Source organism: Bufo bufo, chromosome 7, assembly GCF_905171765.1.
Source record: "Bufo bufo chromosome 7, aBufBuf1.1, whole genome shotgun sequence".
Classification (NCBI taxonomy): Eukaryota; Metazoa; Chordata; class Amphibia; order Anura; family Bufonidae; genus Bufo; species Bufo bufo.
The window spans coordinates 181915798-182059976 of NC_053395.1; the positions used below are offsets into that span (position 1 = coordinate 181915798).

General features: G+C 44.0%; 1 protein-coding gene across 1 annotated transcript; it reads right to left on the bottom strand.

Moving 5' to 3' along the window:
* Window positions 1-35009: 35009 nt before the first annotated feature.
* On the bottom strand, window positions 35010-112317 carry MTX2 (metaxin 2). Its single transcript, XM_040439966.1, has 10 exons — window positions 112175-112317; window positions 95824-95871; window positions 90472-90518; window positions 66858-66930; window positions 57611-57687; window positions 54771-54863; window positions 49443-49481; window positions 48973-49098; window positions 43896-43972; window positions 35010-35373 (listed from the first exon to the last, which is right to left on the bottom strand). Exons 1-10 carry the CDS (start codon window positions 112236-112238, stop codon window positions 35166-35168), a joined length of 852 nt encoding a protein of 283 aa, XP_040295900.1. The 5' UTR covers window positions 112239-112317; the 3' UTR covers window positions 35010-35165.
* Window positions 112318-144179: the final 31862 nt, after the last annotated feature.

The following is a 144179-nucleotide window of genomic DNA, read 5'->3' on the forward strand; positions in this document are numbered from 1 at the left end:
AAGGGAAGCACAGGCTCTGGATAATTGGAAATCCTGTGACTCTTATCAGCACTGCACATGGACATTATCAGCTGCGAACAGCCACAGGTAGAGGAGATACTGACATTTGCTGAGAAGTGCTATTGTTTCCTGCAACTTGTAAAAATGCTATTAAAATGAATTAAAATCATTGCTTGTCTTTTCTCCAACAAATATATTTATTTCCCATTGCTTATATGGCAGCAAGATATTCCACAGCAAAGCGCACCGCTAATATCATTCCTTGTCCCCGCCGCAGCTCACAATCTAATTTGCAGTGAGCACACACACGGACCAATTTCATAGAAAGCCAATTAACCTATTATGAGAGAGGAGGAAAAGCAGAGTACCTGGAATAACACGAAAGCATGCAAGCCTAAGGCCCCTTTCACACGGGGCGAGTAATCCGCACGGATGCGATGCGGGAGGTGAACGCATTGCACCCGCACTGAATCCCGACCCATTAATTTCTATGGGGCTGTGCACACGAGCGGTGATTTTCACACATCACTTATGCGTTGCGTGAAAAAAGAAGCATGCTCTATATTGTGCGTTTTCCACGCAACGCAGGCCCCATAGAAGTGAATGGGGTTGCGTGAAAATCGCAAGCATCCGCAAGCAAGTGCGGATGCGGTGCGATTTTCACGCACGGTTGCTAGGAGACGATCGGGATGGAGACCCGATCATTATTATTTTTCCTTATAACATGGTTATAAGGGAAAATAATAGCATTCTGAATACAGAATGCATAGTACAATAGCGCTGGAGGGGTTAAAAAAATAAATAAAAAATAATTTAACTCACTTGATCGCGCAGCCCGGCATCTCCTTCTGTCTTCTTCTTTGCTGTGTGCAGGAAAAGGACCTGTGGTGACGTCACTCCGGTCATCACATGGTCCATCACATGATCCATCACCATGGTAAAAGATCATGTGATGGACCATGTGATGACCGGAGTGACGTCACCACAGGTCCTGTTCCTGCACACAGCTAAGATGAAGACAGAAGAGATGCCGGGCTGCGCGATCAAGTGGATTAAGGTGAGTTAAATTTTATTTTTATTTTTTTAACCCCTCCAGCGCTATTGTACTATGCATTCTGTATTCAGAATGCTATTATTTTCCCTTATAACCATGTTATAAGGGAAAATAATACAATCTACAGAACACCGATCCCAAGCCCGAACTTCTGTCAAGAAGTTCGGGTTTGGGTACCAAACATGAGTGATTTTTCTCACGCGAGTGCAAAACGCATTACAATGTTTAGCACTCGCTCGGAAAAATCGCGCATGTTCCCGCAACGCACCCGCACCTTTTCCCGCAACGCCCGTCTGAAAGAGGCCTAAAGCGGACAAAATGCAAGCTCTGTGCAGAAATCGTCCCCGGTAAAAGCAGCGACATGAAAAGTGCAGAGTAATGGCAGAGTAGGGTTATACTATGCTGCTACAGGACAGGGACCAACATCAGGAAGTTTCACTCATCTCTATACCTGATAAGAATTGTTACAATGGGGTCCTCGAAAAGTGCAGGATGCACACGGGCTGCATCCCTATTTTGCAGACCGTAAAACGGATATGGTCGTGTAAATAGCTCCTAAATCTAAACACTGATTAATCAAGACCGGTGTGTGCGATGCCAGTCTTAATGGAACATACGACACCGGAGAAAGCATCTCATTTATGACGTGGCACAGGCCGCTTCAAAAATTCTATGCCTCCTCCGGCAGTCCATGCGCCAAACTGAAATCCACTCCAGCTCGTGGATGGCGTACATTTCAACCATAGTTCACACCAGTCTTTTGGCATAAATGATGATAAATGTGTCAGTGCTGATGGCTCCCACCACATCCTTCCCTATCAGACCACCCTTTTCGAAAACTGGCGAGGACAGCGTAAAAACGGCAGTTGTTAAATTTAGTCGCGTTGACGTTTAAAAACTTGCAAAACCGGGTTTTGTAACTTTTAAAAGCCAAAACAAAGGCATAGGGGATGATACATTGTCCCTATAGTTTATTAGTCACTTAGAACAATATGGTCCTTATAAGCCACATGATCATGTAAAAGAATTAGTGCTGCTGAACATAAGGATACACCAAGTGTTGGCCTCATTTATGCTATTACACGGGGCAAATCTTTACAAAATAATCACAAATTTCACCTGTGCACAATTGTCATAGAACAGCAGTAAATAAGCTACAACACAGGCTGCGGGCAAAATGCAAACTCTACGCAAAAACTGTCCCTGGTAAAACCAGCGACATGAAAATTGCAGAGTAATAGCAGAGTAGGGTTGTACTATGCTGCTACAGAACAGGGACCAACATCAGCAAGTTTCATTCATTTCTATACCTCAATACAATGCCCATACAATGTTCCCATTCAGGGCCTAAATACAATCACCATATAATAGAGCTGAACATTGACTTATAGGATAGCTGCCTTACATCTGGTGGCATTAGAGGCAGAGCTTGTTAAGAGCTCATTTACATCCCTTCCCTCCCAGAATTCCAGAGGAGCATGTATGGCCTATAAGTCTCCTCACACTGATGCCCTATGGAGAGTTAGTTCCTCCCTTACATAGTATCCAAATGACATGAGAATTCATCACACAATAATACCATTGAAGGTCCGAATAAACCTGCCATTAGGTAAAGCTCTATACCCCATCACGTGGCTGCTTTGGAGCTTTTGAAGAAAGGTCGAGCAGCAATGCTCCAGAATTCTGTCTCTGAGCCAAAAAGCTGGCCACTCACATTCTTGTTTACTAGGAAATGTCGAGGATGTCAGAAAAAGTCATTCTTTTTAGCACATCAAATTAACAAATGTCTTAAAATTTGGCTCAAACAGTGCAAGAAAATGTCACACTTACAGTAAAAATGTGGTCTGCCATGTTTCTATCAATTGAGATATGTTCTTGCACTTGATGGGAGGCAGCAAAGGAAAAATTGCAATAGTTGAATCAAAATATGTTCATTGTATGAGCCAACATTGTAGTGGGCACAGAGCAAAAAGAGAAGTGCTATGGTGGTATCCAGAGTGAATGTTAAATATTGGCAGGCGGCAAGATGACGATGGTGGAAAGAACATTGGGTTTGAATTTGGCAATTTGGAGAATCGATCAATAAAAATGTTTTTTTTTAAGGATTTGCTCATGAGGGTATGACCATATGTCATGGTCATGTCATGGTTGTTGTGTGGCAACCGCAATACCCCACGGCCATTAACAATACAGATCAACTAAACAGTGCGGTCTTCATTAGTTTAACTAGAGCCTGGTGTGGTGCCACACAGTAATCAACCGCAGCAGGACTGTGACTCAACCGCGACACGACCATGCTGTGTCTGCGTACGCTTAGGACGGTTTCAAATGGGTGTCTTCAGTCTAAGAAACTTGCTCCATGTGATGGCTGCATTTCCCGGACCTAACACTGCTCCTCTTATCCAAACTCACAGCATCATAATGACTTATGATACCATCTGAATGCCTTCCTGACCATGGGTCTTCTGAACTGTACTCATGGCAGTACAATAGACATGTAGTCAGACAGGACAGAGGGGCAGTGTTTGGTCTGGGAAATGTCGACATCACATGGAGCATGTGTCCCAGACCCAACACACTTGTGTGAAACTGACCTTGGAGTTGTTATGGAAGCATACAAGGGTTTGGATCATACTAAATACCACACACCCCTTGTTCCTTAGAGACTCAGTCCAAATACCTGCTCTAATGTTATATTCTGTCATGTCTGGATGCGTTAGAAAGTTGTTAAAATTCCTTTTACACATGAATAAGTTGACCGACATGGTTTATTATAAAGTATATAAAGACCTGATTAGTAATACAAACATCAACCCTCCTATCAGCAATCAGTGTGATGGAGATGAGACAACAGATATCAGGAGGAACCACAGATACTCGTGACCACAACAAACCAGAAGCATTTCTTTCCATTTTCTAGGTTATTTCAGCGATCTGCAGGGCATGAGGAGTACTTCTTTTCGGGTTTTGACTTACAATGATCTGTTTTGACATTCACTTCTTCAGATCATTGCTGTTGCTATGTTCTCGACAGATTCTCTCAGGTATGAAATCTGTGCTATTGAAATTAGCCTGCCACCCAAACACTCCGGGGGAAACAGCAGCAGAGCAGAGAAAAATCATTAGAATGTGAGAGCAGAATTTTCTATTGAACGTATAGATTGAGAGTAAACCATACGCTATGATATGAAACAATTCGTTTCTAGATGCTCTTCCTGCAGACTGGACCATACGTGGGTAGAAGGCCAGTAGATCATTTTTAATTTTATTATGTATTTAGTTGTCTACATGAGAGGGAACCTCATAGCAATAATCAGTATCACCATTGTGGTGCTTTGATTCGCCACTTACCTGGTGTTTGTTCCACCCTTCATACTTCTCCTGCGCCCTTGGCCAATTTCATACCCCTCTTGCTTGCATACAAAGCAGGAGAGAGGGAGTCCTACACAGGTTCTCACCACCAAATAACATGAATCGAAACAACCGGGGGTCAAAGCTTTCTCCAAAAAACCCAAAGCAGCCATGCGATGGCATAGAGCCTTGACCTTCAAAAGATATCCCTACTCCCACAGCAATAACATGCATATTCAATCCAGCAGGACATTCATGTTGATGTGAGATTGAGAGGCAATGACTGCAAGTTGGGGAACATTTGTAGAGTATTTAATATGTCAGGGCAGAAGTTTGTGCTGCAGAGCTCATATTCCTACTGTAAGTAAGGACAGGAAGTTGCAACCAGCGTCAAGCATTATAGATGGTATGAAGACTGTTTTGGTCATCTACCTGCATAGAAGTATGCGCAGACTCTTCCTTGCTATTTGTGTCTGTGTACGTCACTCCATTTGTTACTGTACATATCCTGCCTCCTGTGCCTAAATGCATCCATACACCTTAGATAGCTCTTGGTCTGACAAGATATTTCTCCCAACACAGTGAGGCAGTGAATGTGAACCCCCTGTGGGAACAAACCAGTTTGACTGTTGTATAGTCCTGAAGGTGTTATACTCATGGTCCACTGGTTTTCATCCTTTAACCCCTATACAGGGATCTGGCCTTCGCTGCAGGGGAGCCAACAGGCCACTATGCTTTAGAATAGTCCCAGTGTGGTTGGCTGCTGACCCACAGGGTTCAAAGACACCAATGCGTGGCACCAAGAGAGCAAGGAATACATGTAGTCAGGAAACAAGCAGTGGTCAGGGCTCGCAGAGGTTGTGCAAATCCATTAAACAATCAAAAGTTCAGGGCAGGCAGCACAGGAACAGTACTGTGAACATGCACAGGTCAGGACAGGAGGCTGAGGTTCAGAATCCAAGAAACAGGCAGAAGTCGGTACATAGGCAGACAAACACAACTCTTTAAAAGCTCCAACAAGCTAGAGAGACCTAGCAAGATCTTTAGAGACCAAATTTCTCAGGCAAGGAAGAGAGGTCTGGGCCGATGATCTCATTAGACAAGCAGCTATGCACAGGATCAGAAAGGGAATTAACCCCTGCAGTGCTGCAGACTAAAGTCCCTCTAATACACACACTAGAAGAGGTCTTGCAGGCAGGCTGCGGCCTGCAACGTGGGACACAGGAGTCTGGTGGCAGGGCAGAAGCTAGGTGAATGGTGCAACACTCAGACCCGTTCCAGATAGTGGCAAGCACAAAGTGCCATCATGACACCACCCTCTATACACATGCATGCTTGCCTTTACTGAGTGTGCATGTGTTTTCAATATGAAGAGAGGAATACGCTGCTGCCAAACACCTCGGGTGGTAGCTTATTTACTGCTGAAGATCACGTATTTTCAAATTCAACATATCCGATCCTTCTTTCATTCTTGACATCTGTCAACAGGGGAGAGTTAGGACTCCCGCACACATGGGGATAATAGGGATAATCGCATATTACATTTCACGTGTCTATACCCTCATTGCAGCTCTCGTGGTTGACAGAAAAAGTTGGGAAAAATTAAAAATGAGCCCTAAATGTACTGAGACAGAACATACAGCCATCTGAACACGCTTCCCTCTACACAACTAGGAACGGGGAAAGAACGTAGTATTGGCATTACTGTACATTAAAATGCGGCTTTGCATGTGGTTTAACCCCTTAAGGACCGGGCTCATTTTCACCTTAAGGACCAGGCTCATTTTCACCTTAAGGACCAGGCCATTTTTTGCAAATCTGACCAGTGTCACTTTAAGTGCTCATAACTTTAAAACGCTTTGACTTACCCAGGCCGTTCTGAGATTGTTTTTTCGTCACATATTGTACTTCATGACACTGCTAAAATTGGGTCAAAAAAGTTAATTTTTTTGCATAAAAAAATACAATTTTTACCGTAAATTTTGAAAAATTAGCAAATTTCAAATTTTCAGTTTCTCTACCTCTGTAATACATAGTAATACCCCCAAAAATTGTGATGACTTTACATTCCCCATATGTCTACTTCATGCTTGAATTGTTTTGGGAATGATATTTTATTTTTTGGGGATGTTACAAGGCTTAGAAGTTTAGAAGCAAATTTTGAAATTTTCAGAAATCTTCAAAATCCCACTTTTTATGGACCAGTTCAGGTTTGAAGTCATATTGTGAGGCTTAGATAATAGAAACCTCCCAAAAATGACCCCATTCTAGAAACTACACCCCTCAAGGTATTCAAAACTGTTTTTTCAAACTTTGTTAACCCTTTAGGTGTTCCACAAGAGTTAATGGCAGATGGAGAAACAATTTTGAAATTTATATTTTTTGGAAAATTTTCCAATATAATCAATTTTTTCCAGGAGTAAAACAAGGGTTAACTGCCAAACAACACTCAAAATGGGTTGCCCTGATTCTGTAGTTTGCAAAAACACCCCATATGTGGTCGTAAACTACTGTTTGGCCGAACGGTAGCACATAGAAGGAGGGGAACACCATATGGGTTTTGGAAGGCAGATTTGGCAGGACTGGTTTTGTTTATACCATGTCCCATTTGAAGCCCCCTGTTGCACCCCTAGAATAGAAATTTCAAAAAAGTGACTCCATCTAAGAAAGTACACCCCTCAAGGTATTCAAAACTGGGTTTACAAACTTTGTTAACCCTTTAGGTGTTCCACAAGAGTTAATGGCAGATGGAGAAACAATTTTGAAATTTCTATTTTTTGGAAAATTTTCCAATATAATCAATTTTTTCCAGGAGTAAAACAAGGGTTAACTGCCAAACAACACTCAAAATGGGTTGCCCTGATTCTGTAGTTTGCAAAAACACCCCATATGTGGTCGTAAACTACTGTTTGGCCGAACGGTAGCACATAGAAGGAGGGGAACACCATATGGGTTTTGGAAGGCAGATTTGGCAGGACTGGTTTTGTTTATACCATGTCCCATTTGAAGCCCCCTGTTGCACCCCTAGAATAGAAATTTCAAAAAAGTGACTCCATCTAAGAAAGTACACCCCTCAAGGTATTCAAAACTGGGTTTACAAACTTTGTTAACCCTTTAGGTGTTCCACAAGAGTTAATGGCAGATGGAGAAACAATTTTGAAATTTCTATTTTTTGGAAAATTTTCCAATATAATCAATTTTTTCCAGGAGTAAAACAAGGGTTAACTGCCAAACAACACTCAAAATGGGTTGCCCTGATTCTGTAGTTTGCAAAAACACCCCATATGTGGTCGTAAACTACTGTTTGGCCGAACGGTAGCACATAGAAGGAGGGGAACACCATATGGGTTTTGGAAGGCAGATTTGGCAGGACTGGTTTTGTTTATACCATGTCCCATTTGAAGCCCCCTGTTGCACCCCTAGAATAGAAATTTCAAAAAAGTGACTCCATCTAAGAAAGTACACCCCTCAAGGTATTCAAAACTGGGTTTACAAACTTTGTTAACCCTTTAGGTGTTCCACAAGAGTTAATGGCAGATGGAGAAACAATTTTGAAATTTCTATTTTTTGGAAAATTTTCCAATATAATCAATTTTTTCCAGGAGTAAAACAAGGGTTAACTGCCAAACAACACTCAAAATGGGTTGCCCTGATTCTGTAGTTTGCAAAAACACCCCATATGTGGTCGTAAACTACTGTTTGGCCGAACGGTAGCACATAGAAGGAGGGGAACACCATATGGGTTTTGGAAGGCAGATTTGGCAGGACTGGTTTTGTTTATACCATGTCCCATTTGAAGCCCCCTGTTGCACCCCTAGAATAGAAATTTCAAAAAAGTGACTCCATCTAAGAAAGTACACCCCTCAAGGTATTCAAAACTGGGTTTACAAACTTTGTTAACCCTTTAGGTGTTCCACAAGAGTTAATGGCAGATGGAGAAACAATTTTGAAATTTCTATTTTTTGGAAAATTTTCCAATATAATCAATTTTTTCCAGGAGTAAAACAAGGGTTAACTGCCAAACAACACTCAAAATGGGTTGCCCTGATTCTGTAGTTTGCAAAAACACCCCATATGTGGTCGTAAACTACTGTTTGGCCGAACGGTAGCACATAGAAGGAGGGGAACACCATATGGGTTTTGGAAGGCAGATTTGGCAGGACTGGTTTTGTTTATACCATGTCCCATTTGAAGCCCCCTGTTGCACCCCTAGAATAGAAATTTCAAAAAAGTGACTCCATCTAAGAAAGTACACCCCTCAAGGTATTCAAAACTGGGTTTACAAACTTTGTTAACCCTTTAGGTGTTCCACAAGAGTTAATGGCAGATGGAGAAACAATTTTGAAATTTCTATTTTTTGGAAAATTTTCCAATATAATCAATTTTTTCCAGGAGTAAAACAAGGGTTAACTGCCAAACAACACTCAAAATGGGTTGCCCTGATTCTGTAGTTTGCAAAAACACCCCATATGTGGTCGTAAACTACTGTTTGGCCGAACGGTAGCACATAGAAGGAGGGGAACACCATATGGGTTTTGGAAGGCAGATTTGGTAGGACTGGTTTTGTTTATACCATGTCCCATTTGAAGCCCCCTGTTGCACCCCTAGAATAGAAATTTCAAAAAAGTGACTCCATCTAAGAAAGTACACCCCTCAAGGTATTCAAAACTGGGTTTACAAACTTTGTTAACCCTTTAGGTGTTCCACAAGAGTTAATGGCAGATGGAGAAACAATTTTGAAATTTCTATTTTTTGGAAAATTTTCCAATATAATCAATTTTTTCCAGGAGTAAAACAAGGGTTAACTGCCAAACAACACTCAAAATGGGTTGCCCTGATTCTGTAGTTTGCAAAAACACCCCATATGTGGTCGTAAACTACTATTTGGCTAAACGGCAGGACATAGAAGAAGGGGAACGTCATTTTTGGAAGGCAGATTTTGCTGGACTGGTTTATTGACACCATGTACCCTTTCAAGCCCCCTGATGCACCCCTAGAGTAGAAACTCCATAAAAGTGACCCCATCTAGGAAACTACGGGATAAGGTGGTTGTTGTTTTGGGACTATTTTTGGGGTAAATTTGATTTTTGGTTGCTCTATATTAGTCTTTTTTGAGGCAATGTAACAAAAAAATGTAATTCTAAAATTGTTTCTACATTCACTATTTGGTTTTGTGGAACACCTAAAGGGTTAACATAGTTTGTAAAGTAACTTTTGAATACCTTGAGGGGTGTAGTTTCTTAGATGGGGTCACTTTTTTGGAGTTTCTAGTCTAGGCTACATCAGGGGGGGCTTCTAATGGGACATGGTGTCAAAAAAAAAACTGTCCATCAAAATCTGCCTTCCAGAAACCATATGGAGTTCCCTTCGTTCTATGCCCTGCCGTGCGGCTATATAGCCATTTACGACCACATATGGGGTGTTTCTGCAAACTACAGAATCGGGGCAATAAATATTTAGTTTTGTTTGGCTGTTAACCCTTGCTTTATTACCGGCAAAATGGATTCAAATTGAAATTTTGCCCAAAAATTGGTGTTTTGGCACAGTTTTTATTTTATATTTTTAACACCGTTCATCCGAGGCGTTTGGTCAAAAGTTATTTTTATAGCGACGACTTTTACGCACGCGACGATGCCCAATATGTATGGCTCTCAGACTTTGGAGACACTAAGCAGGCATCCTAAAACTGCGGCCCTCCAGATATTGTAAAACTACAATTCCCACCATGCCCTGCTGATGGCTGTAGGTTGTCTGGGCATGCTGGGAGTTATAGTTTTACAACATCTGGAGGGCCGCAGTTTGAGGATGCCTGCTCTAAAACTAATATTTTTTGGGGAAAGAAAAATTGTTTCCGTGTCTCCAAAGTCTGAGAGCCATAGTGTTTTATGTTCTCTAGTGGACTGTTGAGGATTATAAAAATTTAGTACTCCATGGAAGTGTGATACTCCCTGAAGCAATTGATAATGCAGAGGCCCGGATGATCGGGGCAAGTGTCACATTGAGTAGTGGTGTCCTTCCGTATCCCCCTCTTGTGACACACTCTGCACTTTTTTTGGGTTCGTCCCTTCTTTCCAGTATGGGGGACCACACCTGGAAAGTGGCTGGTGGGGGGTGGGTGGGGGGGGCAAGTGGCAGGAGGGGTCTGGGTTAGGGTTAGATGGAAGTTTGGAAGTTTGGAATAAAAGTACTTTTTTTTTTTTTTTTCTAACTTACTTTTCCCTTCTTTCCCTGCCTAACGGTGCCTCTCCCTCACTGACCCTAACCTACCTGGGTGGCGATGGGTGCAGGAGGGTGATGGATGCCGATTAGGGGGACACAGGAGCTCGTTCTGGACGGTGCTGCACGGTCAGGGTGCTGGACAGGAAGAGGAGGGGAGAGAGGAGCGCAGGAAGTTTGAATCTCGCGCCTCTCTCCCCTGCACCAATCAGCACCCTGGACAGCGGCATTCAGCACCAGGGCCAGCACCGCCTCTCCAAATCCTCGGACTGCGATAGGTGGTGTATAATTACGCCACCGATCGCAGTCTTTTTCCGGTTCATCGGGTCACAGGACACCCGAATGGACCGGAAACGCAGAAAACCGCAGGTCTGAATTGACCTGCGGTTTTCTGCGATCGCCGATACGGGGGGGTCAAATGACCCACCCCCTGCATTGTTACGGGATGCCGGCTGAATGATTTCAGCCGAAATCCCGTTCCGATTAACCCCTGCGGCGCCGGAGTTCCGATTTTAAGTCAGGACGTACCGGTACGTCCTCGGTCCTTAAGGACTCGGGAAATAGGGCGTACCGGTACGTCCTAGGTCCTTAAGGACTCGGGAAATAGGGCGTACCGGTACGTCCTAGGTCCTTAAGGGGTTAAGACAGCGAAATACAAATGAATATGAAGGAAACAAGCAGTCAATAGAAAATAGGCTTTTGATTTAGTGTGATGGAGTGCCTGGTGTGTATCTCCATGTAATTGTATTTTTATAGTGTATGCGGGGGTCCATAATTAAAATATGGGCCATGAGTACGTGTGGTAATAATTAGAGCATACTGTGAAATGTAATTCTTTATACCCACTGATTGACAAAAGCAGTTGGATGCAAAATAAGTACAATTCATACTGAATTCGAGAATGGCTTGTAATCATCTTTGAGGACTTGTATGGCAGAAGGCATGAACGCCGTGGGAATCCTACGTGTCATAAAATGCGCTGCTTTATTCAATGCTTTTTATAAGAAGGTTAAGTTGATAGACGTACTGTCACCTAAGCGGGATCACCGAGACACATTCTTCGTTGCAGTGGGCCTGACAAGACGAAAGCCTGAAGAAGAGCCATGTTTAACCGCCGAGTACAGATCTCATGTTCTGAAGGCAGCATTTGGTGCTTCAGTCTAGGGGCCTCTTGTGCTTCCTTCAGGACCTACAGCTCAGTTTGGGTTGTGGACAGAACTCTCAGAGATGCTGATCGGAATAGTCGTGCATCGTGGTGAGAGCCCAATAACTAAGGAAGCCAATCTCCACACAGAGATAAGGTGCACTAAGTGATACCTGTTCATAGTGGAAGGGGGCGAAAAAATTCAATGGAGTCCCATAATTACATTGTGTGCCTGCCTCATGTACCCTGTTTCCCGGAAAATAAGACAGTGTCTTATATTAATTTTTGATCCAAAAGATGCGCTAGGTCTTTTTTTCAGGGGATGTCTTATTTTTCCATGAAGAAAAATACGGTACACATTTATTGTTGAACACAAAAAAAGGAAATCAGGGTGGGGAGGGGGATCACTTAAAATGGCACAGGGGGATCAGAGAAGGGAATCAAAATGACACAGGGGTATCAGGGTGGGGAGGGGGATCACTTAAAATGACACAGGGGGATCAGAAGGAGGAATCAAAATGGTACAGGAGAATTAGAGGGGTGGGATTACTATAGCATTTTAGTACCCCCTTCTGATCCTCCTGTGTCATTTTGATTCCCCCCTCTGATCCCCCTGTGTCATTTTAAATGATCCCCCTCCCCACCCTGATCTTCCTGTGTCATTTTGATTCCCCCCTCTGATCACCCTGTGTCATTTTGATTCCCCCCTCTGATCACCCTGTGTCATTTTAATTACCGTTTTTAGTCTCCCCCCCCCCATCTTCACCAGACATCCCCCACCTTCCATCAGATATTCCCCCCCTACCTGTCACCCCGTCCCCTGTGTGTCCGTGCCAGCCAAGTTGTGAGACTCCATCAGGGCAGAGCGAGCAGCGGGCGGAAGAAGGCAGCAGCTTGTCCTGGCGGCGGCTGCGGCCAATCAGTGAGCTCCTTACATTCTGGGGTGGCTTGCTTTATAATTGGGGAGGCATTATGTCCGGCCGATGCTTTATAATCGGGGAGTCATTATGTTCGGCGGATGCTTTATAATCGGGGAGGCCTTATTTTCGGGGGGATGCTTTATTATCGGGGAGGCCTTATTTTCGGGGGGATGCCTTATATTACAGCGATAGGCAAAACTAGAGGTAGGTCTTATTTTCGGGGGATGTCTTATTTTCAGGGAAACACGGTATCTACTGCAGCATCACTTTTTCATTATCTCAGTCATGTGACATCTTTGTGGTCATTAGACCTGCCAGTGGGACACTATTATGTGTTTTTTATGCGTCATACTGTGCTATGATCTCATCATGTGAATTATCTATGTACATGATATCACTGTGTGCATTATTCTGCCCACATTATCTATGTATCATGACATATCTGTGCACATTATCCCTGTGCTGTGAAATCACTTGTGTGTTTCCTGGTACTGGGACATGTCTGTGGGATACTGTAACTTCATTGAGTCAGTTTTCCCTGCACTGTGCCACTACTGTGACATCATTGTTTGGTATTACCCCTTACTGTGACATCACTATCAGTATCCACTATGTACTGTGACATCACTGTCTGTATTAATCCTGTACTTCGACATCACTATATGCATTAAGTATGTACTGTGTCATATCACTGCCAGTATTAACAATGTACTGTGACATCACTGTCTGTATTAATCCTGTACTATGACATCACTGTCCACATCACCCCTGAACTATGACATCACTATATGCATTAGGTATATACTGTGATATCACTGCCAGTATTAGCAATGTACTGTGACATCACTGTCAGCATTACTATGTACTGTGACATCACTGTCTGTATTAATCCTGTACTATGACATCACTGTCCACATCACTGCTGTACTATGACATCACTATATGCATTAAGTATATACTGTGACATCACTGTCAGCATTAACTATGTACTGTGACATCACTGTCTGTATTAATCCTGTACTATGATATCACTGTCCACATCACCCCTGTACTATGACATCACTATATGCATTAAGTATGTACTGTGATATCACTGCCAGTATTAACAATGTACTGTGACATCACTGTCAGCATTACTATGTACTGTGACATCACTGTCTGTATTAATCCTGTACCATGACATCACTATATTAAGTATATACTGTGATATCACTGCCAGTATTAACAATGTATTGTGACATCACTGTCAGCATTAACTATGTACTATGATATCACTGTCTGCATTACCCTAATACTGTAACATCACTGTCCATATTACCCCTATTCTGTGATATCACCATCCATATTACTCCTGTACTGTGACATCATTGGCCACGTTATCCCTGTACTAGAAAAAGAGAGGAGGTGTGATATCCTCAGTGAACCAGCGCAGGACTCGCTGGACAGTGTTGTGCAAACCGAGCATAACACTAGGACATGGCGAAGTTCCCCTACACCGGGAGGAGAGACCAGGCGGCTGTGCTTGTGAGCCGGACACTGCCGAGGAGAGGCCGGAATAAACTGAAGATAGAAGAGCTTCAGCAGAAGCAGCAGAAAACAGCACACTGCACCAGACAACTTCAGGGTTTTTTTTATTAATGAAAACACATAAAAGGAATTAGCTATGCGTTTTGGTGCTGATGAAGGTGGCGGACGCCACCAAAATGTGTAGAAAATTCCTTTTATATGTTTTATGTGTTTTTATTAATAAACACTTACCTTGAAGTTGTCCGGTGCAGCGCGCTGTTTTTTTACCGTTGAAGCTCTTCTGTCACCGATTATCCCTGTGATGTGACATCACTGTCTGCATTACCCCTTCCTGTGACATCACTCTCTGCATTACCCCTTCCTGTGACATCACTCTCTGCATTACCCCTTCCTGTGACATCACTGTCTGCATTACCCCTTCCTGTGACATCACTGTCTGCATTACCCCTTCCTGTGACAGCACTGTCCACATAACCTCTGTACTCTGACATCAGTGTCTGCATTACCCCCTGTACTTTGATATTACTGTGTGCATGATTCATGTACTATGACACTGAATGGTTTATCCTTTTCTTATAGCATTACTTTGTGTATGTCCTTTTGGAAGGGTTCCTTTACAGGGAAACTCTTCAAAATTGGGTTTTATGTATACGTAAGGGCTCATGCACACGGCCCCGCAAATAGTTGTCCTCAATGCACATGCACCGTCCACGTGCACGCCATTTGCGGATGCAGACCCATTGACTGTTTGCGGTCCGCAATAGGGGCACGGGTCACACACGCTCATGTGCATGAGACCTAAGGGAGTTATTCTGTTACCTAATATGTTAATGTGACTTATCCACTGTACTTGCTAAGTATAGCAACCTGTACAGCATAAAGTGGGTGAAGCCCCTCACTGCGATGTCAGCAGATATATGGCAGTGGAAACACCTAAACGGGACTTCTGCGGGGAAGAGATCCACCAGTGCACGGGGATAAAGTCAGGAAGAAAAGTTATTTCTTTTTCTATTCTTTATTGTTGGGCGACATAGAATAGGCAGTATGTACCAAAAGCATTCAAATGGAGGTGTACAGGAGAGCATAGTATGAAGATGGCAAAATGTGTCACCCCTCTGTGATCTCCCATGATGAAGACGTCACAACTACAAGAAACTTTCTGTTGAAAAAATAAATAAATGTATCAGTGTCTGCCCAAGACAATGTAAGAATGTTTTCTGATCCAGAGCATTGTACAGCGCTGCTACAGGTGACACCAGAAGGAAGGGACAGATCATTCTGACCCGGTGAAGACAGGTTTCTTCTGTGACTGCAGAACAATAACATTTAGTGTTTAGTTTAAACCGCGTTCACGTGCAATGACAGAAGACATAGTGAAGTTGTCACTAATTCTATTATCTTTATTTAGCTCCAGCTTTAAAGGTAAATGACATCAAGTATTACACTGCACTGAGAGTATTCTAAACGCCAGGAAAGGAGGTAAATCCATTATCTAATCAATTTGAACATCACTGTCAAAGATGTGTAGTTACAATGACCTCCACTTTCATTAAACATGTTTAAATAAGAAGAACGTATCATGGGCAGCCAGCATCCAGTAATCCGGGAAATACTGGGCCAAAGGGGGCATGCTTGACGTATATATTTGAGGTTCATGCACTAGGCATAATCCAGGGTATTAGTTTACATGGAGTATTCCTGAAAGGCAGAACTACTCAAAGTGTGCGACACAGCTCATTGGCGGGGCGTGGGTTCCCGCCAGGGCCGTCACTTGCACCAGAGATCCAATCCCCAATTGAGTGCCCCTTTCAATGTTATCCTCATCCTCGGGACACAGATCTAGTTGAAAGCTATAGAAGAGCAGAGGGCCTTTGGCTTGCCATTTATCCTTGTAAGCTACATGCTGCTTTAGACCTGTGACTTATGAGGGGTCTTGAGCACACTGAGGAGGTCAGCATCTCAGCATACACTGAGGAACAGAAGTATTTGAACACCCTGCGATTTTGCAAGTTCTCCCACTTAGAAACCATGGAGGGGTCTGAAATTCACATTGTAGGTGCATTCCCACTCTGAGAGACAGAATATTTTTTTTTTTCAGGAAGTAACATTGTATGATTTTTAACCACCTCCCGTCCGCCCATAGACTATAAACGTCCGGGAGGTGGTTCTCTATTTCTGAATGGACGTTCCAGAACGTCCATTTAGAAACTGCAGCTGCACGCTAATTGTGCAGCTGCTGATTGGGTTGCCCGCTGTCAGTGACAACAGGGCAACCCAGAGAGAAGGCAGGGACAGTGCCCAGGTGTCCCTGCCTTCTGGATCGCTGCATACACAGCGCAATGCGCTTCCTGTTCCGGCCCGGCGGTCATGTGATCACCGGGACAAGAGAGTGTAGGAGCTGTGTGAGGTCTTTCAGAGACCTCGATCCGCCCTGCACTGAGGCTGTACAGCGCTGTATTGCGCTGTACAGCCTCTCGGGGGGGGGGGGGGGGTGCATTTCTCCTGTAACTGGGGCTACTATGTCAGCACCAGTTACAGGAGAAATCAACAGCGAAAAAAAGAAAAAGTTAAGTAAATGTCCCCCAGAGGTCTTGTATGACCTTATGGGGGACGAAAAGTGTAAACAAAAAATATAAAAATAAAGTGTTAAAAAAAAAAAAAAAAAAAAAAAAAAGGTTTCATATGTAAAAAAAAATTCCCCAAGTAAGGAATAAAAAGGAAAATAGAAAAAATAAAATAAAATAGACATATTTGGTATTGCCGCGTCCGTGACGGTCAGCTCTATAAATATACCACATGATCGACCCAGTCCGATAAACACCATAAAAAAAATAATAACAACTGTCAAAAAAAGCCATTTTTGTCACCTTACATCACAAAAAGTGCAACACCAAGTGATCAAAAAGGCGTATGCCCCACAAAATGGTACCAATAAAACAGTCACCTCATCCCGCAAAAAATTAGCCCCTACATAAGAAAATCTCTCAAAAAATAAAAAAACCTATAGCTCTCAGAACATGGAGACACTAAAACATTATGTTTTTTGTTTCAAAAATGCTATTATTGTGTTAAAGTGAAATAAATTAAAAAAGTATACATATTAGGTATTGCCGCGTCAGTAACAACCAGCTCTCTAAAAATATCACATGACCTAACACCTCGGGTGAACACCGTAAAAAAAAAAAAACGGTGTCAAAACAAGCAATTTTTGTCACCTTACATCACAAAAAGTGCAACGCCAAGTGATCAAAAAGGCGTATGTCCCACAAAATGGTACCAATAAAACTGTCACCTCATCCCACAAAAAATGAGCCCCTACATAAGAAAATCTGTCAAAAAATAAAAAAAACTATAGCTCTCAGAACATGGACACATTAAAACATAATTTTTTTTAAGAAAAAGTATACATATTAGGTATCGCCACATCCGTAATGATCTGCTCTATAAAAATGTCACTTGACCGAACACCTCAGGTAAATGCTGTAAAAATAAATAAATAAAAACTGTGCTAAAACAACCAATTCTTTGGTCACCTTGCCCCATAAAGTGTTATAATGAATGATCAAAAAAATCATATGTACCCAAAAATAGCACCAATAAAACTGGCACCTTATCCCCTAGTTTCCAAAATGGGGTCACTTCTTGGGAGTTTCTACTGTAAGGGTGCATCAGGGGGGCTTCAAATGGGACATGGCATCTAAAAACCATGTGGAGTTCCTTTTCTTCTGCGCCCTGCCATGTGCCCATACAGCAGTTTATGACCACATGTGGGGTGTTTCTGTAAACCGCAGAATCTGGGTAATAAATATTGAGTTTTGTTTGGCTGTTAACCATCGATGTGTTAAAGAAAAAATTGGATAAAAATGGAAAATCAGCCAAAAAAGGTGAAATATTTTAATTTGATCTCCATTTTCCTTTAATTCTTGTGGAACGCCTAAAGGGTTAACAAAGTTTGTAAAATCGGTTTTAAGTAACTTGAGGGGTGTAGTTTCTACAATGGGGTCATGTATGGGGGTATCCACTATGTAGGCCCCACAAAGTGACTTCAGACCTGAACTGGTCCCTAAAAAGTGGGTTTTGGCAATTTTCTTAAAAATTTGAAGAATTGCTTCTAAACTTCTAAGCCTTCTAACGTCCTAAAAAAATAAAATGACATTTCCAAAATGATGACAACATAAAGCAGACATATGGGGAATGTTAAGTAATAAATATTTTATGAGGTATCACTTTCTGTTTTAAAAGCAGAGAAATTGAAATTTAGAAAATTGCGAATTTTTCAAAATTTTGGGTAAATTTGGGATTTTTTCAGAAACAAAGCTGAAATATATTGACTCAAATTTATGACTTTCATGAAGTACAATGTGTCACGAGAAAACAATCTCTGAATGACTTGCATGTGTTCCAAAGTTATTACCACATAAAGTGAGATATGTCAGATTTGCTAAATTAGGCCTGGTCAGGAAGGGGGCAAATGGCCCAGATGGGAAGAGGTTAAAGAATTTATTTGTCTTGCACTGCTGAACATAAGTATTTGAACACCTGAGAAACAGCAATAATTCTGGCTCTCAAAGACCTGTTACTGTGCCTTTAAAAAGTCCACCTCTACTCCACTCATTAATCTAACTTAGTAGGACCTGTCTGAGCTTTTTAAAGACACCTGTCCACCCCACATTCAGTCAGACATCAACTACTACCATGGGCAAGACCAAAGAGCTGTCAAAAGACACCAGAGACAAAATTGTGGCCCTCCACAAGGCTGGAAAGGGCTACGGGGCAATTGCCAAGCAGCTTGGTAAAAATAGATCAACTGTTGGAGCAATTGTTAGAAAATGAAAGAGGCTAAAGATGACTGTCAGTCTTCCCCAGACTGGGGCTCCATGCAAGATCCCTCGTGGGGTATCACTGATGATAAGAAAGGTGAGGAATCAGCCCAGAACTACAAGGGAGGAGCTGGTCAATGACATGAAGAGAGCTGGGACCACAGTTTGAAAGGTCTATTTGTGGAGTCGACCATTGACTTTTGGGATGGCTGCCCTACATCTGGTAGCATTAGCGGCAGAGCTTGCAGGGAGCTCATTTGCACCCCTTTCTTGCTATTTCTAGGTTATACATTTATGGTAGATGTAGCTAATAAATATTATTCTAGTAGTCTGGAAAGAGTCCATATAGTAATAGTATAATCATGTTTGTATGTTTTAATGTAAATTTATTTGAATTTTTTTACACCCTACACATTAATACATTTGCTCTTTACCAGTAGATTAAAAATATGCTTGGGTTAGACTTGCAATATCCCAACCGTGCTGCAGCTACAGTCCTCTATAAATGTTAGAACAATAAAAATATCTACAAATTGACATGCCTGAAAGATTGTAACAGCTTCTTGTATGGTTGGCTTGGCTTGCACCATTTCATGGGATGAGGTCGTGTGAGCCAAGGAAACCTTGTTGGCACCAATGAATCATACATCTGAATTATCAACTACGTTGATAGTATAGATCATGATGATTTATGATGGATGATCAGACGGTGACATATTTACTTGATGTGAGAGCCGTACTATTACACGTGAAATGTTATGGTTTAGAAACACATTATAGCTGACTGTTCTTTTAATAATATTTGTATGGAATTTTTATACTAAAACAGAAAAATTTGGAGCCATACAGAGAATTTAGAAAGAAGCCTAAGGATTTCATCCAAGTATTAGAATAATTATTACCAACTTATTTGACTGATGATAGGGGACTTTTTCAGCACTCTCCCCAGTGTGACTGGACACGCGGTGGGAATCATACTTACCTGGTCCCTGCTGCTGTGTTCTGGCTCTATCACTCCCCTTGGGCGCAGCAAGTCTCAGGTCTCCCCACGTCAACATTTAAATTAAACGTTTCATTTTTGACTTGTCATATTGTTAGTTCTTATCATTAGGGTTCCATGCGTTTGGGTTTGTAAAGCTAGTTTTAAACTAGCGTTATTAGTTCAGGCAGAGAACAGCCTGCCGAGCTCTCTGCATCTGGCATTGCCGTATGTTATCGCTATGCCCAACGGCCCCATTGACTATAATGGGATCTGGTGAAGATCCAGACGCTACTCGGCAAATATCAAAGATCAATATGATCTTTCTTTCTTGTTTCAGATTGCATATTGCCAGCAGCAATGTTTTTATGTTAATGTAAAAGATCCAGTCAGATGTTTCTTGGCTCATCAGTGGGTTGTTTAGATGACCTGAAGATGGGCTTCAATGCATCTTCTCTCTCAGAGAGAGTCTGTAATGCATCTTCTCTCTCAAGTGAAACTCAAGCGGTATTCCCATCTCAACATTTATGGAATATTGCTAGGATATGCCACAAATGTCAGATTGGTGCAGGTCCCACCTGTGGAGCCTGCTCCTTTCTCCGGAACGGGGGCCCCCTTAGGATGGAAAGCAACTTTGCATGCGCAGCATCCCCTCCATTCACTGTTTTGGGACTTCCAAAGACAGCCGAACAAGTACACTCAGCTATTTCCAGAAGTCCCCTAACAGTGAATGGAGAACACATACAGCCCATTCACCACTATGAGAATGCCAGAAATATCCAAGCCAGTGCTCAATTATTCTGGGAATAGCAGTGAATGTCAGATGGGTGTGGGTGAGGCATATCCTAGCAATATACCATCAATATTGAGATGTGATAATAACCCCTTTAAATAGACTAATAGGACCTGAAAAAACATGATACCCTAGCGAACGTTGAGGACCTTTTACAAGGGCCAAAGATAGGAAACATTGGTCAGTGTAAATGGGCCTTAACGTCCACTGGGGTATCATGTTCTTTCAGGTCCTGTTAGTCTCTTCAACCTTCACTTGGAGTGCACTGCAGTCCTTCCAAAGTAAAGCCACTGAAACCTTGGTTCCTTTGTTATTAAGCTATCTACTCTAATAATTGAAATGTTATGCAGTCACTTCTTATAAAAGCAGCCCCCTGTCTGTATTCCCTTTTGGGGTATAAGAATGTCTCAGATGTTGACCTTGAGACGTTGACTTATTAAATTGATGGCCATTAATTTGAATGGCTGGCAAGTGATACTACATTGTCTGGCCATGTAAGGCTTCTCAGCTGCCTACCGTGGGTGTTAGGATCCATGATAATCTGCTGATGTGAAAGGTTAGAGAACCCCATTTATGTGCCATTGGTGCTGGGCACCAACAAGGACATAGCCTTAAAGGGGTTATCTAACCCCTATAATGCCCCCCAAAATGCCCAGGCACTGCATACAGGTTGTACTTAGCCCTTTACCCGCATCGCTCCTGATGCCCGCACAGCCTCCGCTGCATCGCCCTGACACGCGGATCAAAACATCCGGCCACGGAGTTGGGGGAGGCAGTCATTAGCAGGCTGCATCCGGAAGGAGCCTCCATAGCATCGCGGGTGATGCTATGGAGGCTCGTTCCTGTTACGGCCTTCCCCCCTGTATGTTTTGATTTGCGCGATGGGGTGTTGCAACGGCGTGCGGGCCAGGCATCAGGAGTGACGCAGGTGTCGGGGAGCGGGGTAAATATTACTTGTATGCAGTGCCCGGGCATTTTGGGGAGCATTATAGAGGTTGGATAACCCCTGTAAGGGCCTTATAAACATAATTAAAAAAGTTGATTGAACACGCCAAAACTGTCAGGACCGTCTGACTGTTTAATAAGTATAAAAATTGAAGACAGTCGGCACTCCTCTGGCAGAGTCGTGGTGCCCGTGTCCAGGGTATGAAAGCCCACTCACAATATGAAACAAAGGACCGGCACTTCACTGATGAACGAATCTGTGGCTTTATTGAAGCATGGAGGAAACAGCGCTGTTTCCTCCATGCTTCAATAAAGCCACAGATTTGTTTATCAGTGAAGTGCCGGTCCTTTGTTTCATAATGTTTAATAAGTATGGGGTCCTCATGACACTAGCCCAACGGATGATGTTGGGGGAAGGAAGAATCAGCCATAATAAATCTTACCATGCCCAATACTTTGTTCTCTTAGGAGATAAGCAGCCGCCAGAGGTGTCTGGAAGCTGCTTACTACCCTTCCTCCATTAAAAGCACCATTGAGCTGAGGATGCATGTCTACACAGGAGTAGGGAGAGATAGATATCTGTACCTCGATCTGCTGACAGCTATCTGAGGTATATGCAAAATGATCTTACCTTGGCATGTTAAATTATAAATGTCAATTATAAATGTAAATGGCCCTCGTACCTACAGTGTATATATATATATAGATATACAGTACAGACCAAAAGTTTGGACACACCTTCTCATTCAAAGAGTTTTCTTTATTTTCATGACTATGAAAATTGTAGATTCACACTGAAGGCATCAAAACTTTGAATTAACACATGTGGAATTATATACAGTCAGGTCCATAAATATTGGGACACCGACACAATTGTAACATTTTTGGCTCTATACACCACCACAATAGATTTGAAATGAAACGAACAAGACGTGCTTTAACTGCAGACTGTCAGCTTTAATTTGAGGGTATTTACACCCAAATCAGGTGAACGGTGTAGGAATTACAACAGTTTGCATATGTGCCTCCCACTTGTTAAGGAACCAAAAGTAATGGGACAATTGGCTTCTCAGCTGTTCCATGGCCAGGTGTGTGTTATTCCCTCATTATCCCAATTACAATGAGCAGATAAAAGGTCCAGAGTTCATTTCAAGTGTGCTATTTGCATTTGGAATCTGTTGCTGTCAACTCTCAAGATGAGATCCAAAGGGCTGCCACTATCAGTGAAGCAAGCCATCATTAGGCTGAAAAAACAAAACAAACCCATCAGAGAGATAGCAAAAACATTAGGCGTGGCCAAAACAACTGTTTGGGACATTCTTAAAAAGAAGGAACGCACCAGTGAGCTCAGCAATACTAAAAGACCCTGAATACCACGGAAAACAACTGTGGTGGATGACCGAAGAATTATTTCCCTGGTGAAGAAAACACCCTTCACAACAGTTGGCCAGATCAAGAACACTCTCCAGGAGGTAGGTGTATGCGTGTCAAAGTCAACAATCAAGAGAAGACTTCACCAGAGTGAATACAGAGGGTTCACCACAAGATGTAAACCATTGGTGAGCCTCAAAAACAGGAAGGCCAGATTAGAGTTTGCCAAATGACATCTAAAAAAGCCTTCACAGTTCTGGAACAACATCCTATGGACAGATGAGACTAAGATCAACTTGTATCAGAGTAATGGGAAGAGAAGAGTATGGAGAAGGAAAGGAACTGCTCATGATCCTACGCATACCACCTCATCAGTGAAGCATGGTGGTGGTAGTGTCATGGCGTGGGCATGTATGGCTGCCAATGGAACTGGTTCTCTTGTATTTATTGATGATGTGATCTGCTTCACAGTGCAGATGGACAATGACCCAAAGCGTACTGCAAAAGCAACCAAAGAGTTTTTTAAGGGAAAGAAGTGGAATGTTATGCAAAACAAGCAGGAACTGAAGACAGTTGCAGTAGAGGCCTGGCAGAGCATCACCAGGGATGAAACCCAGCATCTGGTGATGTCTATGCGTTCCAGACTTCAGGCTGTAATTGACTGCAAAGGATTTGCAACCAAGTATTAAAAAGTGAAAGTTTGATTTACGATTATTATTCTGTCCCATTACTTTTGGTTCCTTAACAAGTGGGAGGCACATATGCAAACTGTTGTAATTCCTACACCGTTCACCTGATTTGGATGTAAATATCCTCAAATTAAAGCTGACAGTCTGCAGTTAAAGCACATCTTGTTCGTTTCATTTCAGATCCATTGTGGTGGTGTATAGAGCCAAAAATGTTAGAATTGTGTCGATGTCCCAATATTTATGGACCTGACTGTACATACCAAACAAGTGTGAAACAACTGAAAATATGTCATATTCTAGGTTCTTCAAAGTAGCCACCTTTTGCTTTGATTACTGCTTTGCACACTCTTGGCATTCTCTTGATGAGCTTCAAGAGGTAGTCCCCTGAAATGGTTTTCACTTCACAGGTGTGCCCTGTCAGGTTTAATAAGTGGGATTTCTTGCCTTATAAATGGGGTTGGGACCATCAGTGGCATTGAGGAGAAGTCAGGTGGATACACAGCTGATAGTCCTACTGAATAGACTGTTAGAATTTGTATTATGGCAAGAAAAAAGCAGCTAAGTAAAGAAAAACGAGTGGCCATCATTACTTTAAGAAATGAAGGTCAGTCAGTCAGCCGAAAAATTGTGAAAACTTTGAAAGTAAGGGCTATTTGACCATGAAGGAGAGTGATGGGGTGCTGCGCTAGATGACCTGGCCTCCACAGTCACCGGACCTGAACCCAATCGAGATGGTTTGGGGTGAGCTGGACCGCAGAGTGAAGGCAAAAGGGCCAACAAGTGTTAAGTATCTCTGGGAACTCCTTTAAGACTGTTGGAAGACCATTTCAGGGGACTTCCTCTTGAAGCTCATCAAGAGAATGCCAAGAGTGTGCAAAGCAGTAATCAAAGCAAAAGGTGGCTACTTTGAAGAACCTAGAATATGACATATTTTCAGTTGTTTCACACTTGTTTGTTATGTATATAATTCCACATGTGTTAATTCATAGTTTTGATGCCTTCATAGTCATGAAAATAAAGAAAACTCTTTGAATGAGAAGGTGTGTCCAAACTTTTGGTCTGTACTGTATATATATATATATTATGTAATGGCTCATGTTATTTCACTTTGTCCCAAATTACTTACAAGTGACTAAATATAATAACATTTGATTTCTTTCCTTTCTGATTCTCGATAGCCCAAATGTAAAATTACACTTGGCTTTAAGAGAATGATATAAAGCGGAAGTGGCGTGGCTCATATCGTAAACTGACAGACTACGGGAGATTATTGCACGGACAATACCCAGCATATGTCAAATGATTTGCAAATAATTTATGTCACCTTATCTTCCATTATTGTTTTTGCAGAGGACATAAACTGTGTCACTAATATTAAATTGTGTCTGCGGGAAAATGCCGAGCTCAGCTCTTCCCCCTTGCCGAAGACGTTGAGCCATCTGCAGAGACTCACATGCATATGGCCCATCATTTGTCCGATAACTTACACAATGTGAAGGTTTTTACTTGAAATGCCAACCTATGTGGCAGATGATATATGTGTTTCCTCAGTCCTGTGATTACCAGCACAGAGCTGTCTTGCAGTGATCCTCACCTCATCAGTTCCACAAGCTGCACTCTGAGGTGTGTGAAGCATTTGCTGCAAGATGTCTTCTGACATGCTGCAAGAAAATAGCATCCCAGTGTGAATATTTGACTGTAGCTACTGAAAAGATTAGGGTCATGATCCAACCTGCAGAAATTAGTATGGGTAATGATTTCATGATGGGATAGGAATATTTGAAAAAAAATAAAATAATGTATTTAAGAGAGGTGGGCTAGTTGCAGAATTGGAAACATTGACCCTTGGTTCACCATAATATAAGAAAAGTCTCATAAGTTACTAATGGAGGAGCAGCGGTATTTGCTCACGTTCCCAAAGCAGCAATGATGGGAAGTGAATTTGCTTTTGCTCACAACATATTTGTGTACATTTGAGGGTCACTCGCAATGCTTTATTGTTACACTATGAATTGCTTTAAGATCACCAATAGGATGAATAAGCCCTAAGGACTGCACCATGTTAGGCTCGGCTTTCCCTCACCTAGGGCAAAAATTCGGTTTCCCTGAATTTCTCTGGACAAAGAAGAGTGGGTTGTTGGCCCCCCTCCTGGCTAGAGTCGTAGATTGACTTTACCTGGGGCAAAGTTGCCGTTTTCTGCCCTATACCTGTGTATAAAGAGGACCTGTCACCGCTCCTGACAGGTCTGTTTTAATAGCGTCATGCATTCCCCATGTAATAACAATTCTGGAGCATCTATTCTTATGGCTCTATGTTGTGCCGTTCACTTATTATTTGTACTAGAAGTTATGAATGAATTGCTCTGCATTAAAGGGAACCTGTCACCTGGATTTAGTGAATAGAGCTGAGGACATGGGTTGCTAGATGGCCGCTAGCACAACCGCAATATCCAGTCCCCATAGCTCTGTGTGCTTTTATTGTGTCAAAAAAACGATTTGATAGATATGCAAATTAACCTTAGATGAGTCCTGTCCCTAAGATGAGTCCAGCGTAAAGGAGCCCAGCACCGCCCCGCATCCTCCGAATCTCCCCCTTGCTCCCTGACGTCACAGAGCTGGAGCGCCGTAATCTCTCGATGCGGGAGCTAGCGCATGCGCAGCGTCGGCATAGTGTTCCTTCCCTGTGCTGGCATCAGCCTCAGGGAATGAACTGCGCATGAGCTAGCTCTTGCATTGCAAGATTACGGCGCTCTAGTTCTGTGACGTCTGGGAGCAGCGAGGAGATTCTGAGGATGCAGGTTGTGGGCTCCTTCACGCTGGACTTATCTCAGGGACAGGACTCATCTCAGGTTAAATTGCATATCTATCAATTTTTTTGTTGTTGAGACAATAAAAGCAAAAGCACACAGAGCTATGGGAACTGGATATTGCGGTTGTGCTAGCGGCGATCTAGCAGCCCATGTCCTCAGCTCTATTCAGAAAATCCAGGTGACAGGTTCCCTTTAAGGGTACAGAGGGGTGGTAACCAGTTGGAGGTGTGTCCCTGCACAGTCCGACAATGGCAGCGCTGATTGGATAGTGAGCCTGTGCAGGGACACACCTCCAACTGGTTACCACCCCTCTGTACCCTTACTGCAGACTGCTAGCAATTCATTCATAACTTCTAGTAGAAATAATAAGTGAATGGCACAACATAGAGCCATAAGAATAGATGCTCCAGAATTGTAATTATATGGGGAATGCATGAAGCTATTAAAACAGGCCTGTCAGGAGCGGTGAAAGGTCCTCTATAAATACCCTGCCCAATGCAGTTGCTTGCTGACTCCCCCTCACACCCAACACCTAGGACATATGCCAACTAGTTTAGACATAGTTACCAACAGTCCTGAATTTGCTGGGATTGATCCTGAATTTTCAGAAACAATCCCATCAAATTCAGCTTGACCCGGGTTGAAAATGGGTGGGGTTTATATAAGTCGGATTGGGCTTATATGCCCCAAATTTACCAACAAAAATGGTGATACATTTGTAATACCTGTGTTACGGGCAGTGGTTGTGGAACCACTACATTAACCAACTGGTTTGAAATTAGGCTAGACCTAAGGAATTTATCCTGGCAGTCCCCGGGTATTCACCCTTTAACCCCATATACAGGGATCTAGACTTTGCTGCAGGGGAAACACCAGGTCGCTACCTACTGGACAGCAGCAGAAAGTTGCCTGCCTAAGAGTCAACAATATTCTCAAGAAAATGAGAAGATAATGAGAAACCCCTTGTCCTTGCTTTCTATACTACGCAAATAAAACACAGCAAGTGACCTGCTGACAAATACGCTTTACTGTAAAGTTAATGGATCAAACCTGCATATTATGTCAGCACAACACAAGAATGTTACGAAAAGCACATTAAATCCATAACAAAAAAAAATGATTTTGTGCTTATCCTGATTTAAGGTCGAAAAACTGAAATCAACTCATTCATCACAGAAACGATCCCTTACAATGCCTCCATGTTTAGCTTAATTTGGCACCTCTGGCCAGCTGCCCTACTAGCACCAAAAATATTATTCCTCGCCCAGCAGGTGATAAATAGTAACTTCAGTCATGATTAATACCGCATATTGCTCACCCTGACTAATGTAGAAAACTTAGAAACCTGCAGAACAAAGTGTGTGATAATTGTGAGAGCCGTGGGAGCCCTGTGCTGCTTTTAAGGAAAGAAATCCACAGGAAACTAAGCGTTTATCAGTCGTCCAGCTGATCCTAAGAGGCCTCATTAAGCGCATCTCTCATACCCATTTGTACAGTAGAGGTGATCTCTTCTCCACAAGACTGGGTTTTAACCATCTGCAAGAACGCTTTGTCCTTTTCAAGTGCGGTTACAAAATGGAGCTTGATGAACTTTCTGCCTGGAATATTTGAATGTTTCTAGATGCTAAAAATTTAAAGGTGCACCTTCCTAAATGCAAATTTAGATTTATCTGCTTTTGCATAAGTTTCGAAATGTCCGTCGAATGATTTTTTTGGGAGGATTACCTCAGATGGATGCCACTGTACAGAAGCATCCTTCACCTATAGTCTCACATTGAAAAAATATATATACGTATACCCTGCTGTATCATAGTCACTCATCTGGCCTCTCGAACCAGGCGATAGGACCCCTATAGATATATCTGACATATGGACCTTGAGCTTTCCCGATGCATACAGCAAACAAATATTTCAAAATGCAGTGTTAAAGCCAACACCGAGGTAGCGGATCTTACTATAGATGTAACTATTTCATGTAGTCTGGTTTACTGGAAGGTTCACACCTGCAGCGGAGGTTGCAGATTCCAGCAAAAAAACAAAACACGATGTAGGTGTCAAAAATTTGCCTCGTAAAATTCTATATTCATGCGGACACTGACAGACTCCATTATAATGAATAGGATCCGTCGGGCACCGGTAGTGTCCACCATATACCAGATCCGAGGTTCCAGTATTCTGTTCCTACGCCAGAACACCAAAATCTTACACGTGCCGAATGAACAGGTGATTATTGGGAAGGGGCTGTTCCTTCCCGATAACTGCCTGCTCATCAGTGGAGGAAAGAGCTGCATTTACATGTATGTGGATGAGCGATGGCTACTGCAATCACTCTTCACACAGATTCTTTCTGGGCGGCAGATCACGGTTGACACAGCACAATCTGCTGCCCAGATTTATGTAGGTACCCGCATAAACGATGATCTCACCCAATGAACAAGCGCTCTGCTTGTTCGCCGGGTTATCCGCGGCACCTTTAAACGGGGACAGGTGTTTATATGAACGTTTGTTCCTGATCATGGATTTACATGGCCCGAATATTGGGCCGATTATCGGGAACGAACATTCCTACGGACGCTCGTTCCCGATAAACGGCCCGTCTAAAGGTGTGCCAGATCACCCGATGAACGAGCGAAATGCTCATTCATCAGGTGAAATGATCGGAGGTGCGGACACCTAAATCATCGTCCCCAGGCAGCAGGTTGTGCGGTCTAAAATGCACTCTGCTGCCCACGAGCCATGGTTTTGTATAGGGACAAGCGACAGTAGTAGCAATGACTTGTCCTCACACTGTGGAGGTGATCGCTGCATATAAATACCACTCTTCACCTCGCTTCCTTCCCGACAATCGGCTTCACCTTGGAGAGTGTAAATGCTCCTTTAGAAAGAACATGTGGGCTTGAATGATAATATAAGTAAAGATAAGAATGTAAACGTAGTAAGAAAATAGTATTTGCTATAGATGTGTCAGTACTGCATTGGGATATTATAGTTTTATGACCGACACCCGGATACATCATCCATTAAAGTGAGTTAAGGGGTTATCAAGAAAAGCATATTTTAAAATAATAACGCAAACAACACTCACCCATTTTATCCCCCCGCCGGTCTCCAGTTACTACCAGACAGTTCAAGCACAGGACATATCCAGCACAAGGTATTATCCCACTGCTTCTATAGGAGAATACAGTGCTTCACAGAGGTGCAATGCCACAGAGCCAGAAGCTACTATAGAGTCCACACACGTGGCATTTTCATGTGCAGGAGCCCTACGACATACTTCTGTACGAGTTCTTAAAGAGGACCTTTCACTTGTATAAACTATGTGAACTGAGTATGCTGCCATATAGAGCGGCGCCCGGGGATCTCACTGCACTTACTATTATCCCCGGGTGCCTCTCCGTTCTCCCGTTATAGGCTCCGGTACCTTTGCTCCTTAAGTTATAGTAGGCAGGTCTTCCCTTGTCCTGTGGGCATCTCCTTCTCCTAGGCTGCAGCGCTGGCCAATCGCAGCACAGAGCTCACAGCCTGGGAGGTTTTTTTCTCCCAGGCTGTGAGCTGTGCGCTGCGATTGGCGATATACGCAAATGAGCCTCTAGGAGCAACGGGGGCGTTGCTGTTACACCTAGAAGCTCTGCTCTCTCTGCAACTGCCGAGTCCTCTGTTCCTCTTTCATTGACCTTAGGAGAAGTTAAGGCCAGATGTGATCACATTTACACTGCCTGGCCTTGTGCAGTTGCACAGAGAGAAGAGCCTCTAGGTGTAATGGCAACACCCCTGTTGCTCCTAAAGGCTCATTTGCATAAGGCTTATTGCACACGACAGTATATTTTCACGGTCCGCAAAACGGGGTCCCGTTTTTCCGTGATCCGTGACCGTTTTTTCGTCCGTGGGTCTTCCTTGATTTTTGGAGGATCCACGGACATGAAAAAAAAGTCGTTTTGGTGTCCGCCTGGCCGTGCGGAGCCAAACGGATCCGTCCTGAATTACAATGCAAGTCAATGGGGACGGATCCGTTTGATGTTGACACAATATGGTGCCATTTCAAACGGATCCGTCCCCATTGACTTTCAATGTAAAGTCTGGAGTCCCTTTTATACCATCGGATCGGAGTTTTCTCCAATCCGATGGTATATTTTAACTTGAAGCGTCCCCATCACCATGGGAACGCCTCTATGTTAGAATATACTGTCGGATATGAGTTAGATCGTGAAACCTCATTTCCGACAGTATATTCTAACACAGAGGCGTTCCCATGGTGATGAGACGCTTCTAGTTAGAATATACTACAAACTGTTTACATGACTGCCCCCTGCTGCCTAGCAGTATCCGATCTCTTACAGGGGGCCGTGATCAGCACAATTAACCCCTCAGGTGCCGCACCTGAAGGGGTTAATTGTACTATCATATACCCCTGTAAGAGATCAGGGCTGCCAGGCAGCAGGGGGCAGACCCCCCCCTCCCCAGTTTGAATATCATTGGTGGCCAGTGCGGCCCCCTCCCTTCCTCCCTCTATTGTAATAATTCGTTGGTGGCACGGTGTGCGCCCCCCATCGGCCCCCCCTCCCTCTATAGCATTAACAACATTAGTGGCCAGTGTGCGGCCTCCCATCTTCCCCCCCCCCCCCCCCCATCATTGGTGGCAGCGGAGTTCTAGCAATAGTACAATAGTAAAAGATTAATACTTACCTGGGAGCTGCGATGTGCGTGTCCGGCCGGGAGCTCCTCCTACTGGTAAGTGACAGTTCATTTAGCAATGCGCCGCACAGACCCTGTCACTTACCAGTAGGTGGAGCTCCCGGCCGGACACGAACATCGCAGCAGCAGCCAGCAGCAGGTAAGTATGAATCTTCTACTATTGTACTATTGCTAAGTAACCATGGCAACAGTCCTGGTTGCCATGGTTACCGATCGGAGCCCCAGCGATTAAACTGGGACTCCGATCGGAACTCCGCTGCCACCAATGATGGGGGGGGGGGGGGGAGATGGGAGGCCGCACACTGGCCACCAATGTTGTTAATGCTATAGAGGGAGGGGGGGCCGATGGGGGGCGCACACTGTGCCACCAACGAATTATTACAATAGAGGGAGAGAGGGGGGGGGGGGGGCGCACACTGTGCCACCAACGATTTATTACAATAGAGGGAGAGAGGGGGGGGGGGCGCACACTGTGCCACCAACGAATTATTACAATAGAGGGAGGGGGGGGGGCGCACACTGTGCCACCAATGAATAATTACAATAGAGGGGGGGGGGGGGGCGCACTGGCCACCAATGATATTCAAACTGGGGAGGGGGGGAGGGTCTGCCCCCTGCTGCCTGGCAGCCCTGATCTCTTACAGGGGATATGAGAGTACAATTAACCCATTCAGGTGCCGCACCTGAAGGGGTTAATTGTGCTGATCACGGCCCCCTGTAAGAGATAGGGTGCTGCCAGGCAGCAGGGGGCAGTCTTGTACACAGTTTGTAGTGTATTCTAACTAGAAGCGTCCCCATCACCATGGGAACGCTTCTGTGTTAGAATATACTGTCGGTTCTGAGTTTTCACGAAGTGAAAACTCAGCTATGAAAAAGCTTTTATGCAGACGGATCTTCGGATCCGTCTGTATAAAAACTAACCTACGGCCACGGATCACGGACACGGATGCCAATCTTGTGTGCATCCGTGTTCTTTCACGGACCCATTGACTTGAATGGGTCCGTGAACCGTTGGCCGTGAAAAAAATAGGACAGGTCATATTTTTTTCACGGCCAGGAAACACGGATCTCGGATGCGGCTGCAAAACGGTGCATTTTCCGTTTTTTCCACGGACCCATTGAAAGTCATGGGGTCCGCGAAAAAAAACGGAAAACGGCACAACGGCCACGGGTGCACACAACGGTCGTGTGAAAGAGGCCTAATACATAGTTTTTCTCAGCAATGCGGGCACATATTAACATGGGACCAACACAGAAGTCTTCAGCTGCCAAGCTCACAGGTAACAGGTCATCCAGTGTCATAGGTACAAATCTGCTGACAGATGGCCTTTAAAGGAGAATCCAAAATTAGAAGAAAAAAAAAAGATCTCCTTTTTTTTCCCCTCTCCAGAAACAGTGACACTCTGGTGTCTGCTATACTGTGTCGGCCCCATTAACTTGAACAAAGAGCTGCAATACCAGATACATCCCGTGGATAGAGGTGGAGCTGTTTCCAGAATGAAAGAAGATCCTTTTGTCTGATCCTCGACAACCTCTTTAAATGAATACATACATTCGGTCCATATCATCGGCTGGGTGTGCACACCTTAGGTTATGTTTATTCAGCACCCTGTAGACCGATATGACCAGATAACATTTGAAGCTGATTTGGTTGGTTGTTGGTTAATCTGTTGATCTAACGCCTCATTTTACTGCTTATAAATTGACAAATGATAAGTCAACCTTGTTTGCTGATAAGGTAATCACATCCTAGGTCAAAAGGTAAGTTACTTATGACCCGTGTGACACGGCCCCGATTCCAGCAACCAACCTTTGCTTACTTTAAGACGTGAGGAATGTAAGTCAATATCCACAGGGTTACAGCCCAGCAAGGCATGGCGTACAGTAATACATTATGCCATGACATCTGCATGAAAGGTTTGCTTTAGAATAGGATATTTTCATTACTGCAGCCACATGGCCGATCCGAATCTGCAGCCAGCACCAACTGGTTTTACAGGAAGATGCTGGACCCCAACATCCATAACATCATTTAGGATTTAAAGGGGGTTGTCTCTCAAACACAGTCCCTGTGCAAGTAGAATCCGGCCTGGCGATCAGCTGATCATCATGGAACCAGCTTCTCCATCCCCCTGACAACAAGCTGTTATTTCCATGTCTGGCCATACATTTCTGCTACAGGGGAAATGGAGTATTAAAGGGCATCTGTCAGCAGATTTGCACCTATGAAACTGGCTTCACAGGCATCTGTGTTGGTGCCAGGTTCTTATGTGCCCGCACTGCTGAGAAAAATGTTTGAATATATGCAAATGAGCTTCTGGGAGCAACAGGGGCGTTGTCATTACACCTAAAGGCTCAGATCTCTCTGCACTTTGATTAACAGGGCCAGGTGTGGTCACGTTTTCACTGCCTGGCCCTGTCAATCAAAGAGGAGAGGACATGTCAGTTGCAGAGAGAGCTGAGCCTTTAGGTGTAACAGCAACGCCCCCGTTGCTCCTGGAGGCTCATTTGCGTATATGAAAACATCACTTTTCTCAGCAATCCGGACACATATGAACATGGGACCATCACAGATGCCTTCATCTGCCAAGTGCACATGCAACAGGTCAGCCAGTGTCATAGGTACAAATCTGCACATTAAACATGATGAATGGCCAACTATGTAATACTTGGACCACCTTGGCAAGAAGCGCTCTTTGTGAGTGACTTATAGAATGGAGATAATAAAGAGTAGATCGAGCAGCACAACTCCAGCACTCTATGGGTGGGTGAAATGTTCCAGCTTGATGACCATGTCCCATCAAGACCTCAATCCCCCCCCCCCGCCCAGAAAAAAAAAACGGAATGGTACAGCACTCTAGTAGTCTAGTATGCGTCACATACACGTAATGCATTTTGGTGCAAAATTATAGGTCGTAAAAAAAAAAAAAAAAAAACATTCATCTGATTGCCATGGTCACTGGTAGGGGTACTACAGCGATAGGCAGTCCATTAGTTGACTATTACCAGTGGTACCATATGGCTTCTGTGTAATTGACTCAATACAATCTAGGTGAAGCATACTGAACTACTGGAGGCTATTTCTGCCAGATGAATTCATAGGGAGGGTCCTGATGGAAAGGTGTTGTCATGAGACTTGTCAATCACTTTTGGGTCTATTCATACATCTTGATCAAAGAAAAAAAAAAAAATGTAATTCTTGGAGAAAGAGCAAACCCTTGTAGTCTTTTCCTTGATGGCATTAGATCATAATAGAAGGACTTGTCCCCATGGTTGTGATTTTTTTTCCATTTCCTCCTGCCTAAAATATTTATTTCTTTAAAACCACAAGAAAAAAAAAAAAAAGGTAGATATCACAGACCTCAAGTATGGCCGTGCTCAAGAGCCCAAAAGTTGTTTTTTACTTAATCAGATTAACGCTGCACTTCCATCTTTGGGATGCTAATCTGTTACAGGGGCTAATCACCTTGTAAACACGCAGATTTTCTGAGTGCTTGCTTGTTAAACCCTGAAAACAGTGGTTCTACCGAGCCTCGCTGCCTCATGTAAGTAACACTGTAATCCCCGGTGTGTGATGCAAATGACGTCTCCTTTGTTCTTCCCCTGTCAGGATCTAAAGTCCCTATTTGCTACATCTGTATAGGTCTTGGTCAGGGGCTTCGAGTAAGATCAAAAAGAAGGAAGTGTAGTCTTCATGCATTTGTTTTAGATTTATTGTAATGCAGATACAGTCGAGTTCTATGAATACTTGTTTTTTTGTGCAATACAAAGGGTTATCTATTGAACGTACTGTATATAGCAAATTCTTTGAAAGTAATAGGCCAATTCTCATCACATGTTTCCCCAAAGATTTACAGTGTGGGGCCTTTGGATAATCTTAAAGAGGAGCTGGCAGAACTGTCCCTGTCGTGATCTTCAAAATAGTTCTGTTCGATCCTTCGGCAAAAGGCAATGAGGTTGCTGTAGTTTTTCACTTTTTCGCTGAGTTCCTCATTATTCAGCTGAGTGGTGAGGATTGTGAACAGATGTCCGAATACCAGCGCGTCCAGCTCAGTGGGTCTACAAGAGTTGGACAAGAAACAGATCAGCGCAGTGTTCAAGTCAAAACCATCTGTGATTTCTCCTAAGGAGGGCAAAACATGTAAAATAAATTCTGCAAATTTTTCCCTCCAGATTAACTCCTTTGATGATGCGGGGTAGGTCAGTGATACATTAGCCCATTGCCCAAACAAGTGGAAATACAATGTCTATTGCTCCTCAAACCATCAATACATTTTTGTAGGCCTAATGAGAGAATATTAATGATGTCGTTATTACAAACCACATAAATTGAAACAAAAGACATAAACAAAATAGAAAGGACACATAAAGGTACATTTTGGATTTGCTTGGGACCGTAGTCAAAAAATACAGTAGCTCCCTAACGTTTATGCATAGTCCATGTGTTCCTTTATACATTAGATGGCTGAACCTGCCAATTTCGGTGGGACTGGCTTACCATCTGATGTGTATAGTGGTGTCCTAACTCTAAACTGATGCCAAATCTTGAGGGGAGATAAAGATAGGGCTGTTGGGTTTCAACATGACAAATCCTTTTTTTTTTTCTTAAGAGATTTGCCACAACCAGAGGAGTCTGGCAGCTGCTTTAAGGGGTTGCGCAGTGCCTAGATATCGATGACCTATCCTCTGGATAGGTGATTAATATTAGATCGGCGGGGGTCTGACTCCCGCCACCCTCACAGATTAGCTGTTTGAAGAGGCCGCAGCCTTCTTGCAAATGCCATGACCTCGTCACTGTTGGGGTCCATTCACACGTCCGTAGTGTATTGCGCATCCACAAATTGCGGATCCCCAATACACCCGGCCGGCACCCCCTATAGAACTGCCTATTCTTGTCCGCAGACAAGAATAGGACATGTTCTATTTTTTTGCGGAGCCGCAGCCCGGAAGTTCGGGGCCGCGCTCCGGAAATGCGGATGTGGAGAGCACATAGTGTGCTCTCCGCATCCCGTTCTGCCCTATTGAGAATGAATGGGTCCGCACCCGTTCCCAATATTGCGGAACGGATGCGGACCCATTTGCGAACATGTGAATGGACCCTAAACCTGATGGCAAGCAGATTAACAGTAAAGAGGATGCTGCGCCTGCACAAGCGGTGCGGCCTCTTCAAACAGTTGATCGTGAGGGTGCCGGGAGTCAGACGCCCGCCGATCTGATATTGATGACCTACCTTGAGAATAGGTCATCAATATCCAAGTAACACACAACCGCTTTAAGCTGCCTATACACAGTAGTTGTAGGCCAGACAAATCCCTAATTTTGGTAGGACTGGCTGACCATATAATGTGTATGGGGCTTCCGATGGAAGATGTCACGCAAGAGAAGGGTAAGGCATATTGGATTTCAACATGGTGTTTGCAGTGGATTCGCCTATCCCCATTCATAACAAAATCAGGCTTGGTGAGCCGAGTGTGCATGTGGATTTGGCTGTCACCTATGTATGGCCAGCCTAAGTACTATTTTGTGTCTTTACCTTCGATGTACAGTACAGACCAAAAGTTTGGACACACCTTCTCATTCAAAGAGTTTTCTTTATTTTCATGACTATGAAGGCATCAAAACTATGAATTGACACATGTGGAATTATATACATAACAAACAAGTGTGAAACAACTGAAAATATGTCATATTCTAGGTTCTTCAAGTAGCCACCTTTTGCTTTGATTAGTGCTTTGCACACTCTTGGCATTCTCTTGATGAGCTTCAAGAGGTAGTCCCCTGAAATGGTCTTCCAACAGTCTTGAAGGAGTTCCCAGAGATGCTTAGCACTTGTTGGCCCTTTTGCCTTCACTCTGCGGTCCAGCTCACCCCAAACCATCTCGATTGGGTTCAGATCCGGTGACTGTGGAGGCCAGGTCATCTGGCGCAGCACCCCATCACTCTCTTTCATGGTCAAATAGCCCTTACTTTCAAAGTTTTCCCAATTTTTTCGGCTGACTGACTGACCTTCATTTCTTAAAGTAATGATGGCCACTCGTTTTTCTTTACTTAGCTGCTTTTTTCTTGCCATAATACAAATTCTAACAGTCTATTCAGTAGGACTATCAGCTGTGTATCCACCTGACTTCTCCTCAACGCAACTGATGGTCCCAACCCCATTTATAAGGCAAGAAATCCCACTTATTAAACCTGACAGGGCACACCTGTGAAGTGAAAACCATTTCAGGGGACTACCTCTTGAAGCTCATCAAGAGAATGCCAAGAGTGTGCAAAGCAGTAATCAAAGCAAAAGGTGGCTACATTGAAGAACCTAGAATATGACATATTTTCAGTTGTTTCACACTTGTTTGTTATGTATATAATTCCACATGTGTTAATTCATAGTTTTGATGCCTTCATAGTCATGAAAATAAAGAAAACTCTTTGAATGAGAAGGTGTGTCCAAACTTTTGGTCTGTACTGTACCTATGTGAATTTTTTCACCTGTACCACAGTAAAGCCTATATCAGAAAGAGGGCATATCGTACCGAATTCGTGAATACAAACTAAATTGAACGAGTCTCGCACTAATCGTGATCTTACATCCTGCTAAAAAATTATCATTTCTCAGTCACAAATCCGTTCATATAATATGGAGTCTTTTACTCGCTTACAGATCACATAGAGGCGTGGTACTTTGCAGCGAACGATTAACAAGCAAAAGTACAAACCTCTCTATGTAATAAGTGCATTTTTGGTCACTAACGAGTCGCAAAATCATCGCTCTATAATCGTTACCTGCAAGACATCTGCTTGTCTGATACAAGCCTAACCTATATAATCTAGTTCTGTGATAACCACCCTCCATGCATAACAAGTTGTCACAGCTCCGCCCTCCAGAACACATAGCATTTGGTCTTGTCAAGAAATGGTACGTTTGTAAGGTTCTGTGGAGTTGGTGAAAAGTTCTTGTGTTCAGTCCTCAAAGTGAGATCTCAAGGGCCATGGATGTAGGAGTACGGCACTGTAACTAGTGCACCCACTACAACCATAGACTTCAATGTGCACAGCATGGCCATAATCAGATAAACAACTCCACATCCATACCACCAAGATCGTGGTAGTCGTGCGGGTCACTTAATACTTCGCTTAGGCTACATTCACATCTTGATTATTGAGGCACTAGATCTGCGATAGCTAGACTTGGCTATTGACTACAATGAGATCCAATGGGGATCCGGCTAGTTTCCAGCATAAATGGGCTTTGGTCAGAAAAAAAGTCCTGCAAGCAGGGCTTTTTGTCCGGCTGGATCCCCGTTGGATCCGATTATAAATCAATATAAGAGTATTGGAGTTCAATAATGGAGATGAGAACCTAGCCTTAAAGCCCCTTTACACTGCTCAATTGTCGGGAAGGTAGCGTTCCTTCCCAATAAAGTAAAGGAGACCGATGCCTTTACATGCAACGATCTCCTCCACAGTATAGGGAGGAACGATCGCTAATGCCATCACTTGTCCCCATACAACATCATTGTTTGGCGGCAGCAGATGACGCTGTTTAGACAGTACGATTGGCTGCTGGCAAACAATGATTTAGGCGACCGAATGATCGATCCTATTACTCGTTTACACAGGCAAATTATCTGCCCAATGTTCAGGCAGGGCAAAGGATATATGTCCAGGGCTATATTTGTCATTTAACTGGTTCTTTTGTGTACCATGATAACCCATGATGAAATCACAATGAGAGGTGACAAATGACAGAATCGGCTCTGCCACATTTCTCAACAAGACGCCGTGTGGGGTTATTTAGCCACATTACTGTCAGTCTGAATGAAGCTTTATTGTACTTTGCAACCATAAATGTCACCTGTGAAGGGCTGTGTGATTGAAAAGGCGTCAGACAAACTTTGTGTGGTTACAGAGGTAAGATCTGAACGCGGCCAATACACGACTGGTGCTGCACAACTAAAATGTATGCGTCTCAAAATGATATTTTATTTTTTTTGCATGCAAAAATAAAATGCACAGACATGGGTATCCTAAAAAAAAAGCTATTTTCATGTAACTGTCCATTAACTAACACTATACTGAATATATTTTGATGTGATGTTATAGCCCCTGACCCGTTTGCAACCACAGACCTGCTTTTGGATGCTAAAGGGAGCTAGTGTTGTGATCTGCTTTCAGTAACTGCATAGGACACATGGTTATCATGTAAACCGCTGACAGCCATATACATATACACAACGCTTGCCAATAAGTAAGAGAAAAGGGGGAGGATAGCCCCGGCTTTCCCCCCCTTGTCCTCAGCCTGACCAGCGCCAACTGTTTCTCACCCTTTTGAGCTGGTGGGACAAACTACATGAATTGCCTGTCCTTTCGCAATGTCCCCCGCAGCTCTGGTGCATAAGAAAGGAGTAGGGCACTTCAAACACTTCCAGACAGCAATTCTGCCCTGTTCATGGGTCTCGAATTCCTAACAAGTGAGAATAGCCACTACATGGTGGTGGCGGTGAGATCCATTTCTGTTGTGTAAATGTCTAAACAAATGGTAATCCACATCACAGAGAAATCAAAGAGGAGAAGAGGTTCTGTGAAAGGCACCACTTCCACTTGACAGCCGTGATTGCTGTGACCTTGTCACCCATGCAGATGTCAGGAAATCAGCCATACCTTCAGGTAAGCCCTACTCTGCAGTCCTCTTCTCTGGCCATAATTAGGAAAGCCAATATGGCTGCCTTTCATAGCTCGACTCACACTAAGCTTTCTTATAGGGTCTCATGGCAAATGACGTTAGTTATGCTGCGATATGGAAGTCTGTACCATCTAACATCGCAGCTAGAATTTTCCTTTCAGAAGTCTGAAAAACCTAAATGACATCTATGAAGGGGACAACCACTGTCCATCTGTCCAATATTGTATGTACTGCATGCCATCGATCTGAATGGCCACCATATTATACCGTGTAATGTTGCTGCCATGTAATATATCGTGCAACATCTTCCCTTGGCACAATCTGCTATCATGGCGTGTTGAGAGCCAAATTATGATGAGGAAACCCATTTAAAAGGGTTGTCTGAGATATTAATACTGATGACCTATCCTCAGGATAGCTCATCAGTATTTGGTGGAGGTCCGACACCCGGCACCCTCGCGGATCAGCTATTTGAGAAGGCAGCAGCGCTCCTGTGAGCACAGCGGCCTTCTCCGAGCTTGCCAAGCTCAGCTCCGTACGTTGTATAGCGGCTATGCTTGGTATCACTTCTATGGGGCTGAGCTGCGCCTAGGACACGAGACCGATAAACGTGTCATCACTGGCCTCAGCCCTGGAAATCTTCTTTAAATACTTGAGAATGCATTACTGCATACAATTTAAAGCCTGGTGCAACAGTGCTACATCTGTGGATTTGCCTTTCAGAAGTTGAAATATGGCGCCACCGAATGTTTTTACTATATTTGATTCATTTGCCATATTCGCAAGTGAGGACATCTTATCGTTTATGAAGTCTACACATGATTCACTTGTTGCCCCTTCACAGAACTAAGCCGGCCGGCACCCCCGTCACTATGCAGGTCTGCTTAACCATAATGCATGATGAGATTCGTCCTCTAAATTCTTGGGGGGAAAAATGGACATAATAAAACCTGCTTTGTAACTTTGTGCTTAAAAATGATCAATGGGATGAATACCATGGGAATCATTCTCTCCTGATGAGCTTAGAGTTGAATCGCTGCCATATGGCGGACGCTGTATAACTGGTCTAATGGAATAAGGAGGTAAGGTAGGTTCATCAAGATATGTTCTAATGGCGTAATGTGAACAGTATTCATTCTCCTCTGATGGCAGCTTATATGTCGTGCCTGTGTTTTAATTCGCCATTAGACTTTATTAAGCAACTGCTGGACTCAAGGCTACAACTAATGATGCACACAAAGAATTACAAACTGTATATAGCTGCACATAGAGGGTACTGCTACTACAGAATCGACTAAACCTTTTCTATTTATACCCAAGGCTGTGACGAGGGGACATCCTCTGCGTCTGGAGGAAAGAAGGTTTGTACACAAACATAGAAGAGGATTCTTTACGGTAAGAGCAGTGAGACTATGGAACTCTCTGCCGGAGAGGGTGGTGATGGGGAGTTCACTAAAAGAGTTCAAGTTGGGCCTGGATGTATTTCTGGAGTGTAATAATATTACAGGCTATAGTTATGAGATTTCTGGAGATGTTGATACAGGGAGTTATTTTGATTGCCTGATTGGAATCAGGAAGGAAGTTTTCCCATAAAATAAGTCAAATTGGCTTGGATTTTTTGCCTTCCTCTGGATCAACTTGCAGAATAACAGACTGAACTGGATGGAAGTACATCCTTTTTTGGGCACATTTATTAAGACAGCGTTTTGGACGCCGGTCTTAATATAAGTCCCTGCAATGGTGGTGGATCGCAGGCCTCTCCATAACTTCAGCGCATCCGGCGCCAGGCTAAATGTAAGACAGCTTTCTAGCTGTCTTAGGCCTCTTTCACACGGGCGTGTCCGGATTAGTTCCGGATGCGTCCCGGTGTGTTGCGGCAAACCCGCGCGAGTAGGAATGCAATTGCAGTCAGTTTTGACTGCGATTGCGTTCCGATGTTCAGTTTTTATCGCGCGTGTGCAATGTGTTTTGCACGCGCGTGATAAAAAACCGACTGTGGTACCCAGACCCGAACTTCTTCACTGAAGTTCAGGTTTGGGTTCGGTGTTGTGTAGATGTTATTATTTTCCCTTATAACATGGTTATAAGGGAAAATAATAGCATTCTGAAAACAGAATGCTTAGTAGGTGATCAATTGAGGGTTAAAAAAAATTAAAAAAATTAACTCACCTTCTCCTCTTGTTCGCGGTGATGTACCATGTGATTGGAGCATGTGATCTGACGTCACCAAAGGTCCTTTACCCCATAGTTCATCTTTTAAAGAACTAAAGACCGGGAGAACTACGCGAACAAGAGGAGAAGGTGAGTTAATTTTTTTATTTTTTTTTAACCCTCAATTGATCACCTACTAAGCATTCTGTATTCAGAATGCTATTATTTTCCCTTATAACCATGTTATAAGGGAAAATAATACAGTTTATAGACTGTCACCTAGCAACCATGCGTGAAAATCGCACCGCATCCGCACTTGCTTGCGGATGCTTGCGATTTTCACGCAACCCCATTCACTTCTATGGGGCCTGCGTTGCGTGAAAAACGCAGAATATAGAGCATGCTGCGATTTTCACGCAACGCATAAGTGATGCGTGAAAATCATCGCTCATCTGAACAGCCCCATTGAAATGAATGGGTCCAGATTCAGTGCGGGTGCAATGCGTTCACCTACCGCATTGCACCCGCGCGGAAATCTCGCCCGTGTGAACGCAGCCTTACATTTAGACCATTTTCTACGCCTAAAACATGTGAAGAAAATGGTAAATGAAGCGGACCTGCCGGCCCGTCCCCTTCCCCACCCACTTTTTTAGACCTGGGAAAAGTCACAGATTGAGGAACAAAAGGACCTTTGCGCCACAATCTAATATATGATCTAGGCATATTTCTGTTTAATAAATGACCCCCTATGTTACTACGTTTTCCTCTGGTGGAAACAAAAGGCTCACAGCAGGAAAAAGTGCAAACATAGAGTAATATTAAGAAAAATTAGGAGAAAGACATCCTGCCATATCCCAGTTTCCACTGCTTCGGACTCCATATCAGCATCTAGCGTCAGCCACTAAAATCTAATATTTATCTGATATCTATGGCCAACTTCACTATTAAAGAGGACCTGTCCCCTCTCCTGACATTTCTGTTGTATTACTTACTTGCACTCCCCATGTAATAACAATTCTGGAGCATCTAATCTTATGACTCTAGGCTGTGCCATTTCTTTATTATTTCTACTAGAAGTTATGAATGAACTATCAGCAGCTTGCAATAAAGGTCCAGATTGGCGTTACCAATTTGGGATGTGTCCCTGCACAATCTTACACTATCCAATCAGTGCTGCCAGTGTGACACTGGGATGGTCCTTAAGAGGTTATCAAAGGGAATGTCACAAAGTCAGCACCTGCCTATATGTACTATAAAGGTATATGGCCTTCATAGAGGGATGGTCCATGCTCAGGATCCACCTCTATCCGGGGATCAGTTGCTATCTAGGTTGATTCTTTTTAGAAGAGGTGGTGTCTTCTGGTGACAACCTCTAAAGGTTGATGACATCCAGAAAGGTATATGTTAAAAAAAAAATTGCAAATCAAGAAACAAGTGTCAGACTGTTACATATTATTATACACACTTATATAGCGCTGACATATTCTGCAGTGCTTTACAGACATTAGCTTCACACTGTCCCCAATGGGGCTCACAATCTAAGTTCTCTATCAGTATGTCTTTGGGGTGTGGGAGGAAACTGTAGAACACGGAGGAAACCCACCCAAACACGGGTAGAACATACAAACTCCATGCAGATGTTCTCCTTGGTCGGATTCGAACCCAGCGCTGCAAGTCACCAGTGCTAACCACTGAGCCTGGACTATCAGATGCCAGATTAAAGGAATGTGATTTTAGTCATAAAAATACTTACTGCTTATTGAAGAAATAGGACTGGGTCCCTAACCTTTGTGAAAGGGCCTGACAACATTGATCGACATCTTCATAGACCTGAGGAGACACAAGGAACGTCTTCAATGAAACCAGAGCTACAATGGATGACTACACTAATGCTATATAATGTGATATTAACCCTTATGTATGAATAGATGCCTACAATTATACAGTCCTGATCAAAAGTTTAAGACCACTTGAAAAATGGCAAAAAATCATATTTAGCATGGCTGGATCTTAACAAGGTTCCAAGTAGAGCTTCAACATACAACAAGAAGAAATGAGAGTGAGACAAAACATTTTTTGAGCATTCAATTTAATGAAAACAATGAATAAACTGAAACAGGCTGTTTTTCAGCTGATCAAAATTTTAGGACCACATGCCTTTAAAAGGCCAAATCTCTGCCAAGATGTGGATTTATTGTCATTTTCTCTCAGGCAGTCACACGTTGTGATGGCAAAGGCAAAAAAACTCTCCCTTTTTGAACGTGGTCGGGTTGTTGAACTGCATAAGCAGGGTCTCTCACAGCGCGCCATCGCTGCTGAGGTGGGACGCAGTAAGACAGTCATTTAAGAAATTCCAAATGATCCTGAGGGTTATGGAACAAAAAAGTCAAGTGGAAGACCCAAAAAAATGTCATCAGCACTGAGCCGGAGGATCCAATTGGCGTCCGTCAAGACACTGGACGATCCTCGACCCAAATTAAGGCCCTTACTGGTGCTGACTGCAGCCCCATAACCATCAGACGGCATCTGAGACTGAAGGGCTTCAAAAACTAAAAACGTCTTCAAAGACCTCGTCTCCTTGAACGCCACAGAACTGCTCGTTTGGACTTTGCAAGAGAGCACCAAACATGGGACATTCAAAGGTGGAAGAAAGTTTTATTCTCCGATGAGAAAAAATTTAACCTTGATGGTCCTGATGGTTTCCAACGTTACTGGCCTGACAAGCAGATCCCACCTGAGATGTTTTCTACACGCCACAGTGGAGGGGGCGCCATAATGGTCTGGGGTGCTTTTTCCTTCAGTGGAACAATGGAGCTTCAGGAAGTGCAGGGGCGTCAAACGGCCGCTGGCTATGTCCAGATGTTGCAGAGAGCATTCGTCATGACTGAGGGCCCTCGTCTGTGTGGTAACGACTGGGTTTTCCAACAGGACAACGCCACAGTACACAATGCCCGCAGGACAAGGGACTTCTTCCAGGAGAATAACATCACTCTTTTGGCCCATCCTGCGTGTTCCCCTGATCTAAATCCAATTGAGAACCTTTGGGGATGGATGGCAAGGAAAGTTTACAATAATGGACAACAGTTCCAGACAGTAGATGGCCTTCGTGCGGCCGTCTTCACCACTAGGAGAAATGTTCCCACTCACCTCATGGAAATGCTTGCATCAAGCATGCCGAAACAAATTTTTTAAGTGATAAACAATAACGGCGGAGCTACTCATTACTGAGTTCATGTTTGGAAGTTGGATTTCTGTTTTTTTTTTGGGGGGGGGGGGGTTAGTTTTTTTTTGGAGGTGTGGTCCCTAACTTTTGATCAGCTGAAAAACAGCCTGTTTCAGTTTATTCATTGTTTTCATTAAATTGAATGCTCCAAAAATGTTTTGTCTCACTCCCATTTCTTCTTGTTGCATGTTGAAGCTCTACTTGGAACCTTGTTCAGATCCAGCCATGCTAAATATGATTTTTTGTGGTCTTAAACTTTTGATCAGGACTGTATTAAGGCCTTATGCAGTCTTCTGTATTTTAGTTATGTGTAGGGGCTGTATGCTTACATCAGAGTATGGGATTGGATCCAGTCAAGGGAATGCAAGACAACCTTTCCCAACTTTTCAAGGTGCTCTTCTCCTTCCATAACAAGCTCTGAACCCCTACCTGACTCTAAAATGTACGGCTCTGATATGGCGCTGTAATACAGGTATGTGGCTAAAGTCTTAGGCTGGCCATACACTTTAGATAGCTGTGGTTGAACCTTCCTGAACGAGGAGAAGGGAGAAAACTGCTGACAGACACCTCTGGTGGTGGCTTATCCGCCATAGAATAAAACAGTTGTTTAATTCTTATATCATGTTTTCAAGTGTAGGTTCCATAATACACAACTAGTTCTGTGTTCAGACATTTTTTTACTTATTTTCTAATGCAGATACATTTACATTGCAACCTTTATGGGCAAATGTGTAATATAATTGGGGGAGGAAGCTTCTAAATCAAACTCCCCAGAAACCTCACGTGGCGCGTCAGCAAACACAAGATATCCGGCCGTCTGTATCCGCTGCTCCACGGGCAGATTATAGGCTCCCATAAAAAGCACCAATAACTGGGGAAGAGGGTGTTTTAGAGGGAACAGACAGCAGGAATGTAAATGTGGAGCAGTTCCACAAATAAATCTTCATCTTCTTGATACTTAAGATATTCCAATAATTTTGTAAAACAAAACTAGTGAAAAATCTTAGAATATGTCGGGGAATTCTGTATAATATGTGAGCAGGTAATACCTTCCTAGTAACGATCACTATGCAACTTGGATCATTAATTATAAATTTCTTCACCTGCAAGGATTCGTCAGGATTTGTATAAGTGATATTTTCTCACTGCTGTAAAATACTTGAGATGCCTTCAATGTAGGAAGAAAAACCTTACTACTCGAAATGCCCAATATATCCTCATACCCAGCCCAAATACCATAGACTTATTGCCCTAATAATATGTGACAGATAAACTATATACTATCCATAAAGGATGATCAATTGATAGACTTACAGGCTTGTACATGACAACCCCTTTGCTGTAGAGCACATGGATGTCCAAAAAAAGGCTCCCCTCTATCAGCCAGAGCAGAGAGCGGCACACATAAAATGTCCGGCATGCAGTACTACATTTCCCCTGCCACGGCCACAGCAGCAGAATCGTACGGCCCTGAGGGTCTTTATAAGCCAGAACCACGGTGACCATCTGATATGTTGAAATCATCCAACATCTGCAGTCGGGTGCGACAGCAACCTCCCATGTATATGAGATGGGCGAGTTTGGCCAGCATTAATCTAATGTGTTTTGCCACCCTAAAAGGGTTATCCAGGAAATGATAAGGATGGCCTATCCTTATGATAGGTCATCATTATTACATCAGCAGGGGTCCGAGTACTGACACCCCCACCAATCAGCTGTTCCAGTGAGCCGCCACGCACACCGGAGCTCTAGCGGTTGCCAGCAGCTCACCAACACAGTGCTGTACATGGTATAGCGGCTGTGCTTGGTATTACAGCTCAGCCCCATTCACTTCTATGGGGCAGAGCTGCTCCTAGGCCGAATGATCAATGTACTGTGACGTCACATGGCCTAAGAAGAGGTGATCGGCAGGGGTCGGGAAGATAGGTCATCAATATTATTTCCAGGATAACCCCTTTAAAGAAGTCTTCCAGATCTTACATATTAAGGATAGGTCATCAATATTAGATCAGTGAGGGTCTGACATCTGGCACCACCACCGATCAGCTGTTCGTACCAGTGGCCAGAACTAGAAGCTATACAATGGATGGAGCTGGAAGCAGAAAGCTATGTCCACTGTGTAGTTTCCAGGGCTGGATGCTGCAACGCAGCTCCCATTCACATCCCAGTACATCCACTACATGGTCACTGAATCCTTCTGCTCCCAGCTCCCGCCACTGTATAATTTTCAGCACTGGTTGCTGACTGACAGCTGATCAGTGGGGGTGCTAGGTGCTGGACCCACACTGACCCAATATTGATGACCTACCCTGAGGACAGACCATCAATATCTAAGTCCCGGAAAACCCCTTTAAAGCCCACAGGTAGACCTTAGGTGTCTCCACTGAATATTGATTTGAATGGGAAGAATAGTCATACATGACTTTACTTGGAATTTAATGAATGAAGGTGAAATAACTTCCTGACGGTAACAGGTATGGCATAACTTTAAGCTCCATCTTAAATTGTTTGCATATACACACGGCAGTGGGTCACCTGATTAAAACCCTGTATTTCTTTTGTTGATCCGAGGCTCCATTCCTGGTTTATGGTACTTTTTCTAAAATACACAAATTAGACCTTTGAAGCAATGGGGGCGTCACCATTGCTCTTGTTGCAGCCAAGCTCCACTCATTTCTGCGGCCAGTCCCTCCCTGGCTGTTTTGATTGACAGGGCCAGGCAGTGGCAAAGCAGAGAGGGAGGGACTGACCACAGAAATCAGTGGAGCTTGGGTGCAACAAGAACAATGGTGATGCCCTCATTGCACCAAAGGTCTAATTTGCATATTAAGAAAAAGTATCATAAACTAGGAACGGAGCTTCGGATCAACAAAAGAAAAACTGCGTTTAAAGGGTAACTGTCATGTTTTCAGAAAAAAATATATATAATCAATTTTAGCATATGCTACTGCTGCAGCAACATTATGCATAAAGCAATCTTTAGTTTCTTCACATACCACTGTTTGCCTTGAGTTTTCTCTTTTGTTACGGCTGTTTAAACATTTACAATGTGAGGACCTTCTCAAGATGGCTCCTCTGCCAGTTCTCTGAGGCCAAAACTGCTTTCCCTCACTTCCCATACACACTTGCTGTAGCCAGCAGCTCCCTGCCAGCCAATCGGATTGGATTACTGAGAGACCCGCCTCCTCACTCTGAAGCCTAATGCAGGCATCAGTGTGAAGGACCGCCCCTCCGTCTTCTCAGCCGGAGACAGATGAGCCATAGCAACGGTCTTTTAAGGGAGCAGTGGAAAGGGACAGGGGACATTAATGAATGTTATTATAAGGTAATAATAACAGGGCTGTTATTATAAGGTAATTACAGATCTTTTGACAATCATTGACAGACTAACTCAAGTATACATGCCTAGCTGTAATAAACTAGCAAACAAAAATAAATATGACAGTTATCCTTTAAAACAGGTGAACCACAGCCATGTGTTCATGCAAAAGTTTAATAGGGAGGTCGCTGGTGACAGGTTCCCTTTAAGCACATTATTAGTTTGCAATAACAAAAATAGTATAAAATATAAAACACTTTTTACCCCCTAAGGTATAGACCTACTGACCTGTTCCAGTTTCTTTCCGCCCCAGCCGATAGCTTTCATTTTTCTTTTAATTTCCCATTTCTTTTGAAGCACTAGGATACTGTTGAGGGGCCAGGAGTACGGCGAGCTGTACCGAGGCAGCGTTATCTGAACAGAGAGAGAACCCACAATGCTTTTCGGATGAAAACACTTCTACGACATGGTCTTTATTTTCAAAAGCAAATATTTTTTTTCCCATAGAAATGCATTGCTTGCAGCAGGAAATCTTTCTCTCTAAACATTACTACTTATAAATATATCAAAAATAGCTAACAGCTATATTAAAATTTGCCAGACGTATTGCAAAATGTATGTGCCAGCAGAAAAAATACATTGTATCAACTAATGGTATAAAACCTCAATGTTTCATTTATGAGAAGGGACCGACAATTGTGAGCAAAAGTGTTTTCTCATTAAAATTTAACCAAGATAAATGCTTCAGAGTCACTCACCTCCTCTAGTGTAGCTTCATCACACCACTGAATGTACAACTGCAAGGAAATAAATGATATAAAAAAAACAATGTATAAAGAACCAAACCAAGAGGGGGCACGGGCATGTACATGAAAAGGGGGTTGTGTGTGTCTTCCAAATATGAACCAATTTTAGAAACCACTGCACATACATAATACATACATACATCATACATAATAATACCTGTGTGTCTGTCTGCTCAACCTGCACTTCTACTCATATATCACAGGATTTAGGAAAATATCTAAAGTTTCATATCAAAATGAGGGCAGGTATACTCCCAAAGGAAAGGAATGATTGTATGTTTCTGATGTGTGCACATATACTGTGAAAGTCCTATAATCCAGAGATCAGTGGCCAGGAATTCCAGATAAAAAAAGTCTTGTAGCCAGAAGAGCATACATTCTGTCACTGTGGGGAGTGGGTGGAAAACTCCACACCGTACAATGTAAGTTGGCGAGATATGCCACTAGGCCTGGAAACAGGAATAAAGGGAGCAGGTCACCTTCTGACATCCCTAAATCCTAGCCCTGACCTCCTAACTGTATGAGCGAACCCTAATGGTGGGGGGGCTCATACCCGGAATCTCGGGCCCTACTAACCGTACAGATCCCTGGTAATAATGTCAGGGCTAGGAGACGACCTGTTCATCCACGACACGGATGAACCGGAGTCTCCAGCAGGCCTAGCAACAAGAAAGGAGCAGACAATAGCATAAACCAGATTGGCAGGTAAGCACCCAGCGCAAACAACACACACTGGAACAACAGCACTTACCTGCCACAACAACTGGATGAAACAACAACTGCTACTGACTAGTGGTTCCCCCTCTGGGAAACCCTGGAGCCCACTTCTGCAGGCAGCTGGTCAACTCGTTTCCCCCTCCGAGGATCCCAGGAGCCCCCTCACCAGAGGCACAACACACAGGGAAACGCCTTGCGTACATGCCGGACAAACAACGCCAAAAGAGCAGAAATGAAACTACAACAAGACGTACACCACACCCTGAACATAAACCCACACCAAACATCAACACAGGTAAGGTAGGGAAAAAGGAGGATACATAAGGGATGACAATCTATGTCCAACAAGGTGGCTCTCAAACTGGACAGGTGGCAAAGTCCAGGATGGCAGCATAACTCCAGCTCCACAAGAAGCTGAAGTCTCACTAAACTCAGGATCCCAGACCAAGTACTATAAGAGCCCACACCCAGCTCCACTTTGCTCACACTTTAACCCCATACCCTCAAGAATGGGAAGGGACAACAACCTTAAAGGGGAAGTGTGTAAACATGCTAAAAACTAGGCGTATTAATGCTGTACACCCATGATCCTGCCTATTAGCTGTTGTGCAGTAGCTTTGTCATCGGAAGTCAGCGCCAGCTAAACAGCTCCGCCCACTACGCTTGTAATTGCAGCACTGCCCCTATTCACTTCAATGGGAGCAGCGCTACAATAATCAGTTAGGTCCACCACATACTGATCTGCCCCCCCCCCCCCCCCAATCTGATCATATATTGATTATCTATCTTCAGGATAATAATAAAAAAAAAAAAACTGCCACAAGTAGGGTTCCATGGGAACATTGCTGTAGCAGGCCTCGGATCCTTCAGAGTGCCGAGGCTGCTGTAGCAACCAAACAGTTCCCACAATCTCACAGTAGAGGAACTGTATAAGTCCTGGAAGCACATCGCTCCTGGAGTTTCACCGCTCAGATGCAGTGGTCACAGTTCGGTTATCGGCCGATATTCAGGATTTTGACAGGTATCGTATCGGCATCTATTTTGCCGATATACCGATAACGTATTGGGAACACAGAACGCGCTGCTCTCCGTATTCCCTCAGCAGCACAGGGGAGAAGGAAGCAGTGTCTCCCCCCCCCCCCCCCCCCCGTGCTGCTGCTGCCGCCAATTAGAGGACAGAGGACAAAAGAAGGGGAGGGGCTGTGGCCACCGTTCCACCAATGAAGATAAGTCTTTTATTAATTCATATACAGGAGGCGGGAGCTGGCTGCAGAATCACATAGCCGTCTCCCGACCTCTATGAGCGGTAGCTGAGATCTGCGGTAGTTAACCCCTTAGGTGCCGCGGATCGCAGCTACTGCTCATAGAGGTTGGGAGCCGGCTATGTGATTCTGCAGCCAGCTCCCGCCTCCTGTATATGAATTAATGAAAGATTTCTCTTCATTGGTGGCGCAGTGCGCCCCCCCCCCAAGCCCCCCAGTATTAATCATTGGTGGCGCAGTGCGCCCCCCACCCCCATCCCAGTATTAAAAACGTTGGTGGCGCAGTGCGCCCCCCCCCACCCCAGTATTAAAAACATTGGTGGCGCAGTGCGCCTCCCACCCAAGCCCCCCCCCCCAGTATTAATCATTGGTGGCAGTGGCCACAGGATCCCCTCTCCCCTGCTCCTCAGATCGGAGCCCCAGCTGTGTAATCCTGGGGCTCTGATCGGTTACCATGGCAGCCAGGATGCTACTGAACCCCTGGCTGCCATGTTCAGCTCCATGCTGCTGTGTGCACAAAGCACAGAGCAGCATGGACAGTGTGAGCTCCTATTCACCCTGATAGAGATCTATCAGGGTGAATTGGACAAGGGTTCTAGTCCCTAAGGGGGCTAAAAGTTAGTAAAAAAAATAATAATATTAAGTATAAATGAAAAAGAAAGATTTACAAAAAAAATAAAAAATACACGTTAACAATAAACATTAATTTTCAGCAGATTTGTGTAGGAAATGTTTTTTTTTTTCAAAAATGAAAATTCCCAGAATACCGGTATAAATTATCGGCTATCGGCCTGAAAGTTCACAAATTATCGGTATCGGCCCTAAAAAATCTATATCGGTCGATCCCTAGATTAAATGTTACTGATCAGTGTTATCGCCAATCACGTACATTGCCTTCGGGTGTTTGCTATGTAAAACAGCTTCTGTGCGGGCGCCATACTTCTAGACCTGACTTCCACCATACCTAAATGGCAGATGTCTGGTAGGGTTTAAAAGAGCATTGTGAAATGAAGCCGATTGTGGGGATCTCAGCACTCCGATACCCACGTTTATGTCTCCCATGGGGGGTTCATACCTCTTGGAAGTCCCTTGTCCTAGATGTACAGTAGATGCTAGGCAGTGGCAGTCACAAATGACAGGAAAAGCAGGAAAGAGACAAGCATCTGCACAGTTTTCTCCATTATAGCCGATTGGTTTAACAGAATGCTCATAACAAAATATTAACAACTGAATTAAAGTGACCCTCCAGGCTCCTCCTTTCTAAAGCGCACAGCTCATTTCCCACAGCAAATGTGCAGAAATGAACTGACAATCATCTTTCTATCACTGGTGGTTTAATAGCCTACTTTATTATCCTTCCGCATGGAGAGATGATCTCTGACTTTCTGATGAAACTGTGATAGACTTGCGTTTATACACTGCAGCCAATCATAGGAGGCTGAACTGCAAGGGAAGGGAGAGACCAGCAGCCTGAACCAATGACGACACAGGAGGCGTGTTTCAGACTTTTTCAGATTCTGTATAGGCACTGTAATTAAAGAGTTTCTCCCGTCCCAAAATAAATAAATAAAAATTATGTGCTCCTAACACCCTTCATAATGTATATATATCCCCCAATACCCATTTTACATGCCTGTGCTTTCATTCCCCCTTGTCCGGGCATCAGAGCAGCTTTGCAGGACTGTTTACATCCCACACTTCCTGTTTACTTCAGTTTTCTGCTTCTTTTTTTTTTTCTAACCAAACCCAGCCTGCCACACCGTTCAGTCTGCAGTAATCACATCCACTACACTTTTCTGGCCATGTTAGCACACCCAAACATGAATCCTGCTATTATCCTTATGTGCACTGCTGGATGACATCAATGAAGTCTAAAGGCTCTTCCCTCACCATCTCCAGAGTGCACTAAACAGCATGAATCAGCCAGAACATCAAAGCATATCTGTATCTAATTCTGTCATGCAGAGCAGACTGGGAGCTTAAAGTGGCCCTGGAAAAAACCTGAAAGGGTCCACGTGTTGTAGGTGGGACCAAATTGACAGAAAGAAGGGAAACACAAGTAGGAAGGGGCAGGCATTACTGTGGTGCAGCACAAAATACCGCCCCAGTATAACCAAATACCACAGTGTAGCACAACATACTTCCGCACCTGCTGCGGCATTCGACTGACTCACAGCCCAAAAGGCAGCGATGCAGCTGAATTTAGGAGGACTCCTGCGGCTGTACCAGATGTTCCTAGCATTAATACTGAGCATGAGATCATTACATATTCAGCCGGTGGCCATGAGGAGGGCTCAGGTGGTCCCCTGGGCATCAGCCCACTGGGAAACATAGCCGTGTGCGATACTGCCTGCTGAGCTGTGTATCTAAGCCTATCTTGTAGGATACGGTCTTTTGTGCTGTATATCTAAGCCTGTCACGTCTAATACTGTCGGCTAGGCCTCTATATCTAAGTCTATCATATGCGATAAAGCCTTCTGTTCCTGTGTCAAATCTTCATGTTTGATACTGTCTGCCGAGGTGTGCAACAGGCTTTTATAGCTGCAACTGCGGCAAAAACTGACATGTCCATCTTTGGCATGGTCACGGCTATAAAGCAGCCGGAGTATGCGCAGTACAATTATCCTACTGCACAGGCATCGGGAAGAAATGCTGGCCCTACCAAAGTCTTCCTGGCTGCAGTTGATGGTGATATCAGGGATGACGCTCCGTTTACTGCTGAAGCCAGGAAGACAGAAGAATGCTTCCGGACGGGATTGCCCCAGAAGCACCGGAATCCCAGAAGAATAGGTCATGTGACTGTAACGAAGACTGAGGAAATGGCAGCACTGCAAAGGGTAAGTATTGCTTATAGCCTCTTCCTTCCAGAGGTTAGATATACGTAGCATTTAGGACCTTTGGCCAGAAGACCGGTTCAAACCATAGTCCTAGATCATAGCTCTACCCTAGTGAAGCGGAGGTAACAGGCAGGCAAGGAACAAGATCTGAGGAAAATAAGTGGCAAGTAATCATCTCCTGAAGGTACTGAATTACATATCAATTCTGAGCTTCTGACTGGACAGTCACTTTAACATTGGGTCTCACTCAAAAAAAAAAAAAACTGTTCCAATCGTACTGCCGAGGGACATGGCTGCCAGATTACTGTCAAACCTACTGCTGAAAAATGAAGGCAGGAATTGAATCGGTTGCTATGGTTTGTTAGGAAAGCAGAAATTATTTTATATCTCCAGCATTTGAAGAGCGCACACTACGCCCTGCCTTCGCTACAGTCCCAGTGCTGCAATACCGTAACATACCGTACCTCTGCTGTCAGAAGCATATTATTAACAAGTTCCATGTACGCCTTCATCTCTGCCTTCTGGACTTCATCTAAGCCGTCACTAAGTGAATGGCCCTATGTGGGGGGAGACAAACAAGTGTTAGCGCCAAGTCTTACATGGACGTATTTTTGTAAATTTTTTTGCAGATAGAACAAGAAGATGAAATTAAAACTTGGACAATACCAGATGAAGAACGGCAACAATCAGATCAATAACATTTTCTGTAAGACACAGGGCAGATTAATAATTGCTTATGTACAAAGAGCTGGTTAGCATGTGCCTCCACTCCATATCCGCCCTTACAATGGCCTCTTCTGACCTGTAAATAATTGTATTCACGTGAAATTGTGGACCGTTTCCTATTTTTCATGCCGTTTCTCCAGCATTACTACTAGAAGTTTATTACTAAAATTGCCGACTGGGTGTTACCAAGCTAAAAGTTGGGGATGGGGTCCCTGAACTGTCCAATAAGTGCTGCCAGTGGCATCACTTTGACAAGAGGGATGATAAAGAGTTGGAAATCCATAAACTTCTAATACGAATAATAGAGGAACGACACAACATAGAGTTATAAAATTATTTTGCTAGGAATGCAAGTCATGACTAAAACACACATCAGGAAAGTTGACAGGACCTCTTTAAAGCTACCCCAGAAGTTCTCTTTAATGGAGGGCCCCAGTTTGATGTCACTCAGAGGTCGTTTACACAAACGTATTTTGCGTTCCGTATACAGGCCGTTTTCTGCGTTCTGCATACGGTCCGTATACGGAACCATTCATTTCAACGGGTCCGCAAAAGATGCGGACAGCACTCTGTGTGCTGTCCGCATGCGTTGCTCTGTTCCATGGCCCCACAAAACTTTTGAGTTGTGTCCTATTCTTGTCTGTTTTGCGGACAAGAATAGGCATTTCTATAATAGGCCTCCTGTTCCGTTCCGCAAATTGCGGAAGGCACACGGACCTCAAAAAACGGACCTCAAAAAACGGCACGGTCGTGTGAACGAGCCCTTAGAAGAATGTATTAAGGAACTGCATTATTAGCAATGTACTGGGACTATTCTGAATATCACCCTTTTTACAGATGATAACAACCCTTCATGGCTTAAAGGCGTATTCCCATCTGGGACCCAGATGGCATACTGCTAGGATATGCAATCAATTTCCAATAGAAGCGGGTCCCACACCTATCTCCAGAACGGGGCTCTCAAAGTGAGCAGAGAGCAGCCACCCTCTGTTCACGGCTATGGGAGTTCTGAAAATAGATGAGCGCTGACTCAGCTATTTCAGGCACTCTCATAGCGGTGAATGGAGAGGAGGCCACCCTTGTGCAGTGTGCGCAAATTTCACTTCAGGTGCCCCGTACTCTAGATAGGAGCAGGTCCCAGACGTGATATTGATGGCATATCCTTTAAACACTTCAAATCAATCCCAGCATGCCTGCAGCTGCCATTAAAAAGAGTGTAAGTGCTGTTTATGGTATCCTGAGGACTCTTTAGAGAATGTGTTCCACTGTGCATCATGACAGCTTCTGTCTGCAGCACCGGCAGGGAAGCAGTGGGGAAGGCGAGATCCATGCAGCTCTGAAGAGTTATCAGATCGCTGCTGGTAAAAGGGGTGACCAACAAAAAGGACCTTTCACACAGGCAGATGATTGGGTAAACGATCGCTTGATCCCAATCATTGCTCTTTGGAAAGGACGGTGTCAATCGACAAACCTTCACATCCTTTAAGTGCAGATAAAAAATCATCATTAGTTGGCACCAGATCGCCACCTGTAAACAGGGTAGATGTTACCAGAAATGTGAATTAACGACCACAGAAACGATCATTCATGTGTGATCATGCGTCATTCTGATCATTGAGCTTGGATAAACTTCCTATATTATCGATGGGTGCTCGTAGTCGTTAGGGACAGAAATCTGCCCTTCTAAAAAGGACCTCTGGTTGATAGCAGTTACCTACTCAATGTGAATCCACACCAAAGGAATAAACACATACTCCATAAAGATGAGGGTCACGTCAGTCAAAAAGTTATTTGGTTAACTACTGCATGTCTCTCAATGCCACCATCAACGTGAATGCGAGGATCGACCAAACGTGCATCATTATTCCAAAAGGATGAGGGAGGCAAGCCACTTCTGGAAGCCGCTGCCACACTTCTAAAGGCCTCTGTCCATGTAATGATCGGGAACCAAGCGTTCGGTTTGTTCCCAATTACTGCCTGATCGGGGTGGAGGCAGGAATCAACTCTGCCAATTGCGACTGGTATCACTCGTCCTCATACACATGCGCAGCAGATCCATGTTTACACAGGTCCTACCGCTGCCCAGAAACAATGATTTTTGTGTCCACCTCAATGATGCTTTCACGTGATGAACTAGTTAGTTTGCTTGTTCATCGAGTGATCGGCGGCTCCTCGTCACAGGTTGAACAACATGAACAAGAATTCCTAGGCTTCATTCGCAATAAGTGCCCTGATCATCAGCCCATGTACAGGGGCCTTTATGCAGCACTTATCTCTAGTCTGAACAAAGGATCAGGTACGTTAAAGTCCAACATGCTCAATCATTCTCTCCCTCATCCCCATATATAAGATGGTTGGTCAATCCCATGAAAATTGACAGCTTAGATTTTTTGGAATGTGCATGACAAGCACCGTTTTCAGTTATGCCATTTTGTATCACTACATATACTCAGACCCTGCCTAGAGGGGCTGATAACACAGCAAGTGACAGCAAAAGAGTACAAGTCAGACTTTAGTCCGTTTAATAACTAGAACAATACTGATCCAGTAGTTTCAGGTCTTCTGTTCTGATTCTTACCTTGGCTTTTACAAATTGAACTATTGGTCCCAGTTCAGAAATCACTTGATTCCCAACATGAATAAAAGGCACTTTACCTGGAGAACAAAAAAGGATTAACACAAGTGTCAAAACTAAAATCGCCAACCAGAGACCTATATAGGAGACATGCCTAAGCCGGGGAATATAAGGGGAAAACTTTTTGGGCATTTTAAAGTGAAAAAGTACAAATTCAGCAGTGTACAAAAAGAATCACTTTTCTTTACATTTCTTTTTAGTCTTGGTTATATGTGCTTCTGGGAAAGCTGGGTCACATCCTACCAGTACATCTCCCATGAAGGGCTGTCACTCATAATATAAAGGGGTCTTCCCATTAACATTTATCACCTTTTTAACAGAAAGAGATGGGTGACATATGTATGATCGCTGGAGGGCAGAATGTTGGGACACTAACCGATCACAAATTCCATGTAAATGGATCACAAGTGGGCATGTGTGACCACAGCTCCATTCACTGTCTATGGGACTGACAGGGATAACCAAGCACCGTGCTCAGCAGTCCCATAGACAGTGAGTGGAGTGGTGTCCATGCATGCACTAGTACTACTTCATTCACATAGGAGACTCAGAGACCCTTGTCCTCATGATCGGTGGGGTCTCAGTGGTCAGACCTCCAGTGGTTATACGTGTATCACCTATACTGTGTTGTTTATGTGGTTACACCTTTGATAGAAAATCTGCTAATAATCAGGCAACAGGGTACAGAGTAAAGTATCACGGCATTACTAGAGAGATTTACCAGTCAAAATTATGGAACCCTTGACAGAACCCTGAAGGACACCATTACAACCCAAAGGGATCCATAAGTCACTGTTTGTAGGAGTTGTACCAAAGATCGGTCACACCTTCAATGCTTCTACTACTATACGTGAAAGCCATGACACTGCTGTAAGCAGAGACTCAGGTTGTCCATATGTGTGAGAAAACTGCAGACCTAAAAAAGTCATTCGGCCAAGATGTTCGGTCCCCTGACTCCAAAAACTCTTTCTCTTTGCTGAATGAGGGTGATATACAGCTGCCAGACACATTGCCACCACTTAGCTTTAAGCTGTCTCACTCTGGTCTCCACTGTCATATCATACAATGTGGGAATTAAGCAGTCACCATAAATGTGACAAATACCTAATGAGTATGGCCAGCCCTATCGGGGAATATTGACATCACTGAAGGTGAACACCTGCTTGTGCTAAAAGTAGAACCTACTAGAACAAGTGGATCCTATTCTGGTGGGCTCAAAGCGTCAATGTATTACATAGCCGGCCAGTCATCTGAGTGGCTGCTACGTAATACTATTTGAGTGGCCGTACAAAGTTTCTCTAGTGAAATCAGCTGGACACCAGGGATTAAAAAGGCCAGACGTGTGGCTGTAGTAGCTTCATTCTGAGAAGGTGATGTCTAGTCAGTACAGCTATGTGGGTACACGTATCTGCTGGGAATTTATTGTTTTTGGTGGTGCTGCTTACTAAACTAGCCACATAAACCTCTGCAATCTGAAGAAAAAAAGAAGAAGAAGACCATGTGGACATACAAGAAGCTTTGAGAAGAGAACATTCCTGGCAGATCCAAGACAGCCACCACATGAAATGTCTATGGTCTATTACATATATTGCAGTAGTGATCGAGTGGAGGCTCTTGGTAGAAAACTTTACTCCGAGATAAGTTTTCTTCCTCTACCACAGGAGTACAATGATTTCACAGCTAGGGGAGGAAGGATTACCATACGAAGCAGCTAGAAAAATGTGTAGTTCCCTGTGGCTTCACATGATACTTAGAGGTTTTCGAGTGTTCTTCACCAAATGTTCCCCTCAAGCACATGCAGGAAACCTGCTGTTAGACCTGGTTCACACAGAGTTCATGCTAACAGCAGGCTCTGTCATGGTCCTTTTCAACAGATTCCCTCTTCTCTTGCTCACAGTCAGCCTAAGGGTAATGGATGAGGTGCATGGAACCAACAAAGACCTCATCTGCATCCATACTCTGAGTGTATTACAAAAGGAATGAAGGGCTTTTTGAACTGCGAGGAGTCAAAGGTTTCATTCACACTGTACTGCCGTGTTGCTTCTGGACAGATCTTTTCATATTCTGGCATCCATATTCAACATTTGTAACCGCCCATACATTCTTCTACTTGAAGGAAGGCGCATAGCGTATCTAAAATACATTGTATAGGCCAAAAAAAAGTGGGCGACGATCTTTGGCGTTTGATTTTATCGTGATGCAACAAACAATCCTGACGCCAAAGACGCTGGAAAAGGCCAAGAAAACACATGAGACGGGACATAAAGAAATCCACTTGAGCGGAGGTAACATACATGCATTCATCACTGCAAAGCTCCAAAAATGCATGATGAAAATAGGATTAACCAGTCCACATTTATCTTATTGCAGACCGTCAGTGACATCAGTTTGGGGAATGAGGTACTTTGTGCCTTGTGCCTCAGCAATGACATTTGTGGCACATGAATTGATTGGCTCTCCTCCTTATCTACCAAGTAAGAAACCACAGATTCTGCTGCTTAGAACTGATGGAGGAGTTAGGTTTTGGGTTTTCCTTCTCATGCACAGACCAGGCTCACAAGGGCAGAATATTGACAGCCAATGTGGAGTCAATATTATTAACGGTCCTTGCTTTACCGCGGGTTCACACCTGAGCGTTCTGAAAGGAGCGCTCTGTATGCGCGATTGTACGGGCGTTTACAAGCGCGCATACAGAGACCAGCGAACACACAGTGTCGCGCGTTCCCGAAAGTCTATGTACGGGAACGCGCGACAAACGCCCAAAAAAACGCTCAAGTACTTGTTTGAGCGTCGGGCGTTTTACAGCGCCATCGTACGCGCTGTAAAACGCCCAGGTGAGAACCATTCCCATAGGGAAGCATTGGTTTCTCCTTGTTGTGCGTTTTACAGCGCGTAGGAACGTGCTGTAAAACGCTCAGGTGTGAACTGAGTGTTATAGAGGGAGGAACAACCACTCCCAACCTCAACCAAAATGTCTGAATTGTGAGCCGTCACAGAGCTGCCAGGGAGTCATTCTGGCCGGGATTTATAACTCCACGCCTTCTCCTTCGCACTTATCGTGAAGCTTCTGGGTGAGAGGCACTTGAAAATAAGTTCTAAGCAATTCATGCAGCTATCAGGGGATACTGGGGGTTGTAGTTTTTTTTATCAGCTGGGGAGCCACCGGTTGGGACTGTCCTCACCGATAACTCCTTTAATAGGCTCCTGAACCCCCTGGTGAACTGCATTTTTTTACAGGGGAAGAATCTGGTGGGTATAATTTAGTCACCTAAATGACTGCCAGCGTAATGCAGTACATGGATGGCCCGAGTCTACCAGAGCGAGAGTCACACTGGTTCATAGACGGGGATGTCCTAACAAGGCAAATGGAGCGATGTTATTCTGATGGGACAACCCCTTCAAATTACGGCTTTACAATATTAAAATGGGTTTACTGAGAGTTTGCTACTGATGACCTATCCTCTAGATAGGTCATCAGTATCTGATCGGTGAGGCCCCAACACCCGGGACCCCCGCCAATCAGCTGTTTGAGAAGGTACCGACGCTCTCAGTAGCGCGGCAGTCTTCTCCAGCCTTGCGTAGGCTACACGACGTCATGTTTACCGGTCACGTGGCCTAGACGCAGCTCAGTCCCATTTAAGTGAATAGGGTGGAGTTGCAATGGACGGCGCTGTGCTTGGTGAGCAGAGAGAGAGAGCCGCGGTACTACTGCAAGCACCAGTGCCTTCTCAAATAGCTGATCGGCAGGGGTCCCCGGTGTCGGACCCCCAGCGATCAGATACTGATGACCTATCCAGAAAACAGGTCATCTGTACAAAACTCTCAGAAAACCCCTTTAACTATCCTCAGGACATGGTCCAATATCAGATCATTGGGGGGTCCAACTACCAAGTGATCGGGAGGAAGCTGCTACTATGTACACCAGGGATCACCAACCTCCTGTACTCTGGATACTGCTAAACTTCAACTCCCAGCATGCTCTATTCACTTCTATGGGAGTTCCAAGAACAACCTGGCAATTGTGCATCCTGGGAGTTGTAGTTTTACAACATCTGAAGTGCTGGAGCTTGCCGACCCAGGTAAACACTGATAAGGCTGCAGGGCTCCTCTGTGGCTCCTTCAAACAGATGATCGGGAAGGGGGGTCCCAAGAGTTGCCCCCACCCCCAACCAGATATGATATTGATGGCCTACCCCTTTTATCTTCATTCATATCAATTACGCTCCACCAGGACAAAAACAGATGCTTTTCTGAAGACCACTTATCTCAGTACATGCTAAGAATGTGGCATTGGTCATCTTCTGCTAAGGAGCAACTTAAAATGACAAACAAGTATGGCTGATCAAAGACCACCAGTGAATAGAAGCTCTTGAGTCATCCTTTGCTTTGAATCCTATTGAGTAACTTAATTCCCAGACTCCTAAATCTACCTTCCTACAGTCAAATCTACCTACAGTAGCTGTACATGGCTACCTACCGCACAGAGCTGCATTAAAAATAAAATGCCATTTTTTGTGGTTTACGTAGTAAGGCTACATTCACACGTCAGTATTTTTCTGAATCCCGATTTTCGGTCCGTTTTTTTGCGGATCCGCAAAAAACGGAAACATGTATAAATTTCAATAAGCAAATAAAGTTGTTTGGATTTCTTAGAAAAAAAATTGAAAAAAAAAGTGAATAAAAGTTTATAAAATAAAAATTTAATTTCCAGGAACGGAATCCGCATAAAACGGATGACACACGAATTTCTTCAGTTTTTTGCGGATCCATTGACTTTGTATTGTACCAGGATCCGATTTTTGCGGAAAAGAATAGGACAAGTTTTATATTTTTTCGGACATGCGGAACGGAACAACGGAAACGGACAGCACACATTGTGCTGTCCGAATTTTTCCAGGACCCATTGAAAATGAATGGGTACAGAACTGGTCCAGATCTGTTCCGCATAAAACGGAACAGATCAGGAAAGAGAAAACACAATGAGGTTTATACCAGTGTGAATTACGTAGGAATTCAAGAAAAACAGAGCGTGAATTCAAGACAAGAGAGATTGAAATAAATAGTCGGTGTGAAAGTGACCATTTGTATGTTTTTCCCAATCTGTTTGCGCTGCGTAGTATCGGCACAAAGGCCAATGTCTCCCCGCTGTACTAACTACTTTCCAATACTATATTTGAGGCATTTGGCCTCAGCAGCCTTAATAACTCTTCCTCTGTTTTCTCGCACAGTCTTTCCATTAGTTTCTCTATCAATTGATGCTTAGAGAAAAGTCAGCTCAGCACCTTCCCCTGGAGATCAATATTCTCTTTATTGTAACACCTACAATAGCTGGGGAGGGGGTTATTATTTTTAGATATTTTCTTCATTTGCAGAAGCATTAAAGCTGGATTTCTAAGTTGGTTCTCTTCTGAAGAGCAATGCAGTGCACAGCACACTCCATGATACTCAATGACACAGGATTTGGGGGGGGTACTATCTCTCCTTGGGGAGAAAGAGCCTTAAATCGGAGTGAGGAGACTTAGGCCATACATGCTCCTCTGGAATTCTGGGAAGAAAGGGAAGCAAATGAGCTTTCAACAAGTTTTGCCTCTGATGCCACCAGATGTAAGGCAGCTAACCTAGATGCCAACGTTCGACCCTTTAAATAGGCATTGAGATATGTCTCGGATATTAAATAAGCCAGCATCTCATCTGCAGACAGCTGTTTCAGGGTGATTGCCCTTCATCAGTGCAGAGAATAGAATACTGGCTTAACTTGGTGAGAGGCCAGGATTTGGGGGGTACGCTCTCTCCTTGAGAAGAGAGCACCTTAATCAGCGTGGGAAGAATAGGATGTAAATGCGCTCATGCTGATTAAGGAGAGAGAGTACCCCCCAAATCCTGACTTAGGCCTCTCACCCAGTTAAGCCAGTACTCTCTGCTCCGCACTGTTGAGGGGCAATTACCCCAAAACAGCTGTCTGCAGATGATATGCTGGATTATTTAATATCAGAGTCATGTCTCAAGGCCTGTTTAAAGTCTCGAACGTTGACTTATAGGATAGCTGCCTTACATCTGGTGGCATCAGAGGGTAGAGCCTTTTAAGAGCTCATCTGCATTCCTTTCTTCCCAGAATTCCAGAGGAGCATGTATGGCCTATAAGTCTCCTCACGCCATTTAAGGGCTGTTTCACACAAGCGAGTCCATTGCGGGAATCACGCTCCGTGTGTGAGTGTGATCCTCCGCTCTGGACTTGCAGGAGCGCACGGCATTATCATGATTTATAATGCTGTGTGTCTCTGCATGGCCTTTTTTCCACAGAATCATAGTGACATAAAGCGGTCAGTATGATTCTGTAGAAATAAGGTCAAGCAGAGGCACACAGCATTATTAATCATGATAATGCCGTGCGCTCCTGCAAGTCCAGAGTGGAGGATCACACTCACACACGGAGCGTGATTCCCGCAATGGACTCGCTCGTGTGAAACAGCCCTAAGGTGCTCTCTTCCCAAGGAGAGAGAGTACCCTCCAAATCCTGACTTAGGCCTCTCACCAAGTTAAGCCAATACTCTCTCTGCTCTGCACTGATGAGAAGCAATCACCCCGAAACAGCTGTCTGCAGATGAGGTGCTGGCTTATTTACTATCCAAGTCATGTCTCAAGGCCTGTTTAAAGGATCAAACATTGACTTATAGGATAGCTGCCTTACATCTAGTGGAATTAAAGGCAGAGTTTGTTAAGAGCTCATTTGCATCCCTTTCTACTCAATGATACAAACATGAGGCTAGGGCTCACAGCGACAAAGATTTTTCTACGACCGGCAGCAAACTTTCATGCTTTCCTATGGAAAAGCTGCAATTAACATTATAAATATCACAAAAATCTGACATGGTCAAATTGTGATGATTGCAACTTTTTCCACATAGGGAAACAATAAAGTTAAGTCTAGCACTTACTGTAAATCTAAAAACTAGAACAGTAAAGGTGCAACTAATCAGTTTGCAGCTTTTCTGCAGGTGAAAATAGCAATAAAAGTAGGTAGTTAGAGGTAACACCCCCAGTTTTTAGTCTGGTCTAAAGCTGCTCAATATTATGATTGGCAAAAATGTAGCCAATCAAATGTCCGTTAGATCGTTTGTGTGAACAATCGTCTAAATCCACCCTAAAGGGGTTGTCCGGTTTCAGAGCTGAACCCAGACATATCTCCATTGTCACCCCGGCAGCCCCCCTGACTTGAGCATCGGAGCAGTTCATGCTCCGATGCTCTCCTTTGCCCTGCGCTAAATCGCGCAGGGCAAAGGCATTTTTAGGAGTTCCGGTGACAAACCGGGCTCTCCATGGGGCTGCCAGGAAGCCCGGTGACGTCACCAGCACTGATGGGCGGGCTTTAGCGCTGCCCTAGCCAGTGAAACGGCTAGGATATCACTAGGATATGCCCCCAATGTCTGATAGGTGCAAGTCCCATCTCGTAAACCCAGCCAGTAAAATGAAGGAGGGGACACCGCGCAAGCACGGCTGCCCTCCATTCATTTCTATCGGGCTGTTGAAAATAGTAGAGCCCTGGCTTGGCTATTTCCGTTGGACCCATAGAAGCGAATGGAAGCGGTGGCTGCACAAGTGTGGTGCACTCCCATTCATTTTTATGGGGATTCCAAAAATAGCCAGCACGCCGCTCGGCTATTTTCGGCGGGCCAATAGGAATGATTCTAGCAATATGCCCCCACCGTCTGAGATGGGAATACCCCTTTAAGCCAGTTTCTGGTGCAAATTATAATAAATATGGGCAGCAGAGGCTCCACCCCCTCTATTAAGGCCCTCTTTGAAAAATATCAAGAATCTCAAAAAGTCACAAAATATAGAGCAAATATGGAGTGCACCAAAGTGTCATTAAAGCATAGATAATCTCCCCCTATAGGTCATTTGTGACATATTCTTTCAGAGTTTAAAGGGAACCCGTCACCATGATAATGCAAAATAATTCGCAGATAGTATGTTATAGAGCAGGAGGAGCTGAGCAGATATATAGTTTTATGGGAAAAGATTCAGCATAATTTGTATTTCATTCATTTCAATTCTTGCTCATTCTTAAAGGGAACCTGTCACAGTGAACATGGCATCTGAGCTGCAGGCAGCAGGTTATAGAGCGGGAGGAGATGTGCAGATTGAGATATAGTTTTATGGGAAAAGATTCAATGTAAATTTATTCATTTATATTTCTGCTCATTCTGGGCTTTGAAGTCCAGGAGGAGGTCCTATCAGTGATGGACAGCCTTCCCTCTATGACTGTGTATACAGAGAGAGCTGTCAATCATTGATAGGACCGCCTCCTGGACTCCAAAGCCCAGCATGAGCAGGAATATAAGTGAATAAATTACACTAAATATTTTCCCCATAAAACTATATATCAATCTGCTCAGCTCCTCCTGCTCGATAACATGTCTGCCTGCAGCTCAGACACCATGTTCAACGTAACAGGTTCCCTTTAAGAAAGATTATAGCCATCAAGTCGAGAAAATAGCAGACTCTGTTCATCTTTGTGCGCCTGGTGTGGTCAGAATTCACATCAAGCTTTCTCTTCTATTTGATGTCAAATCAGCAATATTCTTGGTGTCAAACATTCCAGAACCCCAAGGTAACACATTAAAGCCAATGGGGTCCATCAGTATCGGAATAAGGAGCCGTCACGGCTCTGGTATAAATGGAAGCCATGGCACTAGTGTGAACAAAGTTGAAGACAAATCGAAAGGCATTATGTTCCCGACAATGATTTTTTTTTGTAATAGTACATAACATGCAGGTTTTCTCCAACACAAACTGAATATTTTCAATTTGCTTGGACCATAATATGATCATTTGAAACATTAGTTAGGGAAGGCGACTTCACCGCCGTCTCACTCCACATGTAAGTGGCCGCAGGCTTTCTATAACACAGGCGCTCCTGACTGTGACTTATGCAGCAGGAAGGAAAAAATAAAAATAAAAACTTTGCCCCCCTTGTAGCATACAGAAATTTGCAGCTCTTACAGGTGAACATAATATGCTCAGATTTATCATTTTTATAGCCCTTTCAAGCAGCAAGAATTACAAGTGGGAAGAAAAATAAGTGTGCACAGTAATGCGGATATATTTATGACCGGAAGGCTTGCGTGGTGTTGCTATGGAGCCCGAGCCCCATTTCACATACAGCGTCTTCAATGAATACTGAGCTTACCAGATGGAGACATATATTCTGCGTTTGCCCTACAAACCACCTGGACGGGCAGATTGCACATTTGTAAGAAGGCCTGAAAGACATCGAAAACAGAAATAAACCATTTGTTGGCTGATGGCATAAAACAGATATCAAAAGACAATATTCAGCGGCTCATTAAACAGGTTTACGAAGGTTTCAAGCTCTTGGTAGATTGGTACCATAAGCGCAAAATGCAAAAGCCTGATAGACAAGCCTGGCCGTGCTGGAGGAACATGTGCAGACGTACGGGCGCTGGGCAGCTGTTTGCAGAAGGCCCTCGAGGGAATTGGCGTACGCGGAGCGGGGGCTGTTAATTTTGGGGAGATTGGACGGAATTAAGAAGGAAGTACCAAGTTGGTAAAAGATTCCCAAGAAATAATATAGGAAAAAGAAGCAGCATTAGCTACACCAGCTCAGCCCTAAATACATATACTTTCTTTGTAGGCTTCAGTTTCAGCCTTAAGGCTCATGCACACGAACATCCGTGCTGCGGACATGTGTGCATGAGCCCTAAGGGGTCAAAATACGGGCCCCGGCAATTTGCTGTCTGCAGCACGGGCCCTGCCGCAACATGTGTGTGCAGGGGCCCTTACGCTGCTTGTATAGTGGCTCTAATGGTGGGCATACAACTAATATGAGTGTCGGCAGAACCTGCAGATTTAAGCAGGACCATCTAATGCGGATGCACGGTGGACTCTGGGGGACCTCAAGGCACAGCAGTGGAAAAAATGTGGACTCCAGCCTTCAACCAATTGAACATGATCAATAAAGCTTGGATTATCTTCAACTGGTTGAGCGCTGGAGTCCATGTTTTTCCACAGAGGTACCTTGAGGTCCCCCAGAGTCCACTGTGCATCCTTCTTCAGGTCTGGTCACATGCCGTGGTGTCGTTTGGGCACCTGCTGCTAACCGTCACCTTGGTCATTCATACGCTATACTAGTGGCTATGGCTGATCACAACCTAACCAGGGGAGAGCACTACCATACAAGCCATACCACAAGATATTTCTTAGTGCTCCCTGGCACTGTGTATTTTTTTCACTAACTTTATTTTTTTAGCACTGGCACCAGTTTATTCTAGCATTTGGTTGATACGGGTGGGGGGGGCCCTCACTGATCAGACACTGGTGGGATACCCTAGCGATGTTCCTAAAACACACAGTTCCAAATAAAAATTTGCTACACCATTTGTAAAGGGTATGACACTTATTGATTTCTTCTATAGCGCCATCATATTTCACGGTGCTGTGATGAGACCGACATCACTCACATTAATTCCTCTTCCCAATGGGACTCAATCGATTTTTCTTATTTCTGACACACACACTGGGACCAATTTCATCAGAAGCCAATTAACCTAACCATACTTTTTGAGGTGCAGAAGAAAACCAGAAAACCAAGAGAACATACAAACTTCATGCAGATGTTGGCCATGGTTGGACTTGAACCTCAGGGTAACCATGTTAGCCCGTCATCATCTAAAATGTTCTTTTTAAAAAATTCTATGGGGGGGGGGATTTATCAAGTCTTCAAAAAGTTACAAAATATGGTGTTTGCAACTTCTGTAGGTTACTTGAGCAAAATCTTTGCACACTATATAAGTGAGTAAAATAATAATAATAATAATAATAATAATAATTTACTATGCATATAAACATGAGGTGCTTAGCAAATATATTTTGATCAAAGGAGAGGTAGCATTTGTAGCACACACATTATATATGTGGGTTCTGCTCTCCTTGAGATGCCCACAACGCATAGAAAAAAAAGTATTAAATAAAATAGGTTCCCATCCAGACTGAGGTCCCTTGCCGTTGTGGGTGGGCACCAGATTTCTGATCAAAATATATTTGCTAAGAGCCCCATGTGTACAGTAAATGTGGTATTACTTTATATATAGATCATATACTTTATGTCTATAGAGTGCTCATATATCCTGTCTTTCTGATGGCCACGTGCATCTGCCTATTTACTTTATCTTTTAGGATGTGCTGATTAGTTTTGTATCTGTTCTTTGTATTTGCTGTAAACACTTGGAGATGTGGCTACCTCCACGTCGACTGCACTATTACTAACCCATCCTTCCTACAGGCTTTTTTTAATTAGTGTGATATAGAGCCGAGTCTGCTCTCCCTACTCATTGTAAGTCTGCAGCCACAGAGCAAGTTAACAAGTCGTGGCCTGCTGGCCCTGAGAGGTATCAAGCAGACACCGTATATGTGCGTTCTCTTTGAAATTTAGATAGCCATATGGCATAGAAATAGGTATTAGAGTACATTCCCATCTGCACTGAGATCACCTTGCTGTGGTGGATGGGCACAGATATTTTTGATCAAAATATATTTGCTAAGCATTTCATATTTATATGTACAGTAAATATAGTATTAGTTTATATATAAATCCTATACTGTATGTCTATAGAGTGCCTATTAATTCAGGCGGTGTAAACAGGGCATGATCCTCAACAGGGAGTGAATACTACAACAGCAACATTTCATTAGCAATAAAACATACAGTCCTGATTAAAAGTTTAAGACCACTTGAAAAATGGCAAAAAATCATATTTAGCATGGCTGGATCTTAACAAGGTTCCAAGTAGAGCTTCAACATCCAACAAGAAGAAATGGCAGTGAGACAAAACATTTTTTGAGCATTCAATTTAATGAAAACAACGAATAAACTGAAACAGGCTGTTTTTCAGCTGATCAAAAGTTTAGGACCACACCTCCAAAAAAAAACTAAAACCCCCCCAAAACAGAAATCCAACTTCCAAACATGAACTCAGTAATGAGTAGCTCCGCCGTTATTGTTTACCACTTAAAAAATTTGTTTCGGCATGCTTGATGCAAGCGTTTCCATGAGGTGAGTGGGAACATTTCTCCAAGTGGTGAAGACGGCCGCACGAAGGCCATCTACTGTCTGGAACTGTTGTCCATTTTTGTAAACTTCCCTTGCCATCCATCCCCAAAGGTTCTCAATTGGATTTAGATCAGGGGAACACGCAGGATGGACCAAAAGAGTGATGCTATTCTCCTGGAAGAAATCCCTTGTCCTGCGGGCATTGTGTACTGTAGCGTTGTCCTGTTGGAAAACCCAGTCGTTACCACACAGACGAGGGCCCTCAGTCATGAGGAATGCTCTCTGCAACATCTGGACATAGCCAGCGGCCGTTTGATGCCCCTGCACTTCCTGAAGCTCCATTGTTCCACTAAAGGAAAAAGCACCCCAGACCATTATGGTGCCCCCTCCACTGTGGCGCGTAGAAAACATCTCTGGTGGGATCTGCTTGTCATGCCAGTAACATTGGAAACCATCAGGACCATCAAGGTTACATTTTTTCTCATCAGAGAATAAAACTTTCTTCCACCTTTGAATGTCCCATGTTTGGTGCTCTCTTGCAAAGTCCAAACAAGCAGTTCTGTGGCGTTCAAGGAGACGAGGTCTTTGAAGACGTTTTTCGTTTTTGAAGCCCTTCAGTCTCAGATGCCGTCTGATGGTTATGGGGCTGCAGTCAGCACCAGTAAGGGCCTTAATTTGGGTCGAGGATCGTCCAGTGTCTTGACGGACAGCCAATTGGATCCTCCGGCTCAGTGCTGATGAAATTTTTTGGGGTCTTCCACTTGACTTTTTTGTTCCATAACTCTCAGGATAATTTACTGCGTCTCACCTCAGCAGCGATGGCGCGCTGTGAGAGACCCTGCTTATGCAGTTCAACAACACGACCACGTTCAAAAAGGGAGAGTTTTTTTGCCTTTGCCATCACAACGTGTGACTACCTGACAGAAAATGACAATGAATCCACATCTTTGCACAGATTTGGCCTTTTAAAGGCATGTGGTCCTAAAATTTTGATCAGCTGAAAAACAACCTGTTTCAGTTTTATCATTATTTTCAATTAATTAAATACTCAAAAAATGTTTTGTCTCACTCCCATTTCTTCTTGTTGCATGTTGAAGCTCTACTTGGAACCTTGTTAAGATCCAACAATGTAAAATAAGATTTTTTGCCATTTTTCAAGTGGTCTTAAACTTTTGATCAGGACTGTACTAAGGTGAAATAATAAACCACCAGTGTCCCAATGCTGAAAAATATTAGCATGCTAGCTAGATTAGGGGGGAAATTGTTCTGTCTACCTGAAAGGGGTTGTCTCACTTTACTAAATAGCATTCATTATGTAGAGGAAGTTAATACAAGCCGCTTACTAATGTAATGTGATTGTCCATATTGCCTCCTTTGCTGACTGGATTCATTTTTCCATCACATTATACACTGCTCATTTACATGGTTACGACCACCCAGCAATCCAGCAGCGGTGGTCGTGCTTGCACACTCTAGGAAAAAGCACTAGCCTAGTTGCACTCTCACGGTGCTGACCAGTAGAGATGTTGCCGATTTTTCCTATAGTGTGCAAGCACGACCACCACTGCTGGAATTCCACCATGGAAATGAGCAGTGTAAAATGTGATAGAAAAATGAATCCAGCCAGCAAAGGAGGCAATATGGACAATCACAATACATTAGTAGGTACCTTGTATTAACTCTCTATACATAATAATTGCTATTCGCTGAAGTGAGACAACCCCCTTTCAAGAGTATCTGTCAGCAGGATCAACGCTGTTAAACCAGCCATAACGTCTGATAGGGCTGACTTTTCTGATTAAACTTGGTGCACTTTAACCCGCATTTGCCAATTTTTAGGAACGCGTATCCATCTCCTAAAAGGAGTCAAGGATCAAGCAAAGAAAGGTATGCTTTTAAATCAGCAGGGTCAGCCATACCAGGAACTGTGGCTGGTTTATTGGGGTTGAACCTGATAGCATATGCCCTTTAAACCCCAAAATATTAGCATTACATGTAAGAGGCCATCATACATCATTACTGCTGAGCACTTTTATCTCTCTGCAAAAAAATAAATAAATAAAAATCTATATAATTTATAATAAAAATCTAGATCTTTTCAAGGCTATTGAACCACAGTAAATATCAGATTACCCATTCTTCTCCTTACTATCTACAACAGTTGAATCGCACACTTTCAAATCAAATCTTCCTCTTCGACTTGCATGGTATGATTAATGGAAAATTAATACATGGCCTATAAATGAAGTCTAGCCTGTGTCCGAATTATTTTATATGCATCACGTGGGGCTTTTCGAGATGGCTCAGGAGACACTGTGTCTGCATTACAGTGGGGTCTGTGCGGATGATCTAAGGGCTTTCAGACTTCCACTTATCAAACAATGGATAATAGAGGCGGACAGCACAGAAATGACAAAACTCTGCTTGTGCAGTCAAAAGGAAGTGAAGCAAAATAGATTCTTGGGAACGGATTGAACACTGTGGCTCAATGGCCAGTAGTTATTTAACATTAGCTCTTGGAGTTTAATGTCAAAGCCGCTCATACATGGGAGGAAATGAGGCTATATGGAATTCGGATTCTGGAGGTTATTTTCTTATAGTTGGCACCATGTGTTAATCTATTAGGCGTGACCCGTCAGCTCTCCAGAAACGACTACTTTACTAAATATTTGCGTTTCCTAAAAAGTAAAAATTTGGTTTCGAGCTTGCATTGTGCTGTTCTTCAGTAAGCATGAATAGTTAGAAATCGTGGTCTTGCTATTGTGTGCCGCACACTGGCAGCGACTTATTGGACTGTGTAGGGTCACACCCTATCGACAAGGGAAAGTTTTCAATGTATTCATATATTTTCAGAGGGAATCATAGAGGATCGGCATAACCTAGAATTCTGAGAAAAAATATTCCAGATTTGTTACTTTATGAGGAATGTAAATATTTACTTAAACTAACACGTCAGGAGAGGTGACAGGTCCTCTTTAAGGCCTTTAAAGTTGACATAGTCTGCATACACTGTATATACATTACATTAGTGCTAGAGTACCGATTTTGGCTAAGGGTACGGCTGTAGGTAGCAGCGTATCTAGCTGAAATCCACACCAGGAGGAGGGGGTGTTGCTGCAAATTGCAATGTTGAAATGTTTCAGATTTGCACATGTGCATTGTAAAGGGAGAAATCCATGGCGGACACCCGCAGCATAAATAAAACACTGCAGATTTAAAGAGCATCTGTCAGCAGTTTTGTACCTATAAAACTGGCTGACCTGTTACATGTGCGATTGGCGCCTAAAGGCATCTGTGTTGGTCCCATGTTCATATCTGTCTACATTGCTGAGAAAAATTGTGTTTTAATATATGCAAATGAGCCTCTAGGAGCAACGGGGGCGTTTCCTTTGGTTGCAAACCCCTGGATAGAAGCAGTGTCTAATGTGATGGAAAAATGAATCCAGCCAGCAAAGGAGGCAATATGTTTTTTTGCCCCCAAAGTGGGGGGGAAATGCCATTGCATCTTATGGGGTGAATACTAATGAAGCGCTTCATTAGTACCGGGAAGCGGAGAAGGATCTGTACTCACCGCTTCCTGGTCCTCCGCTCTGCTGTCTGCTGTGCCATGTGACCTCACTGTGCGCAGCCTTCACAGCTGACAGCCGAGAACCAGGAAGAAGAGAGAGAGCGCTGGTCGTGAGGAGCGGCGGCGTCCAGGAGCAGGAGAGGCAAGTTATTTTTTTTTATTTTATTTGCGCTGATTTCTGACATGGGGGGGGGGGGGGAGCATGATGGCTGACATGGTGTCACGGTGGGGAGTGGGGGAAACTCCCCACCGTACGATAGTGGGTGCAACAGGGAAGCAACAAGGCCAGGAGAAGGAATAAGGCAGCAGGTCACCTCCTACAGCATCCCTAATTCTGGCCCTGACTCCTAACCGTATGAGCCAACCCAGATGGTAGGAGGGCTCATACTACGGAAACTCGGGGCCTTACTAACCCTCAAGAAATCCCTGGACTAGGAGCGGGGTAAAGACGACCTCTTCCTCCAAAACACGGACGAACAGGAGTCTCCACCGGCCAAGCTGCAAAGAAAGGGGACCAAATACAGCATATGGAATTGGCAGGTAAGCGAAGAATACAACGCACTTACCTGCCACAGGCACACCGACTGGAACCTGTGCACAAGTGCTGATGTCCACACACATTAAGGACACAGCACATACAACAACCACACAGGTATCCAGGACACACATAGCTGCGTACGGACAATTGGGCCCCCCTCCGGGGTACCAGAGACCCCCTTCCAGAGGATACAACGTAAGACAGAGGAATGTCTAGCAAACATGCTGGACACTAAACACCATCAGACATGTAACACCAAACTAGACATATAAACACCCTGAACATAACCCACTCCAGACAAATAGGGACAGGAAGGGAAGGAGACACCGGGATGACATTGATGACAACTAGGATGACCCTCAGATGACAAAGAGCTAGGAGCAAGCTCCTACTCCAACAAAGGCAGGCATCCAACTGATCTCAGTCTCACAGCAACAATATATAAAGAGACAAGAGACCACACACCTTAACCCCCAGCACACCAGGAAGGAAAGAAAAAGCCTTAAAAGGGAAAGCGCACACACATGCAACAACATGTGCGTGGCAACCGTGTCACGGCGCACACAACATAGGCCGTGACACTGCCCCGTATGCTACAACAACAACTCGTTGCTGCAAGCAACAACATGCGTGGCAAACGTGTCACGGTGCACACAACAAAAGCCGTGACACAAGGGGGGCTGATCTGAGGTCTGATTAACATTGGGGGGCTGATTGCTGGTCTGACCTGAGGTGTAATGGAAAATATTTTTCTCTTATTATCCTCCTCTAAAACCTAGGTGCGTCTTATGGGCCGATGCGTCTTATGAGGCGAAAAATACAGTAACTTTCTCTACATGATAAATGCTATTAGCTGAAGTGAGACAGCCCCTTTAATGTTGTTTAGAGGTTTGATGTGAGACATTCATAAGTACAGAGAGCGGGCTGCAGATTACCCTATAGGCCTATTTGGCTGAACAATAACTGGACACAGCCATCAGCACTAAAATGTAGGTGTCTAGCATAAAAACTATGCTTTACAATGCTGGTCGTGGCACAAGGTGGTGGTAAGTGTCATACAGGTGGCAGGGGATCAGTGAGGTGAGTAATGCTTCTTTTTTAATCTATTCTGTCCCATATATGAAAAAAGTAATCTAGTTGAACAACTCCTTCAAATGTATAGGGGAACTTCTACTACTGAAATCTATAATATTAGTCTCATATTGAAAACTCTTGAATAACCCACTTTAAGTCACCCACTTTTCTAAGAAAGTGGTACGAAAGGACATCTACATTTAAAGAGGACACGTCCCTTCTCCTGACAAGTCTATTTTAGTAAAAATGCATATCATTCAAGAAATAACAATTCAGGAGCATCCTTTATGGTAAGTCCTATTTGTACCGTTTCTCTGTTATTCCTTCTAGAAACGTATGAACAATTGAGGCAGTAGTAAAAGAGAGAATACATGCGGCACTCACCAATTGCTGATAAAACTTCAAGGCTTTATTACTTCTTAAATGAAGACATCTAGGCAGGCTGGGGAGCAGAACATGCCCTTTACTGAAGATCGGCGGTGACGGCCGTTTCGCGCTGAACTAGCGCTTCGTTGGACCGTATGAAAAATTGACAACTGGGTGTTACCAGTTTGGGGGGGGGGGGTCCCTACACACTCTTGACACAGTCCAGTTAAAGCTGGCAGTATCACACTGCGTAGGAACACACCTCTTCGACAAGGGGAATGGTAACGCCCAGTTGTCAATTTGTTCATAAATATTTAGGAGGAATAACAGAGGAGCAACAGCACAACAAAGAGTTATGAGAAAAGATGCTCCGGGACCGTGATTTCACAGGCAATGCAAGAATTTACCCAAACAGATGTTAGTTATGGTGACAGGTTCTCTTTACCCTCGAGACTTGTCTGGATTTTAGGGTATTTTTATGATCCCCACAGAATTAAGATATTGATGATCAAAGAGAATGGCCTCCTGAATGAGTGTCAGAGATATATACATGGAACACGTGGAAGTGGTGGAACGTGTACTAGATGCCGACAGATGCTCCTGGATTGAGATGTCAGTCTAATTGGTAAAGTACCCTTCCCACTCTTTGAGTGTCTCTTACGTGATTGTTTTACCTCCGTGACCTTGACCGGGGCCTTATGAATCATTAAGTGCCTCATCTGACATTGCAGAAGTTATTTCTCCACATGTTATCCGAAAAATGTAAGCTTCCTGCCGTTTCCACACGGAGAAGATGGTTTGTTGACACGAGATTTAACTCTGATAATGTCACTGATGGAAATGTCTAGTCATCAGCAAACACCAGAGTAACAGAAGGCAACGCCGTGCGTGCTGCCTGCGAAAGACGAAACCGCCTACAGGCCTACTACAAAAGTCATCAAACCCATGGCAGTGGGAATGCATTTGGATACAATTCATTTTTGTATTCATTTAAAGGGGTTGTGTCACTTCAGCAAGTGGCATTTATCATGTTAACACAAGGCACTTACTAATGTATTGTGATTGTCCAAATTGCCTCATTTGCTGGCTGGATTCATTTTTTTCATCACAATATACACCGCTTGTTTCCTTGGTTACGACCACCCTGCAAATCCATCAGCGATGGCCGTATAGGAAAAAGTGCCGGCCTCTCTGGGGGCCGGGACCATGGGGGCTCACATAGGCCGGTGCAAGCACGACCACCACTGCTGGATTGCAGGTTGGTCGTAACCATGAAACAAGCAGTGTATGATTTGATGGGAATATGAATTCAGCCAGCAAAGGAGGCAACATGGAGAATCACAATACATTAGTAAGCGCCTTGTGTTAACTTTCTCTACGTAATAAATGCTATTCGCTGCAGTAACACAACCCCTATAATGGAATGGAATTATTTTAAAGGGAGTCTGCCACCTGTTTTTCACCAATATAAGGGCTCATGCACACAACCGTTGTTGTTTTGCGGTCCGTTTTTCACGGATCCGTTGTTCAGTATCTGAGTGTTTTTTTTCTCTGATTTAAGTCCTCTTCCGTTCCGTTATTGCACAAAACATATCCATATGGTTTCCGTATTTTGCAGATCGGAAACAGAAACAGTAACTTATTAAATCACCAAACTCATGATCAATATGGGCTGGGCATAGCATTTCTACAGTATGGATCCGCAAAATACGGATGACATACAGATGTGTTCCGTATTTTTTGCGGACCCATTGACTTGAATGGGGCCTCGGACCGCGATTTGCGGACAATAATAGGACATGCACTACTTTTTTGCGGAACAGCCATGCGGACAAACTGAAACAGAATGCACATGGAGTAACTTCGGTATTTTCTCCAGCCCCATTGAAGTAAATGGTTCCGCATACGGTCCGCAAAAAAAAACTGAACGGAAGAGGAAAGAAAATAAGTTTGTGTGCATGATCCCTAACTAAGAGCACTGCCCCATAGAAGATTGCAGACACATTCCAAGCATACTGTACCTGTGTGCACTTTGTGTCTGTATTCCATGTCCAGGAAAAGCACTTTTAGGGTCCATTCACACGTCCACAAAATGGGTCCGCATCCGTTCCGCAATTTTGCGGACCCATTCATTTTCAATGGGGTCGGAATGTGCTGTCCGCATCCGCATTTGCGGATCCGCACTCCCGTTCCGCTAAAAAATAGAACATGTCCTATTCTTGTCCGTAATTATGGACAAGTAAAGGCATTTTCTATGAAAATGCCGGCGATGTGCGGAACGCACATTGCCAGTGTCCGTGTTTTGAGGATCCGCAAAACACATACGGACGTGTGAATGGACTGAAAAACAGCTCCCAAGTGCCCAGCTCTGCAAAGCAAACCAGACTGAAGAGGGGAGGGCTGTTTAGTTGCTCATATCTTGGAATTGGACCTGACCTTGTTTGAAAGCTGGCATTCCAACCTTTCAAACGATACCAGAATCATAGCATTATATCCACTACATCAGATCGAGTCAGGAGTGAAAGCTGTTTTTACTTTCACTTTCAGCTGGGCACTTGGGAGCTGTTTTGCAGCAGAATAAAAGTGCTTTTCCTTGACATGAAGTACAGACACAAAGTGCACACAGGTATGTCTGGAATGTGTCTGCAATCTTCTGTGGGGCAGTGCTCCTAGTTAAATTGGTGAAAATTAGGTGACAGACTCCCTTTAATAAAAAGGTGTTTTCAGGGGAACTACATTTTTAAAGACAATAATAAAAGTAAGAGTTTGTCCGGGATTTTGTTTTTAATCCCCCACTATTGGTACCTCTGAAGAGAAAATATATTTACCTGATCCCCACCGCTTGGCCCCAGCTCCTGGGCTGTGTGCACTTCAGGCTCCTGTTTGTCAGCACCTGCACAGACCGGGTTACATGCGCTGCTGCTGCAACCACTGACATGCCTCAACGGTGAGGTGCCCCGAAGGGGCACGTCACTGCTGGGTCATGTGCCACTTAGGTAAACATCACTGCTGAGGCCAGGCATTGGCTGAAAACACCAGGAAAGGCCGGCTCAGCCAATCACTGGCTGAAGGGGGTCACTGCTATGGCCAATGAATGTCTGAGTGGGTCTTTCATGGCAGTTCTAGAGTGTTGAGGCAGGACCAGGATGTGAAGAGCAGCAGGGAATGGACCAACTTGGAAAGTAGTGGCAGAGTTTGGTGAGGGTAAATATAGGTACTAGACCCAAAAATCCATGATAGAAAATCACCATCTTTATTACCAAATCATATTAAAAGGATAAATTAATCTGCATAGAATACAGATAAAAACAAAGGGCAAGTCAGCATGCAGAATCCCCCAGACGAAGCCGTTGGTAGAACGGGCGTCGGGAGTGGCGGGTGAGCCTTGCTGCAGTATTTCTGATGGAGAGACTTGCACTTTATATGTGGTACTTGCCGGTGTTACATTTGGCGATCTGAACTTCTGTTATAGGTGTATATCCTGCATGCGGGCTCACCCTCCTAGGTTTTTATCTGTATTCTGTATCTTTTAATATGAATTGTTAATAAAGATGGTGATTTTATCACAGATTTTTGGGTCTAGTACCTGTTTCTGTTTGGTGATATGGTATAGTCTGGTACGATTGTACCATGTATTTCAAATAGGGGCTTATTTTTTGGCTTTTGAGAATGAATGTAGTTTATTTTCTATTTTCAACCCTTTGTGGCTTTTTTTTTTTTTTTTTTTTTTAATAGCTCCTAAGCTCCCTGAACTATAATATGACACTTTAGAAGGTGCTGCATAAAAAAGTCATTCAGGCTGCAGCCAAAATGGACAGGACCGTTTTAGCAAATTGGTAGGCCCAGTGCAAAGATTTTATAAAGCCCCAGAAGCCCTATAAAATGTCTAAGATGTAGATGCCCCCATAATTGCCTCCAATAGCCCTACACAATGCCCCGCACAGCTGGTACAGATATTCATGAGAACCCTACCTCCCGAATTTCTTCATAGTGCAAGTGACACAACGAGGAGCTCACTGCAGCGGCAAAACTTACCATATCCTTAAAATGGCCCTGACTATGGTCACTATAAGGGCAGCTATTAAAGATATTTAGGACTATTTATACGTGTAATATACCGAGAAAACGAATGTGGCTAGAGAAAAAAAAAAAAAGTTTCCACATGAGTATCCTTCATCCATTGCTTAATACCATACTATAACAGCTGCAAGAATCCTTAAAATTTGGATCCCATCCCAACTAGAGGAGCGATTCTAAATGTGTTACTTTAAATTAGTCTGGATATTAGGAATTTGTGCCAGCGCATACACATTCAATGTTAATTGCCGCCTTGTTTGGGGTCACTCACAGCACTTTTTACAAACAGTGGACAGATGGAATGGTGGGTCTACATAACCGGTAATGAGGTGACAGAATACCGCACGTATAGAGGATATGGAGGCTAGAACTATGGCGCAAAAATCATCATTGTGACCGAGGCTGAAGCCCTAAAATGCACTAAATCTAATGGTGGAACCTACCACAGTAAATTTCATTTAATCATTCACTTCGACTAAACACCTTAGGCTGCATTCACACGGCCGTGTGCTCTGTGCCACATTTCCTGGACCAACCGTGGCTTATGTGACACAAACTCACTGCATCATTGTGATCTATGGTCCTGCGAGTTCCAGCCCGGCTGCAGGTCTATTCTCCTGTACTCAAATGATGCTGTGAGGCGCATAGTACATAAAAGTCGCCATTACTCTGCTGATTCAATAACTGTCCAAACCTCCTTCGGCATTAAAATAAAAAGACAACTGAACTGTGCTGGAGCTGATCAGCTTCATGCAAGTCTTACATCACCGAGCACAATGCCAAGCGTCAGATGGGGTGGTGTAAAGCGCGTCACCACTGGAAAGTTACTTGCCTGACTGCGTCATCGCAACTGTAGAGTTTGGTGGAGGAGAGATAAAGCTACGGGGTTATATTTCAGGGGTTGGCCAGGTCCCTTAGTTCAAGTGAAGGGAAATCTTAAAGGGCATCTGTCAGCAGTTTTGTGCCTATGAAACTGACTGACCTGTTACATGTGCACTTGGCAGCTGAAGGCATCTGTGTTGGTCCCATGTTAATATGTGCCCAAATTGCTGAGAAAAATGAAGTTTTTATATATGCAAATGAGCCTCTAGGAGCAATGGGGGCGTTGCTGCTACACCTAAAGGCTCAGCTCTCTCTGCCACTTTGATTGAAAGGGCTAGGCAGTAAAAACATTAGCACACCTGCCACTGTCAATCAAAGGGGAGAGGGCGCAGCAACCCCGTGTCTGCGTGGGTTTCCTCCAGGTTCTCCGGTTTCCTCCGGGTTCTCCGGTTTCCTCCCACACTCCAAAGACAAACTGATAGGGAATTTACATTGTGAGCCCCATTGGGGACAGCCAGATGCTAATGTCTGTAAAGGGCTGCGGAATATAGTAGCGCTATATAAATGCGTAAAATAAATAAAATTAATGCCTATGGATTAATAATGGGGTGTCATCAAAGCTCCTGTAGGCAGAACGTATCGCTGTCCCAGTACTTCTGTCCATATAGTGTGGCTGTATGCAGGCTGCTGGAGACCCTGTCACTGCCTTGATGTCAAACCTTGTAAATACAGATCAAAATCCTATTTTCCCTGCGACTTAGAAAACCTTTAATTCAATTAAGGTAATTGTGGCATCTATAGTTTACCACAAAGAGGGGTCTTAATTATGTTTGCGTCGATTTTCAGCAATATCATTTTTTTTTTTATACCTGCGAATTGAATTTATAGGAAAGTCAAGTCAAGTTTGAGAAACAATTTATTTTGTGCCACCGCTGAACACTTCAGTAATGATATAATATAATTGGTGCAGGATTTAGAAAGAGTAAATTCACTTGTAGCACAGGGGAGGTACAGAAGATAAATGAAGATTCTATTCATTTATCCGTAATTTCATCTGAGGCCTCTATGAGAGATGGTGGCACTCACAGAGAAAAACTGCTTATCTGGAAATCTACCGCAGATACAGAGGATGTCCTACACAAGCCAAGGTGTGATTCACAGTCAATTACGCTGGGTTCTAAATTATACATACGTCCGTATTAATGTGGGGAATCTGGATTTTTGAGCATCTGTGACTTTTCATTTTCTTAAGAGGAGAGATTTGTGATTGATGAGCCATGAAACCGAAAACACGAGTTGACTTAATCACATTCTGACATAGAAGGTTCTTCTACCTTGATCTGAAAAATCACTTTCTAGCCAAGAAGGTGAGTTACGGTTACGTCATCAGCCATTTCTTACACCAAGAGGCTGACTGCAGAATATGCGCAGACCTGGTCATGCTGCAGTCATGAGTAGTGTTGATCGCGAATATTCTAAATCGAGAATTTTTATCGTGAATATCCCGTCTGGGCCGCCGCAGAGGGAACTTCGCTGGGGTCACCATGAATAAGGGAGACCCAGGCATAGACCACGCCTGGAGGAGGGAAGAGCCAGGCCCCAGAACCGACCTCTGGTCTATCAGGTGACGCCCCGCCGCAGCAGGGCGACATAGAAAAATAAAAAAAGGACTAGGGAACCCAGAAGAGCTCCCAGCACCTCTCTGGCTTTCCTTCCTTGACAGGACAGGAAAAAACACTGCCGATGAGGGGTGGGGGTTTGGGTTTTTAACCTCTCTGTGTGCTTTTTCCTGTCCTATCAGAGGAAGGCAATCTTAGTTTGTGCTGTCATGGAGACGACTGGGGAAATTTATATTTTTATATATATATATATATATATATATATATATATATATATATACTTAACAAAATGACGAGGCAGCACTTCCAGCTTTAAGGTGACAGGGTGAAGACCCCTATAGACTTTAATCCGGCAACGTTTCGGCCTGCTCAATGAGGCCTTTATCAAGCAGCTTGATAAAGGCCTCATTGAGCAGGCCGAAACGTTGCCGGATTAAAGTCTATTGGGGTCTTCACCCTGTCACCTTAAAGCTGGAAGTGCTGCCTCGTCATTTTGTTAAGTATATATCTTGGAGGAGGGGCCGGCCTCTGTGAGGAATTGCACCCAGTGCACAACGTCTGACTGTGCTGCTGCAATATTTGGGATTTTATATATATATATATATATACACACATATACATACATATACACACACACACACACACACACACACACTGCTCAAAAAAATAAAGGGAACACAAAAATAACATCCTAGATCTGAGTTAATTAAATATTCTTCTTAAATACTTTGTTCTTTACATAGTTGAATGTGCTGACAACAAAATCACACAAAAATAAAAAAATGGAAATCAAATTTTTCAACCCATGGAGGTCTGGATTTGGAGTCACACTCAAAATTAAAGTGGAAAAACACACTGATCCAACTTTGATGTAATGTCCTTAAAACAAGTCAAAATGAGGCTCAGTAGTGTGTGTGGCCTCCACGTGCCTGTATGACCTCCCTACAACGCCTGTGCATGCTCCTGATGAGGTGGTGGACGGTCTCCTGAGGGATCTCCTCCCAGACCTGGACTAAAGCATCTGCCAACTCCTGGACAGTCTGTGGTGCAACGTGACGTTGGTGGATAGAGCGAGACATGATGTCCCAGATGTGCTCAATTGGATTCAGGTCTGGGGAACGGGCGGGCCAGTCCATAGCATCAATGCCTTCGTCTTGCAGGAACTGCTGACACACTCCAGCCACATGAGGTCTAGCATTGTCTTGCATTAGGAGGAACCCAGGCCAACCGCACCAGCATATGGTCTCACAAGGGGTCTGAGGATCTCATCTCGGTACCTAATGGCAGTCAGGCTACCTCTGGCGAGCACATGGAGGGCTGTGCGGCCCTCCAAAGAAATGCCACCCCACACCATTACTGACCCAATGCCAAACCGGTCATGCTGGAGGATGTTGCAGGCAGCAGAACGTTCTCCACGGCGTCTCCAGACTCTGTCACGTCTGTCACATGTGCTCAGTGTGAACCTGCTTTCATCTGTGAAGAGCACAGGGCGCCAGTGGCGAATTTGCCAATCTTGGTGTTCTCTGGCAAATGCCAAACGTCCTGCACGGTGTTGGGCTGTAAGCACAACCCCCACCTGTGGACGTCGGGCCCTCATATCACCCTCATGGAGTCTGTTTCTGACCGTTTGAGCAGACACATGCACATTTGTGGCCTGCTGGAGGTCATTTTGCAGGGCCCTGGCAGTGCTCCTCCTGTTCCTCCTTGCACAAAGGCGGAGGTAGCGGTCCTGCTGCTGGGTTGTTGCCCTCCTACGGCCTCCTCCACGTCTCCTGATGTACTGGCCTGTCTCCTGGTAGCGCCTCCATGCTCTGGACACTACGCTGACAGACACAGCAAACCTTCTTGCCACAGCTCGCATTGATGTGCCATCCTGGATAAGCTGCACTACCTGAGCCACTTGTGTGGGTTGTAGACTCAGTCTCATGCTACCACTAGAGTGAAAGCACTGCCAGCATTCAAAAGTGACCAAAACATCAGCCAGGAAGCATAGGAACTGAGAAGTGGTCTGTGGTTCACCACCTGCAGAACCACTCCTTTATTGGGGGTGTCTTGCTAATTGCCTATAATTTCCACCTGTTGTCTATCCCATTTGCACAACAGCATGTGAAATTGATTGTCACTCAGTGTTGCTTCCTAAGTGGACAGTTTGATTTCACAGAAGTGTGATTGACTTGGAGTTACATTGTGTTGTGCAAGTGTTCCCTTTATTTTTTTGAGCAGTGTATATATATTCGTCATCGCGAATATTCTAGATTTTTCTTTTTCATCAGTAACTTCCCTTCTTGCTTGTGGGCCAATGAGAAGGCTGCAATAACTTTGTCAGAGCTTAGCAACATCCCTAGCAACCAATAGGAAAGTTGCCTACCCCTTACTATATAAGAACCTCCCCAGCAGCCATTTTCTGCAGATTTTTTGCATTTCTGAGAGAGACAGCAGTGACATTGCTGTGCTCTCTGCTTTCATCTGGATCCTTATTCAATTACATTAGATAGTTAGCTCATATGTATAATACAGATAGTTAGTGGGAGATGGTCAGTGTAGGTTAGATAGTGATATAGTGTAGCTGATTCCAGTGCAGGGTGTTAGGTAGTGTGATAGGAGTTACTGTTTCTCTGCTGTCCATACATACATGCTACAGACATAGTGCTGTGATGTCACAACAATACTTAGTGCACCAATCAGTAATATCTAGTCAGACCTGATAAAATGTTGCATCTATCGCGCAAAAAATATGCGTATCATTAGTGCCGATTTGCACAATCGCGAAAATAATGACTGGAGATCACAAATTCTAGAATTCGCGAATTTATTGTGAAAAATTCGCAAAATATTACGAAAATGAATATTGCCTATGCCGCTCATCACTAGTCATGAGCTGAAACACCACAGGTCACCTGCAATCCATAGTCATCACTGAAGACTTCTGCTTTTTATAAAAAGGTCTATGACCCGCAATTTGTGTCCAAAGGTCTTCTACTACTGCCCTAAATATAGGGTGGGGTAGAGACAGTAACTCTTTCAGAGCCCCTGCAGTATGTAGATGTTTCTTAAACTTCCATTCCTAAGGGAGAGTGACCAAATAAGGAGAAGTGACAAATGTAGGTATAAAACATGAGACCCAGAGTGAAGTAGTATAAAAAAAATAAAGTCAAATATCCTCATTGGTGTTTGCTCTAGCAACCATTCTAAGCTCCCTAATGGCTCATAACACACCCAGGTGCCTGCCTTTGCTGGCCCTTTTCTAGTCATGGACCCCATTGTTTTGTTAAACCTGCCTTGACTGCCATTGGGAATGCTCGCTAACCTTTCCCTACCAGGATCCATCCTCATTTTTGCCAAATGATTTCACTAATGTTCCATACAGCTCAGAACATAAATGCAACTCGTGAGCAGAGACCCAATCTTTCTCTATATTAGTAAAAGTCCCCACTGCTTGGCATCTCCACCAGTGTAACCGATATCATATACCAACGTCACCACCACGTGGTCAAGTGACGCAAGGGTAGCAAGTCACCTCTGCGGCCAGCGATTGGCTATGGCGGCAAGTATGCTTCCCTTTGCAGGTCTGCTAGGGAGGGAGGTTTACCACACCTTTAATTGTACCAATGAATTTCAATGACAAAACATCATGTGACACATTCTTATATAAATTATCAGCTGGCTTGGGGCCAATAAATGACCAGCATGCCCTTATGCAGCTGGGGTTTAGGGTCACAAACCTGCCCATAGCAAACCTATCCATAACGGCAAGGTCCAGCAATCTTCAATGGCATTGGGCACATTCATATCGCACCATGTCAGGGAAGATGAGGACTCTTTTCACTGCACAAGCTCAAAGTACAGGGTTTGCGCAGTGAAGCAGGTTTACGGTCCTTGGCTTTATAAGCACAATGGGGCACATTTATCAAGACCGGTGTTTTAGACGCTTCCCTGACCATGCCATGCCATGCCCACTTTTTCAGACCTCGCGTGAGCGGGGAAAAGTCTCAGATTGCGCCGCAATGTGGGCCCGAAATGCGCCTAATTTTGGCGTATTTCAGCATCATAAATGACCCTCAATGTGTGCAGTGCAAATGGAGAGGAGTCCCGGAATCCCCTCTCCGGAAGGCTACATTCACATGACAGTAAGTGTTTTTGTGGTCCGCAAATTGCCTATCCACAAAATACGAATACCAGTCTTGTGAGTTCCGCATTTTCCGGACTGCACATGGCCAGCCCTCTATAGAAAATGGCTATTCTTTCCTGCGATTGCAGACAAGAATAGGACATGCTCTATATTTTTGCGGGGAAGCTGAACGGAACTACGGATGCGGACAGCACACGGTGTGCTGGCCGCATCTTTTGTGGCTCCATTGAAATCAATGGGTCCGCACCCGTCCGCAATTTTGTGAACCCGTTCATACGGTCGTCTGAATGTACCCCAAGTTATATATGTAATTTTCTATACTTTGCAGGGATGGATAGGTTTGATTATGGGGAGGTTTGGGACCTTAAACCACAGCTGCATAAGGAGATGCTGGTGGTTTAGTGGTCCCAAACCAGGTGAGAGGTTCCCATGCAAAATTGCCGAGAATTTTATTGGTCCAGTCCACGAGACAACTCCTACCACTGAGCATCCATGGCTTGTGACTTAGAAGTCACTTTGTATATCTCGGGATATCAACCTAAAGGGGAAAAAAAAAAAGCCACACAGAATTCAAGCCGTGTTTTACTTACTGGAAGTTGGGAGCCTCAGATAAGGCCTTGCTGTTTTGTATTCCACGGTGCACGGCACTATAAACCCATATCTCTGCAACACTGTCATTTCTTAGATATCTTTATAGATCAAAAATATGCACAATCCACAGCCTGAATCTGTATTTAATGAACTTCTTATAAAATCCTTTGAGGCCATTTGAATCTGATATTCTCATAAAGTGACCACATATAACCATGGCTACTATCAGCTGTCAGCGAGGCTTATTAAACGAAAGAATGCCGATTCAATACACGCAGTTTAATTTATCATTGAACTGACAGATAAAGTACCAGGGCTGTAGTGGGAAGACGCTAGATCAGGTTACTACAGATAGTACCGTACCTGCATGGATAGGTTATATAAAAAGAAAACAAGAGAAAACTAAAAAGTATTGAACTTGACGACCTTAAAAAGGTGCGGTCCGGGGCAAAAAATATCTTTAAAACGGCTCATCATGGTGTAAATAAATGAAAAAAGGTATAGTCACCTCTCTGATCCCCTGCCGCTCCTGTTCTTTGGTTGCCCCATCTGTCGCCATTCTCTACTTCCTGCAGCAGCAATGATGTCCCAGCACTGTGATATGTGACTGCTGCAATAAAATCACTAGCTGCGGGAGTCACTGCTGCAGCCAATAATTGGCTGCAACGGTCACATGCCCCTGTGTCGGTACAGGAATGGCAGGGGACAGAGAGGTTGTGGAGTGAAGGAGCCAAAAGGCAGCACTGGGAAACAGGTCTGCTCAGAAGGAAGGTTTCCCCCAAAAAGTACACAACCCCTTTTTATGCGAGACGAGTATGCCTTTTTTTAAAACCTTGCTGAGCCATTAAGATATTTTTCCATGGACAACCTAACCCCTTTCAAATTGTCTACAATGGTTCTACATTAGTCTACAATGGAACAAAACAGCAAAGCCAAGCATGCATGTGTTATGAGAGGAGAGAAAGCTATTGGCTCAATTATTGCTTGGCCAACAGTTATATTATGTATATGCCCAGCTGAACACAGAGAGAAGGGAGGGGGAGAGCAGAGAGAGCAGTTCTAGGACAGACTTGTGCGAGATTCACGGGACTTACACTCTGCAGAAGTAATCTGGCAGGAAATTTTTAATGAAGAATATTTTTTTAAAAAGTGCTTAATTCTGTACTTGGGAATCAAAAAACCAAAAGTTACTTGTTCATAGTCTTTAAATAACCATTGAGGTCAGTGATTTGCACACAACTATCTTTCATGATCCTGCATATTTTTACTCCTGCCTTCTGAGCTTACACCGTGTAGCTGCATGATTTCTTGACTAATGAGAGGAACCTAGAACAAGTCTAAATTCGAAGGAAATATGGTGCCTTTTATAATAGAAAGAACTTCCTGGGACCACTATAGTACATGCAATGAAATGCAATAACACCGAAGTCTCTGGTCAAAGTAAACTAACATACCGTGCAGAAGAAGGGCCTACAAGAAGACCAACCACCCCGAATTCTACAGAGAACGGTCACTCTTAACCAGTGTTTCCCAACCAGTGTGCCTCCAGCTGTTGCAAAACTAAAACTCCCAGCATGCCCGCACAGCCAAAGGCTGTCCGGGCATGCTGGGAGTTGTAGTTTTGCAACAGCTGGAGGCACACTGGTTGGGAAACACTGCTCTAAACTACATGAATGTAAATAGCGCAAACCTATTCTGCTGAGCTGTACACAGACTAGTCCCTCAGGACGGTCCTTGTCCCCAACGGGGCCTGGACAGACAATTTTATAGAAAGCCAATTTACTTGCCATCATGCCAATACGTTTTTGGCATGTGAGAGGAAATCTACAGAGGCACCAAGAGAGGATGCCATACAGACGAAGGAGGTCAGGAAGAGTCACCGGGTGTGAAGTGACTGCAGTGGAGTCAGTTCTGCATAGAATGTGAACCTGGCCCTAGATGGAACATAGAAAACTGCCATCCCATGCAGTCCTGCTGGTTACCACTAAAACATTTCCGATTCACGCACTACTGTCCAATCGCTGTGTGTGCTGGAAAATACAACAGGGAATTTTTATTTATTTTTTTTCCAACTAAATATATTAGTGCACAGAATATTGACTGCCTCATAGATTATATCCATTTATATATAATCTGCAATCATCTCCAGGGTATGAATGGGAGATGCAGTCTTATTACATGTAGCAATATGTTATGTTTCATCCTTCTATAGTGATCCCCCCACGCCCTAGGACCAGTAATCTCCTTTCTGAATGTATGTCTGTGTGTCCTCCGTAAGGCAGCATACCATATCTCCAAGGCCATGTGTAAATGAGGCCTGAAGTATCCACTGGGCAAATAACCATCTACACTCCAGATGGGGACTGGCGCATGCGCAAAAGGGGATTAAAGGGGTTTTCCAAGATATTTTAACAGTCCTCTGGATAGGTCATCAGTATCTGATCTGTGGGGGTCTAACACTCGGGACCCCCACCAATCAGCAATGCACAGTAGCGCCACAGCCCTCTGTCAGCTTTCCCTAGGTCAGTGATGTCACATGCACCACATTCACATGGCGCAACTCAGCCCCCTTGAAGTGAATGGGACTGAACTGCGATAACAAGCACAGTGGCTATACAATGTACGGTGCTGTGCTTGGTGAGCAGAGAGAAAGCCCCATCACTACTGCGAGCGCCGATGCCTTCTCAAACAGTTTGGGGGGGGGGGGGGTCCCGGGTGTCAGACCCCCATAGATCAGGTACTGATTACCTATCCAGAGGGAGGATAGGTCATCAGAAAAATATCCTTGAAAACCCCTTTTAAAGATCCTGCCAAACAACAGCTGGATGCCAAAGTGTATGTGCAGTACAGCGCAAGCGTCATCGACGTCAATCAGGGAAGAGTGGGTTGAGGTAGAGCTGAAAACATTGGACACTTCCAAGCTGAGTATATATTCATCACAAACTTCAGGTCTCATTTGTGTATGGAAGATTTTAGAACGTTATTTTATAAAATGTGCTACCCTACTGGGACAAACAGGCACAGATTTAGAAAGGTGTTTGCAAGTCCCAGAGCATGGTGGGAGCCCTTTAGAGGGGTAAAAACTGAAGACGTGTCCCTTTGAGATGAAGATACACATGAGAGAGCTGTCGGCTCGGCTGAGGGTGCATATTTCTGCTGGAAGGATAAGGGATATCTCATACAGGGGCAATAGACCGGGCATGTTGAAATCCAAGCCTGATCACTCGGTCTACAGGTCAGGGTTACAAAGAGCTACCCACGAGCAGCCTTGGTGTACAGCAGATGTGGTTTAAGAGCAAATGCCCTAAAGTCTGTGGTTTTAATGGTTACTGACACTTCCAAAGTTTTCTACAAGGCAAGGATGATCACAAGTGAGAGAGTCCAAGACTTAAGACGCAAATATGGATTTCGCCTGCTCTACTCACCGCTGTCTCAGTGAAAGGATGACCTCAGGATAAAATGAACTCAGACTAAACTAAATAAGGCCGTGAACATTGGGGAAAGTAAGGCTAATGGCCGTCCCAGGAGTCTTCGAGGACTGAAGACCATTAAGCCTAGATCTTTGATTGAGTAGAGGTTGATGAAAACACCACAGACATCTCAGCAGCAACCCCATGACGATGGCTCGATATGCAGCGGATGCTGGACACGGTAAATAGTTAAACGTCCTCATATTAAATATGGATGACTTTAGACTTGCAGCATTGCCTATCTTTAGAAATAATGTATGGACCTAGGATGAGGAGACGTTTATAGTCAGGTCGGGACCAGTGAATAGCTTCACCCCGGCAGGTGACCTAGGTTAGGAGACGAAATGGTCTTTGTTCTGCTCATGAAGTGAAGGGTTGGATTTGGCTGCAAACCTGAAACGGGGGGAGGCCGTACGTCACAGCCGCAGATTGGGAACAAGGTAGTGGACGGGAACTTTGATTTCAAGAATAAATCATTACCTGGACAGCGAGACAAGATGCATTGTCAGACAGCAGAACCTGTACACCTGCGGAAGAGCAAAGCACAACAGTATTACCAGTGTGAACATGCCTGCGTATCATGGAGGATTTAGGAGAATGGATTCATTACACATGCCAGCAGACTCCTGGGTATCTTAGCAAGAAAAAACAAACATACATCTGTAATAAAAACCTAATTCTTTCAGTTTTGAATAAATTTAATTGGCAGAAAACAGATATCCAACCACCAATACTATGTGAAAGAAACTTAACGGGGTTAACGACACCCAGGCTGATCAGCTGTTTGAGAAGGCAGTGGCGCTCGCACTAACGCCCCAACCTCCTCGCTGTTTCATGCAGGCCAGTGATGTCACGACCATCTACATGGTCTGGGTGCGGCTCAGCCCCACTGACGTGAATGGGGATGATCTGTGCCCAGGCCAGTGAAATAGTCGTCATGTCAATGGCCTGCGGGAAACAGCGAGAAGGTGATGGCCTGTGATGTGCCATTCCTGATATATTCCTGCTAGAAGTTAGGAAGGAGTTGTTAGCAGTTTGTAAAGAAGGTCTAGATGGGTGTTACCAGTTGGGGGGAAGGGGGGTCACGCAAAGACTTTGCGAAGTAATAACTTCGGCTCATCTGAGCCAATACATTCTAAGGGTCCATTCACACGTCCGTTTTTTCTTTCCTGATCTGTTCCGTTTTATGCGGAACAGATCTGGACCAGTTCTGTACCCATTCATTTTCAATGGGTCCTGGAAAAAAAAAAATTGTTCCGTTCCGCATGTCCGAAAGAATATAAAACTTGTCCTATTCTTTTCCGCAAAAATCGGATCCTGGTACAATACAAAGTCAATGGATCCGCAAAAAACGGAAGACATTCGTATGTCATTACGTATGTCATCCGTTTTATGCGGATTCCGTTCCTGGAAATTAAATTTTTATTTTATGAACTTTTATTCACTTTTTTTTTTTTTTTCAAAGAAATCCAAACAACTTTATTGGCTCATTGAAATTTATACATGTTTCCGTTTTTTTGCGGATCCGCAAAAAACGGATGACATACGGAAACATTTTCAGGAAAAAAATAAATAAAAATCGATCCGCAAAAAACGGACCGAAAATCGGGATATAGAAAAATACTGGCGTGTGAATGTAGTTTTATGCAAATCGATTTAGGATGTTTGATCCGAAGTCTATTCGCTCATCCCTAGTCTACATAGCTGCTGCATACACAATTCTATGGTTTGCAAAGGTGTACATAGCTAGCCCACCTAATGTTACCTTTAGCTGCCATCACCAGCACAGCCAGGGGCATAGCTAAAGGCTCATGGGCCCTGGTGCAAGAGCTCAGCTTGGGCCCCCACTTCCCTCAGCGCTTTATGGCGAGGGGAAGGGAAGCACATAGCCTTCCTGCTGCCTAAAGCAAAAACTGACCTGCACACCCCCTCCCCCATGCCAAATTCTTGACTTAACCCCTTCCCTCCAGCCAGAGGTGTAACTTGACCAGCATACACTTTCCATAATACCTGCGTTTTCTTATGCACCACAAGGGTCTTCTGCACCCCCTATAGCTACGCCCCTGAGCACAGCCGGTCAGCAATGCTGGTGCACAAGACGTACCTGAGGCTCCCGAGCTGCAGTGCAAAATCTGGTCCTGGGGCCACTACTAAACAAAGGATGACCTTACATACCGCCATATATGATGACATCACAAGATGAAGCATTGAGCCAGTGGGAATGATGTTACTAGCCCTCACTTTTATTGCCCCTTTTCCCTTAGGGCTCATGCACAACAACGTATTTTTTTTCTGTGTTCGTTCCGTGTTTTTTTTTTTTTGCAGACCGTATGCGGAACCTTTTATTTCAATGGGTCCGCAAAAAAAACAAAGTTACTCCGTGTGCATTCAGTTTCCGTATGTCCGTTCCGCAAATCAATAGAACATGTCCAATTATTGTCCGCGTTACGGACAAGGATAGGACTGTTCCATTAGGGGCCAGCTGTTCCATTCCGCAAAATACGAAATGCACACGGACGTCATCCGCATTTTTTTTGCAGATCCGTTTTTTTGGCGGACGGCAAATACATATGGTGGTGTGCATAAACCCTTAGGTGCATGTGGATCTGCAGGACTGGGGTGGGCCGAGCACGCAGAAGATCCAGACGTATTCTAATAAATCTATACCCACCACAACACCCAGCATCACCCCCGTCATTCTATTCTGCCAGAGGTATTTCTGTGCAGCTCATACACAAAGAGGCCCATCACAGGCGGCGTCTTACCAAACGCCCCTGGTCCTTTATTTCTCTCATGTGCTGCCTGACCTCCATATCTGCTCTGCTCAAATTGTTTTAGCAGAATTAGGAGGTGGCCCCTCCCACCGCAAGCGAGCGATTATGCAAACGAGCTCCTCTGCAGCACACAATAGGGGGGAGCGGTTTCCAGCTGATGTACGCTTAGGTGCAGAGGAGAAGGAGGAGGAAACAGAAGACGGTCCTGCAATATGTAGATGATTTTACATAGACGCGACCCTCCACAGGCTGGTCCGCTATATATCATATAAATCAGGAATATCGAACAGCATTCCTGCAGCTGATATTGCACACGGCATCAAGGCGCACAGACAAAAGAGGGATGACAGGATCACTGCAATAAAAATCCCCTGCCTAAAAGACTATGGGCTGCCACGTATTAGTCTTCATTACTTTGCAGCCTTTTGACAATTGGAGCCGGCTGCAGTTCACCAAATGTGGGCAATAATGTAATCTGATGATATATGAAGAGCCGCTGAAGGGAGCAACCACCGCTCCAGCCTGTGTGTTTTAGCAGCTCCTTCTTTGTCAGCCCCTCCACCCCTTTTCCATTAACCATGACACTTCCAATATCTGCTGGCTCAGCTTTTTTTTTTCTCTTTCTCCCCTGCAGTAACCATGCCAACTCTACCTGCCTCCGTATTATATTACATAGCCATCGGCGGCCACATTACCGAGTCAATAACAGACTGTTGCCTGTTTGGGGGAGATATTGCAAGGCTCCATCTATTGGTAATTAAGCGGCTCGCACAGAGCTCCGCGCACCAGGACGCGTTTCAGCACCATATTGTCTTTGCAATTAAGGATTTTTCAAAACAGTCAGCAATAGCGTAATGTGAAGTGGATTATACTGTATATTTTACATTTTTTTAAATACCTTTTAATTCAGCTTCTGTGTGAAACACATTCACTCATAGTATATGTATATACTGAGATAATACTGGTATATTAGTATCAGTATTATAGGATATGAAAGCGCATCAATATATTTCACTTCAATACTGTCATATCACCGCCTAGTGGACGGCCAAGACTCAGTTAGCATTTGACGTCATTAAAAGGGGTTGTCCGGGCTTTTAGGCCCCTTGCAGACGAGCGTGTCCGGATAGGTTCCGGATGCGTTGCGGCAAACCCGCGCGAGTAGGTACCCAATTGCAGTCAGTTTTGACTGCGATTGCGTTCCGTTGTTCAGTTTTTATCGCACGGGTGCAATGCTTGGGTTTGGGTTCAAGGTTGTGTAGATTGTATTATTTCCCCTTATAACATGGTTATAAGGGAAAATAATAGCATTCTGAATACAGAATGCATAGTACAATAGGGCTGGAGGGGTTAAAAATAAATAAATAAAAAAAAAAAAAAATTAAACTCACCTTAATCCACTTGATCGCGCAGCCCGGCTTCTGTTCTGTCTTAATCTGTGAGGTAAAGGACCTTTGATGACGTCACTGCGCTCATCACATGGTCCATTCACATGATCTTTTACCATGGTGATGGATCATGTGACGGACCATGTGATGAGCGTAGTGACATCACCACAGGTCCTTTTCCTGTGCACAGCAAAGATGAAGACAGAAGAGAAGCCGGGCTGCACGAGCAAGTGGATTAAGGGGAGTTAAATAATTTTTTAATTTTTATTTTTTAACCCCTCCAGCCCTATTGTACTATGCATTTTCCATTAAGAATGTTATAAGGGAAAATAATAATGATCGGGTCCCCATCCCGATCATCCCCTAGCAACCGTGCGTGAAAATCGCACCGCATCCGCACTTGCTTGCGGATGCTTGCGATTTTTACGCAGCCCCATTCACTCCTATGGGGCCTGCGTTGCGTGAAAAACGCACAATATAGAACATGCTGCGATTTTCACGCAACGCACAAGTGATGCGTGAAAATCACCGCTCATGTGCACAGCCCCATAGAAATTAATGGGTCCGGATTCAGTGCGGGTGCAATGCGTTCACCTCACGCATTGCCCCCACGCGGAAAACTCGCCTGTGTAAAAGGGGCCTTACTATTGATAGGTCAACAATATCAGATCGGCGGGGGCGCCGGGTGTCGGACCCCCTGCGCACTCTGTCTCCCTTCCTGTTCATCGCTGCTGTCTATGGCAAAGACCGTCAAACAGCAGCAGCGGACCGGAAGAGAGAAGGCAAGTGTGCACTGCGCGCACCGTCATACAGCTGATCGGTGGGAGTGCCGGGTGTCGATTTCACGTGAGGAATGCAGGAATGCATGTCCGTCGCACAGTGGATCTGCCCAGGATCGGACTGGCCCACCAGAGTACCAGAGAATCCTCCGGTGGGCCCAGTCTATGAAGCAATAATGAGCCTCAAAGGCCCATGAGAAAAATTGCATTTGGGGCTGATCACTGGGCAACTGGGGTCTATGTCTTAGGTTTTGAATCAGTTAGTTAGTTTTTTCTATGGGCACTGAGAATAATTTCCTCCGATGGGCCCAAGGAACCCCAGTACGATGCTGGATCCGCCAGAGCTTTCAGTCTTCTGCAATTAATGACCGCCATACCAGTTCTCACAGGGGTTTCAAACACCTTAATGGCAATTATATGGGGACACTATATAAGGTGGGAACGGTAGTATGAACCAGAAAAAAAATGACACCCACTTAAAAAAAATAAAAAAATAAATGATATAACTAATATATAAAACAGAATTTCTGACAACTTGGAGAGGATGAACCAAGGACCAAATTACATTAACTCCGATAAACCAAACCCCACATTTTGCAGACAATAAATCTAGCGGTAGACAAAGAAGAGATGGAGCTTCATAGCAAAGATCATAGTGGCCCCCATTATACCCAGGACTGAAGGGCCTGATGTGCTTTCTCCTCCTTTCTAGGACCCTTGGACCAATTCCCCACCCCAATTCCGTTACTCCGGAGCGTGGAGCTCTGTCCCAGTTCATGCCACCAATCAAGGCCGGGCCCCTGTCTTCAAGAGGCCCATAGGGGTCGTATGGTATCCATGTATAACCAGCAGAAGAACAGTAATTCCACAGGCATCTATTGGGGTACTTACTTTTCAATGGCTGGTAAAGGGTCGCATTTTCTGGCCAGGGCTCTACAGCTGGGAAAGAAGCAGAAGGACAGGTCAATGTCATCAAACTGCACCTAACACATACATTACATCACTCAAGTCTACTACGAGCAAGCCATAGACGGAACGTGGACAGTAAGTATTGCATAGCACAAATTAGTTTACGTTCCAGGAGCACAACCTGGTTAGTGGTTTATGTCTATGGCGCAAAAATCGAGAAGCAATTTACTCCGCTGGTCGGAAATGCATGCGTTTTCATAGAGAATCCTTTGCATGAGTGCAGATAGCTTTCCTTGTAGGTGCAATGACCAGCATCCTGATTGGAACAGTAGCCGGATCTAGGGCAAACCTTTCCAGTCATGGTCAGCCTGAGCAATGAGCACGCTGTGAATGTAGGAGCTAAATAGCATGGTAGTAAAGACCTTGGATTACTGTGGACTAGTAAGGTGGCTAAGCACCTTAGATAGCTTTCAGCTGAGCCAACAGCGATTCCTCCCGATTCCCCATAAACATGAATGCTCAGCTTGGAGAGCATGCATGTGTTCTCAATGGCGAGAGGCGAACAATCTACTGCCATACACCTCCGGAGAAGGCTTATCTGCCATGAGAACAACAGATCAGGCATGGTGAATCTTAGGCTACTTTCACACTAGCGTTCAGAGCGGATCCGTCTGATGTCTGCACAGACGGATCCGCTCCTATAATGCAGACGTTTGGATCCGTTCAGAACGGATCCGTCTGCATTATAGTTTAAAAAATGGGGACGGATCCGTTTAAAAATTGAGCCATACTGTGTCAACTTCAAACGGATCCGTCCCCATTGACTTACATTGTAAGTCTGGACGGATCCGTTTGCCTCCGCACGGCCAGGCGGACACCCGAACGCTGCAAGCAGCGTTCGGGTGTCCGCTTGTTGAGCGGAGGCTGAACGCTGCCAGACTGATCCGCGTCTACTCAGAATGCATTAGGGCTGGACGGATCCGTTCGGGGCCGCTTGTGAGACCCTTCAAACGGAGCTCACAAGCGGAGCCCCGAACGCTAGTGTGAAAGTAGCCTAAAAGTGACTTATACATTCAACAGCCATCTCTCCTGACTCCCCCGTACATATCCACATTTGGTTCGGCTGAGCAGATATGTATTCATTGGAAAGAGAGGAGAAATCGGCGGTCAGACATTTTCTGCAGCAGCATATCTCCAGGGAGAACCAAAGGATTGGGCAAAAACATTTGCCCGATCCTTCTCTCCGCTGACATCATCTGTAGGGGGAGAGTTGGGAGCTACCCATACACATTACCTGTCGCCCACCATTCTTGGCGGCTTTGGCCAACAATACACTAATGGGTATAAGAGATTTAACATGTCCAACAATTCTTTGTCGCAACATCTGCCACCAGAAGAGAGTCAGAACACCCCCATACACACTAGGTAGGCGGCCGGCCCAGACAAAAATCAATGGGTTCGCCAATGTTCATCTAAGGCTACTTTCACACTCGCGTTTTGGCTTTCCGTTTGTGAGATCCGTTCAGGGCTCTCACAAGCGGTCCAAAACGGATCAGTTTTGCCCTAATGCATTCTGAATGGAAAAGGATCCGCTCAGAAGGCATCAGTTTGCCTTCATTCAGTGGAGGCGGACACCAAAACGTTGCCTGCAGTGTTTTGCTGTCTTCCTGACGAAGCGGAGCTAAACGGATCCGTCCTGGCACACAATGTAAGTCAATGGGGACGTACCCGTTTTCTGACACAATCTGGCACAGTAAAAAACGGATCCGTCCTCCATTGACTTTTAATGGTATTCAAGACGGATCCGTCATGGCTATAGAAGACATAATACAACCAGATCCGTTCATGAAGGATGCATGCGGTTGTATTATTGTAACGGAAGCGTTTTTGAAGATTCATGACGGATCCGCAAAAAACGCTAGTGTCTAATGTGGATGGTTGTCTTTATGCCATGTTCACTTGGGGCTGCTTGGTTATTAGTGGTGCGGTGGAGACACAGAGAGAAGCTCAGTACAGAGGTACATATAGGACTATAGGGACACCATGTGCCACAGGCTCCGTCTACACAAGCAAGAGCACCTGAATCAACATGGTGGCCATCTCTCCGTACAGGAGCTCGTAAATCACAAGAAACGGACATTCCTAAAGATTCAGCCATTATTCCCATCAGTAAGGCCTCATGCACACGACCGTTGTTGTGGTCCGCATCCGAGCTGCAGGCTCAGGTGCGGACCCATTCACTTCAATGGGGCTGCAAAAGATGCGGACAGCACTCCGTGTGCTGTCCGCATCCGTTGCTCCGTTACGTGGTCCCGCAAATAAAATATAACATGTCCTATTCTTCTGCAAATTGCAGAAGGCACACGGGCGCCATCCGTGTTTTGCGGACCGGAAAAAATGCAACGGTCGTGTGCATGAGGCCTAAGGGTCCATTCACACGTCAGTGTGTGTTTTGCGGATCCACAAAACACGGACATCGGCAATGTGCGTTCCGCATTTTGCAGACCGCACATCGCCGGCACTTAATAGAAAATGCCTATTCTTGTCCACAATTGCGGACAAGAATAGGACATGTTTTATTTTTTTCGGGATCAGAATTGCGGACCCAGAAATGCGGATCCAGGCAGCACATCGTGCTGCCCCATAGAAATGAATGGGTCCGCAATTCTGTTCCACAAAATGCGGAACGAAATTGTGGACGTGTGAATGGACCCTCAGTCTTACAAATCAGTAAGGTCGTATTCAGAGGTCATATTTTCGGCTGGTGCACCCTTCGTACGTTGCTTGCCAAAATGGGCTTTCCCGCTTTCTTCTGATGGGTTCAGCTTCTATTTTAAAGGCAAGAAATATACAGACCTCCCCACAAAATAAAACTATATCCGTATGAACGCAGCCTTAAAACTACTTACTGGCACAGTAAGGGTTACGAGCGAAAAAAAATAAAAAATGCAGCATCACTCTTCTGAATCGTGAGCGCAGAGGTGAACAGCATTTGCAGAACAGTAGGCATGGAAATTACACATTGCTACAGCTCTGTCATTTTTCCAATCCATCAACTTGATTAATGTTATAATAACTCCATATAAACTTATCATTCACGCTGTAATGAAGTCAAACCCTGGTTTATTCTTGGACTACTAAACTCCTCTAGGCGTCTGCACAGGTAAATAAAATAGTGGCCATATTTCCAAGCATCCCGTGCATTCAATTAACAGGAGATATCAGAGATCCTGCTGCGTTTTCAGGGTGGACTATTACTTTATGATAAGGGTTATTAAGGGTTAATATAGGATCGTCCCTGAGAACTAATATGGACGGGAATTAAATACCTTACCCCCCTCCCCCGCAGAACACAATATCCGCCACTATTTAAATATTCAATATGGATGCAAACGAAGCATATTATAGGGACTGGTGGTCCTGCAAGGGAGGGTGGTCTGGAGGGTTTTCCATTGACTGGAATCAATTTTCCAGACCGCACTACTTTGAAGGGTCGCCCATTTTGGACAACCCATGTTCATTAGGTGGAAACCCCAATACTAAAGGGTTTTTCATCTGGAAAAAAAGTTTGCAGTCGCTGTAGAAGAAATTAAGCACTGCCAGGCTCCCACTGACATCGAAAGCCATGCATAAAGGGGTTATCTGTAGCTTTAAAACTGATGGCCTATGTATAGGAAAAACCATCAAAATTAGATGGGTGGGCATCTGAATAATGGAACCCCCGTTGTTTGATGGGGTCAAGGTGCCCCCTTATTTACCAACCGCAGCTTCGTACTTTTAGTATCGGCTGCGCCTTGTATAGATTCATCCTGGAATTACCAGTCAGAACCGCGACTAAAAATACAGAGCCGTGCTGGTACACACGCATCGGAGGTGACGCCCACTGACATGCCGCGAGTCCTTCAAACAGCTGACTGGCGGGATGCGAGGAATAGGATGCCCACCAATCCAATACTGAAGGACTACCCTAAAAATAACTGTGATCCTACAGAGCAAAAGCAGTACTGTGCAATTTGGGCCCTCCTCTAGGACCTCAAGCAGGGAATATAAAAGGAGAGGTTAGAGATACTAGACAACCCCATTGAGAGATATAGATAACACCATTTATCAGACAAGATATTAGGTACTACCAAGATATCAAAATACTATACAACCAAGATAAGATACCAAGCTACTAGACACCATTTCTAGAGTGATAGAGCTACTAGAGTTTGGCTTTTAGGCCTAAAAGTAGAACCCATGAGAGATACTAGACAACTCCATTTACTAGCTACTACCAAGATACTATACAAACCCATTTCTAGAGTAATAGAGCTACTAGAGATTGGCTTTTAGGCTTAAAAGTGGTGACACATGAGGAATGGTGTATTTACAGAATGTGATTGCTACACACCAACCATAGCAAACAATCCATCTCAGATTACGGAGGTCCTTTTTCCTTGAAGCATATGGGTGGGGAAAGAGACAAGGCAAAAGGGTTTGGCTAAACTTACACAAAATGCTAAATAAGGTTTTTTTCAAAGATAAATGTAGATGCTGTGGGCATCAAAAAAATGGTTTGCAAAGCTTGAAAAGATCTGCCGGGCGAGGAGCATCCATGGCGCTCATGAGATTGGCTACAAGTCGCACATGTGCTGGAGATAATGATCAATTTACCGGTCAAGATCAAAAGGTAAAGATCCTGGTTCGGTTTATTCACTTATATGGACAAGTTATTGTAGTGATCACTCAAATGAGCGGATCCCAATGACAGCGGCCAGTGCGAAGCCTTCTTTTTGGAAGAGAACCCCTTTCATGTGTGTAACAGCCACCTGTCTGTAGTCTAAATCGGATGGAATTGAAGAGCCATAAAATGTCTTCTTCATTAGTCATAATCAATAAGTATATGGTAAGAGGGTTGTTATTATATACTCTCCAATAGCCGTCAGTTCCACCCACATTTGCAAAAGGGCAGATCAATTTTATAAGAGATACCAAAAATCAATAGACTAAAACATCAGACTACTAGAGGTCAACACAAGCCGATAGATGGGACTGATGACCCACCGGCACAGCACACAACTGAGCTCCGCTCGGCTTAAGTAAAGATGTTCTGTGGTTGGAATTATCTGAAGATCTGTCAAAGGTTTTTCAACACCAGACAGAAATACAAAGCGGTTTTGTAAAAGAACTGAAAACCCCTAAGGATAATATTTGTTTTTCCAAGACGAAGCCAATTTATCTTATTGATAGTAATATACATGTTCCTAGATATTTAACAGATAGAAAATTCATTATACACTTCACCCGACTAAGTAGAAGACATTTTCTAATAACTTACAGTCTGTATTGCATTTTCGGTCTTATTAAATTGATTTACAAGACCACGAAAATTAGTCTTAAGCAATTTTAATAGAAGTTTCAAAGTATGAATGTTTGTTAGATATACTGATGATTAAAATGTTCACTTGCCAACCGGGAGGAAAAGTCGCGCGCAGACAATTTTATAGCAGAATCTATTACATCTTAATGCTTTCCTAATTAATCAGAAGGAGAGCTGGATAGCTTCGAAAATATAAGCATCTGAAAAGAAGGTAACTGCTGAAGAAGAAATGACTAAGTACACAACAGCTCATCATGGCTGGAGAACGGGAGCACACTACCTTTTCTGGTCTGAGGGCCTCTGTAGGGTTGCCCATTTAGGAAGACCCTTGGCCATATACCCAGCGTCAAACAGGGTGGTCACCAGCACAAGACAATTCGCTGAGAGTCACTGACATGACAGGCTATCACTGAAGGTCGCTATGTATTACATGGTCATTCATTAAAGGGGTCTTCTCAGAAAGGACATTTATCTCTCATCCACTGGATAGGTGATAAATGTATGACCAATGGGATCCACCTGCTGGGACCTTCACTGGTCATTAGGAAGGTAGTGGAGCACGTTTGCTGCTGTTTCCTTTAAAGTCTATAGGGCGAACAGAGACAGCCAAGTACCGAACGCTGCCATTTCTATCAGCACCAAAAGCTTTGGATGGAGCAGTAAGCAGACATGCTCCACCACCCTTCTATCCAAACTCCTCATCATGGTCATGATTCCCGTTCTAGTGATTGCTGGTCCTAGCAGTGGGTCTCCATCGATCTTGAGCTTATATTACACCTGCAGATTTGCAGGCGATCGTCGGGAGGGAAGCGTTCCTTCCTGGCAATCGCCTGCTCGCTAGCGGTGGAGATCGCTGCTATTACATGCGGCGATCTCCTCCTCAGTATGGGGAGGAGCGATCGCTAATGCCATCACTTGTCCCCATAGTGAATCACTGTTTGCCGTCAGCAGAGCGCTGATTGCACATTAGGCTAATCAAACCTGTCAAAAGACTTCAATTACCCGATGAACAAGTGTTTGCTCGTTCATTGGGTAATCACCGGCAGTATTTACTGCCAGATCATCGCTAACAAGCGTTCATACGAAGGTGGGTGTAATAAGCTTGCTTGTTTGTCAGGTGATTGGTGCCATGTTTACAGAGGCTAACCACGCTCATCCCTGATCACTGGCACATGTAAAAGGGCCCTAGAACAACTTACAACTGTAACATCTCAACCCGTCATACACGCCTTCACAGAGTTGAGCTACAATATGGCTGCAAAACACTACTGGAAAGATTCATCAATTATTTACGCCACTGTTGTGGCATTATAAAGTTTAAATTTATAGCCCACATTATATTTGCACCATAATTTGTGTCTTATTGAGTTTCTTGTCTCTTTTCTAAAGTGGAAAGAAAAGGGGCAGAGCTTAGCGGGAGGGGCGGAGCCCATCATAGACCGCCAGATTTACTATAACTTGCTCCAGAACCAGGAGTAAGTTATAGCTGGCGTGGATTTGAGTTTCTGGCAAACAGAGTGCCAGAAATGCGCCTAATGTATTAAAAAGCATCTTCCTCTTAATAAATTAGGCGCACCTTACTCCGGCACACAGGGAATCAAGAATGGTGTATGGGAACACCAGTCTTGATAAACCCTCCCCTATAGTCCTGTAAAATAACCCATCAAAGGTGGAAGTTAGAAGAGTCGGTGCTAGTGGATCATACAGCACTTTATGGGGGCACCATGGGGGGGGGGGGTCTACTGGTCTGTAATACTGAATAATTGACTTAAATGAGCGTTGTACATTTGTTATGCTGTAGTCATAAGAGTTACTATCCTCACCTTTCTGCAGCGATGCCACACTCCTTCGTTCCTGGCTGTTGGAGTTGCCCTACCATGGCAATGTGGTGCAGATTCATGAACTCATCAAGGCCTATAGACACAGCCTTCAGGTCCTTCCTCCATTGCCGGCGTGGCCACTTGTTTACGCCTCTAACGCTCCTAGGACTTGAAGTACCACTGTTCACTGCCTCTGGTTATCACTTCAGAGGATCTCTTAGACTTCACCCTCCAGTGTAGGGCAGAATTATTGGGCCAATTGTAGGGCATGAACATTCAAATGACAGGACATCACCCTGTACTGACAAACAATAAAATATTATGGGAATGAATGATCATAGCAATGATCATTCATCCCCATAGAGGGTGGATGACTGATGCATGTAAAGGCAGCTGAGCAAGTCGGCAATGATCTGAAATAAATGGTTCGTTCTCAACCATTGCCTATTGTATGGGCCCATGGAAATGGGGCCTTGGTCTGTATACGTTGAATATTGTATAGAGCAGCGATGGCGAACCCTTTACAGACCAAGTGCCCAAACTGCAACTCAAAACCAAACTATTTATTGCAAAGTCAATTAAACCTGAATACTGAGGTTTTAGTTTAGAAAAAACAACTCATACATTAACATGGGCCGGACTGGGCCTTAAAAGCAGCCCTGGCACATAAAGCTCACCAGCCCACAAGCATAAAATGCTACACAGCAATTTTGGGTCAGGACGAGGACCTATGTATAAGGGCTCATGCACACAAACTTATTTTCTTTCCGCTTCCGTTCCGTTTTTTTTTTGCAGACCGTATGCGGAACCATTCACTTCAATGAGTCCACAAAAACAATGGAAGGTGCATTCCGTTTCCATATTTCCATTCTGCAAAAAACTAGTGCACGTTCTTTTATTGTCCGCAAATCACGGTCTGAGGCCCCATTCAAGTGAATGGGTCCTGCAAAAAATACGGAACGCACACGGAACACATCCGTATGTCATCCGTATTTCGTGGATCCATACTGTAGAAATGCTATGCCCAGCCCATATTGCTCATGTGTTTGGTGATTAATAAGTTACTGTTTCCGTTTCCGATCCGCAAAAAACAGATCGCATACGGAAACCATACGGATATGTTTTGTGGAATAACGGAACGGATGAGGACTTAAATCAGAGAGAGAAAAAAAAACTCGGATACGGAACAACGGATCAGTATAATGTATAGCTCATTACCTTCTTACAACATCCATATTCAGGGCAGTATATTACATAACTCATCATCTCCTTACATAAATCCTCCAATGGAGGATCTATATAATATTGAAACCATATACAGGCCTGAAGCCTACCCAATAATCGACTCGGGGGTCCCGTATGGGAGTCCAGGAGCGCTGAGGCTCCAGGGTGGGAGCTGGAAACGCAGCAGAGTGTCTGACGTCAGCACTCCTTCCTGCGCATGGCAATGTTGCTGATGGCCTGGTGAAGGGTGGGCACGATGCCAGGATCACCATGCCTCACATTTAAAGAGCGGACTGGCCGGCCCCCATATTGCCGGTCTGGGCCAGCCTGCCTATAATGCTGCCCGGCGTGCGTGCCCACAGAGAAGGCTCCGAGTGCCCCCCTAGGTTTGCCACCAATGGTATAGAGCGTCCATTCATCTGGTATGTGACCATAAGGCAACCAGTTGTCTCAAATATTTGGATGTTTGTTCAAAGCGGGACTGGCACTGGTCAATGTCACTCTCCATCTCAAACTACAATATTAACAGGATTTAGGAGGAGAAGCTCATTCAATAATTCTCATCCAGAGCAGGAATCGTTAATGGGGGGTTTTTAAGAACACGGTGATAATTTCAGAGGTGGGCATTTTATTCCCTAAGCATACATTTCTGTTTCTCCATGTGTAAAACTGTGAGAAATTTCCCTGAGATGATTAACTACTGCACGGGCTCTTGCAAAATATCAATAGCAAGAGAGCAGATCGCACAGTCGGGAACTCAGTGGCTCCAGAAAGCCATATCTCATTAAAATTATAAGAGCGTGCAGCCAGAAAGAACACAATTAGGAGGGTTTTGATTGGCGGACATGCTAGCCTGGACATGCCAACCATGGCGAAGAGGCTTAACGGACTGATTCACTGCTCCTCATTTCACTGCTCCAAATCTCAATTTCCTCAATTTTCTCAAACTACTCCAGACACGGAGACCGAGCCAAAAAGGTTAACTATTCACAAGGACGCACAATCGATGATAAATATTCCCAGCACTGGTTCTGATCTTGCGTTAGGAGACGCAGACAACATCTTAGGACAGTAGATTTCATAAAGCGGAAACAACCTATGACATTAAAGGTGTTGTCTGGTTTCCACTATTGATGATCTATCCTCAGGAAAGGCCGTCAATATCAGATCGGGGGGGGGGTCCAACTCCCAGAATAACCGCTGATCAGTGGTGGGGACCAGTGGAGATCCAGCCGCAACCCGGCAAATAAAACTGCTGCGTGGCCGACTCTTGACATATTTGCCTGGCAGCGGCTGGATCTCTGCCGGTCCACATTATAGTTAATGGGGGCCCAAGGGCTTCCCACACGCTTCCAGCAATGCCGGATCCAGACAGCCCGCCAGAGGTGTCAAGCGCTGATGTGAAACTAGCCTATACAACTCCTTCGATGGAGAGTAACTACAATTGCTTTGTTCCATTCAAGTGAATAGGGCGGAGGAGCTGTAATTGCTCTGCTAACCGCTGCAATGTCAACGGTGAGCAGGTAAACAGTGAAGAGAGCGCAGTGCTCATATGAGCGCTGCAGTCTGTTCAAACAGCTGGTCGGCCGAGGTGCTGGGAGTCGGACCCCACCAATCTGATTCTGATGACTAGAGATGAGCGAATTTCATATTTTGAAATTCGTTCACGCTTCGTTTGGTGGTAAAAGGTGAATTACGTTATGGATACTGTTACCACGAACCATAACGCAATTCTATGACGGAACGCCTTTAGAGGCATTCCGTTATTCATTCCGTCATAATAGAAATCTATGGGCTGCAAAACGGATCTGTCTCGTTTCCATTGTGCAGGGGAGTCCTCTCCAGCATAACGGAAACGGGACGGATCCGTTATGCAGGCCATAGACTTATTATGACAGAATGAATAACAGAATGCCTCTAAAGGTATTCCGTTATGCATTCAGTCATGGAACTATGTGTGAGGACAGTGTACGAGAGAGTCCGAGTTTGACGTGGCTCCAGGGTGGCTTGGCCTAAGGCCAACTAGAGACTCAACCAGAAATTGGCGTCAGCAGTTGTCATCCTGGAAATAGAGGATGGAACATGAGGCCCCAGGTGACCAGTGCAGTAAATGGCAAAGTTACTGTCAAGGAGAACGGGACCCGCACCTACAAGGAGAACGGAGTGGGGGGATTGTGGCTGGAGGACCTCGGGTTTCCTGGGACCGGCCACCACCAAGCGCTGCTCCCATGCGAGTGAATAGGAGCACCCCGCGCATGCGCAGCCCCCGCTCCCATTCATTTCTATAGGGCCAACGGAAATAGGCTATTTTCGGCGGCCCCATAGAAATGAATGGAGGGTGGCTGCGCATGTGCAGTGCGCCCTCCACTACTTTCCCCACTCCGTTCTACGTGTAGCGATATGCCCTCAATGCCTGTGATGGCAAAACCCCTTTAAAGGACAGGTTGAGAACAAGATGGGTCGATGGGATGTTGCTTCCTACCACAGCACGCTCCTCCTGGCATTATTGATGGGTTTGCACCAGCCTCCTGTATACAATGCCCTGGCTCCTCCAGGGACCAGAATCACCCAGCCCAACCTCAGCGGAGTGGGAGTAGTCTGTATGCCATTGCCAGCAGCGCTTGTGTTTTTCCACAGCTCACTCTCTTTCTGAACAATTCAAGTCCACAGCTCGTCGCAGGGTCACGGCCCCTGCAGAATACCGCATAAACTGTAACTTGGAAATACACACACAGCTCCACTTGACAGTAACTTTGCCATTTACCGCACTGGTCACCTGGGGCCTCATGTTCCATTCTCTACTTCCAAGATGACAACTGCTGACGCCAATTTCTGGTTGAGTCTCTAGTTGGCCTTAGGCCAAGCCACCCCGGAGCCACGTCAAACTCGGACTCTCTCGTACACTGTCCTCACACATAGTTCCATGGGCTTCATTCCTCCTCAGCCTCCCAGTTAAAGGGGTTGTCCCACAAAAAATATTCTACCATTATTAAACCAGCACCGGGGTCTGAATACTTTTAGGGTAATTACACATAATTAAACATTTAGCATAGCCACTGAGTTATTCAATAAAATGTATCTGTATAGCGCCACCTGTTTTTTTCTTATTTCTTTGTCCTACTTACTGAGATGGTCGCACATGCTCAGTTTCATCCTTCAACTGCCTCCTGAGCTGTGATAGGTAGAGCTGAGACACGCCCCCTTAGCTGCAGCAGAAAAGACACTCCCCTTGAGCAGTCAGCTTGATATAAATTTAGCCGAGCAATGAATGAGGAGATCTCTGGATCCATGTGAGGTACAGGGCTGGTTCTAGCTTTGTTAGAATTAGATTGTCATGTACTATATATGATGTCTGATTTTCATTTTTTACATTAATCATGGGATAACCCCTCTAATCATTTGGTTTCTCCCACTGAAACACATCTCGGTTGCTGACTAGGTCCTGACCTCCACTCAGTCTCACCGTAGGTTTCTCTGTCACTCACACTCAGCAAAGACACCGGGCACACACCCATTTGGACACACCTCAACCTCACCTACAGATGCTGCAGTGCAACGTTTTGAGTGATGCAACATCGAGTCAGTCAACAGGCACCACATAATGGCCCCTTCCGACTGACACCTCCTTCTGCACGATGGCATCCAGGAATTCAGTTCCCAGTATCGTCAACTAAGGGCTCTTTCACACTTGCGTTGTTCTTTTCTTCCGGCATAGAGTTCCGTCGTCGGGGCTCTATGCCGGAAGAATCCTGATCAGGATTATCCCAATGCATTCTGAATGGAGAGAAATCCATTCAGGATGCATCAGGAACGGAACGGAACGTTTTTTGGCCGGAGAAAATACCGCAGCATGCTGCGCTTTTTGCTCCGGCCAAAAATCCTGAAGACTTGCCGCAAGGCCGGATCCGGAATTAATGCCCATTGAAAGGCATTGATCCGGATCCGGCCTTAAGCTAAACGTCGTTTCGGCGCATTGCCGGACTCGACGTTTAGCTTTTTCTGAATAGCGTCCTGGCAGCCATGGTAACCAAAGTCCTGACAGCCATGGTAAGTGTAGCGGGGGAGCAGTGTACTTACCGTCCGTGCGGCTCCCGGGGCGCTCCAGAGTGACGTCAGGGCGCCCCAAGCGCATGGATCACGTGATCACGTCATTCATGCACATGGGGCGCTCTGACGTCATTCTGGAGCGCCCCGGGAGCCGCACGAACTGTAAGTATACCGCTCCCCGCTCCTACTATGGCAACCAGGACTTTAATAGCGTCCTGGCTGCCATAGTAACACTGAACGCATTTTGAAGACGGATCCGTCTTCAAATGCTTTCAGTACACTTGCGTTTTTCCGGATCCGGCGTGTAATTCCGGCAAGTGGAGTACACGCCGGATCCGGACAACGCAAGTGTGAAAGAGGCCTAACAGGAATGATAACACCACTGAGACAATGGTTCCCCAACTCCAACTGGGACGCGCCAAGGGGTGCCTGGCCACTGCGAGTACGTGGCCTACACAATAAGAGCTCATATCAATCATATTAGCATATTTAAAGGGATTGTCCGAGACTTTAATACTGACGGCCTATCACAAGGATAAGTCTCCAATATCGGATTTGTGGGGGTCTGACTTCCGGCACCAAAAGTTTACGAGGCACAGTGCCATACATGTCATAGGGACAGAGCTATGCGTGGTACCACACACAGCCGCTACAGAGTGCCGGTTCATGAAGAGGCCGGAGCGCTTGTCTGAGTGCTGCAGCCCCGTCAAACAGGTGATCGCTGGAGGTACCAGGAGTTGGACCACCAACAATCTGATATTGATGGACTATCCTATGGAGAAGTGCAAATCACGTAACATACATGAAGTGTAAACCCGGCCTAACTGCGATAGGGGTCATAGTGCCGTGTAGTGACGTCTGAACCGTATAATTACATGCATCCACATCTACAAAGGATCTCCTGCCGGTATACAGACATCTGCTTCTGACGTGGCCAATAAACGTGAAGCCAGCTTACCAGCATTTCCATCGCCTATGTCAGCCCAGCGTGAAGACGCACGCCGCGCGCTTTACGGCTTTCTGTCAGTGACATTGTCTTCACTAAATCGTTTCCGTATGTCCGTATTTCCGTTACACAAAAAAATAAAACATGTCCTATTATTGTCCGCATTACGGACAAGGATAGGACTGTTCTATTAGGGGCCAGCTGTTCCGTTCTGCAAAATACGGAATGCACACGGACGTCATCTGTATTTTTTTTGCAGATCGCAAAATACATACGGTTGTGTGCAAGAGGCCTTAGGGGGCAAAGTCTGACACCAAAGACAGAGTCCCTGTGCCATATACCATCCCCTGCTATAGGAACAAGACAGTGTAACAATTTTACATGGAGTGTTCCTTTAAGGCATTGTTCACATTGGCATTTATGTTCCATCCCAATATATTTGAATAGGAGATTATAAATGAATGGATTACATTAGAAAATGGATCTTTCGCATCAGTCATGACATCTGGTACATATGGAGAAATCACTGAAATAAAACGCTTGCGCCCTGCACTACTTCTACTTGTGCGATGCGACTTGTGTGCATTTTTTTTCCTCCTTTTTAATGGAAGTTAGATCATCCTTCATCCTTCCTCCGCTGTCGCAGAATAATCACATTTATCTATCATTCACTTTACAGAATAGTTATAGAACTTCAAATTCCATTAAGGGTGCATTCACATGACTGGATTAATCTTGCGGTACACAAAATCCGGAGGGCGTCCGTGTTGCATCTAGTTGTTTAGTTTTTTTTGCGGATCCATTGTAACAATACCAGCACTTGTCCACAAAACAGACAAGAACAGGACACGTTCTATCTTTTTTACGGGGCCACAGAAGGGACATACGGATGCGGACGGCATACGGTGTGCTCTAAGCTTTTTTTTGCGGAACTATCAAAATGAATGGGTCCGCATCCGATCCGCAAAGAATGCGGATCAAAAATACGGTCGTGTGAATGGGGCCTAAATAGATATAACTCCAGGATGTATCTGTAGTCCAGAGCTGCACTCACAATTCAGCACAACTTAGAGGTACAATATTCTACTATTTGGCTCAGTGGGGCACATTCTGTAATGGAATCGTACTTCTCAAGCCCGGGCAAAGTTTCCCGATGCCTACAATTTCATACCGGTAGGACACAACTGGTGGAGTTGGTCTGAGTGATTCTGGAAGCAGCAGTGGCATGGCCGAGCGGCTGGTCATACTCCTCCATTCATCATCTACACTACATACTATGGAACAGGTAATCTTAAAGGGGTTAGGCCAAATGCACACGGCCGTGTTCCGCGGCCGAGAGCGGTCCGTGGTATGCCGGGCTGGATTTCTGTTCAGAGCAGGAGCGCACGGCGTCATTGGTTGCTATGACGCCGTGCGCTTCATGCCGCAGCTGCACTACAGTAATACACTCGTATAGTGTATTACTGTAGTGCAGCGGCGGCATGAAGCGCACGGCGTCATAGCAACCAATGACGCCGTGCGCTCCTGCTCTGAACAGAAATCCAGCCCGGCATACCACGGACCGCTCTCGGCCGCGGAACATGGCCGTGTGCATTAGGCCTTATGCAGTTTTTTTAAAACTGATGATCTATCCTCTGGATAGATCATCAGCATCTGATCGGCGGGGGTCCGACACCCAGGACCCCCGCCGATCAGCTGTTTGAGAAGGCAGTAGCGCCGCCCTTCTCACTGTTTACCGCAGGCCCAGTGACGTCACGACTAGTATCAATGGCCTGGGCGGGGCTAAGCTCTGTTCACTTGAATGGAGCTTAGCCCCTCCCAGGCCAGTTGATACTAGTCGTGACGTCACTGGGCCTGCAGTAAACAGCGAGAAGGGCGCAGCGCTACTTCCAGCGCCGCTGCCTTCTCAAACAGCTGATCGGTGGGGGTCGGACCCCCACAGATCAGATGCTGATGATCTATCCAGAGGATAAATCATCAGTTTAAACAAACTGCAGAACCCCTTTAATGCCAAAGACGTACAGTAATCTCTGGCCAGGGGTGGACCTGGAAAAAAAGGAAAAAGTGATCCCATGTTGTAGGCGGGTCCAAATTGACAGAAGGCGGGACATCAGAACAGAAGTAGGCAGGGCCAACAATACATTCGTGCAGGGCAATATACCGCCGCGGCTGCACCAAATCACCAGAAATACTGCCACCTGCACCACAGTATTCAACTGTGTTACCGTCCTGAGGACATAGATACAGTTGAATTCAGGAGGGCACCTGCAGCTGCTGTCCAAGCGCGTAGGAGAGAATCAGATCATTATGTACATAGGCTGGCGGCCATGAGGAGGTCTTGAGTGGCCCTCCTAGGCATCGGCCCACCGGGAAACTTCCCTGTAGGGTCTATAAAAGTTAAATAGTCAGGGTGTTTCTGACAACAAGCTTGCTGACAGTTTCCAATGACAGCCGGCAGAATTGTGAATTCAGCCATTTACTATGATACGGTCTGGAACTCAGATTTAGCGCAAGGCGTTGAGAAATGTCCTGCGTAACGCACCCATTTACCCCACAGGAGGCCATGAGGATGCAACGATCCAATATCCGCGTTTTATATCACGTAAACATAGAACGATTCATCTATGGAAAGCCTGACGACCGGATATTCCATTGTAATCCTCCAAAATGGAGATAACTGCTCGGCTATGGCGGAACAATCTATTGACAACTTCCTCCTGACAACTCTGACTTGTTTGGGCAGGGGACATGCTTCTAGTCACTGCCAGTTCTGGCCTGGTACTACAAGTCCCAGCAAACACCGACAGGCTTGTAGCTTCCCAGTCACCTACTGCCCACCTGTGATGAATGAGGCTGCATGGGAAACTGCCGCCATGTCTGTGCTGTCTGCCATCACCACACACACAGGCTCTGGTGCAGGCACGGCGAGCTTACCTGCTATCTGCGACACAAACGCTTCAGTAACCAGAGACATCGCCAAGAATCCTCCGCTCCACATGCAAGGTTAAGGTCACAATAACAGGAAGTCTATCAACGGGTGACAGCGAGACCCGGGACTACTTCCGTCTGTATCCAAGGTAACGGGGGATGCCATTAAATGTTAGTTGTTTGACACTAAATAAAGTTTATAAAATAAAAAAAAAAAAGAAGAATCGCGGTCTGCTTGAGAACTGCTCTGGAGGAGAGATGATCACGTGACTGAGCTGACTGAATCACACACGCCATTTTTGTGTTGGGCAAAGTAGTGAACAGCCCTGTATTTTAGTTTGGGGAAAGTGAGGGTAATTGGAGGCATTCCTTCAGATTTCGGGGTCTTCTCGAAGTTTGCAATGAATATGACTTCTAAGTTTTACCATTCATAAAAAAGTGAAGCTAGACGTTCATTAATTGCATACTTGGCAGCTTGTTGTGGCAATGTTTAAAATAAAATTCAATTTTTTTTTATTTTTTTTTACAACAATTCTTCTTTTTATTAAATATGAAAGAAATTGAATAACTTTGTCTTGTACTAATTTGAGCTGTATGTTGTTTTCTTCTCCATTCACACCCAAATAATGCAAAGAGAGTTATTATTTGTACAGGTTCCTGGGCAGCTCATAACCACCACAGCCCAGGACCTGAACAGGTGGGTTAAAAAAAGGACCCCCATGGATCTCTGTAATGGCCAAGACTTCATAAGAATAAAATCAGCGGTGGGTATCGCCTCTCCAGGGGAACAAAAGAAAGAAAGATGCCAATTTCATTGTTTTCTAAGCAGTTCTTTTTTCAGGGTACGTCTGCAGCATTTCTGCTGAAAAAAACGTGGATTTTGTTACAGAAATGCTGATCTAACACAGATTTCACTCTTTGGATTGCAAAGGGTGAAATGTGCAATGAAAATCCACAGCATAAATTGACATGCTGCACATTGGGCCTCGTTCACATTTTATGTCCATGTGAAAAAAAAATCAGTGTTTGATGCGTGAAGATGTCCGTGAAGGATCCATGTTTGGTCCATGTGTCTGTTTTTTACCCCACATGTGTCAACCGTATTCCATGGACACCGCTGAGCTGAGAATTAATTTTCAGAGCATTGCCTACCAGTGGTCAGTGAAAAACAGACCAAACATGGACGCAGCACAGATGCCATCCGTGTTGTGTCTGTGTTTTTTTATGGGCCTTTAGACTATAATGGGCGTGTTTGATCTGCATCACGGACCAAAGTATTGAATGTCTTTGAGATTTTTTTCACTGACCCACGGTCAGTAAAAAAATACGGATGTTTGAACAGACATATTAAACTCAATGGTTATGTGTGCTGTCTGCAAAAAATGCAGGAAAAACAGAAATATGAACAAGGCCTTTAAGGCTATGTACACCTTCGGAGGCAATTTTCTTTTATAATTGCATTATACAAAAAAATAAAAATTTAAATTGGCCTTTGTGAAAAAATATTGAGCTGTTCTGTCACAACGGGTTGTTTTTCTAGCTGTGTGACTGGTACTTTCACTTTGTGGCGGTCATTTAATAAAACTTATCTCTAAATTACTGAGAGGTCAAAAACATTTATTTAGGCCACATTCTTATCAGTAGGATAAGAGCTGAGTTATGATGAGTGTTTATAATGTCAGAGGGCAGAGATATGGAGTCCGTCTGCTCCTGGTCTGACGTAAAATACAGATCCAAAGGGTGCTACTAGAGCAAGGACTCCATATTTTTAATAAAGACCAATTTAAAAAAAAAATTTGGTCAAAATTAGTACGATGCAATATAAAAATAAAAAAAAATTGCCCCAAATGTGTACATAGGCTTTAGAATTTACCTAAACCTTTACATAAACTTTATTAAAACTTATTGTACATGTAACATAAATAGAATATTTCTATTATACTTTTTTTTTTTTACCTAGCGAAATAGGCTCCTGAAGTTCAGGTGCCTATAGCACTTTGCAGTCCGTACACTCGTACACTGATGTGTATGGGAGTACAGATTTCACTGGGGCCGCAGAGAGCGAATCACTGCCTCTGCCTGTACCAGCTCCGCTCACTAAAAGCTCTGCATAGTCATCACCTGTGTGCTATGCCAGGCGTTAGCGGAGCGAGCACAGGCCGGAACAGTGATATGCTATGTGAGTCTATGTAAAAGTTTAGGTACACCTTAAAATCCACACCACAGGTCAATTTCTTTTCAGAATTTTTTCTGCAGCGCGTGAATGAAAATTGCTGAAAGCTCTTTCACTTTCCTGGTACTGTGGAACCCTGTGGATTTGCCACATGAAGATCAGCCACAGCAAGTCAGCAGCATATGGGTATGTTCACAGTGAAAGAAAACAAAAACTAATGCAGAATCTGCTTCATGATTCCTTGTGTTTTTAGAATGTGGTTTTTATGACGACAAAGTTTTTCACTTTTTATTTGTGCAAACAGACTGATTTTTAACCTCTGGGATGTGCTCCTGTAGGACGTCCTGCGGATACGCCAGATGGGAAAAGCGTTTAAAGGGGTTGTCTCACTTCAGCAAATGGCATTTATCACAAAGGTAATACAAGGCACTTACTAATGTATTGTGATTGTGCATATTGCTTCCTTTGCTGGCTTCATTCATCTTTCCATCACATTATACACTGCTCGTATCCAGGGGTTACGACCACCCTGGAATCCAGCAGCGGTGGTCATGCTTACACACTATAGGAAAAGGTGCCAGCCTATGTGCACTCACGCGGTCCCGGCCACCAGAGAGACCGGTACCTTTTCCTATAGTGTGCAAACACGACCACCGCTGCTGGATTCCAGGGTGGTCGTAACCCCTGGATACGAGCCGTGTATAATGTGTTGGAAAAATGAATCAAGTCAGCAAAGGAGGCTATATGGACAATCACAATACATTTACAAATGCCATTTAGTGAAGTGAGACAACCCTTTTGAGGGTTGACCAGCATGTATAGAATTGCATCCACACGAGCCAAGACGTGCCTCAGAGTGCTCTCTGATAAAACCTGCTTTATCCTTGGCCATCAGCGCAGATTTAGCTCGGATCTGACCCAAACTTGGTGGATTCTGACACAGCCACAGTGTATTCCACCCCTGGGCCTTTATTGCGGCCTCTCCCAGTCTGAAACCCCGTGACTCCAGTCGAGTCATACAGAGACGCGGAGCTTGTGCCGCCATTCCGCCATCTGACCACTTGGGCTCTCTAAGAAGCTACAGCAGTTCCGCGTGTTTTTCAGAACTGACCAGGACGGAGAATAGTGCCGGGTGACCCGGTAAGAACATACCTTCCATGCGAGCCCAAGCCGCGACCGCGTGGGATTGAGTGCCGAGGCCCGCCGGCTCTCTGAATCCCTGGACTTGCATTTGGTCTGCTGGCGCATATAACATAGGCCTAAAGGGAGCCCATATTTAAACCATCCGGGTTTTGGGCCAGCGGTCCACACACTCATCTGGACCTTAACACTGCGAACCAGAAATACTTTAATGCTGCATTTGACGCAATCGAAGACCAAGAAAACAGAGGCCACAGAAATAACATGAGAATAAAAGGTCTTCCTGAATCTGTTTTACCCGTGTCTTTACACTCTACCATCTACCAAATTTCCATTCCATCCTTGGAGACTCTATTTCAGAAGATGTCATTATTGAACGTGTTCCTAGGGCCTTGAGGAGGAAACAAAGAGGCAATAAGCCTCCACGAGATGTAATATGTCGCCTTCTGAACTATAAAGTTAAGGAGGAAATCCTGCGTCTCAAAGATCTCTCACCCCAAACACTTCAGAAGAGAAGTACCCTTAAACCGCTAACATATGCTCTCAGAGCCAAGGACATTCAGTAAAGCTAGAGGTTCCCATTTGGCTTAATGTTCTCAACAGGAGGGAAGCCGTTCAGTAACAGATCTCCCTGAAGTCTACATGGTGCTAGATCTACCTGACCTCCAAATTCCGGACTGGGCAGTAGTGAGACTTGGATAATCTGGGAAGAGGTCCACTCCTGGCTTCTCGAGGCCCTTAAAAAGCTTTCCAAGTTTTCAGAGGGTACTCTAGTTCTGGTTGGGGACTTTAATGTGGCTATGAACCCATTAATTAATACATCTACCGGTAGATCCTCCTTACGATTTTAAGCCCTGGCAAAACTAAAACGTCTTCTCTGCTCATTACAACTGACTGACGTCTGGAGGGCCCTACACCCATCCGATTAAGATTACACACACTACTCCACACCTCATAACTCATATCAGAGAATTGATTATATATTTGTGTCACGGATGTAGTAGGGGAGAACACCAAAAGACAACAAGAAGGAAGGGAAAAGACACTAGGCCTCACTACTAGGAAAGGAAAAGGGTCACCACCTATAAAACCCTGTTCCTGGCCCTAACTCCTATCCCTATGGGCACCTCTCGATGGTAGAGATGCCCATACACAGGAACCTAGAAAACCCTGGTGGCCCTCGGATACCCTAATGGTAATGACAGGGCAGAGACTACCCGCTCCTTCCCTGGTGAAGGAACCAGCATCTCGCTGAAGCCTAGTAAACAACAAAGGTGGGGGGGAATACAAAATACAACAAACGAAACACTTAACTTCTGAGGCTGATGGATGATGGATGATTGATGAACAGGACTTCAACTAGAACCACACTCCAGCTCTTCCAAAAACCAAATGAAGCTATCCAGGGCAAGGAGTGATGGGTAAAGTCAGACTAAATAGGGGGATGTAAAGGTCACATGATCCACACCTGAACAGGAGGTGTGGACATACAAGCAACACACAAAGTGAAACCAAAACCAAAAGAGGCTGTCAGATCACTAATGTGCAGATAATCTTTCAGACCTTCTAAAACCTGTCACCGTACAGTACCCCCCCTTCTACGGGTGACCTCCGGGCACCCAGGACCGACCTTATCAGGATGAGCTCTGTGGAATGCTTTCACCAGACGACTAGCATTAACATCGGTCGCTGGAACCCACATCCTCTCCTCTGGTCCGTACCCTCTCCAATGAACGAGATACTGGAGGGATCTCGGGAGTCCACAATCCTGCTGATCTGAAATTCTAAATTGCCGTCCACCATGACAGGAGCGGGAGGCAAGGAAGACGGCTCAACAGGTTCAACACATTTCTTTAACAACGATTTATGAAAAATGTTATGGATTTTCAATGCCTGAGGAAGTTCAAGACGGAAGGCTACAGGGTTAACAATGGCAGTGATCTTATATGGACCAATAAATCTTGGTCCCAACTTCCAAGAAGGTACCTTAAAGGGAACCTGTCATGTGGATATTTGATTATAATCTAACTAATTATATACAATCATTAACTACTAAAAAGTGCCTTAGATGTATTCACTTACTGGTGTGACAGATGGTTACCTCATAATATACACACAAAGATGCCGCATGCTAATGAGCTGATTTGAGTCTAGCGCGATGTCAGTGAGTCCAGCGTTTTTTTTATTCAGAGCTATAGCCACTCCCCTGCCCACCTGCTGCTGAATCATATGGAAAATAACTGTCAATCAGCAGCAGGTAGGCGGGGAGAGTCAGGAGCTCATGAATATTCGGGACTCATCATTATGAGCTGGACCTTTTCAATACAAGATGTTGGCAGATTGACTGGGTCAATTAAAGAAAGCGACCCAGCACTTATTTATGTGGCCCTTAGTTAGGACATCATAAAACTGGTGACAGGTTCCCTTTAAGTTTAATGTTTCTTGTTGACAGCCACACAGAATCACCCACTCTCAGGTCCGGACCACTCATACGTTTCCTGTCAGCTTATACCTGTTGCCCATCTTTTCCAGGTTATTTTGGATTTTCCGCCAAATAGAAGACAAAGAAGAGGAAAATCGTTCCTCCTCAGGAATGCCAGAATTATGAGCACCAGAAAATGTACCAAACTGTGGATGGAACCTATATGCCCCAAAAAATGGTGACTTATCAGTGGATTCCTGTCTACGGTTATTTATAGCAAACTCAGCTAACGACAAAAATGAAGACCACTCTTCCTGATTCTCTAAAACAAAACATCTCAAGTAAGTCTACAGATTCTGATTAGTGCGCTCCGTCTGTCCATTCGACTGAGGATTAAAAGCTGAAGAGAAGGACAATTGTACACCCAGACGAGTACAGAACGCTCTCCAGAATCTGAAAACAAACTGAGTCCCTCTATCGGACACCACATCAGAGGGAATGCCATGTAGTTTCAGGATGTTGTCGACAAACACCTGCGCAAGAGTTTTAGCATTGGGTAGACTAGGTAATGCAATAAAGTGTGCCATTTTACTAAAACGATCGACAACCACCAGAATCACGGTCTTTCCCGATGAATTTGGTAAATTCGTGATAAAATCCATGGACAAATGGGTCCAAGGTCTGGACGGGATGGGCAATGGAAGCAGAGATCCGGAAGGCCGAGTATGTGTCACCTTAGCACGTGCACAGGTACCACAGGCTGACATATAGTGCTCAATACACTTACGCAACCCGGCCACCAGAATCTGCGAGAGATGAGATCGACAGTCGATCTACTCTTAGGGTGCCCAGCAAGCACTGTACACTGATGTTCCTCGAACACCTTGTGACGTAATTCGGAGGGAATAAACAATTTCCCCTGAGGACAAGAGTCCGGAGCATCCTCCTGTGCCTCCAACACCCTGGCCTCGAGATCAGGATAAAGAGCAGATATAACCACCCCTTCAGATAAAATGGGACTAGGGTCATTAGACTCACCCCCCCCCCCCCCCCACCAGGAAAGCTACGTGACAAAGCATCTGCCTTGACGTTCTTAACCCCAGGGCGGTAAGTGACGATGAAGTTAAATCTGGTGAAAAACAATGACCATCTGGCCTGCCTTGGGTTCAGTAGCTTAGCCGACTCCAAGTAGGCCAGGTTCTTGTGATCCGTAATTACCGTAATAGGATGAATTGCTCCTTCCAACCAATGTCGCCATTCCTCGAACGCCAACTTAATGGCCAGCAATTCCCTATTCCCCACATCATAATTCTTTTCAGCAGTCAAGAGTTTTTTTGAGAAAAATGCACATGGGTGCCATTTACTGGGTGAAGGACCCTGCGACAATATTGCTCCTACACCTACCTCAAATGCGTCAACCTCAACAATAAATGGCTGAGACACGTCCGGTTGCACCAGAATAGGGGCCGAAGCAAAACATTCTTTCACAGCAAAAAAGGCCTGTAATGCCGCATCAGACCAGATATAAATATCAGCACCCTTACTAGTCATGTCTGTTAAAGGTTTAACCACCGATGAATAGTTCAAGATAAATTTACGGTAGTAGTTGGTAAACTCCAAAAACCGTATAAGCGCTTTCAGATTTTCGTGTCGATCCCAGTCCAACACGGCACGGACCTTCTCGGGATCCATACGAAAACCTGAGGATGAGAGCAGGTAACCCAGAAATTGCACTTCCTGTACAGAAAATACACACTTTTCGATCTTAGCATACAACTTATTCTCTCTTAGGATCTGTAACACCTGTCTCACATGATCCTGATGAGTCTCCATATTAGGCGAATAAATTAGTATGTCATCAAGGAATACAACGACAAACCTCCCCACCAGATGATGAAAGATGTCATTGACAAAGTGTTGAAAAACCGTAGGAGCATTGGTTAACCCAAAGGGCATGACCAGGTTTTCAAAATGACCCTCAGGGGTATTAAATGCGGTCTTCCACTCATCCACCTCCTTGATCCTTACCAGATTATATGCCCCCCTCAGATCTAATTTAGAGAACACCTTGGCACCGACAATCTGATTACACAAATCCGGAATCAAAGGAAGGGGGTAAGGATCACGGACGGTAATACGATTGAGCTCACGGAAGTCCAGACATGGTCTCAGGATACCATCCTATTTCTTTACAAAGAAAAATCCAGCAGCCACTGGGGACTTGGATGGTCTAATATGTCCCTTTGCCAAACTCTCGGTGATATACTCTCACATAGCCTTTCTTTCGGATTCCGAAAGATTATACAACCGAGATTTGGGCGATTTAGCTCCGGGAATAAGATTGACGGGACAGTCATACTCCCGGTGCGGAGGCAACTCCGGATTACCACTCTCAAAAAACACATCAGAAAATTCAGAAATGAACAAGGGTACAGTTTTAGTGGTAACCATAGAGAACGATGCATTAAGACAGTTGTCCATGCAAAAATCACTCCAATCGAGAATCTGTCTCGTTTGCCAATCGATGTTAGGGTTATGTTTGCTTAACCATGGTAAGCCCAACACCAACGGAGTAGGCAGACCCTCCAACACATAACAGGAGATAGATTCCTGATGCAAATCACCCACTCTTAAATGAATGTCATTCACTACCTGCGACAGGCATTTTTGGGCGAGAGGTGCTGAGTCAATTGCAAAGACATAAATACTATTCTCTAATGCATTAGTAGTCAACCCGTGAATGCGTACAAACTGTCCATCAATCAAGGTAACTCCTGCCCCACTGTCGATAAATGCTTATATTTTCACAGTTTTGGACTCTAGTGCCACCTTGGCAGACAGGAGAAAACGGGTACTACCAGTAAAAGACAAAAGTAGGTTTTCTTGCTCCCCACCCACACTACCAATAGTAATTTGGGGATTAAACTTTTTTTCTTTTTGTTTACACCTTGATGCTGGAAGTACGGACAAATATTCACAAAATGTCCCTTCTTGCCACAATAAAAGCAGACTCCTTTCACATGACCCAAGCTTTTGCCAGTAGTTCCAGGAGTAGCTCCTCCTAACTGCATAGGCTCATCACAAGGCACAACCACCCGTGTCTCTCCACCATAAGTGTCAAAGGAAGCAGTACCCTTATTGGACAGTACGTCCTGAAGGTGAGGACCCCTAGATCTCTCCCTCAGGCGTCTATCAAGACGTACAGCAAGGGACATAGCTGCTTCCAATGACTCAGGATTTTCATGAAAAGCCAATGCATCCTGCAGTCTCTCAGAGAGACCCTGGCAGAATTGGCTACGGAGAGCAGAATCGTTCCACTCTGTATCCGTAGCCCATCTCCTAAATTCAGAGCAATAGTTCTCCGCAGAACGTTCTCCCTGCCGCAAACCACGTAACTTGGTCTCGGCCTGAGAGATCCGATCCGGGTCATCATAGATAAGACCCAAGGCTCTAAAGAATTCATCTACCGACCGGAGGGACGGTGATCCGGTCGGCAGAGAAAAAGCCCAAGATTGGGCGTCCTCTTTAAGCAATGAAATAATCATACCCACACGTTGACACTCATCCCCAGAAGAGTATGGACGCAGCCTAAAGTATAATTTACATGAATCCCTGAACCGGATGAAATTGTCACTACATCCGGAAAACCTGTCCGGGAGAGCTACCTTCGGTTCAGGGCAGGCCTGGAACCCACCACCGGAACCAGCAGACTGTGGACTCTGAATCTGCAAAACCGACGCACGGAGGTCTGCTACCTCCAAAGTCAGATTATGCAGCTGTTTGACCAGAGCAGTCATAGCATCCATAGCTGCACAGATCAGAACAAAAAATGGCGGTATGGGCTCTGGATAATGCCACGGATGTAGTAGGGGAAAACACCAAAAGACAACAAGAAGGAAGGGAAAAGACACTAGGCCTCACCGCTAGGGAAGGAAAAGGGTCACCACCTATAAAACCCTGTTCCTGGCCCTAACTCCTATCTGTATGGGCACCTCTCGATGGTAGAGATGCCCATACACAGGAACCTAGAAAACCCTGGTGGCCCTCGGATGCCCTAATGGTAATGACAGGGCAGAGACTACCCGCTCCTTCCCTGGTGATGGAACCAGCATCTCGCTGAGGCCTAGTAAACAACAAAGGTGGGGGGGAATACAAATTACAAGAAACTGAACACTTAACTTCTGAGGCTGATGGATGATGGATGATTGATGAACAGGACTTCAACTAGAACCACACTCCAGCTCTTCCAAAAACCAAATTAAGCTATCCAGAGCAAGGAGTGATGGGTAAAGTCAGACTAAATAGGGGGAGGTAAAGGTCACATGATCCACACCTGAACAGGAGGTGTGGACATACAAGCAACACACAAAGTGAAACCAAAACCAAAAGAGGCTGTCAGATCACTAATGTGCAGATAATCTTTCAGACCTTCTAAAACCTGTCACCGGTGTGACAATTTGTCCCTATCTCCCATATACAACATTGCCTCTCCTCCTCCATTAAATCCCAGGCTCTTTCTGATCATTCTTTAGTACAGGAGTGCACAACCTGCGGCCCGGGGGCCACATGCGGCCCTCGATACCATTCTGTGCGGCCCCCAATTATCTGGTAGCAGACATGTATGTCTATGTCTTGTGGCTGCTCACATGTATCTTTCATGTAATTTCCCATTAGATGGGAGTACTATAAGTGTAACTAGACATTTATGATATATACTGTATGTTCAATATGCCATAAAAATAGTATTTCAGTTGGTAATACCCCTTTAAGTTTTAATTTCGGCCCTTGGAATTGGTTCAGGCTCACCACGTGGCCCCAAACCAGAAAAGGTTGTGCACCCCTGCTTTAGTAGAACTTATACACACAATTCCCTCCTCCCCCTCTACCTCCAGATGTTGGAGATTTAGCGATATACTACTGAAAACCCCCCATATTGTTGAAAAACTTAAGAAGCTACTAAGGGTACTTTCACACTTGCGTTTTTCTTTTACGGCACTGAATTCTGTCAAAAGGGTCAATGCCGGAAAAGAACTGATCAGTTATATACCCATGCATTCTGAATGGAGAGTATTCCGTTCAGGATGCATCAGGATGTCTTCCGTTCAGTCATTTTGACTGATCAGGCAAAAGATAAAACCGCAGCATGCTACAGTTTTATCTCCGGCCAAAAAAACTGAAGACTTGCCTGAATGCCGGATTTTTTTCCATAGGAATGTATTAGTGCTGGATCCGGCATTCCAAATATTGGAATGCCGGGTCCGTCCTTCTGGTCTGCGCATGCGCAGACCGAAAAAAAGGTGAAAAAAATAAATGCCGGATCCATTTTGCCGGATGACACCGGAAAAAATGATCCGGCATTTCAATGCATTTTTTTTCTGACTGATCAGGCATTTTCAAGACTGATCGGGATCCTGATTAGTCTTACAAATGCCACCAGTTAGCATACGTTTTGCCGCAAGTGTGAAAGTAGCCTAACAGAGTTCTTTGAGACTAATGACAAAGGCAAGGATTCCATGTAAACGCTCTGGGAAGCCCATAAAGCTCATGTCAGAGGGGAATTAATATCCCTTGCAGCATATGCCCATAAAGAGAAAAATAAAAAGATTTCTGACCTTAAACAGAAAATCTTGCGCCTAGAGTGTCTGCACAAGAGATCTCTACTAGCTTCACATCTTGCGGAGCTGTCGACCCTCCGAGAAGAACTTAAAAGCACCCTTAACCTTAGATCAGCAAAAGCCTACCTTTTCACAAAATACTAACATTATGTACATGGAGATAAACCGACTAGATTTATGCTGTCACAGATAAAAAACAGGAAAGCTAAGTCTTTTATTATTGGGCTTAAGGACTCTGCTGGTAATTTGCTTTATACAACAGAAGACATAGCTAAAGAATTTGGCACCTTTTACACTCGACTATATAACCTACAATCACCCCAGGCAGATTCTGATCCTCAGGGACACATAAACCTAACATCTGACTTTCTTTCTTCCCTCTCCCTCCCACAACTAACCCCATCTCAGAAGCTCTGCTCACCTATCTCAGATCAGGAGATTAAAGAGGCAATAAAATTTTTGCCAAAAAATAAATGTCCCGGCCCTGATGGCCTGTCCTCTTTCTATTATTCCACTTGCTTATAAACCTTACTCCCATACCTCGGCAAACTTTATAATTCAGCTTTATCTGGAACCCTATTCTGTAGACAAGCACTTGCAGCACAGATCTCCATTATTCATAAAGAAGGCAAAGACCGAATGTACTGCGGTAACTACAGGCCCATCTCTTTATTAAATGTAGACCTCAAGTTCTTTGCAAAGATTTTATCCCAAAGACTATAAAACATTCTTCCTTTCCTTATCTCTCCAGACCAAGTGGGATTTGTGCCTGGTAGGGAAGGGAAAGATAATGTATATAGAGTCATACAGCTTACCACCTATGCAAAATCCACGGCTAAACCTTTAATATTGTTAAGCACAAGCGCCGAAAAGGCATTCGACCGAGTGAACTGGAGTTATCTTAAGGCCTCATTAGCGGCCTTCGAAGTCCCGCACATATTCATAGCCGCTATCTTCACACTGTACACACACCCCACCGCTAGAGTAATGGTCAATGATACGCTGTCACCTGTGTTCCCCATCTCAAATGGTACCCGCCAAGGATGTCCTCTATCCCCTCTACTTTTCGTGCTCACAATGGAAACATTGTTACAAAGAATTTGACTAGATAAACGTATACAGGGTTTTCACTATGGCGGAAGGGAACACAAGGCTGCGGCGTATGCAGACGATCTTCTGTTGATGTTGACCAACCCTTCTGTCTCTCTCCCCATCATAGGAAAACTTTTTAAATAATTCGGCCAGATCTCAAACTTCAAAGTGAATATGAGTAAATCGCAAGTTCTTAACATCTCCCTACCCAAACATATTAGCACTACTCTTTCCTCTAATTCCCCCTTTGACTGCTCCCAATCCACAATAAAATTCTTAGGGATTAAAATCTCCTCGGACCCTGCCCATCTATATGAAAATGACTTCCCTCCACTCTTACAGGAAATCACCAAAATCCTATCCTTGTGGCCTACCCCGTATATTTCATGGTTTGGACGTAAAAACATAGCTAAATGCCTTATCTGGCCTAAAATAACATATCTTACAAGCTCTCCTCGTAAATATACCCAAAGTCTTCTACTCTACCCAAAATAAGATCTTTTCTAAATACAAAGTACATTTGGGACCACAAGAAACCCAGAATCAAATATTCAATGCTCCAACTTCCATCTAGATTTGGAGGAATCAATCTACCCGCTCCGCAGACGTTTGTTAGAGCAGTTCACCTACACAGAATTGTAGACTGGATTACGTGCCCACCTCACAAGCTCTGCGTTCACATAGAAGAGGAACTGGCAGGATACCCGTTTGTGTTCTTTGACCACCCCAGCTTTGCAACTATTAAAACACACAACTCGCTCACAACTGAGACTAGACAAATCTGGAATCTGTGTGATGTTCCCCCTTCCCATCTCTGTTACTACAAGTCAGAGACTTACTGTTTAGCTCTGACCGAACCCACAATAATACCATTCCGATTGAAATAAAAAATGACATCTCGACTATCGACTCCTTAATCTCAGCTGGACTAATCCCTTCCCTAGATACACTCTCTAAACTGCTTAAATGCACATCACTTTCACAGCTACTGTATAATAAGTTCATTCACTCGTTCAAACAGATACTTTCATCAAAAGACCTAAACAGACCAGTAACGCAGTTTGAATCCTTTCTCACTCAATCAAAAACACCTAAGAAAGTGGTCTCTACTTTATGCAAACTAATTCTCTCCCCATGCTCAGACATTGAGCATTCTTTCATTAAAGCCTGGGAATGTGATCTTGAGAAGACATTCTCAAAAGATGATTTACAAAAAATATTCCTCATACCCAGGCAGACCTCTAGATGCATGAGGATGCAGGAGAGCGGTTATAAAATTTTGACCAGGTGACATCTCACCCCAGTACTACTGCATAAATATAATCCTAATTATGACCCTATCTGCTGAAGATGCAAACAACATCCAGGCACTTAGTTTCACCTATGGTGGACTTGTCCCAGCATTATCCCATATTGGAGGTCTGTTCTATCTCAGATCAATTTAGTCACTGGCCTACACCTGCCTCTGACACCGGAGCTCTGCCTATTACATTTATTCCCGAACAAAATCCCAAATATAAGCTAAAGCTAGCTAGACACCTCCTAGCAGCTGCTAGAATAATGATCCCCACATTCTGGAAGTCGGACTCTCCACCTACACTTCCGCAGTGGACAGAGAAAGTTGACTCCTTATATCGTCTAGAAGAACTTGCAGGTTGGGAATCACGATCCCATACCCTCTTTCAGATTACTTGGTCCCCCTGGGCAAAATATAGACATTTTGAATCCTAGAAGCTTCCATTGTATACACTTATAGGCATATATATGGGGTCCCGTCTTCTCGTTTTATTTTAATGCTTTGGCCCTCTCACGCTTACCTCTTAACTCCTCGTCCTTTTAGACTACAAATCTAGTTTTAGCATAAATATGCTGCCATATTGAGATACTGACATATTGTTTAAAACGATAATAAAAAGAAATTTGAAAAGAAAAGAATTGCATCCACACATTACTAGATGCCTGATCTAGGTATATACAGGCCGGCCTGTCACTGCAGATCAACTGTCGTTTATCAAGAGGGCACTTTTGGTGCTGACAGCCTGGATCTGGCACCCATAACGGGGTGTATATGAGGACTGTAGGACTGTGTATTAGTTGCACACAGTATGGCATACCATGGGGGGCATGTATAGAAGGTACTGCCCAGTGCACCAACCAACCTGAGGCCAGTCCTGTGTAAGTATACAATATGAATAGATGTTCATGAATTCAAACGTTGCCCTCCGAAGTATACCGGGTTAGAGCTGTAACTAGTGATTGCAGATATTTTTGGTAATTTTACCTAGACTGTTGCAGCTTTTGTTATCAACTTTGAGTCATGGAAATGTGATGTCTACAGTATATATCAATATTATTCCAAGGTGCAATATCCTCTTAACCTCCACTTTGCAATATTGCGTTCGCTTCCATCCCTGAGTCAATAACGTTCTCTTGGAGACAGGTAACCTATGAATAGCTGTTTATCAAGTTTTCTCCAGGATGATCACAAAATATGTTTAGCATATTCCATGTTTCATGCATAATTCATCAGGAGCCAATGCAAGGTTATAACTGGTAGAAAAAACGCGATTAGCAGAAGCAAAATTATAATAGTTATGACATAAAAAGAGGGGAGATTGACACTTTCTATCATAAAGTAATAATCCGAGGCCTCCCTATATGTCTACAGCGCTTTACGGGTAGGAAGATGTCAGCGATGCATTTAATAGTATTATGAAGTAGTCTAGCATATCAAAATCAGGGTAAGAGCATACTTAAGAATTCTTTTTATCTCAAGACACCCCTATACACGCTGTGCTTTCTTGGTAATTCTACAAATATTGCATAATACACAACACAGACAGACCTTTCTATTACCGACTGCTTTGAGTTATATCAGCCGCCCTCACAATGCAGAGTTCAATTAAAAATACATTTTCAGCAGTAATATGATTTTTTATTAATGTTTGGCCTATTTTATTTTATTTTTGAAATGTAGATGTCACTGCTTCAGTAACCATTTAGCCGTCAAAGGTCTTTGAATGTTTGCCAAGACAATATTCACACTTTTGACATTCACAAATAAAACCTAAATTATAAAATAGGAAAATCATTCTAAAGCTCCCATAGCCATATAGCTTCTCAAAAGGCCTGCTCTCAAAATTCCACCCAGTATTTTATGCACATTTTATGCAATTCTACGGCCACGTGTAATTAAATAAGAATGATCAGATTTGCGGTTAAAAAGTCTAAACCAGCAGAAAAATTAGATGCACAAAACATCCCAAGAATAAAAGCTCAGGATGTGCAGAGTTCATACATGTGACTTATGCCTGTTACAATGGTTATTCATTGCTACCACTGTCCCTGGTACATGAGCTCCGAATTTCTGTGTGTGAATTAGAGCCATTGCACATTTATCTCACCTCAGTTGCAGTACTTCAAGGGTTAACCTTCTCTTGCTCTGAGCGTTCAGTAGTGATGAGCGGCATAGGCCATATTCGTTTTCGCGATATTTCGTGAATTTTTCACATAATATTCGCAATATGTTGTTTGCTAATTCGAGAATTCGTGATCTCCAGTCATTATTTTCGCCATTGCGCAAATCGGCACTAATGATGTGCATATTTTTTTGCGCGATACATGCAACTTCACATTTTATCAGGTCTGAGTAGATATTAGTGATTGGTGCACTAAGTATTGTTGTGACACCACAGCACTATTTCTGTAGCATGTATGTATGGACAGCATAGAAACAGTAATTCCTATCACACTACCTAACACCCTGCACTGGAACCTATCAGCTACACTAACCTAACCTACACTGACTATCTCCCACTAACTATCTGTATTATATATACATTGCCTGTCTAAAAAAAAAGTCGTCACATGGATTTAACTAAGCAAATAGTTATGAGCCTCCTATTGGATAATTACTGCATGGGCGATTATCTTTCAGCTGGGAACAAGTTATTAAACCCCAACTGGTGCAATGAGTTGCTTCTCATTTCTTAAACAACCATGTCGAAAGACACATCTCGTGGTCGTGGAAAAGATGTTAGTCTGTTTGAGAAGGGTGAAATCATTGGCATGCATCAAGCAGAGAAAACATCTAAGGAGATTGCAGAAACTTCTAAAATTGTACTCCAACGCATTATTAAAAATTGAAAGGATAGTGGTGACCCATCGTATTCGAGGAAGAAATGTGGCGGGGAAAAAATCCTGAATGATCGTGATCGGCGATCACTTAAACGTGTGGTAAAATCAAATCGAAGAAAAACAGTAGAACTCAGGGCTATGTTTAATAGTGAAAGTAAGAGCATTTCCACACGCACAATGCGAAGGGAACTCAGGCGATTGGGACTGAACAGCTGTGTAGCCGTAAGAAAACCACTAATCAGTGAGGCAAACCAGAAAAAAGGCTTCAATTTGCTAGGGAGCATAAAGATTGGACACTGGAGCAATGGAAGAAGGTGATGTGGTCTGATGAGTCCAGATTTACCCTGTTCCAGAGTGATGGGCGCATCAGGGTAAGAAGAGGGGCAGATGAAGTGATGCACCCATCATGCCTAGTGCCTACTGTACAAGCCTGTGGGGGCAGTGCTATGATCTGGGGTTGCTGCAGTTGGTCAGGTGTAGGTTCAGTATGTGCTCCAAGAATGATGTCAGCTGACTACCTGAACATACTGAATGACCAGGTTATTCCATCAATGGATTTTTCTTCCCTGCTGGCATGGGCATATTCCAAGATGACAATGCCAGGATTCATCGGGCTCAAATTGTGAAAGAGTGGTTCAGGGATCATGAGACATCATTTTCACACATGGATTGGCCACCACAATGTCCAGACCTTAACCCCATTGAGAATCTTTGGGATGTGCTGGAGAAGGCTTTGCGCAACAGTCAGACTCTACCATCATCAATGCAAGATCTTGGTGAAAAATTAATGCAACACTGTATGGAAATAAATCTTATGACATTGCAGAAGCTTATCGAAACAATGCCACAGTGAATGCGTACCGTAATCAAAGCTAAAGGCGGTCCAACTAAATATTTTTGGTGGCGACTTTTTTTTTGGACGGGCAGTGTATGAGCTAACTAACTATCTAATGTAATTGGATAAGGAATAGGATCCAGATGAAAGCACAGAGCACAGTAATGTCACTGCTCTCTCTCTCAGAACTGAAAAAAAAAACTGCAGAAAATGGCTGCTGGGGAGTTTCCTATATAGTAAAGGGGTAGGCAACTTTCCATTGGTTGCTAGGGATGTTGCTAAGCTCTGACAAAGATATTGCAGCCTTCTCATTGGCCCACAAGCAAGAAGGGAGGTTACTGATAAAAAAAATATAGAATATTCGCGATTACGAATATATATAGCACTATATTCTACATCTTTGCGAATTCTCGAAGTGCCGATATTCACGATAAAAATTCACAATTAGCATATTCTCAATCAACACTAGTGTTCAGCCGTTTACTAATAGGCTCATCAGCCCTGCTATATAAAAGTGTTGTTTGTTCTGCTCTTTGCCTGAGCAACAGGTTCTGTCTGGTCTTTCTAGTCTACAGGATCTTGTGAAGGCGCTATTACCTGTTTTCCTGCCTCTGGACAAAGTCTATCTGTCTGCCATCTGGATTGCTGCCAGCACTGTCCCTGGGACTGTTTCTCAGATTCGCATGTACTCTGCCTGTCTGGCCTCAACCTGATTCTGCCTATGTGTTTTTCCTTATCCTCCAGTGCCTCGCACTGGTGTCCAAAACCTGCGTGGGTAAGCAGTCAGCCATATCGGTTGGTTGGCACAGATGTTCCACAACCTATGTTTACTTGCCTTTTAATGGCATAAAAATCACCAAAACTGAAGAGACCAAAAACTCTGTTTGAAGGGTACCATCGCTGTCTGCCCTGACCTGTATCTGGCTTCTCATGTCTCATGAACTCTGCCTGCCCTGCCAACGATTCTGGAACTATACTTTGAAAATGCCATCTACAAACTATTATAAACATGTTGTTATGGGCAGTGGGTATAGACCCACTGTACCAACCAACTGGTTTGGCTTTGGCCTAACTCTAAGGATGTTATGCTGGAATCGCCCGGTATTCACTCTTTAACCCCTACACAGGGATCTGGACTTCACTGCGGGAAAGCCACTACCTCTTTAGATAGTCCCGGTGTGGCTGGAGGCTGATCCAAAGGGATCAGGCAATATACATAGTCTAAAGATGGGCCGAGATCAGGGCAGGCGGAGTGCTACTGTATCTAAGAGACAAGTCTGAAGTCAGGGCTCACAGTATACAAGCCTATCCGAGGGAACAATCTCGGTTCAGGGCAGGTGGCAATGGAGCAATGTGAGGAACAGGCTAAGGTCTGGACAGGTAGCAGAGAGTCAATAGTCAGGTAGAAGTTCGGTACATTGGTAGTCAGACAAATAATCACATGGTCACTGGTTAACTAGAGCCTAGAAACCTAAAGCTCAGACACCCTCCCCTTGGGAAATGTGCCATATACACCCTAGGACGGCCAGCCATAGGCTGGGGAAGAATTTGGACATGCCTTCTGGACCTTTAAGAGGCCAAGAGTGAATGCAGTCCCAATAGCTGACCAAGAGGTCCTTGTACAGGTTAAGGCACACAGGCTTCAGCCTGCAGAAGACACACTACACATGCCAGCAGCCAGGGACAGCCTTGGCTAGCAGGAAAATTGGAGTGGAATGCCGGAGAGACAGGACAACTGCCTGGGTGACTAGATTGGCGCCCATGCCTACAAGGAACAGCGGGGCAGTGGCGGGTACAGGACACCTGCACAACACATTTCTTCTTATGGTCCTAAAATACCCACTCCTACAGGGTAAATAACCCGATTATCTCATCAACTGCCTTTTCTTTTCAAATTGACAGAATTTTCTTTATCTATATAAACACCTCCCCACACCTTTATTATACCTCTGCCCATGCAGTATATGGATCTATGAGAGGACATGTATTTGATTACAATGTAAAATGAAACACAAGTACAAATCTAGCTACTGGTTCCTGTTTAGAATCCCACCTCAGCACATCTTGGTTCTAGATATTACCAAAATAATGTTATTTGGCTTTATTGATCAGTACATTTGAGAATTTGTATAATCACATTGTTCTTCATTTTGTACTAGCTCCAGGCTAACATATTCAGCACGGTTAATATTCCATTGTAAATCTTACCAACTATCCCCATTTATCATTTGGTTACTTCCTGTTACGTTTTTGCAGATAATATTTCATTGATACAATGGAGGTTTGAATTAGCACAATGCTTCAGTGTTGTTGGTCTTTATCATGCTCCTTTCTGTAGTAAGGGGGGGAACTAACTCTCCTTAGGGAGAGAGCACCTTAATCTGTGTGAGGAGACTTATAGGCCATACATGCTCCTCTGGAATTCTGGGAGGGGAGAAATGCAAATGAGCTCTTAACAAGCTCTGCCTCTAATGCCACCAGATGTAAGGCAGCTATCCTATAAGTCAATATTAAGCCTTGAGACATGACTTGGATATTAAATAAGCCAGCACCTCATCTGCAGGCAGCTGTTTCGGGGTGATTGCCCCTCATCAGTGCAGAGCAGAGAGTACTGGCTTAACTGGGTAGGAGGCCTGTGTCCGAGCAAGGCTCTGCACTGATGAGGGGCAATAACCCCGAAACAGCATTAATGATCGTATGACCCGACAAACACGCATTTACAGGGGCCTACGCATGCTCATTCTCGGTAGCTGGACCAAAAATTGGCCCATATAAATATAATTATTTTAGTTGTTTTTAGTTTCTAATCAGTCTTACCTTTAGTGTTTCGGCTACACAGAGATCGCTGCCGCGCCCAAGGATCACAAAAAAAATTGATTTTATTTTTTTTGCGATTCTGGGGTCGTGGTCATGGCAAATATGGAATTCGCACTGGTACCCCATTCATTACTATGCTAACACGCTACCATGCAATCCCACTGAGATCCATGGATGCAACCGCTGTTGTACAACCAAGATCACCGTGTAGCCAAACCCTAAATAGAAAAAACTGCAATTGTGAATATGCCCCCATGGTGTTTGCATAGTCTAGGTTAAGATCTGTATATAGGAGCATAAAATGGAATTGCCGTATCTGAAATATGGCGGACACCAGCAGCTCCCAGTGGATTCTATATAATAGGGTCTATCTGTTATGGTTTCCGACAAATTCTGCCAGACAAAAGAACAGTCCAAGTATTTTTTTTTGTTTTTTTTGCTGGAACCTGTTACAGAGGCTCCTGCTGGAGATGCGTACTTAGCGAACCAGCGATGGATAGGAATCCCACTTTCTGAATTTACAGAGGTTCTCCAGTTGCTTGAGCAATAATAATATAAATTATCATGTATCACTGTATAATGAAAAATAATGCTAACTTTCTAACATACTTTGGTATGAATTTATCATTGTACGGATGTTTGAGGTTATTTTTTAAACTGGAGTTGCTTTGTGCCGCCAGGCCAAATTTATGGTTTAATTATCTGGCTTAATTGTGATGTGGTTTTGGCACTGTGAGTGAAAATAAGCCAGGGTGTTGCCTGGCGTGGAGATGCTACTTTTTAAAAAGTCGCACATCATAAATGAGACATAAAATTGTTCTAATAGTTATCTGTAATCTTGATCAACTTTTTACTCCGTTTTTGAAAGTGACAAAGCTCATGAATAGTTGAAAAATGTCACCAATAGTCGCAAAGAAATGCACAAAATGTTGCACAAAACTTTTCATAAATGTCCCCTATTGTATCAATCAATGTACAGTGTTTGCTAAATCTATCAGTCTGGAGCCTAAACTGTTTTTATTGTCCATTGTCAGCCCGGGCGGGCTGGGTCTGTATGGGCTTTTAGCCTCTGGATGTGAGCGAGAATATTCCCATGTATTGACAGCATGGAAAGTAGTGAAATAATGGAGTACATTCTAGATCTTGCACATCTTTTAATGATACTTTGATGATACTTTCAATGATACTCTGTGTAGATCACACTCCTAGTTTTGGCTTACAAATAATGATACAAAGTACTGACCAAATACTGCTTTGTAAAAGTGATGTTGAAGGGGTTGTCCACTCATTTTATATTGGATGGCCTATCCTCAGTATAGACCATTAATATCTGATAGGTGGAGTCCAACATCCCACATCCCTGCTGGTTAGTTTTTCTGGAGTCACTCCAGGGCCAGAAATAGGAGCCGGAACTACATAGCTCCATCCATTGTGTAGTGGGCAGAGCTGGTTACTGTAAGAGTGAGTCCAACAGCGTCTTCATAAAATATTTATTCTTTTTTGGTCACTTAAAAAGTCCATAAGGTCCATATATTAACAGCTGCGCATTTCGGATGATCGCATGTCGTCATGTTGCCATGATGGACGACATACAATAGTCTGAAATATGTAGTTGTTTGTATATGCACCTTATGGACTTTTTAAGTGACCAATAAAGAATAAATCTTTTATTAAGGAGCTGTGCTCGACTCACTCTAACAGTATTTCACGGTTTCGGAGCTGCATTTCTCATGCACTATCTTGGATTCCTGGAACCCGGGCCGTCAATGGTGGTGTGGTGAGCTGGACGACATTCCTCTTTCTTTTCTTTCAGAGCTGGTTACTGCAGTGCTGCACCCACTGAAGTTAATAGGAGCAGTGCTGCAGTAACCATCTATGTTCACTACACATGCGCCTACTTCTGGAACTAGAGCCAGTGGCGTATTAAGGGGGGGGGCGGGGGGGGTGGTCCGCCCCGGGTGCCGGCTCTCAGGGGGGTGCCAGAAGCAATGAGCGCTTCCATCAATACAGATGGAAGTGCTCATTGCTGGAGCGCTGGGAGCTGCGGTCCTGTCACTTACAGCTCAGCTCCCCACGCTCCTCCCCGCCTTCAGGCCGGCGGCGCACAGAATGGTGAAGCAGGAAGACTTCTCCCTGCTCCACTATTCAGCCTGCAGGCACAAATCGCGCTGCCAGCATTACTAGCACAGTGGGCATTACTACTATTAAGGGGGCACAATGAGCACTATTACTGTGAAGGGGGAACAATGGGGATTATTACTGTGAAGGGGGCACAAAGAGGGCATTACAACTGTGAAAGGGGCACAGAGAGGGCATAGCTACTGTGGGAGGGGCTCAATGTGGGCATAACTACTGTGAGGGGGCACACATCTGTACAAAACTACTGTGAAGATTGTACAATGAGGGCAATGAGGGCAATACTACTGTGAGGGGTTAATTTTTTTTTAAAGTATTGGCCAGAGAAAGGACTCGCCCCGGCTGCCAAACATCCTAGGCACACCACTGACTAGAGCTACTCCGAAACAGCTAACTGGCAGGGGTATGGGGTGTCGCCCGACAATCAGGTATTGATGACCTATACTAAAGATAGGTGTCACGACTATGCTGTGGTCGTGACTCTTAGACCCTGCATGCTGTTGCCGCGGTCTGGTCTTGTGTTCAATCACAGATGAGGGCTGAAGTATATGGCCTCACGTGTGGTTGCCGCTGGCAATATGATGTTAGTCACAGTATAGCGGCCTGAGCTAGTGCTAGGCAGCTTGCTGTGAAGTGCATGCGGTTGCACCTGGCAACCTGTCTTTTTTGGTGTGCCTTTTTTTTTATATGTGTGCACTTTTCCTGTTAGGTGTGCACGGGGTTTATGTGTGTCTGCACTTCCCCTTTAAGTGGCTCCACTACCCTGTTTGGGGATGGAAGGGTTAACTCCTTTCCTAGTGTGTGTGTGTGTGGGTGTGGCTGCTTGGCCTATTTAGTTCCTGCTGGAGGCCAGAGGTCTGAGGGGTACTCCAGGCATGTTGCTGGAGTCATCCTCCTGGTAGCCTTATGCCATCTCTCCAGTGAGGGCCACCCTTGCGGTCATAAAAGAATGTTGTGGTGATGTTATGCTTTATGTTTGTGTTATTCTTACTACAGCTATGGATCTGGGTTCCTGTGTGTTTAGGTGTGTGTGCTGTGTCCATTTATGTTTGGTGTGGACATCAGTTTGTGAGCACGGGATTCAGTCAGTGTGTCTGTGGCAGGTAGGTGTGGAAGTAGTTTCACTCACCTGCCATATCTATATGCTGTATCTGTTCCTCATTCCTTGCAACTCGGTCGTCTTACCCTGCTCCTAGTTTAGGGCCACCCTGAGGGCTAATAGGGACCCCAGGTTCCGGAGTATGAGCCCTCCTACCATCAGGGTCGGCTCATACAGCTAGGAGTCATGGTCAGAGTTAGGGACGCTGTAGGAGGTGACCTGCTCCCTAATTCTGTTGTTCTGGCCTAGCAGCTTTACTTTTCTTTAACATCGCATGGCTGAGGGTTTTCCCCATCCTCAGCCGTGACAATAGGCTATCAATTTAAAAGCATTGGGTAACCCCTTTAAGGTATAGTTACATATCCAGGTTTCGTGACTTTTTTGCTGTGATTGCAAAATCTCATTACAAAGTGGCAAGGTTGTACAAAACCAGTGATTTTGAAAAAAAAAAATGTTTTTGCTGCAACATTGCATTTTTTCTCAATTTTATGCAAACTGGTTCAAAGCAAACCCCCACGAAACTACCACATCTAAATGCACCTCTATTAGGGCATCAGAGAAGTGTGTTCCATATGTGAAAAACTGTGAATCTCAGCTGTGAGATTGTCAAAGCTTGGCCCCTTGCAGACGAGCTGTCATGGATGAGATTTGCAGATAGCTGGAACTTATAAATAAAGGAGCGACTGGCTTGATCCCAAACTAATGAGCTATTAGGTGAGCCCTATAAAACCCTAAGAGCTCTCCCTGACTGCTATGCACATACAAGGGACTCGATGGTAGACGACACCTGAAAACCCTATAATAGTGAGGGGACACGACCACCGGCTCCCTGCACTTCATACGGAGGGAGTCAGGGTCACCTAGAATTAAGCCAGAAAGCAAACACAATAATGTAAAGGACTTATCTGAGCAAACAGCAGATGCAGCCTCCAGCAGTGAACACTTCATCCAGGAAGTAGTATAAACCGCAAAGTGAGGCAGTATGGGAGGGAATATAAAGGAAGACGATTATGTCTAAATAAGTGACACCTGGCAAAAGGAAAGGAGATGAGAAAGTGAAACCAAAACAAAGAACATCATACAAGAGGTAGAGAAGAACGTCTGCCAGACCTTCTCACAGAAGTGGCGATGACACGAGCGTGTCCGGATTAGGTCCAGACGCGTTGCGAATGCGTTCAGTGAAAAATGCGCGATTTCACAGGCAAAGTCATTCAGTTTTGCCTGCAATCGTGTTCAGTTCAGTTTTTATTGCGCAGGTGCAATGCAACCATCCGTGAAAAACGCATCACATCTGCACTTGCTTGCGGATGTGATGCGATTTTCACGCAGCCCCATTCACTTCTATGGGGCCAGCGTTGCGTGAAGATCGCAGAATATAGAACATGCTGCGATTTTCACTCAATGCACAAGTGATGCGTGAAAACCAAAACCAACGCACATGTACACAGTCCCATTGAAATGAATGGGTCCGGATTCCGTGCGGGCGCAATGCGTTCTTCAAATGTATATTTAAAGAACGAGCTTGTTGAGGTTATCTATTCCTGGAAATCCTAGATGGCAGCCAGTGAGTTTGGCATTACAGCTCGCACACAGAGGCTGTCCTGAATATTTCTAGGGTTCTAGACAATAAACTAGACAGGATTGTCATTCAGTAGTCTAGAAAAACTACCAGTATAGAAGTAGCACTGGCAGCTAGACAGATAACATAACATTTTGTGTGTGATCAGAGCTATAGGCAAAGCTTCACAGCCATGCACAAAGCCAATGCTGCACTGCGCCTGATGACCGCCATTATTGTAATTATTACTATAGTGGGAAAATAGAACTGCAAAGGCCTTTTATTTATTGTAACTGCTAATCTTCAGATAGTTAAAGGGGTTGTCTCTACACAAACAGTACCTTTAATATGGGGGTCCAGTTCCCGATGTCGGGGAAGCTGTGGCTATCCCGATAGTTTCTCAGCCATTACAGGGGAAGTGTAATATTACATGGTAGTGATGGTGCGAGTCTAAGGCTACTTTCACACTTGCATTGTTGTTTTCCAGTATTGAGGATCTCAGTACCGAAAAAAAATGTTTCCGTTTAGTCCTCATGCATTCTGAATGGAAAGAGATCTGTTCAGGATGCATCAGGATGTCTTCTGTTCCGGCAGCATTCTGTTTTGTGAACGGACACAAAACCACTGCAAGCTGCTGTTTTGTGTCTGTTCATAAAAAAACGGGCAAAAATGGATGCGGCACTGAAAACAATGTAAGTCAATGATGACGGATCTTTTTTTTTTTTAGGAACCTAAAAAACCGAATCCGTCACCTATGGACTTTCAATGTATTTAGTGATGGATCTGTTTTTTTTCCGTTTTGATTTCACACATCAGCATCCTAACGGAACAGATGCATCCTGATGTGCAAAATCCAAACAGTTTCAATTAATTCCGGTATTGAGAACCCTCTGCCGGATCTCAATACCGGAATTAACAACGCAAGTGTGAAAGTAGCCTAACACAGCAATAGCAACCATAAGGTGTGTTAATACCTAAGAAAGGGTAAACCAACATACAAAAAGGCATACACTTCTTACCAGAGAACGTGTACAGGTAGGGCCTTGCTTGAATCTCACACCAAATCAGGTTGTTCCCTCAACAAACTCATTGGGTGCGAGATTCAAGCAAGGCCCTACCTGTACACGTTCTCTGGTAAGAAGTGTATGCCTTTTTGTATGTTGGTTTACCCTTCTTAGGTATTAACAAACCTTATGATAGGGAATTGTTGGCGGTACTGGCCCATTAAGTGGTGGTGTCTATGAATAGAATGGTGGGCCTTTCAAATTTTAAAGGTATAATATTAAAAGTTACATTTTACTACTGCCCGTTTATTGTTCTATTTACTGCAGTAGTCTGCTTGGACTGTATGTGGTCTTAAAAGTGGAACAGTTTTTTGGTTGGATTTGCATTGCTTTGGTTTAACACAGCAATAGCCACACAAGCAGGTTTCCTGATGCAGTTTTAAAAGCCAAAACCAGGAGATGATTTAAAAGAGAGGATAAGGCTACTTTCACACTCGCGTTAGGTGCGGATCCGTCTTGTATCACACAGATAATGCAAACGCTTGTATCCGTTCAGAACGGATCAGTTTGCATTATTCATTAAAAGAAAGTCTAAGTCAAAACGGATCTGTCTGGACTTACATTGAAAGTCAATGGGGGACGGATCCATTTTCAGTCGCACCATATTGTATCAGTGAAAACGGATCCGTCCCCATTGACTTACATTGTAAATCAGGACGAATCCGTTTGGCTCCGCATCGTCAGGCGGACACCAAAACGCTGCAAGCTGTGTTTTAGTGTCCGCCTGAAAAGCACAACGGAGACCAAACGCAGCCAAACTGATGCATTCTGAACGGATCCTTATCCATTCAGAATGCATTGGGGCTGAACCGATCCGTTTTTGACCGCTTGTGAGAGCCCTGAAAACGGATCTCACAAGCGGACCCAGAAACGGCGGTGTGAAAGTAGCCTAAGTTGTATCTGCCTTTTATAATTTCTCTCCTTTTGTGATCCACTGCTGATCTTGGCTTCCAAAACTGCATGCAGAAACCTGACCGTGTGGCCATACCCTTATAGCGCAGAAACACAAAAGAATCCGCAAATGTCTCTTTTCAAGCTCTGAACATAACCGGCCACAAACCATTTCCAGCTCTTTAGCCATAACCTTTTTTTCCAGCATTGTCTGGTGGACCAGGATGTGAGATTTTATCTACAGCATAACAACGAGGAGTGATTTATGGTCCGAAGCTTGATCTCTTGTATCTATAGTTTTAGAAGCACAGGTATCGAATGTCAAGGCTTTTCACCTTACATAATCCATCACTTATAATCTTTGTTTTATGATTCGATTTGTAATGAGGGTTTCACTCTCAATCTATCAGCTGCTATCAGTTCTAAAAACAGTTTGCTAGATTACATGACCCGGAGTCTACACTCACAAATACAAAATTAGATAGATAGATAGATAATAGATAGATAGATAGATAGATAGATAGATAGATAGATAGATAGATAGATAGATAGATAGATAATAGATATAGATAGATAATAGATAGATAGATAGATAGATAGATAGATAGATAGATAGATAGATAGATAGATAGATAGATAGATAATAGATAGATAGATAGATAATAGATAGATAATAGACGATAGATAGATAGATAGATAGATAGATAGATAGATAGATAGATAGATAGATAGATAATAGATAGATAGATAGATAATAGATAGATAATAGACGATAGATAGATAGATAGATAATAGATATAGATAGATAATAGATAGATAGATAGATAGATAGATAGATAGATAGATAATAGATAGATAGATAGATAGATAGATAATAGATAGATAATAGACGATAGATAGATAGATAGATAGATAGATAGATAGATAGATAGATAGATAATATAGAGATAGATAGATAGATAGATAGATAGATAATAGATAGAATCTTGTAAAAAAATATCTAAACATGGAAGCTTTTTTGTGAATGCCTATAGAGATTTAGATACGTGGTTGTTCTTTGTATTATGGAAAAGAAGAAATGTTCTAATAATTGTACACAGTGGGGATCATTTATTATGACCCACAACTCGAGTTTTTGGTATAAAAATTCTGATCATCGGGGGAGGGGGACCCAGGGCTCATACCCCACCTTATATATATTTATGGCTTATTTGTACATGGTATATAATGTAGACTTCTGGTTTAGTGTCCTCATAAGGCGCACCCATTCCATGGTTTTGACGAGAAGGTGAGCCATCTCTAGAACAATTATCACTTTTAGTATTAGATTAGTATTTGAACATTTTCTGTATCACCGAGAGAACAAATCCTGCAATGAGACAGTTTTAAAAGGTGAAATCCATACATTATCATAAGCAGTTCTAATGCCTGAATGTTGAGTGAACACGTTTAAGTGTATCAGTATACCCAATGTCCATTCAATTATTAATAACTCTAGTCATGAGAAGCATTATTCCATTCTCTGGAGACTACTGGTTAGGATACATAGAGAGAAGCATATTTTTTGCTGTAGACAACAATGGTTAATTATTTCATCTTCTCAAAGGTTAGAGACATTTTAGGAGCTATCAAAAAGGTAAACTAAAATGGGTATTTTTTGGGTCTTTTATTAAAATAAAGGGAAACTGTAGATGTGAGAATTTAGATTAAAGGGGTTATCCCATGACTAATGTAAAAAATAAAAATCAGACATCATATATAGTACATGACAATCTCTTTCTAACAAAGCTAGAACCAGCCCTGTAGCTCACATGGATCCAGAGATCTCCCCATCCATTGCTCTGCTAGATTTATATCAAGCTGGCAGCTGAGGGGGAGTGTCTTTTCTGCTGCAGCTAAGGGGGCGTGTCTCAGGTCTCCCTATCACAGCTCAGTAGGCGTGTCTTTTCTGCTGCAGCTAAGGGGGCGTGTCTCAGGTCTCCCTATCACAGCTCAGGAGGCAGTTAAAGGATGAAACTGAGCATGTGCGGCCATCAGTGAGCAGGTCATAAAAAGAAAAAGATCAAACAGCAGGTGGTGCTATAGAGATACAGTTTATTGAATAATAAATTTTTGTGGCTATACAACATTTTTAATTACATGCAATTACAAACTAATTCAGATTCAGGTGCTGGTTTGAAAACTGTAGAATATTTTTCATGAGACAACCCCTTTAAGTGGAGGATGTAGTAACAACAGAGATGGTATTACAACATAGATCACTGATGGAGGCACCACAATGCATAGTAACCAATAAAGAATTTACCATCGCTGCTTGGCTCCTTGCATCTCTACCCATCAGCACCAGAGGTGACCCTATAAATTTTGATTTTCAGATTATAGACTGTTATAAAGCTTTTTTGTGCATAGCTACCACATCCTCTACTTTATTCTACGATTGTGCAATGATCTACATTGTGCGAAAGTATCCTTAATGCAGAATAATGGTGGCCTGCCGCTGGGATCTAAGGGTCACCGCTCTGTAGTAGGCTAGTGAACTGGCTTATGCACTTCCCCCATTCATTTTCTCCTCTTTCCTTAACATCGTGTAGACCTGTGATGTCATAGCACAAGCATAGTAAACATAATGATGTAATAGTAAACAAATAACACTCACAATGATGTCACATAATAATTCTTAAAATAGCAGCACAGCAAATAATGCCCATAGTGATGTCACTGCTCAGAAACCATGCAGAAAGTAAAGTCACAGCACAGGGTTAATAAACACAGTGGTGTCTAAGGCTATTTTCACACTTGCATTGTTGTTTTCTGGAAAAAAGAAAAAGGAAAGTTTAGTCCTTATGCATTCTGAATGGAAAGAGACGCGTTCAGGATGCATCAGGATGTCTTCAGTTCTGGCAGCATTCCGTTTTGCGAGCTGCGAGCTGCAAGCTGCGGTTTTGTATCCGGTCATAAAAACGGGGTGGGGGGGGGAACGCATCCAGCACCGAAAACAATGTAAGTCAATGGTGACAGATCGTTTTTTTAGGAGCCTAAAAATCCAGATCCATCACCAATTGACTTTCAATGTATTTAATGACGGATCCGGGTTTTTTTTTGTTTTGATTTCACACAACTGCATCCTAACGGAACGCATGCATCCTGATGTGCAAAATCAAAACTGATCCGTTAAATTCCGGTTTTGACATCCTCTGCCAGATCTCAATACTGGAATTAACAACGCAAGTGTGAAAGTAGCCTTAGTTAAAGGATAAAGCACACAGTGATGTCACAAAATAGAAATAATGCACATACAGAGTTATCACAGCACATGCTTAATAAACACAAGGGATAATATACATAATCAGTTGTCAGTATATGGATCATAATCAGCTATTTAACTCTAAAATGCAGTCACATTTTAGAGGAAATATCATTTTAACACTGAGTATAGGTAGAAGAATATCTTGGGAGGTCACTAATAGGTCACAAATTACGTATGTCTCTTAGGGCCCTTCTATGCTGAATGAGGATCGGGCCAATTATCGGGAATGAGCGTTCGTACAAAGGTATTAGGGGATGTGCTGCCAACAGTATGCTAAATGATTGGGGAACGAACAATCGTAAAAAAAACAATCTTTCGTCCTCCCTTCATTTTGCAGTGGGCAGTATACAAGTCATTTTAAACAAGTTCAAATTGACTTGTATATCATCATTATTTGCCTGATATTAGCCCTTGATTTTAAAAAAGAACCAAAGTGCCAACATAAAGTTATTCTAAGAATTGTGGCCCATTAGTAGAAAATGCTCACATTTCTACTCTTTATGATCCAACTTTATCAAATTACTGTGTGAACCGGGTCCAATCTGAGTCTTGCTTCTCTCGACTACTACTAATCCCATCTAATAAAAAAATAAGTTTACAGAGTAAGGTGGATCTGGTCTTCCTTTTCTGGTTCTCATTACATTGTGATAGCCTCTTTGAACTCCTGTGTTGTAGAGCCAATTTCACTTTTCACCTACTCCTACCACATTGACAGCTAGCTTTGTTATCCTATGCCTCCCAAGGCGATCATTACATCAATTGTGTGTTGTTCCACCCACACTTACACGTATTACATTATATTAGCGCATACAATACCCATTCATCACATGACGTTTACTTTGCAACATCCTACTTAACATTTCTCCCTCATTCCCCCTGGCTAGGTCTTGTGGTTATTCACTTGGCCTAGATAGATTCCCTCAATGAAATCCGTGGAGCAATTATAATGACCTCAGAGGAATATCTAAAAAAATATATTTCTAAACATATGATAGTTTACTAAGTAGACCTAGAATTGGATAGTGTGGTGAGGTTTGTATACACGGCAGTCTACAAAATGATATTATTGTGGTTGTTATTATTTGATACTTGCATCTGAGTTCTGGATGCTACTTCTTCAGCAAAAGGGGCAAGTATCTATTGTTAACCCTGATTATACAGAAGGTGGGTCTTGCCAGGACTTCCTATCACGGCTACAGAGGTGGCCTCTTATAGAGGAGATATGGAGGCAGCAAAGGCAGCCACTCATACACTTTCCATTGCTGCCCAATGTTTTCAGTAAGAAGAGAATTAGCTACTGTCAGACAACTCTGGTGGCTTATCTACCTTGCTGACTAGTGTTGAGCGGCATAGGCAATATTCGTTTTCACAATATTTTGTGAATTTTTCGCATAATATTCGCAATAAATTAGCGAATTCTAGAATTCGTTATCTCGTCATTATTTTCGCGATTGCGCAAATCAGCACTAATGATGCTCATTTTTTTTGCGCAATACATGCAACTTTTTGATGTGTAATTTCCTAATTCACAAGTTTTTGTAATTTTTTTAATATTTAATCTTTATTACTTTTTTCACTTTAAAATTGACAACATTAGGGCCATATGCCCCGTGTTTGACAAAGTATACAAGACATAATGCAATTGTGACAGTATGATATAGAGAAGGGTACGCAGACCCCGTTGACATTTACTAAGAACCACAATGTTTAACAAAAACATTTTAA

Excerpts from the sequence above, each read along its gene's own strand:
- MTX2 (XM_040439966.1), bottom strand. The coding sequence starts at position 112,238 with ATGTGGAGCGGAGGATTCTTGGCGATGTCTCTGGTTACTGAAGCGTTT. Across the intron at positions 49,099-49,442 it reads ATGAAGCTACACTAGAGGAG|ATAACGCTGCCTCGGTACAG; the intron begins GTGAGTGACTCT and ends CTCTCTGTTCAG. Across the intron at positions 35,374-43,895 it reads TCCTATTTCTTCAATAAGCA|ACCCACTGAGCTGGACGCGC; the intron begins GTAAGTATTTTT and ends CAACTCTTGTAG.